Below are 144179 nucleotides of genomic sequence, written 5' to 3'. Positions count from 1 at the left end.
GTGTCTATGCACGTTACCAATCCCATCAGATGGATTCTGTTTTAACAGACGCATGCACAGGTACACTCGTTTGTGATAGTGTTTTCACCTCGATATAGATAGTTATGATTCGCAAGTGGTTTTTGGGTGGTGATGATCCTTTGGAGTGGGCTAGCATGCATATGGCTGTGGATTTGGTGTGATCATTGAAGTGAGTAATTCAAATGTAGTTCTGATGGCCATACTATTCTTTTTCATTTCATTTGGTTGACAGGTATCTCCTCCCCTTTTGCCACTGCCATCTGTATGCCACTCCTGCAGATGGATTTTACTCCCGACACCTGCTGCTTCGTGTTAATCAGTGGAGCAGCATTACGATCTTATGGGACGATCGCCAATGGGCCACATGCCCTTACGCAGTACTAGTGGCTAGGAGCAACATTTCGGCCTTTCAGCTGGACTAGTGCCTCCCTATTGGGACGGCCCTGCGGTTCTAGGCGCTTCCATGTTGCCTTTTCGTACGGGAATGTAGCCCCTGTGTACCATGAAGGAACAGGGCGTCACACAAGAAGTAGCTGGTCATTTATTGCGGATGCAGCCCACAATAATGAAATATATTTTGGAGTTCATGGCCTAATGGCTGTATGGGCTTGGAGAATTTGTTGTGCATTAAATTTCTATTCTGATATGAACCGTGTAGCGTTCTTCTTTGCAAGTGATGTGGCATATTACTATTTGGGGAGCGATGTATTGTGAGGAGATCTGCATTGGGTTCCAGCTTCGGGGTATAGTTGCGTGGTACTGTGCTGGGCGCGTTTGCCTACGAAGCCCAGTGAGGTCAGGGATGAGGGCTGCCATTATGACTGTTTTGATGATGTCATGCTCAGGGGCGGGGGATTAGCTTTTGTGTAACAGATGCCGGTCAGCCAGTTGGATAGGTGGAATGATGTGATTATCGGAATGTTGCTGGTCACAGGTGCCTGTGTTTGCGTGCGTTTCTTGGTGGGAGACTGAGGTCATGTCCATTTGTATGGCTTCTGTATTCGTGCCATCTGTGCCCTGCAGCTCCCATTGGGCCCTCTTGAGATTCATTTGTTCGTTGGCAGGCATGGATGACTAGTACATTTCACTGGTTGCATTGTGTGACTTCATTGCACCTACGGGGGGTTGTACAATGTGGCCAGGGAGCGGTGTACAAGCACTCAGTAGGGCCGTTTACGGTTGGTTCGCGATGCCGTACTTCTCACCATGGCGGAATGGTACTTTCCGCCGTGCTTGATGGCGTTAGGTGCATGTCCGCTAGGGTCGGAATTCGCGTACCGTTGCGCCATGGTGCTAATTACGGTTTGGCATGGCGCGCGCGCGCGTACTTGGTGCAGTTAGCGTTGGCGTTCACTACGGTGTCGCTAATGGCATCGTACTTTGCGGTGACGGGTCATGATCGCACCGAGCGCTATTCGATGCCGGTATTGCATTTCCGCCATCGTTTTTCGATTTCCGCCAGGGTCGTAATGAGGCCCTATGTATTCGCAAGTTGCAGTTATAGCATGTTTTTTTTCTGCACTGTTACGATTATCACAAGACAATCCATCTCGGTGTCCTGGGTCACTTGACAAAATCCTTGTGCCTAAAAGCTTGTGTACAGTGAAGACATGTTTGACCTTAGCACATAAACTGCCCCTTGATTTCATTGTGTCACAATTAATGCTTTGTTGTCGGTTCTGGACTGGCCCACAGGGAACTTTGGAGATTTCCTAGTAGGCCTCTGTACCTTGGGCCTCTTTTGAGTGGTATTTCCAAATTTGACCATAGGAAAAGGGTTGGGCTTGCTGGAAATATGTAATATGGGGCCACTTTGAGAATTATTTCCAGGGCCTCTTTTGGTTCCCAGTCCACCCCTGTTTGTGGTAATGTGTCTATCTTTCCTATCTCCATGGCATCTTGTTTAGAATGTTTGCATTGATGAGGTAACGAGTGCCCGGAGTACGGGATTCCATGTGAGTGTGTTGCTTTCCTTGCGCTACTCTAAATTCTTTAGTACACAGTTATAAGCCCTCCCAATGGTATGTATTTTGCCAACCTCTAAAATCCACGTAGGCTTGACATGTGGCCAACTTTAGACCTGCAGATGAACTGGCCTACTGTTAAATCTCATTTACCAGTTAATGGTATCCAGTGTCATTTGCTTTCCGACTTTGAGAACATTCAGACGTGTAATTGCTCATTATACTATAGCCGGTAAGATAGCTATAGCCGATAAGATGGTTCAGTGGGTTCAGCACTAGCTGCTGGGATGTGTGTGTATGCTCTGCAGGTTGCAGGTACGAATCCCGGCAAGGCCAACTCAGCCTTTCATTCTTCTGAGGTTGAAAATGTGTACCAAAACACAGGTAGGGTGATATTGTAGGTAAGTTTGTTCTATATAATGCACTCACGCGTAAGTGCTATATAATAACATATCATTATCATTTGGCCTTGGAGGTCTGCTTGCATTCACAGTAATTTGGTAATATTGGCCCATACGCACTGATATTAAGGATACATATGGTGATCCATTCTTGTATGAAATGTATATCTCATTGCAGTGATATTGTAACCATATTTTTCTTAGTTTACTTAGGAACAATGTGATGCCACTTCCTCTTTTGTTAAGGGGTCAAAGGGCGTGCTCCATTACTTCCCGTGATGTCACTTCGTGGTGGGGTCAAGTGACATCACTTCCTGTGATATCAGAGGTCAAGGATAGTGTGATGTCACTTCCGCTGCGCCTGGCCTTTTGGTGAAATGACGTCCTTGTGTTGTGGTACCTTAATGCATCTTCAGGGCTGATCTGTATTTGTCAAGGTTAGCACCTGACAAGATCCGTACCCAGTAGGGCAGGGGTTTAACTAATACCTGATCATTAATACTTATTAAACTCATCTCCATGCAAAGGGGAATATTTGGGGTATTATTGGGTGCCAACAATAATCTCTTTAGGAATTTAATTTCAGTAAATGCCAAAACTGTGATATTACTATATCCCCAAACCGCTGCTCCGTAAACAGCAGTGCTAATAGCCCAACCCCAGCATTCATCAAGGGCTGGTATGAGTACGTTGTTCCCAAATGATTTAAAAAATCTCAGAATACCATTGCATTTCACTGTCTCCCATAAAACAGCCCAGGAAATCTAATTTACAAGGGATGGAGTGACTCCTGAAGCTGAGAAGCGATTGTACTGTAAAGAAGATAGGACCGCATACGAGTCATTAGTGCTACTTGAATGGGAAGCAACCTTTATGTATTTCAGGTATAGTTCTAAAACCATACATTGATGGTTGTGCTTTGTGAATATAGGTGTATAATTGAAAGCACCGTACTGTGTAATAGAAAATTCGACAAGCCCCTGAAGTTCCTGTGATTTGTCATCCAGCTGATCAGGAACGTAACATGCTGGACAAGCTAATATTGGAATTGCAAATTATGTGAATTGCAAATAGTGCAAAGTGGCAGGATAAGTGGCAGTCTGCAGTGTATGCAGAGGATTCTACAGCGTGCTCCTTGCAGTGTTTTTTCAGTATCTACTCGCTGTGGGAGGCGCCGCCTGAAACCGGAGCTTTAAAATCATTTTCTCCCATCTAGCGGGCCACGAAATGGCAAGATAAGTGGCAGTCTGCAGTCCACAGACTGAATGCTGTGGTCTGGCCAAAAGGTACAGCCTGAGATCTTAAGACTGAAAAGTGTGACCTGCGCTGAAAATCTGGAATGGTAAGTGGCAGTTTTCCACTTAACAGCGCCTGCTACTAACTTTTTCTCCCAGAGACTGCTGGGATATTTATTTCCCTTTGATCTGGGATACTCTCTGGTATGATTTAAGCCCTCCAGTGCGCTAAATGGATTGTGCTTGCTCCCTTAATGTGTCTTCCCTCCCAGAGACTGTGGGGATTCTTTACCCTTTGATCTGGGCTAACTGCGAGCCTCTATTGGACTGATAAAAGCGGCACAGCAGAATTAGTCCGCTCTGTTTTCCTCTTCTTCTTCGGTTACAACATTGAACATTGAACTGTACTAGAACTGGTTTACGGTTTCTACACTTTACCACAAGTAGAGATTTGCAATCACTGGGCTATAATTGTTGGTCCTCATAGTTATCATGCAAGCAGGTTTGCGAAGTCAATCGGGCCTAGAGCTGCAATTGGGCCCTTCAACTGCATCAGAACCCGCTGAATTGCTTGATATCGTCTCCATGCTTGACCATAATAATTAGGCGCTTCAGACCCTGCAAGTGTCACATCGATATGCCGGTTCTCTCCCCCCCACTAGCAGTGTGGAGATGACTCGGCAGCCGCCCTGTGGTGAAATGAATGTTGGTACCTCAATTGATCCTAAATATGGACGATCAGTTTAATCCTGTAAAACCAACTAATATGGAGAGAGAGTCTTCAGTTACTATTCAACCTGAAACTAGTAGGAGCACCTTTAACAAATCTTTAGCTCTGCTTAAAACCCCTCAAGCTAACCCTGCTCGTTTGCCTATTTCTGGACAACGTTTTCTGGACCACTACTTTGTAAAAACAGCAACAAGTACAGAAATGAAGTTGCTACCGGTGGTAAGAGGCAAAGCGATGCTGGATCACTCAGTGATGTCTGCACAGGACAATTTTGGTGGGCATAACTATCTCACAGATATTAGCATTATTAAATTTGCAGACCAATCTGTGGAACAAGAGGCTACCCAGGGATTGACTCTGTTTGATAATGCAGACAGTGTGGTCCAACAAACATGCGATGCATCAGTGCCTGGCTCCCCGTCACACCTTACCAATCTAATCGATAAGTATGCCATCAATAATGACCCTGATGGCCACGCACAGGTTGACACTGAACGCTCCTCGGAAATTGATGAGCCACATGAAAATCCAGCCATGCATCACACACTCAGGGAAATTGACGAAAGAATTAATCTGACCCACCCAACTGTCTCTGCCCTCAACATGGTTGTTAGCTCCTTCGTATCTCTTTATGATAATATCTGGGCTGAGTTAAAGTCAACAAACTCTCTGATGACTGAGGTGAACTGTAAACTTGAACTCTTAGGATCTGAGCTGCGCTTTAGCCCAATGGCATTGGGTATGAGTGAACTGGGAGCTCCTCTTGGGGGCTCACATACCGAGTTGGTGAATGTGCAGGACATTATTGACATAATTGAGATCTCAGATAACACTATTCCAACGGCTATAGAACAAATCCCTAGCAACAGCTCTATCCGTGTGCCAAAGTCGAGGCTAGCTGCGGACATCTTGAATCAGCAGGACAACATAAGTGACGCTCTAAGGATTGATCTGATGAGTGAACAGTGTACACCTGTGGGGAGGCTTTGCTAGTTCCCACGGATGTTATTGGGGAGTTACTCTCTAATAATCCACCCCAAGGGCAACAATCCAAACGTACTAATAAAATACATTTGCAATGAAAGTCTTGTCAAAATAGTATTAGATTGAACTACAAACCACTCTTTAGAAACATGTCCCCTCTTATTGAAGACGGTGCCCCACTGGATTTGGTGACGAATAAGGTTGAAACAACTGATTCCATTACACAACAATCCGGTTCTTCTCGATCTCTGTCCCCCCACAGTTACCGTATACTATTGGGGAGAAGGGTTTGTATGATTTACCATGTACGGGGGAGGAATTCTTTGGAGGTGGACCCCTCTAAATTTTGCAATTTAGCTGCTGCGACTAATCCTGGGGATTATGTTCACGCTCAGCGATTGCCCTCAATTACGGGTATGCAGTCATCTATCCCCAGTGCCATAAATGAGTAAAACCCTTGGGTACGGCTTCAAGAGAGATAACCCTGTGCATCAAATCATGGAATACCTGTGGAAGTAGACATCTTTTTACCAATCTCTACTGCCTGGCTAAGTTAAAAGAGGCAAATTGCATATGTCTGCAGGAGACTTGGCTGATCTTTTTACCTGTTCTTGATGGTTTCCAAGTGTTCACTCAATTGTCGCTGGGTCTGACTGGGATCAGTCTAGTTAATTTACCCTTTGGAGCGAAGGGGGTAGATTTTTCAGCCTCTGATAGTACACTGAAGAACTTGCTTATTAACATATACTGGCACAAGTGAATTTTAGAGATTAATCATTTTGTGGAAAAAGTGTGTGAATGCATTGATGAGTGGTCCTCTAGAAATCCAAATGACAGAAACATTGTCGTGGGTGACCTAAATGCCAACTGCCTGTTCCAAAATACTGCTTGGGAACTGTGTGATTCTCCAGTGGACAATATGAATATGACCTCTAAATGCCAAGCAGGAAGATCATGGAACTTGGGATTGGGGGCATTTGGGCAGGAGCCTCTGTTGGCCAAGTCCTCTAATCACCCAAATGAGGCAGACTGGCATACATGGCATAGAGGGAGCAGCTCCTCTTTATTGGATTATATATATGTCTAACTGTTGTTCACATTCAGTGTTTAACAACGATTGGAGTGATCACAGTATACTGACGGCAGTATTTCATATGGTTTTAATAACTATAGAATTTATAACCCAACAGCCCCTCAGAACCAACTCGAAAAGCAACGCAATTCGCTGGTTTGATTTCAATATTAATCTCTTAAATCAAAACCTAAGTGCTATTATGAACAGCACCACTCTAGAGTGGAAAATTAATAATTTCAATGCAACTGGGACCCAGAGGTTTATTGATGACTTGATCTCAGGGGTGTGTTTCCACTTAGGAACTAAAGCAGACCAGTTAGACCCTTACATTGCTATAATAAAGATCTAGAAACTGCAAAAACCAATATGAGGTGGGAGATTAGACAACTTGGGGGCTCGAACCTAGATGATTCTGCTTGTTCTGATCTTATTAAAAAAATTAAGCAGAAGCCAGGACTTCCGGAGTCGGAGTGGATCTCTTTTTTATAGAACATATTTGGGTCTTTGGAGAGTAATACTTTGATTGACCTGGGTAACAACTTGTCTACAGATATCAACACGTGGCAGCCAGCTTTAGCGGTCTCTACTATCAATGCCCTCTTAAAAAGATGTAAAAAATCTTGAACGCCAGTCTGAAAGGCCTAACTATTAACACTCTGAAGGCCGACCAACTAAATTGGGCCAATATACTTTATTTAGAATGTGTAGATATCATCTGCACGGGAATTACACCTCCTTCCTGGAGCATGGCCCATGTAGTTCTGATCTTTAAATGTGGCAGCAGGTCCCACCCTAAAAACTATTGGCCTATTTCTTTAATAGATGCAGACTGTAAGATCTTTTCTACATTCTTTCTGACATTCTTTGCTGACCCACTTGGAACAAAGGGCTTCATCAGTGCAGCCCTTGAACAAACTGCAGACAGGCTACCGCAAGGGTCATTTTACCAATATCAATGGCCTTGAGGTTAAGCGCATCCAAGAAGCCTCCTGGCAGATGTCCAAAGGTTGCACCTAGATAGCATCAGAAGATCGATTGGCTGCTTTTGATAGCGTGGACCGGAATAGGCTTTGGGCCAAACTCTATGTACCAGAGTAACTACATGACTAGTACTACCCATGTCACTAACACTATGTGGTACCAGCATATGAGCAAAGTGCGGAGGGAGACGACTGATGAGAGCTGTTAAGTGTGTTCCTTCATCCCCTACCCATGAGCACTTCTAGTAAAACATGTGTAGCCACAGAAGTACCAGAATATAATGCACATTGCCTAATGCACTTATCACTTTGTACGACCAGGAGACAATTCCAAGGAAAATTGGCTACCTTGCGATGGTTGTAAAAAAAAGACGCTCCTCTATGAGATATAAACAAAAGCTATGAAGGATGATCCATAGAAGACAAATAAGGTGATATAGTACACGCTAGAAGGCCCTAATAAAGAAAAAGCCAAAATAGTGGAACATAAGTTATTCCAGTGTCCCAATACCGCAAGGATATAGTTCCCTGGGAGACCTAGATGCTGGGAAAGACCCCAGCTACTAATATATGGACAGGTATTTACTTTAGAAGGATGGGACAAAGGAAGGATAGGGTGCAAAGTACAAGCATTCCTGTCAGTACCAGTATGGGTGGTACAGAATGTAAATGATATTACGTCTCAAAGATTGGATTGAATATTCCACATTACTTAACTTGGAAGAGAATGACGCATGCCCTGTATCGATAATACCCATTAAAAAACTACTTTTGTTTCAGAAGGGCTGGCACAGTGAAAGTAGGAGAAAATAAAGGGTGTAAACATATTGTTGACGTACCAGGAAGGAAAGTAGGAACAGCTGTATTAATGGACTACTATTGGACCTGTGGTTTAAAAGTTTATATAAAGCTTCCTCCCAAAATAGATAGACATGTGAGAAGTGAAAGGCCCCTTAACCTTCAAGCCAGTAAAGGGGAAAATTACCTTTTGGCCAAGTCAGTACAAGCCTATGATGACATACGAGATGAGCACAAATTGCTCAGTAAGACAGCAATGATCCCCACATCTATCCCTGTTTCCGGATTGCAAGCACCCGTGACTGCAAAGTGGCTGAAGATAACAAGCTGGGAGTTGTTGCAAACAATCAATGCAACAGTGAACGTTTTTAATGCCATAAAAGAGGAGCTGAGGGAAATACGACTTCTGACCCACCAGAAAAGATATGTCTTGGATTTGATAAAGACCATTTGGGTGGCGAGTATGCAAAAAGTGGCCTGTCTTGCTGCATGTGCATACCCTCCCATGATGAGGAGAATGAACCCTCGCAGAAGCCATAAGCCTCCTAACAAAATTATATACAAAATGATAGAGAAAGTAGAAGATATTGAAAATGAGGACTGGTTACCTTACCTGTTTTCATGGATACGCAACTGGTTGTCTAATGCATTCAAAATATGAATAGCCATTTTAGTATTAGTACTAGTTGGACTCTGCATTTTGAGAATTGCAAAAAGCCGCCAAATGGGGCAGTTGGAATAAAAATTGGAATAAACATGGATGCCTCGACCTACCTCATGTCCACATCAGGGAAACCATTATGGCCCTTCCAGGATCAAAATTTACTTATCCACAGGGCCCTGGTAATTACAGTGGATGATGGGTATATTATGATTGCAATGGGGAGTGCTGCTATATGACCTGGAGGGGAGTGACAAAAATATGGACCCTCAAAATACCTTATGCAGGGAGGACAAACAGGAGGGCATGGCCGAGGATCCGACCAGAGGGGGGAACGTTCAGGGACAGAGGAATATTTTTTTATTTATTATTTATTTATGCCATCCATAGTTACAGCCCCTCCCCCGGCCCAATATCATACAGGTGATAAACTTTACGCCTTAAAACAACTATACCATCCCCATCACAGGCAAGTACAGCAAAGGATGAACACAATGTAAACTGAAAATGGCAAGAATAACCAAGCTGATAATAGAACCATACATTTGCATCCACTAGACAAGAAATACATATGCACTCAACATGAAGAAAAAGCACTAGGTTAAATATGCATTTATACCTGAAGAATATTCAGAATGCAACCATAAAGGCACAAAGAATACTAAAATAAGCAATAAATATGTTGAATGCAATATGAATAACACACAAGTATTTATTTATTATTATTTATTATTTCTTTTTTTCTTTCTATAGCACACAAAAATCCTGTAGGCATCGTGGTGTTGTTACAGAGGTAGGTAAGCTCCTTGGTTACAGCGGTATTTACATCGAATAACATAGCTATTACAGCGGTAGGTTACTTGGTTACAGTGGTAAAGGGCATTACATATCAAGTGTACACAGTTCGTTTGGTTACAGGGAACCTGGGTACGCAGGATTAGGCCAAAAGAGGGAGTTCAGAGGTTAGTGGAACAGCCAGATTATACCAAGTATATCTCACTGACATAGAAATTCGAGAGTAATGGCCAGGCATCTTTTCTAAAATGGAAGCTGCAGCAAGCCTCTGTAATACATAAAAGCCTCACAATTTATAGAGAGCACAGAATGCAAAATTAATAAAATACAGATATATGCAGAGCCAGACAGTAGCTTAGCGCCTATGCCAAGGTCACTTTGAATTTAGGGGGGGCTCTGAACATTACAGGGAAGGCACAGGATAAGGATTGCCAGGACACAAGAAGTATACTCCCAAATTAAGTAAGGTCTGGAAAAGCACAACTGACCATTGTGAGCCAGGTGCAGGATAATTATAAGTCAGAAGACTTTATGAAGAATAATCTCAAGAGTGTCCCCAGTGGAAGAGGAGACCATAACATTTGCATTAATTTTAGCTCAAATACTCATGAATGCAGGGTGAAATAATTCCAAACGTGGTCCTATGACATGTGACCTATAATTCAAGAACACGGTCTATTCATTAGCAACGGACACAGATAAGACACCTTCTTCACGTAATGCCATACACTCTAGGCGCTGCACAAGGTTAACTACGAAGATGATCACCCTGTTTTATGGCCTTGTAGGGGAGGGATGGTATTTTCTTGAACTAAAGGAAAACAGTTCACCAACATCTCTTCAAATACTCCCATCTGACTCATGTTTCGAAAGCCTGTCAGTTGCCCAAAGTTGATCAGCGCAAAGCCAACTAATTAAAACTCTTGATGACAAGCCGCCCATTAAGTATTATACCAACCAATGAATTATTGTACTAATGATGTATTTTTGTTGTTTTCCATTTCGAGGTGTTTTCAGGAGGAGCTATTAGATAGGTGTTACCCAATAATAGAACTAATACTTATAGAATGTGTATATTGATATCCTTATTAACCAAGTAGGTTTTGTATCACATGACGTCATTCTGATGTGTTTTTAGTATCAAAAATATTGTTTTCTATGAGAGCTCTGAGAGGTGTGACCTATTTGCTTGTATGCTGCCCCTGCTTTATTTTGGATGTTAATAAAGCTGGGTTTTGCCTTTCACTTTGACTTTTCCGTTATTGAGTCCAAGTTTTTTCTGGCTCATTATCCTGTGTGTAATCTGTTTTTTTTAGGCCATATAAACACTATTGTAGATGCTGCTGTGGTAAAGGTAAAGTGGTGGTAAACACTAGTCCATCCAGACCTATTGAGAAACTATATTATCAATATGTGTATCCGTCCATTATGCTCCAGCAGATGCATACTGAGTCTGATGAATTGCAGCAAGAGCTGGGAATGTTAATGAATATTTGAATTGAATAGATGCCTCATTGAATTAGATTGTATGATTGTATTTTATTGGGGTATTAAAGGCCACTCCATGTTGGACCAGTTATTGTGACACTTGTTTCTCTTGTAAACAAAGGAGTAATTTTAGAGGGAAGCACTTTTTGGGGTCAAAAGGTTTCACCAAAGCACAAAAGAGGGATTATGGAAATATACTGCTTTACTAAATACATAAATGCATATCAGGAGATATGATGGGGGGTTCCTCAACAAGAAGACTTTATGACTGCCTAATGAACTAGGGCAAAGCCCGCTCTGCTCTATAATATCATGTCACCTGTATGCCCTCAGGATTTCTTTCTAGAAGACTTTTATTAGGCCACTGCTCCCTATGTTGGCTAATGCCAGTACTTGTTTGGTGTGAACTAGATTACACATGTGCGTCAGGACTAAGAACGGCAGGCTCCAGCCCTTTAGGGTTACTGCAGCAAGGTCACAAACCTGAGCTCAGGGGTGCAATACAGGATAATCTGGGAAGAACTATAGTCTTTTGATTACAACCAGGGTGTGGATGACCTACTCCACTCTACTGATGAGGCAAGACCAGAAGAGATCCTGGAGGACGAGGCTCCCTCACCATGACATGTCACACTTGACCAGAAGTGCGTCATCGTACGGCCATTACCATTAACATTAAGGACACACAAGGGAATCACATGAATGAGTCTATTGTTTTGTTGGGAGGTGGGTAAGTGTGCCAGAAGACCTAGTAATAGTGTTCTTGATATCTTCCGTGGTCTGATGAGCTATGATATATGAAGGTAACAGTTCTGGAGAGTGGGCCAGGTCCATTAAGTGGGTTCTGGGCAGATGCAGGATGTTCTGTTTCCTCTGTATGCTATCACCCAAAATTGATGTGTGAGGCATAATATAAATACTTTAGATGTGCTGTTTGGAGCCTGACCATAAATGGCATTGTGGATCAAGAAATGGCAGCCAGGAAACAGACAGCAGAACCCAGGGGATTTGGTCAGTCTTTTTCAGGCCAAAGAACAGTTGAGTAGAACTGTTCCGAACACTTTTAAATTTGTGTAGCTTTGGCAGGAAGCATGGCATAGATGCAATTGCAGATGTCAAGGTGGGACATAACCACTGACAATACAAGGGCAATACGTTGAGGAATAATTACCGTGGGGAGAACCCTGCTTAGTGGTGTCTTTGAACCGGAGAAGTGGTCGCAGGGTGAGGTCCTAAAACCAAAGGCTATGAGAAAGTTAGACAGACTGGGTCAACAGCTGCCATCAGTAAAATAACAGTTTTGGAGGCTTTTTAACAGAGTTGGTTGTTGGGCATCAAATCATGAATGTGGTACGCTGTATACCATCCACATCCACGCTGTTCTTCAGACCAAAAAGGAGCATGAAACAATCATCCATATCAAAGACTGTAAAAATAATAATCAGCAGGATCAGAGCACAGGATAGGCTTTCACCCCCAGGAGGCAGTAGTCCCTGCCTAACATCTGAAAGGGTGATTTCAATGCCTCAGTAGGGGTGGAAGCTACATTGGTAGTAGCTAAAGAGACTTTGTGCCTTAAAGGCATGGTCTAGTAAAATTTTTTATTGTCCCTACGGGTCGGCCATGTTTTTTAAGCCTAAGTGGCTCCATTTTAGAAAACTTTCCTATGGACCTTACCTGAGTTTTCGTCCATTAAACGCACGTGAAAACAAGCACCAGGGAGCCGCCATTTTCTGATAATCCTATTTTTTCCCCCATCGCCCTGGCTGACCTGCTTTTGCGGCACTAAATCAATTCCCCCGCCCCTGAGCCTGTCATCAGCAGACTCGTACTGCCCATTTCCCAACGCCAAAGCACGTCTCGTGTCAACATTCGCTGCGCTTCAGCTAATGACGTGTCGCCATGGAAATGGCAGGACGCCTCTTTGCTCAATAAGTATAAACAGACAGTTTCACAAGACACAGCAGCAGATTTTCAATTCCATTCCTCTCTCTGTGTTACTTTGAGTATTCTGTGACTCGTTTCAGTGCTCTGGTCAGCTACCTTCACCGCTTGTAGCCCGTGTGAACACCTATACCATCTCGGTTAATTATTTTACTCTGTTTACCACACAATGGCTACAATAATGCCCTACATGTACGAGCCCGAGTATACCGAGGAGGAACTACTGGAAAGGGAAGCACACGAAAACGATGGGGATTCGGACGGCAGTTGGCAGGACGAGTCAACAGATGAAGAGCCTGGGCCTAGTCGAATGGACGGCGTCTCCACCTGGTGCACATGCAATCGGTGCGAGCTAATGCCAACTGAGGACGAGAACTGCTGCTGCCGAGAAAACTCGGGATGCCTGGCCTACATTTCGGAAGGCGAGTCACGACAGCAATGCATCACCGAGCTGCCAGACTTCAGGGCAGCCTGCCTCACACGGGCCGTGTTGAGAATAATGATGGTGCTTATGCACGAACTTCGCGCAACTGTTCGTCCTCGTAATCCGAGTAACGAGTAAGTATACTCTGCTTGTCATGCCACTCCTATTTCATGTTCTTCTACTATATCCAAAATTACATCTACATATCATTGTAACACATGTAAGTCGTTCAATAGTGTGCATTGTCTAGATAGCATTTGTCCATGCAGAATGCCATTAGTTACAAGAATTGTCATTGACAACAAACGTTTATTAAACTTATCTTGGTCATTTAAAAACAGTTTGTTTCATTCCTTTTCACAGGTGGTACAGGCTGGTGGCCTATCGTTCCTTTACATGGGGGCTCCACGGGAGGCTTGGACACCGCGTTCGAAGAGTGATACCCGCCTGTGCCGTTCGTGCCATTAGAGAAACGTTCCCGAGTGACAGCGGTCAGTACAGGGGATTTTCTCTCGCTGTGCTGCAACCTGACCTGTATAATCTTTAAAGTCTTGTATTTTTGTGTCATGAAAATAAGATACAAAATAAAACACCACATATATTTTAACAACGTTTGTTTCGATTTTTTAAATGAATCAAGTGTGTCTCCATTCAAGGATGGACGTCAGACATCTGTGCTCCGAATGGGTGAAGGTCTGGTCGCTGTGAAGCAGGGTGGTCACTATCTATCTAAGCTAAAATAACATATTCTCGATAATGCATGCACTGAATAACACTTGTTCAAAGTCTCTCAGTAGGTTATGTCTCTATAAAAGTCACACATATATCTATACTAACAATTACCATTGGATTATACAGGCCTTAGGGTCTTGACCACTATAATACACCAGTTGAAGTGTGGGTCTGTGCTCACAAGAATCTCCTGTATGTGGCATTTGTTATTAATAAGCAACAATATACTATCATTGATATAAAGGCGATATACTATATATTGATATAAAGGCGGTTCGCGCTGGTGGATGTGCGCTGGCATGGGGGGCTGTCAGGGGCGCGAAAGGCCAAGGTGCCAAACTACATGTACACTTCAAAAGGTGTCCCACGCCAAGGGGCCATCGGTCACATGGCCTCCTCAGACCCCGTGTCTCCAGCCAGGCCTCCCCTTGAAGCAGGCCGCCCCCCTGCAATCCACATAAGTGTGTCTCCATTCAGCAGTCTTCCTGTGCCTTATCTGCACGCCCCAGGCCCATCCATCCCACCCCCTCTATCAAAGGTGGTTCGCACCCGGGGATGAGACCTGGCATGGGGGGCTGTGACAGGCGCGAAAGGCCAAGGTGCCAAACTACATGTACACTTCAAAAGGTGTCCCACGCCAAGGGGCGTTCAGTCACATGGCCTCCTCAGACCCCGTGTCTCCAGCCAGGCCTCCCCTTGAAGCAGGCCACCCCCCTGCAATCCACATAAGTGTGTCTCCATTCAGCAGTCTTCCTGTGCCTTATCTGCACGCCCCAGGCCCATCCATCCCACCCCCTCTATCAAAGGCGGTTCGCACCCGGGGATGAGCGCTGGCATGGGGGGCTGTGACAGGCGCAAAAGGCCAAGGTGCCAAACTACATGTACACTTCAAAAGGTATCCCACGCCCAGGGGCCATCGCTCACATGGCCTCCTCAGACCCCTTGTCTCCAGACATGCCTCCCCTTGAAGCCAGCCGCCCCCCTGCAATCCACATAAGTGTGTCTCCATTCAGCAGTCTTCCTGTGCCTTATCTGCACGCCCCAGGCCCATCCATCCCACCCCCTCTATCAAAGGCGGTTCGCACCCGGGGATGAGCGCTGGCATGGGGGGCTGTCACGGGCGCAAACGGCCAAGGTGCCAAACAGCATGTACACTTCAAAAGGTGTCCCACGCCAAGGGGCCATCGGTCACATGGCCTCCTCAGACCCCGTGTCTCCAGCCAGGCCTCCCCTTGAAGCAGGCCGCCCCCCTGCAATCCACATAAGTGTGTCTCCATTCAGCAGTCTTCCTGTGCCTTATCTGCACGCCTCAGGCCCATCCATCCCACCCACTCTATCAAAGGCGGTTCGCACCCGGGGATGAGACCTGGCATGGGGGGCTGTGACAGGCGCAAACGGCCAAGGTGCCAAACTACATGTACACTTCAAAAGGTATCCCACGCCCAGGGGCCATCGCTCACATGGCCTCCTCAGACCCCGTGTCTCCAGCCAGGCCTCCCCTTAAAGCAGGCCGCCCCCCTGCAATCCACATAAGTGTGTCTCCATTCAGCAGTCTTCCTGTGCCTTATCTGCACACCCCAGGCCCATCCATCCCACCCCCTCTATCAAAGGCGGTTCGCACCCGGGGATGAGACCTGGCATGGGGGGCTGTGACAGGCGCAAACGGCCAAGGTGCCAAACTACATGTACACTTCAAAAGGTATCCCACGCCCAGGGGCCATCGCTCACATGGCCTCCTCAGACCCCGTGTCTCCAGCCAGGCCTCCCCTTGAAGCAGGCCGCCCCCCTAATACCACGACATACATACGTCATTCATTCACAAACACACCCCAGTTTCTAATACTTTAAAAACCACTCGATATGTCTCATGAGAACATCTTTGTGCTTTGCAAGTCAACTCCTGAACGTGCTACCTGGGAACCACTGAGATCTATGCTAATCTGCTCGTCGTCGTGCTATCCGTGAACTTCTGTGACCGCTTCAAGCATACCCATCAGTGCGCTACCTGTGGCCATCCACCTTTTCTCCCGCAACATACTGCTCTGCTTGCTGAATCCAACTGTTTGTTGGTCAAGGTAAGGCCATGTATCCTGGTCATATTTCGCAGATTTTTAAATTTCTATCTATTTGCGAGTAGAGTACCCAATAGTGCTATGTTCATTGGTCTCATTGCTATTGCCTTGAATTTCCATTGCTATGCTAACAATAGATCTATTTATTTTCATCTGTGTCAATTGTCATCGAATTGCATCCTTTGGGGGTCCAGTCTATGATGTAAGCATGTTTCCTTCTCGTGCAATACAGAACATCCAAGGGATGAGTCACATGTTCAGTTTTTAGTCACATCATTTATACATTTCTGCAACTTATGCAAATACTAAGCCGCACATAATGGACTGGTATAGTTCCTGCGACCAAAACATACCTTGCATTGATCATTGTATGATTCATTTACTTTTGTATCAAATCTTTATTCTTGAAGATTGTATAATAATGTCGATATTTACTTTTCAGATTTATCAACAATGCCTGCCTGTTCGATTAGCGGTTGCCCTTCGAAGACCCATGCGAAATCTGAAGGCACTACAATGCATGTATTCCCGAAAACTGTTGATCGAATAAGAGAATGGGTCAGACATTGCGGATATCCACTGGATGAGCTGGAAAGTAGAGTCCAACAAGTCTTACAGGACAAGAGGGGTGATCGATACCGCATCTGCAGCTGGCACTTTTCCTTGGACATGTACACAACATCTTGGGTAACAAAGAAGAATAAACGGCGAACGACACGGAAATTGCTTGAAAACGCTATTCCCACTCTATTCGTCCACATTCCGCCACCGGTGAGTCAAGTGTCCGGATTTAGCTTTAGGCCTTGCGGTAGTGTGTAGGTATCCGAACGGATTAATTGATATTGTAGGTGTTCTATCCCTTGTAATAATTTCGATATTAATATGATTGTATAGTTTTTTGAATAATGACATTTACCAATATATTCTTTTTCGATTTCATAACCCACAAACGCAATGTATATATATGGGAACAGGGAACTGTGCTGTATTGAGCATTTTACAAGTATTCTGTCGCCTTACATGGCTATTTTTAATATTGGCATTTCATTATCAATCATTAATTTACCTTTACAACTTCTTGACTATCCCTTGAATCTGAAGCAAGAACATTCTACATCCTTGACATGGTCGCAGTTATCAACCACTTCTAGCGCGTATCAGGTAATCTTACTAGGCTAATCTGCTACAGACCTGTTTTATGCATGTCAAGTAATATTTTTATTTTATCGTGTAATCATTTTACCGAATGTTTGGTTAGTGCTTTCCAATTGATATACACCTTAGTTATCGTCCACTGGTATTTGTTTTCGGTTATAATTAGTGTTATCCATACTAATGCAAGTACTGTCTTTCAGGGAGATGCTGAAGCGTCCGCCACATCTACAACATTTCTAGATGTTCTTCAACAGCAGGAGGTATGGATACTGACAGCTCCATCGAGCGTCATCATCAGAGCTGGAATTCTTGTCGTTTGATTGTTCTACACAATGTTTCATTCGTGGTTAGCCGTTGATATGTACCTGTGCTGTCAACCCCAGGTGTGTGTTATGTTTTCACTATTGTAATCCTCACTAATGCAAGTACTATGTTTCAGGCAGTTGATGGAGCGTCAACCCCTGCACTTGATGCAGAGCCTGACATTCAAGTAATTCCAGGGGAAGTGGAAGCGGGACCATGCGTATACGAATCGGCGCAACAGCTTTCGGAAGTGCGCACTACATTTGCAACATCCATAGATATTCTTCAGCAGCACGAGGTATGGATAATGACAGCTCCATCATGCGTGATCATATAACGTGATTCCATTTGCTATACTTTCTTCCCAATAAACGCAAGTGCTGTGTTTCAGGGAGACGACGAAGCTTCCACTACAATCACAACATCCAATTTAGATGATGCAGATGTAAATAAATCGGAGAAATAAGTCGATGAAATGTGATCATATTTAGATTTTCCTTGATTCTTTTGGACAATGCATCATTTGCGGTTATCTCTTTATATGTACCTGTGCGTTCGACCCCAAGTGTGTGTTATGTTTCCAATATTGAAAACCATACTAATCCAAGTACTGTGTTTCAGGGAGACGACGGAGCTTCCACCACAATCACAACATCTCATTTAGATGATGCAGATGTAAAGAAATCGTTGAAATAAGTCGATGAAATGTGATCATATTTGGATTTTCCTTGATTCTTTTGGACAATGCATCATTTGTGGTTATCTCTTTATATGTACCTGTGCCGTCGACCCCAAGTGTGTGTTGTGTTTCCAATAATGAAAAGCATACTAATGCAAGTACTGTGTTTCAGGGAGATGCGGATGCCTCCTCTCCAATACAACCATTCATGGCAGTCCATGCAGAGCCAGAGGTATGGATACTGACAGTTCCATCGAAATAGATCATCACTGGTGGAATACTTGTCGTTTGATTGTTGCACACAATGTTTAAATCGTGTTTGGCTATTGAGATGTACCTGTGTGGTCGTCCTCACGTGTGTTTTATGCTAACAATATTTTGATACATAGTAATGAAAGTACTATGTTTCAGGGAGACGATGGAGCCTCATTCCGTGCTGTCTATGCGGATGCAGAAAATATAGTCGTTGCAGCGCAAGAGGAAGGGAGGACATGCGGAAACGAATCGGAGCTACAGCGTGCAGATGTTGAAGGTCGAGTCAAAAAAGTTGCAAAGAAAAAAAAAACAAAAAAAGGTTAGTTACAAACAGTTCATAACTTTAAAAAAAATGTTTGTGCTGGGGACTATTTCATGTTATTTTCCAGTCAATTCTACTACACTCCATCTTGTGTTTAAACTGAACATACCTTTTCCAATCTCTCCTCCAGTTACCCATGGGTGTCAGAACTACACACAAACAGACAGTGAAGCGAATGAGAGATGTGGCTTGCCAGACGGTGTAGACTATGGAGGAACTATTAATTGAGGCGAGGCGTGTTCAGGCTCGAGATGCTCATGTCCAATGGCCAGAACATGAATTAACTGTGTTTGGAGACTACAGCAAAGTTGCATTGGACCATAGCTACAGTGCGACCGCACCACCACAAGAAGATATTTTTGAATGTATTGAAGATAGCTCTGAAGTAGTTGCAGATCAATTTACACAATCTACACCCGCCAAAAATTTGCCACCAAAAAACCTGTCGACATTGTTGTGTTCTCACATCAATGTTGAAGTAATAGATGTCGAAATGACAGAGAATGAACCAGCCGCAGCATCCATAGACGCATCAGAACTTGATATCAGCGATATTACTTTCCAATGTGTTGAAATCTCCACAACGTCACAGGCCGAAACAACGTTGACGCAGGATGACAGTCTAATGAAAGAGAGCAAATACATTGTATTTGACAGTTGTTTGGTGGAAATTTTAAGTATGCTGAAATGTGTGCATTCCATTAGAGGGGAAGTATGTGGGAAGCCATTGATTAATGTGACTCATCAAATAAAAGGCAGTAACGTCACAATAAATGCCGCCTGTAGATTAAATCATAGGTTCTCATGGTCTGCACAACCGATGCTGGGGAAACTGCCAGCAGGAAATCTACTGTGTGCAGCCGCATCACTTTTTAGTGGCTCCAGTTTTAGAAAGTTATAGGCTTTCTTTCAGTTTGTGGGACTCCATTTCATTTCTAAAGCGCTGTACTACATATACCAACGTGATTATCTGTTTCCGACCATTAGTGATGCTTAGAAAATTGAACAATTGTCTCTAGCAAGTACATTCGAAGGCAAACGATTTAGGCTAGCCGGCGATGGACAGTGCGACAGCCCTGGATTTTCTGCCAAGTACTGCACCTACCACTTTCAGAACATGGATAGTAAGAAAATTGTGAGTTCGGTGGTCGTGCAGGTAACACAATGTACATCGTCAGTGGCCATGGAGAAACTAGGATTTATAAAATCAGTGGAATATCTACAATCAAGGGGAATGCACATCGACCTCATAGCCACGGATAGACATGTTTCAATTGCCAAGACAATGAGAGAGCAGTTCCCACATATTAAACATCAATTTGACGTATGGCATCTTGCTAAATCAATCAATAAGAAAATCTCGGCTGCAGGGAAAAAAAAAGGTTTTGAAAGTATTTTGCAGTGGTCACATTCTATCACCAACCATCTTTGGTGGAGCTCAAAAACTTGTGAGGGGTCAGTGGAAATACTACTTGAAAAATGGCGGTCACTGATGCACCACTGTACCAACGCTCACCGCTGGACAGCAAATGAACATTTCCACCAATGTGAACATGGCCCTTTGTCCCCAGAGGAGGCACGGAAGAAGAAGTGGTTGATTCCATCTTCACCGACACACAAAGCCATTGAGAAGATTGTTTTCGACAAAACTCTATCAAGAGATTTGAGAGGACTGACAGAATTCTGTCACACAGGAGATTTGGAGGTGTTCCACAATATGTGCCTAAAGTACAGGCCAAAGCGCTTGCATTTTATCTTTCGGGGCATGAAACATCGCACTCTACTAGCGGTCTTGGCCCATAACAGCAATGTCGGACGTGAACAATCTAGGACTAGGGGTAAAGTAAGGATGCCTCGCTACACTAAGGTGTTTTCAAAACAAAGTAAGCAATGGGTGATCAAACCAGTCTATGATGAAATGCAGTTCGACTTTGTGAAAGGCCTTATTGTTGCTGTGTTAGAGAAGCACAGATATGGAATTTTGGACGTTTCTGTGCAGAGCAGTGATCCATTGCCACCAAACGCCTGAGAGGGCAGGAGCCCCTCACTGTGCACCCGATGCACCTCTGCAATCCTGCCGACCTACATCAACACGGTCTGCTGGAGCAGCCGTGCATCATCTGTAGCCCGACCTACATCAACACGGTCTGCTGGAGCAGCCGTGCATCATCTGTAGCCCGACCTACATCAACACGGTCTGCTGGAGCAGCCGTGCATCATCTGTAGCCCTCCTTCTGCCCACTGCAGGTGAGCCTGAAGCCCATCGGCGGTGCGCTCCACCCCGCGCATCTGCCTAGCAGGCACCCGATCCTAAGATGGCCGCCGCCATCATTGTTTATCGCGTTGCCTAGCAGCACGTTCATTTGACCCAGAAGGCCACCGGCAGGCGGAAGCCGGCCCACTCGAGGAAGGCCCTCGAGAGTAAGGCCCCTTCCTGTTTGCCCCTGTCTCCCACTCCATCCAGACGCCTGAGAGGGCAGGAGCCCCTCACTGTGCACCCGATGCACCTCTGCAATCCTGCCGACCTACATCAACACGGTCTGCTGGAGCAGCCGTGCATCATCTGTAGCCCGACCTACATCAACACGGTCTGCTGGAGCAGCCGTGCATCATCTGTAGCCCTCCTTCTGCCCACTGCAGGTGAGCCTGAAGCCCATCGGCGGTGCGCTCCACCCCGCGCATCCGCCTAGCAGGCACCCGATCCTAAGATGGCCGCCGCCATCATTGTTTATCGCGTTGCCTAGCAACACGTTCATTTGACCCAGAAGGCCACCGGCAGGCGGAAGCCGGCCCACTCGAGGAAGGCCCTCGAGAGTAAGGCCCCTTCCTGTTTGCCCCTGTTCGCCTCTGGAGCCGTGGAACCAGTACTCTTTACCTGCATTGTCTGGACTCAACCCGCTGTGAGTAAAGCATAATACCCTTAGTCGCTTAGTCTACCCTACGGTCCTCATGGGAATGTCAACTGCTTATTGCTAGCATATACATACAAACTTGGCGTATTCACTCTTGCTAACTTTTGTTGCTCGTGTGCATGGTGCGATTGCTACTACTCTTATGCGCCATATCGCGATGCACCCCATTAATGCCGTTGCAACCGTGTCGTGCCCTTTGGTCGCTTATAGACCACAGTAATTGTGTTGTGCCCTTGGTCGCTCATAGACCACAGTAATTGTGTTGTGCCCTTGGTCGCTTATAGACCACAGTAATTGTGTTGTGCCCTTTGGTCGCTCATAGACCACAGTAATTGTGTTGTGCCCTTTGGTCGCTCATAGACCACAGTAATTGTGTTGTGCCCTTTGGTCGCTCTTAGACCACAGTAATTGTGTTGTGCCCTTTGGTCGCTCATAGACCACAGTAATTGTGTTGTGCCCTTTGGTCACTCATAGACCACAGTAATTGTGTTGTGCCCTTTGGTCGCTCATAGACCACAGTAATTGTGTTGTGCCCTTTGGTCGCTTAACACAGCAGACGTAGCAGCTACTCTGCCTGCACTCTACCCAAAACTAGAACTCTAGCCATCCATCTAGATACAGGACTCTCACTCATTATACAATGTTCTTATACTATCCTATCTAGTATACCTGGCCTCTTCACTCGCCCTATTGGAACGACTCACCATGTCGCCTCTTATAGCAACCACAATACAACAGTCCACCATACAATGTAACATAGCCGACAGAAACCTAAGACTACGAGCAAGACTACCCAGAATCTTTGATCCGCTCATCAAATACGAAACTAACACCATTCGAGCCAAAAAGGAACCCACTCGCAAACCTTTCACCCATAACTACATTAAACACAACAATTACCAAACAAACAAAGAAACAAATGCCACTCCTAACGCAGCAATAAATACTGTTACACACCCTAACCGCACACCTAAACTTAAAGGAGCCTTAATAAACGCTAGATCCTTAGTCGCCCATGCCATAGAAATATCTGAAGTCATCTCGACAGAAGACTACGACTTCCTAGCCATTACAGAAACTTGGCTGCATGAGGCATCAGGCCCAGCACTATCCCTAGCTGTGCCCAACAATTATACTATCCTCAGAACGGATAGGTGCGGAGCTCGAGGTGGCGGACTAGCCATCATCGTCAAAACTAAACTTGGGATGAGACTCACCCCCTCACCAACCATTGAATCTTGTGAGATAATGACTACCAAGACATCAACAGCTAACTCTCAAACTCTTAACCTTCACTTGATATACTGACCTCCAGGTCCTATCAAGAACTTCATAGAAGACTACTACCATCCTATCAGAAAACCTCAAAGATACTACTCAATCAATACTACTAGGTGACCTCAATATTGGCTTCAATGATATCAACGACTCACACGCCACAGCAGCATCCAACACCCTAACAGAACTGGGATACACCCAAAGAGTGTTTGAGCCCACCCATATCAAAGGGAGAACGCTCGATTGGATTGCTGACCACAACTGCAATATATCTACTCTCACCATCTCACCCCAAATCTGGTCAGATCACCATCTTATCTCATTCTCCTTGGACACCGTCACCCCTAAACTGAAACAACCGTGTGCACCACCCGCACTTACCAGAAACAAAAAAAACATGACACTAGACAAACTACTCCCTGGCATCTTGCCCACCTTGGACGCTTTACCTGAGAACCTTAACCCTAACAGCCTAGTGGAAGAATTTAACAACATCATGAACAAAACCCTTGACGACATCGCACCACTCAAGCTCAGAAACAGCAAACCACAGAGCCACCTGAACAACTGGTTCACCCCTCTCCTAAAAAATCTGAGATTAGAAAAAAGGAAATGGGAAAATACGTGGAAAATTAGTCCCACTCCAGAAAATAAACTAAAACTAGTTAATATCTCCTCTCATTATAAAAAAGAAATCATCTTAGCTAAACAAGAGACTTACAATAACAGAATTACACAAGCTAGTTTAAGCACAAAAGAACTGTTCGCCATACTCAGAGAACTGGAAAACCCAATAACACCTCAAGATAACTGTCTTAAAGATAAAAAGTGGTGCTCTGAAATCCAGCAAGCTCTCTCTAACAAAGTCCGAAACCTCCAAAAGAAAATAGAACTAAAACGCGAGACTTTAGCATCCAATACATTACCGCCTACTAAGACACTTTCTAACTTCAAACCTACTACGCAATTCCACTTCTCCAAAGTCTCCATACTAGAAGTAGAAAAAGTAATACTTGGCCTAAAACCGTCCAACTGCAAAGGAGACCTATGTCCAGCACAACTCATCAAAGATGCCGCACGAGATCTAGCACCGTTTATCACTAAGTTAATTAATGCCTCCTTTACCACAGGCATTATCCCCAGTAACTTAAAAGAGTCTTGGGTGCTCCCACTCTTAAAAAAGGCTACTTTAGACCCCACTATACCTACCAATTATAGACCTATTACTACGGTACCGTTCCTTTTGAAGATACTGGACAAGGTGGCATATATCCAAATCCAGAATTTCCTGGAACAAAACCAACTATTAGGCTCCCGACAATCTGGCTTCCGCCCTCTTCACGGCACAGAAACTGCACTGATTGACCTTAAAGCCCAAATAGACAAAGTACGAGATTCTGGAAAACCAGCACTCCTCCTGCTACTAGACCTATCGGCCGTTTTTGATTTAGTGGACCATAAAGTCCTATGCAACCACCTAGATTCAGCAGCACACTTCTCCACTGAGGCCATAGCATGGATACAATCCTTCCTTAGTGACCGCACCATGAGGGTTTTCTCACCTACAGCAGCTGCTGACCCCATCCCTATTACCTGCGGTGTGCCACAGGGATCGTGCGTTTCACCAACGCTATATAACATATTCACTAAGCCCCTGTTTGATGATTTGGACCATCTGGGTATCACGTATACTAACTACGCCGACGATACCCAGATCCTCCTCCCACTCACGGGGGTTTACGAAGAAGATCTAGCACTGGTGAACAAAATATACAGCATCGTTCAGGCATGGATGGCAACCCATGGCCTATGCCTGAACGATGATAAAACTGAGCTTCTTATCCTAGGCACCGCACCCCTCATCAATAAACTAAGCACAAATTACTCTTCCTTCATCATAGATGGGAACTGCATACAAGTTGCTAAAGAAGTTAAAACATTAGGGATCTACCTTGATTCTACCTTATCATTTTCCAAATAGGTAAATTCCCTAGCTTCCTCAACAGCCTACACATGTAAGCTCATTAGAGCAGGAAAACAATTCCTATCCCAGCACAGTTGTCTAACACTAGCCAGAGCCCTTATCATCTCTAAACTAGATTATTGTAACGCACTGTACATAGGAGCCTCTAAATCCATCATCAACAAAATCCAGATACAGCAAAACAAGGCCCTCCGAGCGGCACTGGATATCCCCAGGAGAGAACACATTACAGAAACAAGAAGGAAACACAAATGGCTCTCCACCCATGAGAAAATCAGACTTAAAACTGCATCTCTCACATACAAATCTCTACACAACAAAGCCCCTCGATACCTTAAGGACAGATTCACTAGATCACACCCCACAAGACAAACCAGACTTGCTTACACCAATCGCCTCCAAGTACCTCGCTTTAAACTGACCACCATAGGCGGAGCTAGCTTCCCAGTCAAAGCTGCTCAATTGTGGAACGAATTACCCACTACCGCGAGGCTAGAACATTCTCTTGCCAAATTCAGGCAAATTGTAATTAACTGGCTGACGACAGCTATTGCTAATTGAAATTATGATAATGCTCACGCCTGTTTGCTACACAGCATCTGTACCATATGATTGTAAACTTGCATTGTAAACTTGCATCTGTAACTGGTAATTATCTGTAACATGTAACTGTTACCTGTAATTTATGCTCTAAGCTGTACATCTTCTTACTTCCTGCGCCCTTATACCCCAGGGTCCGGTGCGCATAATAAATACTAAACAAACAAACAAACAAACAAACATTGCGACTGTGCCATGCCCACCTGAAGCACAGCTGATTGTGAAGTACAAATCCCGGTTTAAATAATTGCGATACGATTGTCTTTTTGTAAATAAATGTTATTGTACAGTGTACCTGTAAACCTAACCCCTACCTTCACCATCATGGGTGGCGAACAAGCTGGGTGTCATCTTTGAATTCTCTCTATTCACCTCACATATGTGTATGTATATATTTTTCTCATGTCTCATCTCATGTAAATGTAAATGCTGCGCACTGTTAACGGAGGGGAGGCTTGCGTATTGCAAATAATAAAACAAACAAACTAACAATAAATCTCACTTGTAACTCAACTCCTGTGGTACTTTATACTTTCCCTGACCTTCTGCAAAAAATTAAATGTCTCAATTTGGGCTGCAAAGCTCGCAGACAACGGGGACAACATTGGGGCACTTAGAACGCGCCAGCCAAGCGGGCCGTGGCATTTGGGAGAGAAGCCAGTTCGCATTTGCACATTGAGGCGCACTACATAGACGGATTCTAAACTTCAAGTTCTCACAGATGCCTATACTACGTGATGTTGCAAATAAAGAATGCGAAGGACAGCGCCCAGATGAGGCCCACAAGTCGCACTGGAAGTATAAAGGTCTATTGTTTTTTTGACCTAGAGACAGGGAACATGCCGAAAGAACTACATTTGAAGGGAGTGCGCAATAACGTAAGAGACGATAAGGCAGAAAATTCAGAAACTAGACCGAGTTTCATTTTAGTTCAGTATACGAAAAATCGTTGTCAAGAGCACGGTCCGTTTTACAGACTGCATTACGAAGAGACACAATGGAAATTTCAAATATAATGTAAGTAAATCTTTACACGCTTTTATACCAGAATGAAGATTTAATGAATGGATGCATGAATAAATGAATGAATGAAGAGCTAGGAAATGCAAGTAAAACGTGTTCGTAGTGGGCACATGGGCATGCAGGTCCACTGGTCTCACCAATCTCGGTCCTTGGCCCAGCCACTTTTCCCTGCACTGCCTACCTGCACTACGGGACTGTCTCTGTATCCTTCAGCCCCTTCTCCCGGCATTTACCTTGCACTTGCCACCAGCTGGCCCTATTATTTAATTTGTATTCAACTAACCATGTACAGCCCTTCCCCATGCGCGATCAGAAAGACACCTGGCCTAGTAGGATCGTTGTCTGTCTGCCGTTGTTCCCCACCTGCCTCGTCACGCCTAGAAACACTTGAGTATAGGCGCGTTACAAATGCCATATCATATATCATATCATTCCTCACGCATGTAGACTAACTGTCGTTTATCATTGTGTGTTTGCCTCGATTTATCTCGTTACTTTTCGCATTGATTTTAGAGACGAACATACTCCATTGAACTATCCTTGCAAGCAAATAGTTTCTGATCGGCCGTAATAAATAAAATGAGTAATATTAATAAAGTTCGGCTAGCGAGACTAATTATAATTTTTTTGTTTTCATAACAGGTATTTGATCCCATTCTGCCACTGCCATCTGTTTGAGACTCCGGCGGATGGATTCTTCAGCAGACACCTGCAGCTTCGTGTCAACAACTGGAGCACGATCACCATATTATGGGACGATCGCCAAGGGCCCACATGCCCTTACGCTGTACTAGTGGTTAGAAGCAACGAATCAAACTTTAGGCTGGACTAGTGCCTAGTTGAGGGAACAGCCTTGCGGTTCACCGTGCTTCCAAAGTGATTCTTTTTACGAAAATGAACACCCTGTGTACCATAAAGGAGCAGCGCGTGACTCAAGATGAAACGGAACAGTTATTGCGGATACAGATAAAAGAAAATAAATGGCTTCCGGAGTTCATATGGCAATTGCTGAATATTCTCTAAACATTGAATGTCAAATAAATGTACTTTACCAAATGTACCGTGTTGCTGTTTCATTTTAAAGTACAGTTTCATATTCCGAATTGTGGCGCGCTGTGTTGTGAGTTGATCTGTGTTGGTTTCCGGGTTCTGTGTGGAGTCGCGTAGAAGACGACTGGGCGCGTTTGCCTACGCAGCACAGTAACGTCACGGAGAGAGGCGGGGAATATGAATGTTTTGATAATGTCAGGCTCAGGGGCGGGGGAATTGATTTAGTGCCGCAAAAGCAGGTCAGCCAGGGCGATGGGGGAAAAGATAGGATTATCAGAAAATGGCGGCTCCCTGGTGCTTGTTTTCGCGTGCGATTAATGGACGAAAACTCGGGTAAGGTCCATAGGAAAGTTTTCTAAAATCGAGCCACTTAGGCTTAAAAAAACATGGCCGACCCGTAGGGACAATAAACATTTTTACTAGACCATGCCTTTAAGATGGGCAGATAGATTGGTGGTACAGAAATTATGTAGAGTGGGCACCATCTAAAAATACCCGACGTATAGCATGTATGTAGCTTATAGTATCCGGTGTATGCCAGAAACTACTTTACTTTATTAATTTATAATGCACAACCAATGGCCCGGAGGCAGAAGGCCTCACATATACCTAGACAAAAACCATAACATACAATAGATGGCTCATTGAAAACGGTGACTCAAAACATGCCGGACTGAAATTAGAAGCATACAAAAATAATCAATAACAATTCTTAGATTTGTGGTAGTTGACGACTTTGCTAATGAATTACTGTGGTGAAAAAAAGCTTGGAGGCTACAATAGCCACATCCAATAGCAACACAACCAAGGCCGTTCTTCTTTGAGGACTATTCCTTGATTTGAACCCTCCGCAAAAATCTAAGATCTTGACTTCTTATCTAACTCCCATCAGTTTTAGACTGTAACTTTATTCTGAAGTGCCTCTCTCAGCTCAGGTTCCTTTACATTATTTGCATTCACGATGATCATATTTCTTTTGTCCGCAACCAGCCTTTTTAAATAGTGATCTGCAATCTCAGGCCTAGAGGTATTTCTCAAACCTATGTCTTTCCTCAATGAGAAGCAGGTTGAGTTGTTCGAAAGACATCTAGATTCTAATTGAAGTGAACAATGTGCTGTCATATTGCAAGCTGAGGTAGTAGGACCAGATGAGATGATTACACTCCCCTCGAGGCCATGTGGGATGGTATGGCTTACGGTGGTTTCATTATACACAGTCAATTAATTACTAGTTGACTCTCAATCAGTCAGACAGCTTACCTCTGCCTTATTAACAGTTATTAAAGTTATAGTTTGACACTCTTTATCCATCCTACCTAGTTGGGGGATTGCAGTTTCAAAGGAATCAACACAGGCTTGGAAGTCCATAACCATCCCACATTTATCGAGATCACGAATAATCCCCTCTTTACTAGACTGCCAGTTTCTGGGCAAATTCAATCCCTTTTCATCCTGGTTAACATTAGAGAGGGCTTCAGAGATGACGTTATCTATACTGTTAAAACGGCATTCCTTAGCATTACTCACTGCTAGATTGATTCTGTCTATTTAGCTTATTTCAATACAGTGGTGACTTCCTCTTGCTGACTCTGATAAACTTGTTGGAGGGTCTTAGGAGGGGAGTCAGGAGTCTGATTTATGATATTACTACAATGTACTACATCTGTGGTATTACTCCGATGTCCCACAAACGTCATGGCATCGTTTTTTAAAGCCTGGTTGAAAACGAAAGGATCTGTAATGTGACAAGCTTTATAACTTTTACTTTTTGCAATCGCTTTCTATGTTGAGTACTTCTAGCCAAAACATCAATGAGACAGCACTCACCTGGCGTTAGGGGGTTGGTAACCCTGTCTTGTGCAGACTGAGATGATAGGCTCTCTAAAGTGTCATGATAACGAGGATATTCAGGAACCCCAAGAGAGCACACATTTACCGAATTCACTTTGACCTAAGATCATCAATGCTGTCAAGCAGCACTGACTAGTGGCCACTTTCGACAGCAGGTTCCACTCAGCTAGCCCCTCTGAGCAGTGCAGGTTGCAGAAATGATTGCCAAGGGAAAAGACTGCGTGGGAACCCCACAGTGTTGGCTGAACCCTAGTAGTAATCAAAGCAATATATTAGTCAGTAATATTCATGTTTCTTAAGCAAAGCTTTAGAAAAATTATTTATATACCAACACATTTTATTGTGATTCCATCATCTCCAAGGCTTGAGAGGCAGAACATGCTGGGCAATGCATTTCGCACCCTGTTTGCCCTTCATCGGGGCACACATCTGAAAATAACATAAGACATGTATGTTTAAGTGATGCCTAACTCACCAAAATTCAGTTGAAAGTAGCCAGTTACAGGTACTGATTTCAAACAAATGGGCCTGCTTTGAAGAGAAATAGAGGCCTTGCAAATGTAAAATGGCAAAGGTTTGGCATACGCCATTTTATCTTTTCAAGGCTTGGGAAATGAGTTAGCTATAAGCAAGAGATGCACAGTCCAGGGTCATAATAATGCCGGTGAGTAACTTTTTAATGAAGATATAGGCCATTTTCTGAAGAACCAAGTTGTATGCAGGGTGATGATATTGGTATATCTTATATCGCTTTAGTTATTGCTGTTAGCAAGTTAACTTCTAAGATGTGCACTTTATGAATGTATTGTTTTTAGTTGTGATCATTTTCATTATTTTGTATTATTTGAAGAATGTGTTGAGAATAATATTAATCGTGTGCTTTTATGGAATTTTAGATTTCGTAATAAAGCTGAATTGAAGTGAATTAATTAAACCAATTCGTTTTACTGGGCATTGTTAATAATACAATTATCAGGCAAGAGGCTCCTTCCCCACGTCAGGTCACGCTTGACCGGAAGTGCATCATCCTACGTCACTTCCGTTTATGAACAGTAATAGAAATTGAGACTGGCATAACAAGAATCCTGTTCTAGTAGAACATTGGCAACCAGTATTTTTGGGGTAGTATAAGGACCAACAACAAAGCTGGCTTATGCTCAGAAGCCATTTTGGCTTCCCGCAAGTTGGAGAAGATTGACTTTGCACCAAGACTTGCCTACGTGAAGCTGACGCTCTTGCACCTGGGGCTAAGTGAGGTATAGATCGTGCTGGGTTCAAGAACTAAGCCCCTTTCTAGTTTGAACTGGGAGAACATTAGGGCTTTGAGGAATGAGTGTTTACGGCTAAAGCTTTTCTATGCCGCCTTTACTTGTTAGATTTCTAAGTTGAAGAGTGTGCAGAAACCCAGTAGAAGTGTCAGGCCTCTTTACACTTTCAGAGCAGTTGAGACTGTTGTCCACTTCTGCCTCCTCCGCTCACATTATAGCAGTCTGTGATGGCAATGCCCAAATACCCTGTTTTTTGCACAGGGTGTCAGACTGGTAATGGATGGGGTGCTGCTTCTAAGGACTTTAAAAGCTGCATCTTTGGTTCTTTTCACTTCCCAACGTTTAAGCAAGGCATGGGAGTAAAACCAGAGATGCATTTAAGGAGGGATAGGCTGGTTTTAAGTTATCCATGAGGCCAAACCAGAAATTAGGGGGAGAACTATGTTTAATTCATCAACAATACTATACATTATTATACTAAATAAGTGTGTTTTAATTTTTGAAAGATGTTATGATGTATGATATAATATGATATGGCATTTATAACGCGTCTGTACATAAGTGTTTCTAGATGCGACAAGACAAGGAGGTGGAAACAAAGGGAGGACAAAACAACGATCTTACTAGGCCTTGTGTCATTCAGATCGCGTGAGTGAGGGGAGAGGATGGGCAGAAGTACCGAAAGGTGGATGGGGGATAGAGAAGCGCAGGTAATCAAAAAGTGCAGCCATCTGTTGGCTCAGTGTAGGTATACGAAGTGCAGCCAACGGGTGGTTCTTAAGTGCAGAGAGAGGGGACTGTAGGGTTACAGATACAGACCCCAAGTGCTGTGGGAGCCAGGTGGCAGTGCAAGGTAGGTGTAGCAGGACAAGCAAGGACCTGGGCCCTAGTTCAGAGGGTGGCCAGGAAACCAGCGCGTTGACCAGACAGGTCATCAGCATGGGACAGACTGAGAGAAAGCTGAGGCGAAGAGGAAGGTCTTGAGTTGCTTCCGGAACCAGAGATGGTTCTGTTCAAGTTTGAGAGAGGCAGGGAGGCTCTTCCAGAGGGAGGTTTCAACCGAAGAAAGAGATCTACCACCAACTTTCTGCTTGGAAAAACGACTGACCCTCAGAGAGTTGGAGGTGGTTGAGCTGAGAGCCCCGAGAAGGGAGGTGTTTAGGAAAAGAGTGTTGGATGTAGTGCGGTCCCAGGCCCATAAAGAACATTGTGCCTACTTTAGCGTGCAAAATGTTTAGCGCTATTTGCTCAGTCATGGATTCTAAAGCACCAAGTAACCTGCAGTGCAAACACCAACAAGTTGCTGTTGGAATGCCCACAATATACCTCTCACGCAAATAAAAATTACATCCAAAAAACAACCTTTGCGCCTGTCTTTGCACCACCATCTAGCACCCTGGCAAAGTGCCAGAAAGAGGGAAAGGGAGAAGTTCCAGGGGGATGGGGAGGGAGAAGTGCAGGTAACTCAATAAGTGCAGCCAGCGAATGGCTCATAAGTGCAAAAAGAAGGGTGTGTAGGGGTGTAGGTACAGACCCTTAAGTGCTGGGGGAGCCCGAAGGCAGTGCCAGGGCAGCTAGTCATGCAGGACCCTGGGCCTGAGTTCAGAGGATATCCAGGTGACCAGTGCGCAGAGCTCTAATGTTTGATTTTTCGTTTCTAATTCAATAAAGAATAATGCAGTAAATTAACATTCTTAGAAAACGCTTCAAGAAGGGAGCATCCAGTTTCAGCAAGTGAAAATAGTAATGTGTAAGTGATACTCAGATAAGATATCATATTTCTTTGTGCAGGAATATATCTCAGTACGTGACAGTATCTACTGCAGGGCCCTGTGTGACCTGTAGCTGTCAAGTTCACATCTAAGTAGGGACATCACAACAGGTCATCCTGATGAAATCAATAACACGCATTGGCAATGCCAATAGTTTTAGCGTTGGTAGATGTGTTTTGCATTTTATAGTATTTATTTAATTTTGGCTGCAATTTATCTAGTTTTAGTAAAGACGTTTAGAGAGGAATCTGGGTTTAAGATAAAAACATTTATTGGCAATATATGTAAAGAACAGTTTCATTTACAGCATGAAAAAATAGTATAAACAAGTTGTTCCTAAAACGTTTTTCTTTTGAGTATGTAATTGAAAAATCATCAAACTAAGTACGCCGGGGAGCATTCAATGAGGGATTAAACATGTTTAGCTTTGCTGTGGGTGCTAAATCACCTCAAGGCGCTATTCGAGAGGAGAAAGCGGAGTGCAGAGAACATGAGAATCCAGCTTTTGTTAGTACGGCGCCCAGATGAGTACAGCTAGCCGCCAAAGTTCATACATCGTGAGATACATGTCTTGGGATTCCTAGAAGAACTGGTTAATTTACCCTGTTCCGCGGCTGTGTTACAACTCTTCGGAGGAACTGAGCACGCTACCTGCTATGTGCCGGCCGAGCACGTCATTTCCCTCCCTTGTCCCTCACCAAGCGTTTCGCTCGGCGCAGCCCACCTTCTAAACAGCAACTATCGTAAACAAGATAATAAATTGCAATCGTTCTTATCAGGCTCTGATTTCTCAGCCGGCAAGCAGGTAGCCGAAACGATACCCACTACAAACCTATACATTCTCCTTTGTTAGGAAAGGCTTGCCGCAGCGGGTGCAGTGATAAACGTTAAGGCAGTGGTGGAAGTGGAAAAAAGAACTAGTGGTAGTCTGGCTACATTGAAAAAGGAGGGAGTGTGATGGTGGCTTTAATTTTCACATCCTGAATGGTAAACTATAAGTGCCAGAATGCAAGATAACACCGGCCTGAGAAATCTAGTTCCCCCACCCAGTAATTTCTGTGATTTAAGACATGTAATATAAGTTGTGTAATAAACAAAGATGGAACGGAAACGCATCTGAAAATACACATTTTATCAGATTACTCCCAAATTATTGGTATCCCTACATATTATCCCCACCCAAAAAAATCGCCGTACATATGGTTGTTTGTCTCGCCATAGGAGATATTTTTGGGGGGGGATAATTTGTGGGAGTGGGGGTTGCGGGGGTGTCTGCTGCACATTTAAAAATAATGCAGGGGTTGCGGGGGTGTCCCCCGCAGGGTCCATGCCTCAATATCACTGCAAAAATATGGTGATATTTTTGTATTGCGATATTATTGCGGGGATATTAACATATGGAACCAAATTATTTGTAAACTTGGAAGCAATGGGTCACCATGGAAACCTGGCAGGGCATACATGTTATTGTACGGAACAAAATGTGTTGGGCTAATGGTAACCCTGGCGAGCAGGTAACTCTGTGAGGCCGTCAGGGCTGGGGAAGCTGCTGTCTCTGATATGCATGCTGTGTGTAAAGTGTTTGCATTCTGCAGTTCACGACTTCTGCCCCCAGAAGAACCCTTAATCTCTACACAGTACTTGTTTTGCTGATTCAGCATTCCTCACAGTGCCCAAATCACCTTGCACAGGTGCAGGGTCCTCGCAGTGCCATGTTCCACCAGTGTGGTAAGCCCCCCTTAAGTGCCCATAGAACTTGCTGCATATTTGGCAATGATGCAGCGTGTCTCACAATGCCCACAGTACACTAGTGCAGTGCAGCAGGCCCTCGCGTTTCGTAGGATGCCTTCTAAGGCACCTTACTGTGATGTCACGTGTCTGGGGACACCAGGTCACGTGTCAGGGGGGCGGGAGCCGGAAATAAAGGAATCACAGGAACTGGCAGTTTGGCGCCAGTCCGGGTTTATGCAGCACACTAAGTGGTCGTGTGTTCTGTTGGCTCTGCGCTGCAACCTTAGGCCTAAGCAGGCCCATGCACCGTGTAGAGGCTCCGCAACACCGGAGTCCCCTACATCACACTTACCAACACTAGCCTAGGCATCCTCAGACTCCTTTAAAACCAGAATCTCAAATAAAATGTACGAAGTGTATTAATAAAGGGGGAGTGGCTGTTGTACCAGTGGGGCGCTATAGTTCGTGAAAACACATTTCTCACAGGACTAAAAGTGCCTGCAGCCTTGAAGGCCCCCAACAATAATCCGGCATTGTGGGTCCTCTGGCATCCTCAGACATAAGCTGCCACAAAAGTCATGCCAACCTCAGAAAGTGCAACTAATTAAGGGTCAAAGCAAGCAGCTGGGACCAGGTGTGCGCTAGGACAGCGCCCCGAGGGGTGTGAACAGAGCATCTGTGCCCAGGGAGGCACATCTGGGTAAAGGTGAAAACACTTCTGCCTACCCGACTTCTGCAGTTAACACACATTCTCGCTCCGCCCGCCCCCTGCCCCACTTCCCTGGTTAAAACTGCAGTAGACATCCTACAGATCTGCTACTATGGTGAAAATGTGGGGGGTTTTGATCATACAGAGTAACCCCATACACCTTCTATGGTCACGTTGCTCCTCTGATGCTTGTTGGATGTGGTCCAGGACTCCATGCAAAGAGGGAACATGGGATGTTTTTATAAACCCCACGTTGTCCTATTCATGGCTACAAAGGCTGGCAACAACAATACCATGGGATGTTTTTATAAACCCCACGTTGTCCTATTCATGGCTACAAAGGCTGGCAACAACAATACTCTCTGACTACCCCATCACGTCCCTCTAGTAAAGCATCACAACAAAAACAGGATTTCAAACAATGCCAACAACCAAACTGCAGTGCGAGAAGCATACCTCGCGAGACCTTGGTGGGGGTGCAGGCTCAGCAATAGCGCAGGAATTACAAAAGACTGCAGTCATTAAGATAACAGGAGGGCAATGTCTCGCAGAAAGCCACTGTCGTCTTCTGATTGGGCAGTCGGCATTTAAAAGGCCACGCTGCCAATTTCTCTCCATTGTAAATGACGTGTTTTCAAACAATTCTGTTATTTCCTATACATACATATTCTACTATCTACTCTCTCAAACATACCACACACGGACATTCAACCCCACCTCTCTGCTGCTACAGAACAAATGGCGAATCACCACATGGAACACAAAGACTGCCCATAAAGGCCCACCCACTAGACCTTATTAACCAATCCACAACAAGCACTCACCCACATTACCCAAAGCCCCAGACTCATCCTACCACACACTGCTCTCAACAGAATAAAGCACAGGTTCAGTTGAGATTCAGGCCGTGGCTGGAAACAGCAGAGCAGGTTCTCAATCTTTATCTGATTACAGCACAGCACTGTATGTAAAGGCAGAGCCCATTTACTTGGCATTCATGGACCCGAGCACAGCTTTTGACAAAGTGAATCGTGCCAAGTTATGGGAGGCGCTCAGGTCCTTGAATTGCCCTACGGCTCTGGTGAATGTTTTGGCCAGACTGCACGAATCTACGCCGGCGAGTGTAAGGAGTGACGCCAATGGACAGTGCACAGGTTTTTTCCATGTGGAACTGGGGGTGCACCAGGGCTGTGTCCTGGCGCCTCTCATTTTCTGCCTGTACATTAATGGACTCCATAAACATCGTCTAGACTCCTCTCCCAATGAGCCTAGGTTCGGTGGTCAGTTTCTCCTGGTTTTGGTATACGCGGATGACTCGGTCTTGATGGCACGCACTCCGAGAGCCCTGCATGCTCTGATTATGCTGCCTTTATGGATGGCTTAGACCTAGTAGTGAACGTGGCAAAATCAGCTCTGATGGTCTCTTGGAAGGGAAGGCGTAAGGTTAAATGCAGGGCCATGTATTGCAAGGGTAGTGTGATCCCCAGGGTCGATTATTTTGATTATCTAGGGTCAGATATCCCGCCAGCTTTTGTGCCTCTGCTCATATAGGCTGCATGGTTTAGCCAGACACTTGGTGGGGTCTCCAGGGCAATGACCATGTTTAAAGCAAGCTCAATTGATATACTGCTCAAACTGTATAAAGCCAAGGCGGCCTCGGTGGGCAGATTTGGTACAGAGTTGTGGGGTTATGGGAATGCTGACTCTTTCCAAATAGCAGAGAACGGTTTCTTTAAGATACTGCTGGGTTTGCCAATGTCGGCTACACATTTTGGAGTGTGTATGGAATTGGGTTGTAGGCCAAATGGGGTAGTGGTTTCTGTGCAGCCGGTCCTGCACTGGCCTCAGGCCAATGGAAGAGCTACTCTTAAGCATGAGCTGATCACCTCCTTGACTGTCGAAGACCCAGGTGGTAAGATCCCTTGGCTCAGTCATGTCATGAGGGCTATCAACATCACACATCTGTCTCCTCCTGCTAGCGTGTTATCCCGAGGTCAGGTCAATCTGTGGACTGCTCGTTTCTATGATTATGCGACGCTATCAGAGAGAGTGATGAGCTGCTGAAACCAAAGAACAGAGGGCTAATGATTCTCATGTTCCCGGTGTACACAAATACTTGCTATATGGGTTGAATTCCCGACAGACCGTGTACTGATAACCATGGCACGATTTAACTCTGTCCCACTAAGGGCAGTTGTGGCAGTTTGGTCTGTGGGGGATGGTAATCGGTCTTGCCCTTTGTGTGATATGCCATACGAGGAACTAGCCCACCTGCTATCTTTTTGTCCTACGTATGCTAGAGTGAGTGATGACGCCTTACTGTCCTTATTGGCTGAAATGGAATTTGTGCAATATCGGCCTGCTTTAATATATCTTCTGTAGGCCAACGTGCCTTGTGTGGGCTGGTCCTTGCTTACATCCCTAAAAACTGCACTTTATATGAGAGAATGTTTACTAAGAAACATGACATGATAAATGTACTTCATGCTCTAAATGTAGTATATGCTTCGATTTGTATCAGGTTACGATTGTTTTTGAGCTTGTTAGTGTTTTTGTGATAATGTTTTTAGAATTTTCAAAATAAACATAATGATGATGATGAATACAAGCATTTTCATTGTTTAAGTAAAATCATTGATTTCCCAAAACAACATTTTCCACACCCCTCTACAAAATATACAGCAAGCACCCTTTGCCAACTTAGAGTTTAATTGGGTCACCGTCAATAACGCCCTTCCTCATTGGTTTAAAAAACACCAGGCTACCAAAGTAAGCAATAGGGGATTTGGTCATTTCATGGCACAAGCATGTTTTGGTTACTATAACAACGAAATGTCCTTCTCTGAAAGCCCTCCTCTCTCTCAACCCTTACCTGTAGCTAGATGAAGGGGATAAGTGCACCGCTTTTGGAGTGGGGCGGTGTCAATCACGCCAAGTGTGTCTAGGCTTGATCTTCATTTTTCGCCTAATGTTACAATAGAGAGAGTTAATGACATGTGTGTATATATATATATATCTCAGAGAGGCCACTAGGACTAGGACTAGGGCAGCGTCAGGATCCTCTTATATCATATTGATAATTTTACAAAAAGGAATGTTCATGGCAGCCATGTTTTGCTGACAGGCGAACAGCGACAAGACAAAGGCAGTCTGACGGGAAAGGCATACAGCCTTTCATGTTTCTGAGGTTGTTTAAATTAGTAGCATTGTGGTTGGTAATATTGCAGTCGGATGGCTTCCTATCAGTTATGTATTGCTAAGAGGCCCGAGGGATTGGGTAGAGTCAGTCAGACGTCAAGCATGCATGGTGCTAGCTTCGTGTTTTGGAGGGTGCTTCATTGAGTATCCTTGAGGTTAGTAATTGTACCGTAGCGAGGATTCTTGGCAGGCGTTTATCTCTGAAAGACTTGAAGGGCTGGATCAGAGTCAGTGACATGTCAAGGGGAATGATGTAACTTATGCCATTACTGAAGTCTATTAAATGAGTAGGGGGGAAAAGGCAGATGATGCCCTGGATGCTTTTGTTGAACATGATTTTACATTGCAAGCAGAAATCAAAGACGTACTGTTGCTTTCTGTCAAGGAACAATGTTCCAGAGCAGCTGCAAGCAATTAGCCCTATAACTACCGCACAGCATCCTGTGCAGCTATGCAGGCGGGGAAGGCTCTGATCTGTTCTCACACTCTGTTAGAAACATTCAGCAGCTTGGAACTAAGAATCCAATTAAGGTAAAGTTCTTAAACGTTTGGCAGGTTTGTCAAACACTGAATACAGTGGAAATGCACGCTGTGGCAAGCTCAGCTGAACGGGGGCACTCATGGCTCAGTTATGAGTGTAAACACAGAAGCCACATATCGAATTTCTTTTTATATACACGTACATTCAGAATAGACAAAGGGGCACATCTCTTTTCGAAAACACAAGATGAGCTGGTGGCGAAAATGCACTTATTGGACTAAAATGTGTCTACAGATCTGGCTGGGTTGGTAACCAGTCAACAAAATAATACTGCTGTACAGCATTGTGCTACAGATAGTGCAGGCTTGGGTCTGGGTGCACTCAACCTCTGGCCAGATGTACCTGATGCAATGATGTCAACGACATAAAGCCATATACAAATAAACAATCAATCAATCAATCATTCAATGGAACATCTCCACAGCAAAGTTGGGAATTGATACTAAGGCAGCAGCTCGGCTCCCCACACCGTACATCATGATTTTTTTGCAAAGATCTTTGGGTGGTTGGGCAGTACAGAACGTGATTTAATTCACTGATTAAACCTCAGCACTGATGATGCCCAACCAGGCTGAAACTTGTCTGGGGATGCTTGTGCTCTCCTGCAGAAGGGATGTGACCAGGCAGTTTGGGCTGGACTGTCCCTTTTGGGTTGGCACCAGGCCTGATTTACATATGGTCTTTGAAGAATGATGGTCTGGAGGGTTGCCCAGAGCAATGCCAGAGGTTAAGAGCTAATCTAAACCTTCCAGCCATCACCTGGTTTGTTTGTGCTAAACCTCATCAGCAGGCAGGATACGCCATGCCTCTTCCACTATTTTCTCTCTCTATAAGTGATATGTAGAACAGTGACGTATGTTTCATTGTATTCGATTTTTCGAAATGTAATGGAAAGGGACACATTTATGTGAAGAATTTGCCAAATCGCCAAAAGGATTTTAAGTACCATCCGATAATCAAGAGTTTTATCCTTTACTATCCACACAGCGTCACTGTTACAATCGTTCGTCCTGCTCTCCCCGATACTAGTGCAAATCCAGCTCCCTCGCACCGTCTCAGGCATTCCACGCACTTGGCACTCGGACACAAATAACCCACAAAGCCAGAAGTGGGGTTGTAAAAGTGCTGTAATGTTAACACACACCCCAGGCTCTGGAGGGCTGCATCGACTCTGCCCCCTCCCAGGCCTGGCTCATACTTATGTACAATGCAAAGATACATATTAATCTCCTCCCATTAGCCGTACGTATTCATAACAATAGTTCATTTCGCCGAAGAAAAGGCAATCAAGTACATTTCGTAACTTCAGATTGTCTTTGCAAGTCAGGCTCTTATCAACCTTGGGACTTGAGCCAGCAGCATCCGAACTGTGTACATTCTCGAAGGGAGGGCTGTTCATGCCCGTCTCTGCGAGGCCTGCGGCATTCCACAGCTAGCTGGGCTGGTTGTGCTCTGGTGGTTCTCTGCGACATCTGCTTTCATGGCTGTTAGATGTTTAGGCCAGTCCTTATGTCAAATCATTAGGCCAGTGTTCCTGCTTCAGATGTGATGTATCTCGAACCAAAAGAAAGTGCAGAATCAGAAATGTACCACGTAACATGTGCCCACTTTTTTTTTCATCTCTTCTTATTTTATCTATCAATCACTAACGAAAACCCTTGCACTACTTCTACATAAGCACATTGTAATAAAACTATTCTTACTCAATAAAGAAGCAGAAAAATAACAAAAAACATTACCAAACTAAGACAGCTTATTTATGTCTTTACTCATCTAAAGCCCTTCACTGTACTGTATTGCATAAACACTGCCACCTATTAACCTCAGCCATAATCTAGAGTGCATCTAAAACAAACATAACTACATGTCCCGCCCTTTCCAGCTCTGAGCATCCCTGTCACTCTCACATTCAGCAACACCACATACATGTGCCTGTCATGTTTGTTTGCACTGTCCAAGTCAAACTCTCCCTTACTTTCCAATAGATAGTAACCCTCTAGTACCTCCCATTCCCTAGGTGCACCCGCAGTCAGTGTCAGCAGCCACTTGTCAGTGCTTGTCATATTTTTCCCAAGTAGCATCTTCCATGGTGAATACCTGGCCGCTGAAAACTCTCTCAGCAGTCCATGGAGAACAAATGACAGCCAGTCTTGCCACTGTGTGTCTTTCTCATCCATCTGTTTGAACTGCTCCTTCTTGGGCACCTCTTTCTGTTTGTTCTTCCATTGAGCCACACAAATGTCCATGTGCTCCTGCCACTCATCTTTTGCTGTGGGCCCCCAGGCCCTCTCTGTCGGGCACTGAAATGCATTGTCTTGCCCTTTCTCTGCATTGAGAAGCTGAATCATTAGTTCATTTTCTGCTTTCCAAATACCCAGGAGGCGCTCACATTTCCTTTGATCCTGCTTCTTGCTCTTCTGTAAGATAATCTCCACCACTTCAAGCTGTGGCCCCTCCATCAAATGACACTCCTTATCTTCTATGGATGCCATTAGCTCTGGCTGTGGATCATTGTCAGGTGCCACGGGCCACTCTCGCTCAGATGCAGTTACCATCTTTCTTCCCAGATGCAGCACCACTGATTGTGCTTCACCATGCTTTGCTCTTTCCCCCCCAAACACTATTAAGTGACGCTGACACTGACCACCAACTTCATATGTGGGCCTGTCAATGTGCTTCTCTGGTGGACATGCCCTGAAAGCGTCTTGTTGTGATTTGACATTCTCTGGCATGTATTCGCTTGACACTACACCTTTCACTATCATCTTGTTCAATTCCTTGTCTAAGGTGCACACTGCACAGTCACCTGTCCTTCTGAAATTCAGTTTATTTATTGCCCCTTTGTCTGGACATGCCTTCCCCCATTTTGTCAGGACCCCGTTTGCCAAATCAGTCATTGCATCTCTCTCTTCCAAAATGTCCTCCCTCCGGTATCTTGCCCCACTTCCTTCCCTTTCTCGGAAATACATAGAGACATCCCCACAGCGTTGTGCGTCATCCACCCCAACCCCCAAAGGCACTGGTGCTGGCACCTCACATTCCTGCCCCTCTGTGTGTCCTCTCTCCTCCCCCTCCTTTACTAACACTGTTTTTTTCATTTTCAGCCATGCGTCATCAGCTGCATTCAGAATGTCTGCCCACCCCTTGGCGGATCTTAACCTTTCCTCCACATTCCCTTCAACCACCCTCCTTATCTCTACTAGCAGCTGCCATCTTGTGCCGATCATGAACTTTTGTGTAAGCATTACTTCAAAATCTGAGCGTCTCTGATCACTCTGTACCTTTTCTTGTGATTGAGCACTTCCTCCCTTGTCCATTCCCTTCACCACCCTTTGTAACTGATGTTCGTGGGCAGCCCCAAACTCCTTCTTCCTTTGTACCGACTGGGGGATCACATCCCAATTGTGCAACATGCTCTTCAGCCTTTCCAGCACAGCCCTTGCCCCCGACTTATATGACAGATCTTCACCCGCCTCTTGCCTTGTCAGTGGACCGGCATCTGCCATGTTGCCACTGAAACTGTATTCTGTAATCTGTATTCTTTAATCTCTTTTATTCCTCTTTTATTCCTCTTTTTATTCCTCTTTTACTCAACCTTCAGACAGACCTCCCACTCTGTGCCCTCTACAGCATCGACCCTACACCCACTCTCCACGCCCCGGTGCTCTGACTGTATTACAGGTGCCTAAGAATGCTCTGCCCTATCTTTGTATTATTCCTAGAATCCCTGAAGACTCCAAATTCCCCAAATTCCACTACCGCAACATGCAACAGGGTCCGCGAAAATGTTTTCACTTACCCGTTGTATTGCTGTTATCTCTGTGCACTTGATGAACAGAAGAGCTCCCGGGTTTCGGCACCATATGTTACAATCGTTCGTCCTGCTCTCCCCGATACTAGTGCAAATCCAGCTCCCTCGCACCGTCTCAGGCATTCCACGCACTTGGCACTCGGACACAAATAACCCACAAAGCCAGAAGTGGGGTTGTAAAAGTGCTGTAATGTTAACACACACCCCAGGCTCTGGAGGGCTGCATCGACTCTGCCCCCTCCCAGGCCTGGCTCATACTTATGTACAATGCAAAGATACATATTAATCTCCTCCCATTAGCCGTACGTATTCATAACAATAGTTCATTTCGCCGAAGAAAAGGCAATCAAGTACATTTCGTAACTTCAGATTGTCTTTGCAAGTCAGGCTCTTATCAACCTTGGGACTTGAGCCAGCAGCATCCGAACTGTGTACATTCTCGAAGGGAAGGCTGTTCATGCCCGTCTCTGCGAGGCCTGCGGCATTCCACAGCTAGCTGGGCTGGTTGTGCTCTGGTGGTTCTCTGCGACATCTGCTTTCATGGCTGTTAGATGTTTAGGCCAGTCCTTATGTCAAATCATTAGGCCAGTGTTCCTGCTTCAGATGTGATGTATCTCGAACCAAAAGAAAGTGCAGAATCAGAAATGTACCACGTAACAGTCACTCTGAATGAAATATAACATTTAATTTTAGAAGCGTGATGAGATACACAACACCTAGAAGCTTCGCTGGAATGCTGTCATGTATCGGGCCTTTAGGTTTGAAAATTAAAGCTTTTAGAGCTATGTAAAAATGGCGTAATTAAATATTAATTTCAAAATTCTAATTCGCACTTGCAAATCCCTACAGTGAAGGGACACTGAAGGAACAACAGCATAAAAATAAGTGTCAGACCAAAAGCCTGGACTGGAGCACAGGCAGGCAGGTCTGGTAAGTGACAGTCAAGTATAGGAACAGGACAAATGAATTTAAACAAAAGTAGAGGAGCAGCGCTCCAAACCACCCCGGCCCACTTCGACCACTGACAGTCACGGTTACACAACAAAGGCGTCATTCTTTATATTGGCAGTGTGCACGGATCAGACATAGTAATAGTTTCCACTCGACAGTAAACTAGTGCATGGCAGTGACTATGGTTAAACAATAACATAGCTCTCATTACAGAATTATAAATGGAGTGAACAGAAGGTCTCGGCCGCTGGCAATTCTTTTCTGGTGGAAACCTCTGGGCTGCATTGATATGGGGCTTGCCTGATGGGCCACAGTCCGCCCTCCATCACCATCATAGCTGCAATCCTATTTGGAACTGCGAGACACGTGGTGGGCGATGGAACATCGCCCAGGTGCTGCATGTGGTACCAACTACATTCTATTGACATGAGATTCTGGCAATGCGTCGCAGAATGAGCCAACATTCATGATCAGAAACTGGTGGTGCCAACCGGACAGAGGTATCAGCGGGATTGGAGCAGAGTGGTAGTGCAACAAGGGAGCCGTGTGTTATGGCAGCTGGGACCAAAACCGAGGAGAGAAAGGGTATGGCCTTTCACAGGATGCAAACATTTTCAAGTTAGGTTCTCTCTGAAATTCTGGCACAGGAAATATTGGCTGTCATCTTAAAACCAGAGGGACACTCCCAGTAGCAAGAACACACCCTTTAAAAACCCACCCACAATGCTGTTCACCACCCAGCGAGAAAGGACCAACCAGCGAAGTGAAACTTGTGTGGACCCAGGAAGACATGGAGTCCCACTGCCAGGAAACAGCAATGTCTGGAATCGCGATGAAGACAACCGCCAGCACTCCTGTTCTAGTCTCTGAGCTGAGTGGGAGAGCACTCGTGAATGTGACAAGGTTGCCTCCCAGTGAATGGAAAAGCAGCACTAGCAAACCATTCCAGATAGGTAGTCAACAGGTGCGTTGCTAGGTCTGGAAAAGATCGGGGACTACGCTAATGTCGGGACTGGGGGCTAGCTACCCTTTTTGGTTGTAAACCTTGAGCTTCTATCCAGGGCTACAACCAAAAGACCCGGGGCTATAGCCCCTATGCCCCCCCCTGCTGGGAACGCCTCTGGGAGTCAAGATGGCGGGTGGATCTGTTAACGGTTCGGTCCTTGGATTCACGTCGGGGTGCATAAATGTCTCTGGGGCAACAAGAAATAAATCGAATGAGGTGGACAAATCACCGCACTCAGCTGGTTTGGGTATGCATGGCTCCGGATTTGCGGTCCTCAGAGACTGGGCCGCACTCGTATGAAAACTCTCTGCATTAAAGGCCTTTTCAGAGTATTCATGAGAGAAAAGTGACGGCATTCAGGAGTGGCGAGGTGTTGTTGGTGATAGAGGCACAAAGCATGGGGGAGCGGAGTTGAAGAAGGCCGAGCAGACGCAGGAAAAGAGAAAGTACAAAGAGGCAGAGGAGGAGAGAAAGTCAGAGGAGTAAAGGGAGAGTGGAATACAAGGGTCAAAAGAAAGGAATAGAAGTTGAGGGAGAGGAGTAAGATGATAGAAAGGGGACATTAACAGCTGGGGAGGGAGGAGAATGGGGGGAATCCCAGGAGTGAGAGGGGCACCAAGCAACTATACAAGAGAAAGTTGGGATGAAGCATTGGTTCTGAAGGAGGAAAAATAAACTGGAGTAAAGGAGGATGAGAAGTAAAGGGTGCAGGTGAGATAGAAGCAATGGGGTGAAGGGGGAGGAAAGGTGGAGGAGGACAGGCGAAGAAAGAGGATTCAAGGTGATAGGGACAGCATTACAGGTGTACGTGCAACTGGAGAGAATGAGGAAGATCGAAGAACAGAGAGTGGAAGAATGAGACAGAAGTGGGAGAAAAGCTAAGAGGGAAGGTGGGCCAGGCGTTATGGGGAATAGAGGAGTAAATAGAAGGCGAAGCAGCAGTGAGGAAGGGAGGAGAAAAGAGGGGGGACAAGAAGCCAAGTTAGGGCATCCAGTCCAAAAGGGAAAGGCCGTCATCAAGCCAAAGTGGGTGGAGATGGTAGCAGTCAACCACCTGCACTCCAGCCTGCCCAGGCCTGGCGAGGTCTGCCATCACCTGACCCAATAGTGGAATGGGAACCAGCAACCCACGGCAGCACAAGCCCAGAGCGTGAAAAGGGCCACCTTGAACCTGACTAGTCGACGACAGGTCCACCATTTGGACATGACATGCAAGTAGTGCAAGGAACTCTTGAGCAGAGCTCAAGGGCAGAGGGTGATGGATTGAGGGACCATGGTCCTTAAGCAAGCGGGAATTCTTCACCTTTACTTATTTTATTTGTTCCCTATTTTTACTACCAAAATCCAAAATAAAGTCTTGGCCTATTTTTGTTTAATGAAATCCTCAAATTGTCGGTTGATCCCTTATCCAGGACACACCCTTGACAAATGGATGCTGTGACTTTAAAGAAACATGGCCTCGTTTTAAATATTAATTTGCTCAGAAGAAAGAGTCCAGAGGAGTTTAATTAATTTACAAAGTATCAAACGAATTTATTGTGCCTGATACAAGATTTGAATAAACAAATTAATTACGATTTAATCTGCACTTACCATATTAATTACATTGCAGGAGGATTAAGAACATAGTGAACCATACAATTCATACAATTGACAATAAATCATTCACTCATTCGTCCACATACAACCATCATACATACACATTCTATACAGTTTATATACCCAAAAACAATACATATATGGTAAGCCTGTTAAAAATCGTAGCTAGCCGCTTTTAAATTTTAAGTAAAGTGCAATCAATGATCATGACCACCATGGTTGTCATAACAGTGGTCTACTCCAGCGGTGGGTCAATTGGATGTCAAAACATGACCACATCCCTAATTTTCTCAACCGGTTTCGATGTTTTTCGAATCATTTATCAACGTCTTCATCTGGAAAAAACAACTTTTACAATCTTAGAGCTGCACAAATCAGCTTCCCAAGTTACCAACAACTTCTGTAGCCATGGCCAGGTTAGCATTAGGTCAGCAGAATCACGTGGGGGACAGGAGGGATGCAGCAGAGAATTAATTCAATCAAGGTTCCCAAGCGGACGCAAATCCCGGAACAAAACGCCAGTGCAAAAAGCCTGTGCAGCATCTCCTGCACGGGCTCCTCGTCGGGCTCTGCACCGATGGAATACCGAAGCCTCTAGTTATACAATGCCGGATATAAGGCCATCCAACCTTAGTGCGTCGCACGTGGGGCGGGCTTCGAGCTCTACTGCTGTATGGGTCAAAACAGGTTTGGTTTTGTGGCAAGTCGTGCTTGGTCAAGCAGCAAGCAAGCATCTAGTCAGTTTGAAGTGGGAGCCCTGGGTGGTCAAGTGCAGCATTCAAGCTATGAAGTTTGGATGGCTCACCAGGGTCAGTTTGAGGGTTGAGTCAGTTTGAGGCATTGGTAATGGCTGGTTCATGTCGGCAAGAGATACGATTCACAAGCAGTTCAAGCCGAGGTGCATTGGTTCGATGTGGTGACCATTGTGTTCCGATGCAGGGTTTGAAGAGGCTGCGGTTGGAGTCGGTCTGCAGAGACAAGCAGGTTGTTCAAGCCAAACAGGTGACATGATTCCATTGGCACGATGCAGTGGCGAGCCAGTTCGGTTGATGTAAAGCAGCAGTTGTTGAAAGGTTCACTGAAATGCCAAAAGCATCACCGGTCAGTCCCTATAGTTCGAGCATGGTGAATACAGTTTAAAATGTGGGTTGACGGTTTGATGCAGTGGAACAGTGATCCTGGCTCACCTGGTCCTCTAGAGGTTGTTAGGGGCTCTAGGACAGGGTGAGACCCTTCAAGGTTCTGCTCTCCCAGCCTACAGATGTTTGGTGCAGAGTAGCAGGTCTTGGTCCTAAGCAAGAGTTACCCCAATATACCCTTGGAAAGGGTAGGGAGAAGAGCTTGCCTCTGGCTTGGAATCCCCCTTGATCACATCAATAGCTGAGGGCTTTAGAAAGATCAACTATCACAAAAGAGGTTCACATGAATTCTTCCTTAAGTCCTGAATGGTCCAATGGTGGATCAACAAAGGAGTGGGACCCCCTCCCGATTTTATAGACTGAAATCCGCAATTATTTGGGGACACAGTCAATTTGCTTTATTTGTAAATAATTTCATTTAGCAACAATAAATTAGACACTACAATAAAAGTAAGATAAAATAAATCAGCTTATAAGACCTCATAGCGATGGTAAAAACGTCCTTCTTAGTCTCAGAGCAACTGTTAGAAAATGCTCAAGGCACCGGCATAGACAAGTGCCCTCTGCTTCTAAAAAATAACAAAATGCAGCTTGACATTGTTTCAATCTATGCACTCGAAGCAAATGTGTTAAAGACATTGGCCTAGGAATTTCATGTAAAGGACAAAATTATTAAGTGCAATGTGTTTTCCTCCATTTCGGGATTACAATACTCTCTGTCTCTCATCAGGAGACCATGTTGCTGTATTAGCATCCAGCGGTAATTGGTTCATGTGAAGTACAGTTATGTATCATCTTGAAGATTAATTAAATACATACAAAAGATTTTCCAGGCCAAAAGGCCATAAAGGAGGAATACTTGATCTCCATGTCAGTCCTCTTTATTAGTGAAGGATGGAGGACATATGCTAAGAAACGCACATGCGAAAACAGTATCTAAGCAACATTTATCCCATGTCTGCCAGTACATCTGTCAAGATTTCCCTATTTAGTATCGGCTTGCCATTGAGCCATATCCATCATCCCAAATAAACACGTCCCAAATAAACACAACTTTCCGATAAAGGGCTTATCTGGGCTTCTTCTTTTTTTATTTTTTTTATTACTTGTTTCAATTGAAATGTAAACAATTTTTACAAGGATTATCCTGTTAACCCATCATCATACTGGTTAGTCCAGTCGTGCTTCTAGCCTCAGGTCTTCGGTGTGTGTGTTTCTCAAGGTTTCCGTTTGCCTCGGCTGATTAATTATCTCCTGCCTCGTCAATGGCTCCGGTTATCCGTCTGTTAAGTAAAGCAAGATTTTCCAAAAAGCCAACAACAGCTATTAGCCAGGAGGTTATTTCCCCACTCATTAGCCTGCTCCACCATTCGTTTTCATCATAAAACTGCAAGTTTCTGAGAAGGTGACCCAGGTGGAGTGAACGCTTATCTGGGCTTCTAAGTATAATAGCTCTAGAATTGGTTTCAGCATGGACAGTGTCCATTCTGCTCGAATTCTTATCCTCTAGATGCAATCAGAGGTTCCCGTTAGGTGGTTTACACAGCTCTCTGAAACCCATTTCTCTCTGTACCTCTCCTTCCTTCCTATCTCCTCCACACCAGATCTTACCCGCACCATTCAAAGATTTGGATCTATAAGGACCAGTCATAACAGCTTTCACTGTATCATTAGGAGAGGCAAAGGCGTCAATAATTGAAACAGGAGACCAATCAAAGAAAAGGCCTAGTAGAATGTCAGTTCTACCTTTATTAAAGATTGCATTCAAATATATGTGTTTCCGTTTGTTGGACCATTAAGCTTCCTTTTATTATGACTTTCGGATATAAATCTAGAATGAGGGAAACTAATACATAACTAAAATATCCAAAATATTAATGAACATTCTGTCACCCAACTAAATTACCGAATGATTTGCCGAAAAAGACAACAGCACAAGTTTGTAAAATAAAAGAATGTTTCAGGATTGCATGAGGTGGGCGTGTTTGTATTCGTCTGTGTCTACATGTAGGCATGGTTGTGAGTGTGAGTGTGGTGAAGGTATGCATCGCCATTTGTTCCAGGGTAAACAAAAACGCGAAGGCCTTATTTTTAAAAACACAGAAACTTCACCAGTAAAGTAAAGAGCTTTTAATAGGGCACGGAGCCAGCAGTCTCTTTTCTTCCTTGGACATACACAGAAATTAGAATGTAATTTGGTGTTTGCTGAAGCATTTTCCAGACTCTGCTATTTCAGCTGAAAGTACACCGCCATGTACACTCGCTTCCTCAAGTGAAATCAATTTCCGGGAGAGCCGTTTAGTAGCTCTTTAAATGCATGCGCAGGGCAGCTGTTCCATAATAAACCGCCACCTACTGATGACTATGGCGCCAGATGCCGGCGCCTGCCGTCTGCTTGCTGAAATTGAAATTGAAAGCTCTGAAGCATCAGATGGGTACATTGCTTAGGTTTGGTGCTGAGCCCTGCTGAAGGGGAGGTGGACTTTGTGTTACTATGTTACAATGAATTTGTACTGCACCGAATCACCACCATAGTTGTTTCAAAGTGCTGATCCTTCTCTGTTGCGTATTGTGCCGCTGACTGAGGAAAACTGACATCAATGTCCTGTGACCAGGAACGCGCTGACCCTTTGAATCCTCCATCCTCTCTCTTTTAGGTACTCTGTTCAAGGTGCAGTGAGCGTGGTAAATGCAATGCTTCACTGTGCCTTTTCTTTACGCCCCAGTACCGGCCTTATTCTCTGATGTTCCTGGGCATAGTGCAGAACCCAACACTGCTTTGTTGCAAACTGCCTGCAAACCTGCTTGTTTTTTTAATTACGGGCGGTTTTCGGCCATATTTTCGTATAATTGCATAACATTCGCAATTTAGTGAAAGTGCTGCCGAAAACACCCTCCTGGCACCCGTACTTTCACCGGAAGCTCATTTGCTGGGAGTTGAGTGGCCTGTTGAAAGTAGAAGAGAGGTGGAAAGGCTCTTAACAGCTTACAGCACAGGAAAAAATGAACGGTTTTTGAAGGGAAGGAAGAGTAAAAAGGAGAACCCTTTCTAAGGTTGAGGATTGCAAGGAACAAGAAAGAGGAGAAATCATTTTCTGCAGAAGGATTCAAAAAGTAGGGACTTGGACATGGTAGAGATTGCAGCAGGGGTGAAGATTTTAAAGGATGAAGTTTAAAAGTGGTGGTACAAAAGTGAAAGGACAGAGGCGGATTGGAGGAGTAAGAAAAAGAAAGGAGTAAAGTTGGAAGAGTTTTCCAAAGTTGAAGAGATGAGTGAAGTAAAAAAGAAAGGAGAGAGGCATTGCAGGAGAAAGAAAGTGATAATGGAGGTCACCAGAAGTAGGAAGTAATACTGAAGAGCAAAGGGAGATAGATGAGTGATTGAAGGAGTGCAGCGGAGAAAGGGGAGAAAATTGGAGCTAAGGAGTAATGCTGGCAAAAGGACTTAAAAGAGTAAAGTGCACATAAGTGCACTTGAAGAAGGTTAATGAGAGAGAGAAACGGGTGAAGTGCAAGGATAGATTGAAGGACCGAAAAAGGGGAATAAAAACAAGGAAGTTGCTTGAAGGATTTAACGGGAAATACAGTTCCAGTGCGATAGAGAAATTAACCTGGACGTCCTTGTGGAGGTCAAAGCAGATGAGGCTGTCATATTTGGTGCTAACGCTCACAAGACCCCCCTGCCCTTCAAAAAACGACATATGGGAGAAAATTGCCAAAAACGTGAATCCTGTATCAAAAACCCTGCGTACAGTTGAAGACATGAACAAACGTTGGTATGATCTCGGACGCAGGGTTAGAGACAAATTCCTCCAGCGTAAGGAACACAGCAAGAGCACTGGCTGTGCATTACCATATGATCCCAATTACTCAGGAACAGATTTAAAAATCTTGGCTGCCATGGACCCAGCAAGCCATGAGGTGCCCGGAGACGTATACACTCTGCATGACAGTAAGTCCTTAACCAACTGCCACTTTTATTCTCTTATTTCATTAGAAAGCAGTAAGAAAACTCAGTGGGTTGAGCACTCGCTGCTGCGATTGATCTTTAGGTCGCAGGTTGTAATCATGGCAAACCCAACTCAGAATTTCATCCGTACAAGGTCGATAAATGAGTATCAACTTCAGCTGGGTTAAAATTGTATGAAAATGTGTGATCTGTACATCACTTTGCTATATAATAACACATCAGTTTCATGCCACTTGCTCGCTTTCAAACCCTCTCTGTCCCCCAAGGCGGTCCTTTCACAATGACCTGGGTGTTTACAAGTGTTTTGCATGTTGAGGGATGTAACTGGTGTGCAGAGACAGCCTTGACCATCTATTTCCTTGCAGGTGCCTCAATGCCAGGATATTTCTCAATGGAAGCTGCTGTGGACAAGGAGAACACCGTCCCTCAACAGAGTACGAGTCTGAACGCCAACAATGTAAATCTGGAGGATACAGAGAGAGTGTTGTAAGAGTATGTAAAAGATTTAAACTCCTCCATTAGCATGGAAGATGTACTGGAGCAAGAACCCATAGCCAAGTCAACACTCATTAAAGTGGATTTGCTCTGCATCCAACAACCGGTGGTGTTGAATGACCCTAGTAGCACCACATCTGTGCAGTCAACCGATGGTGACTGTCATCGCACTGTCAGTGGCGAAAAACAAACTTGATCCCTAGAGCAAATAAGGGGCCATGTGAAAGCCCAAGTGGCCTTTGTCAAGAAGAGAAACTCTTTGGCGCATGCTGACATGATGAGTGTAGCGGGGGTTGGGGGGGGGCTGGAGCAGTATTGAGAGAGATATGGCAAACTTTGGTTGTCTATTGATCACCTGACCATTGCAATTGCCAAGAACACAGAATTAGAAGTAATTGTAATTGGTTCTTTATAATGTGCTTAATACCCAGAGGTTTCTAAGAGCGGACCCAGAGATCGAACTTGTGTTGCACCGCATCGTCTTGCTTCTAAAGGCGAGCACGTTGCCCCTAAGCTATCCTCCGGAGACAAGTAGAATTCCATAACGAAAATGTAAGGATTAGTCAGGGATTAAAGGGTGCTTTAGAAATTACCTCTGCTGCTGTTGCGGGCCAAAGCCTTGTGCCTGAAAGCACTTACCGATTTATTGCGTGTTCAGGAAAAAGGGTGCGCATTACTTACATCCAGTATGGCTGTGCCTGCTGATGTACGCGGTCTCCCATGAAAAAAGTTCTAAAGTTCTTTCTCGCATTGCTCCAAGTACCCCTGTTGACCCGGAGGTCCCAGGGGAACTAACAGCAATGCAGAGACCTCAGCAAGGCTTTAGGAAACAACAGGCTGCAAAGGGCAATAACTAAGCCCAGAGTTTGGAAGATCAGAATGCTGGTTTAGTTAGCTAAACAGTGAGTTCTTATATGGCGCTTCATAGGCCAGTTGGTCTTTATCTTTCATTTGGACAGTATGGGGGGGGGGGGTGCGTTATTTGAATATATTTTCAGGTCAGTCAATAGGATTGAAGGTCACGTAAAAGTTTAAATCTCCACAACAAAGTTTGCTTGCTATGTTTTACCAAGTTTACATTTCCTGTTGTCAAATAATTGCATACAACCTATGTGACAATGTCATTATTTACAACAGCTTGTGCTCATATGCCATCCCTTTGAAAAAAAAGTAATTTACGGAACAGACAATTTGACTTACTTTATTATTCTTGGAAGGAAGTGCTGTTGCCAGTAAACAATGTTAATTAAATACAACATTGAATGGACTGTGTACACAGTTCTTTCTCCGATTCCTTTTATGCATACATAGAGGTATCTGGTCATTGCATCTAATGCCATTCCATCTAATGCCATTCCATCAAATTTTTTCCATCTAAAAATGTGTATCGAAGTTTTTTTGGGGGTAATGGGTTAATTTCTGTTCAGGAGGATTTTAAAGGGTAAAAGAAAGGGGTTTGCGGGTGTCCCCCCAAAATAAAATAAAATGCAATTGATGCAAATTCTTTAGATGGAAAGAATGTTATGCAAATGCATTTAGATGCAAGGAATTCGATGCAACGACCATAAACCATACATAGATAATGGCAATTTGAATATCCTGCTGGTCTGTGATACTCCTGCAGCACACCACCATTAACATAATCTTCCTTTGGAGACGTTATTCATCTAAAATAAATTGCAACAATATCATTGCTTTAAGTCCATCCTTACAGCAGTTCCTCCTCATTCTGAATGGTGTCATGTACCTCCTCATCAAATAATCCATTCTCGGGTTCTGGTAATCTCCGACAAATGGCTAAATTGTGTAGCATACAGCACAACACTATAGTTTTGCATACTTTTGAGCTTACACAAGGTCCCCCCCGGACACATGTAGACAGCGAAAGCGACTTTTTAACAGTCCAAAAGGGTGTTCAATTGTGTATCTTGTCGTGACATGTCCTACATTATATTTCTGTTCTGCTGCAGTGCGTCGATTCTGGAATGGTGTAAGAAGGCACGGTTTCAGCAAGTATGCTCTGTCTCCAAGCAGTTAACTCCTCTCTAAATCCATGCTACCGAACACCACTGGTATGTTGCTGCTACGAAGGATGTATGCAGACACATCAAAATTTGCATAGCAATGTGTAATTTGCAAGTCAGCACTGCACCTCATCTGTATGTTAAGGGAGTAGTGCATTAATTTTACGATTTCGAAACATGTGCTCCCTTGCCTGCTGTGGGATGATACAGACATGAATGCAGTCATTAGTCCCAACAACGTATGGGAAAACTCGCTATTCCAAAGATCCCAGCCTTCACAGAGACCAAATCCCCAGCACTGTATGGGAACATGATGTATTCGGTCATATGCTAGAGCATCGCGGGCAGCACTACTTTCAATATCTTATGAAATGCTGGCTGTGACAGCCCTGCTGCCATGGCTAGAGTACCCTGCTAAGGACTGCTAGCACCTTCACCAAATATGGAATGGTAGTCGAGTTACTAGTACCTTGTTCGAACATCCTCCTTGATCAGCCCTACCAAGGATATAATGGGATCAGCATCCAGTCGGTATAGGCGAATAATGTACTCTGGTGACATGTTAAACAAATTCACCCTAGTACGGTAAATGCATTCTTTGATTGGTCATCTTCTAGCATGTCTGGCATTTAGCAGTTGATTCAGTGCATTGTTCACAGGTGGTTGAGGTTTTCCTTTGTTGTTAGTATGCTTACGCCGACTCAAGAAATATGTTGCAACTACAGCAGACACCAGTGCTGTGCAAGTACATCTTAGTAAAACCTGCGCAAAGTTATTACAGTGACCAGTGTCTGTTCACTTCTACCTATCACCTACAAACCAGCGAGTGGCTGATAGGGTAAAGAACTAGCCACCCAAATTGTAGTAACTGAAGTGTCAAAGAAACACATACCAGCGTATTTTTTGCCACATCCTTGCAGCTATAAAAGCGGTAAAGAGGAAGTATGAAACATTAAAGGATTAAACCTGAAGTAATATGCAGAGTGTAAAATAACAGTAAGGAGTAATTAAGATGTAAGTCAGATTGAACAACATGCAACAATGTGAAAAAAGAAGTAATGCAGAAGTAGACAATTTAAATGTTAAAAATAATAACTGGAGTCACACATTGAAAGAGTAACCATTTAAATAAAGAGGAAAGCAGCACTTATAAGTACGAAGTAAAATGAAAGTGGTAAAAGTAGGTAAATCTGTAAGGTGCATGCAAGTACAACTAAAGAAGATGTAGAACATTTCAAAACAAGGGTAAAGAGGAAGTACGACTTATTTAAGGTGCAAAAAAGACTAAAGGAGTAAGAATGTAAAGCACAAAGGGAGTAATATATATATACAATACACGCAAAACGTAATAGAGTGCAAATGGACAGTACATGAGGGAGAATTAGAGCCATGAGTTGCACATATCTAAAGTAAAATATGTGAAACGTAGGTTGTGGCTGGGGGGAGGTGGGTGTCCTTCCCTCTGCAATCCTGGTCACACTCCTCCACAATAGCGAAAGTGCAACGAGCGGAGTAGGTACACTTTTACACTGTCGCTAATGTGGAGCAGTGCCATCAGAATCCACATGCAAATGACCAGTTTGCAGAACTGGCAGATGCCAGGTTGGTTTTCCAGCCAATGCTGGTAACAGGTGCATAGGTTCCTGGACTGGCCCATTGCTTCCTCTGTCGGTGAAATTCGACATCATCAGAATAGGTGTTAATTACCAAAAATGTCAATAAACCATAATCTGACATTTTTGGTAATTAACCCCTAGCCGAGAATCGGGCCCTCAGTCCTGTATTCTGCATGATTTGAAGATGTTTATGTCACCGCTTTACTGGGCAACTGTTATCCCATTTCTTCTTCTTCCCCAAGCCATTATGTATATTTTGATGCAGACTAGCTGGCTCTTAAAGCTTTCCAGGATGATTGAACACATATTTGGAAGGCCAGGGGAAAGAAAAACGTTGAAGATGCTTGAGCTCAGCTGGAATGCACAACCATTTATTTGAGGTGGGACCACCACTCTGACATGGCAGGACCACTATTGTAGTTGATTAGCCCAACAATTGACATGACTTTCAAGTAAGAGCAAGAATTTTTAACTGCATCATGACTTTACTACATTATGCATCACAACCAATGCATTTCTTTCTAAAAATAGGTTATAGCCTATGCATTAATATGCAGTCATTAAGTTGTGCCAGCCCGAAATGGCTTTTTAGGGCCTATGTCTTAGGAGAACAAACAGTGACCAAAGGCAACAGTTTTAGCGTTTGTTGTTGTTTACTGCATTTGGCATTTGTAGGCAAGAATGCAGTAAATACTCAGACTATGCATACCCAGTAATTGCCCACTAATTGCCAACAGGTCTGCAAGTTAGTGTTTGCTGACACATAAAGTTAACAAAAGACATAGTGGGTCATTGGGAGTTTGGTGGTATCCCGCCGGTAAATATGGTGCGATACCAACAAACGCTATTACTGTTCGCACCGCCTGATAGCCCGGTATTACCAGGATATTACAGGTGGCGGGAAGGGCGGTAATACCTGATTGCCTGTATTACCAAATAATAAACAATAAAAAAGAGCTATAAAAGTCAATGGGCCTCATTGGTAAGCATACCGGCACTGCTGTTTCTGGACCGGCACACTACATATCTGAGGGCATGCCGGGCGCATGCCCTCCCGGGTGGGCCAGTATCCGCCCGCAGAGTTTTCACGGAAACACTGGCCCCGTTAACAACAGTGCCGGTGCTTCCGTGGTCCCCATTCCCATAGAGTCCCATAGTCCTATGGGAATGGGGACTTACAATTTGCCTGCACCTGACTTCCTAGTCCACCGGGGTTGTAATCCCTTGGTGTTACCGGGAGGTCAGGCACCGGTAAACAATGACGGGTCCGGCGGCAACCCACCGGTACCACTGGCACGGTTACTGTCGGACCCGTAATGAAGTACAATGCTTTGCAAAGCACATCCTTTTTCTACATCCCTTTTCTACTGCTGTGTGCTCAAGGGAAATCACCACATCCAGTCATTGTTTTTTCTTTGCATTCTGGCACTTGTGCTGTGGTCTATAATTCAGTTGCCACAGCAGGTACTACCCACCAAGGATACCACACAACACAGGAGTAACTGTGCGAAGTAGCGAAAGTGTGCGCTATATCAACTGAGCACTCCTGCCTACACTGAACTTCTTTAAGTATACCATAGCAAAATCGGAGCCTCTTTTGAAGTATGCAATCCATTCCACCCTGTCCTGCATGTATGTATGCATTCCATGTTTCTCTGCACCTGTTTCTGTACAATTCAAGTTCCAAACATGTCTGCAAGATAGTGTATGCAGCCACATAACAACAGAATTAGACATAGTAAAAAGACTGTGCACAATGTGGTGAAGAGAAGCATGGGGCTCATTAGGACTCTGCAGGTCCCTAAAAAGAAAGTGCTGATATCTCTCTATACCAGCACTTTTAAAGACCAGCAGAGTGCAAATCTGCCAGTGGAGGTACCTGATTTACCTCCAGCAAAGAGCTAGAGGAAAAGCAAACGCTCATCGACAAAAACAATTGCTATTACCGGCACTGGTTTTCAAAAATCCTTTACCAATCATTGTTTATTGTTTATGAAAACATTTTGACAGAAAAAAACTTTAAGAACAAATAGTGTGAGGAACCAATGTAAAAACTGATACTCATTGTAAAAACACAAAGTGAAAGCAGTGGTCTTCTGCTTGATCTTTGTGTGCTACTTTGAACAAGGAAAAAAAAGATTTACTCTGCACCCTCTTCTCAGAACCCCAAGTTCTATTTTTATTAACACTTTATCACATTGCATTAACATGTCTCTATTGGCAAATCAGAAACAAATTATATATAAAAAAAACACACACACACACCCCTCCCTTCCCCATTCCCTCCCTCAACAAATGTTATTCTACATAACATAATGTTAAACAGAATGTTATTCTCCATGTCCATTTCCCAAAGCCTGCTCCAGGTGTCCAGATGTCATCAGAAAGCTTAATACTCTCCTGTTGTTTCAAAATCGCTCTTTCAGGTTGCCACCATTTCTAATTTTTTTAGAACCACACATTTCCATTCTCTCAAAATCATTTTTTTGCCATTAATTCTGCTCTGAATAGCCGCATTTTTCGTAACTGAGACAGGACCTCTAGCAATTCATACTCACCCAGAATCAAAGTCTCAAAGTCGTACTCCAATTCTTTTTTTTTTTTGATAACACATTTTATTGTATTTTCCGATTTAACATCATAAAACATACATTCTTCATATAAACATTCAACCTATATGACCAGTGGAACAGTCCCTGGTCGGGTGAAAAGAAAACAAGAAAGAAAAGAAGAGAGAAAAGAAAAAGAAGGAAAAAGGCTCTTGCAGTGTCCGTTGTTTCTCACGCTATATGCCAGATTGGATTACTTTTGCACATTGTACATTGTGCCCTATCATCCATTGTTCAGGTTGGTGCAGTCATTGGGCTTCCTCCCATTTGTTCCATATCTTGTCTGCTTTCCTCGGACATCCCCTGGCTGTATATACTCTCCTTTCCATTGCAATGCATATGTTGACATCCGTCACCCATTGTTCGTACTGCGGCGTTGTTTCCGAACCCCATAGTTGTGCAATGTTCCTTTTAATTATTGCAGAGGCCGTCGATAGAAGCAACTTCTCGTATTTAGATGCCTCTCCCTCCTCCTCTGTCCCGAGCAGGAGTAGCTTCGGGTCTCTGTTTATCGTTCTCCCCAGTACCCGTGAGAGTTCATCACAACATTTTTGCCACTATTGTTGTATATGGTTGCAGTCCCACAGTATGTGGAAGAAGGTTCCCTCCTCCCTCTTGCATCGAAGACAGTGTTGGTCGGATGTTTTCCCCCAGCGATATAATGCCACCCTTGGGTAGTAAATCCTATGCAGTATTTTAAGCTGGATAAGTCTAAGTCTGGCCGAGATGGCCACCTCCCGAGGGTACATGAGGGCCCCCACCCAGTCCTCTGGTTGTATAAGTCCTATGTCTCTTTCCCATTTGCCCTTTAGGCTAGTTAGTTCAATGGTGGCAAAGGAAGTGATTACATTATACATGGTGGACGTTACTTTAGTCTCTATGCTTGCCTCAACTATGTTTCTTTCGAGGGGAGTGCTTTCAGCCATGTCTTCAAGTGCCGGGAGGTGGGCTTGTAGGGCATGCTGCATCTGCGCATATTGGAACCGTTCAGTGCCTGGGAGGTGAAATCTGAACTCTAGGGTTTCAAAGGACACCAATCTGCCCCCTTCTACGATATCGCCCACTGTACTGGTATCACGTTGTGACCATGTACGCCATCTCGGTAGCTTGTTTACCTTGGGTAGATTCCTGTTATTCCACATAGGTTGTAGTGGGGTGATCTTCCCTTCCCATCCCAGGAACTTGTGCGCGTCTTTCCATACTCGAGCAATGTGTGATAGCATAGATTGTGGGGCTGAGTTACAAATTGCTTTGTAAAGGAGTTCAGTTTGAGGTCTAGCGCGTTCTCTGGCACTCCCCAGTCTATTGTGTAGCAGCGTGGTGTCCCCATGCAGCAAGTCGTTGACCACTGCCATTTGGCTAGCCCAGCAGTAGGACTGTAGGCGGGGGAGCCCTATCCCTCCTTCCCAAATGGAGCGCTGCAGAGTGCCCAGCGCAATACGTGGATGTCCGTTGTTCCAGATGAGCTTCCTTAGTGTGTTGTCTATCTTTTTAAATTCTTTCGCTGGGCTGTGTAGTGGGGCATTTTGCAGTATGTATAAGAAGCGCGGACGAGCCATCATTTTGAACAATGCTGCCCTTCCCAGTAGGGTCAATGGGAGGGAGACCCAGTTCCTGGCGTCTTCTGTGAATCTGGTTGTTATCGGGTGGAGGTTGTTGGCCACGTACCTGCTCAAGTCGTTAGTAATTTGTATGCCAAGGTATTTAAACTGCTCGGTTTCTAAGCGAAAGGGACAGTTGGCTGGTGGTATAAAAGTTGTGGTACCTATTGGGAACAGTATTGATTTGGGCCAGTTTGCTCTTAGCCCGCTGAAAGTACCATAGCTGTCCAGTATGTCTACAATCGTGGAGCAGGCTTGGTGTGGGTCTTTTAAGTAAAGAAGCAAGTCATACGCGTACAGGGAGACCCTATCCTCACGCCCGTCTTCCCACTGAATACCACACCAGGCCGGTGACGCTCTCAGTGCCTCTGCTAACGGTTCCACAGCCAGGGCAAATATCATGGCGGATAATGGGCATCCCTGTCTGGTTCCCTTCCCAAGCTTAAAGGTTTGCGATGGCCACCCATTCACTCTCATTTGTGCTTCAGGGGATTCATATAAGAGTTGCACCCAGCTCAGAAACTGGGGACCAAACCCCATCCGGCCCATTATTTCCCAAATTGCCTCCCAGTACACCGAGTCGAAAGCCTTTTCAAAATCAATCGCCAGTACAGCCAGGGGGCCTCGGGTGGTGGGTGCATTCTCTATTACAGTGTGTAGCCTATGAATGTTCATGCGGGTCGACCGTTTCAGCATAAATCCGCACTGGTCGGGGTGAATTAGTGTTGTGATGACCTTTTGTAAGCGGTTGGCCAGTACTTTTGCTAGTATTTTGGTCTCACTATTAATAAGTGAAATTGGTCGATATGAACTACAGAGATCTGGCGGTTTGCTGGTTTGGGAATCACTATTAACGTGGCTTTCCGGAGGTCTGCCGGTAGGCGTCCTCTCTCCTTGGACCGTAGGAACATTCACAGTAAGTGGGGGTAATTTCATTTGTACCGAGTTTACGCCACATCTCAATTGGGAAGCCGTTTGGCCCCGGTGTCTTTCCCTTCTGGAGTTCCGACATGGCCTCTATCAGTTCCTCCTCTGTGATATCTTTCTCAAGTAGAACCTGCTGTTCAGCACTTAGAGTGGGGAGGGCTATGTCGTCTAGTACCAATCTATTGATAGGCGATGTGGGTGGCCTGTAGAGCTCCGTGTAGTAAGCTGCGAAGCCCTCGGCTATGTCGCAGTCGGTCAGTAAGGGTTCAGCTCCTTCTGATCTTATCGCCCTGACCTGGCCGCTGCCTATTTCACATTTCTCTAACCATGCCAGCATTTTGCCGGCTTTATCACCGGTCTCATATATTCTAGCTCTCGTCGTCATATGTGCCTGCTTAGCGTTGTCTAGCGCAACATTCTGTAAGCGTTTTTGGGCAAGCGTTAGTGCTCAATTTGTTTCTGGTTGGTCTAGTGCCAGGTGGTTTAGTTCAGCCTGGGTCACTTGTTGTTCGGCTTCTACCAATTTCTGTTGGTGTTTCTTTCGGTGTGCAGCAGACCATGACAAAATCTAGCCCCTCAGCACCGGTTTGAGTGCCTCCCACAGGATCCCCAGATCATCTACCTATCCCGTGTTTAACTCAAAGTAAGTTTTTGTCGTTTGTTGTATTTGCTCCAGAAAATCTGGGAGGCCTAGGTAATAGTTATTTAAGCGCCAGGAGTGGGCGGACGTTGTATAGCCATATTAAGCTCAATCAGCAGGGGGGAGTGATCCGATATGCCGCGCGGCAGTAGAGTTGCCTTTGTGGCCCTGTGAGCCTCCGGCCCAGGCAGAAAGAAGTAGTCTAATCGCGATAAGGAGGCGTGTACCCCTGAGTGGAAGGAGTATTCCCTCGTGTCTGGGTGAAGGTCGCGCCACACGTCCTGCAGTCCCATAGCTGTGGTGAACGCTGCTAATTTGGTTCGAATAGTGGGGTTTCTTACTCTCAAGTGTGAGCGGTCCATCCCCACCTCCATGACTTCGTTGCAGTCACCCCCAATTATCAGTAGGTCTGAGTTATCTCCCGAGATCAGAGGTGTAATGTCCTGTAGCAGGGTGGTGAAGAGTGTCAGTGGCGAGTAGACCCCGAGTAGGGCTATCGTCTGGTTCCATAGTGTTCCAGTAATAAGTGTGTACCTGCCGCCAGTGTCTTGGGTCACCCGTGTCATGGTCAGGGGTAATCGTTTGTGTATTAATATAAGCACCCCACGGGAGCCTGTGGTGAACCCAGCATGTATTGCAATTGTGTATTTGGTCCGTTTGAATAGGTACATGTAGTGCCTGCTAAGTGGGTTTCAGTTAGGAGGGCTATGTCTGGTGTGTGGCGATTTAGGAGTTGTGTCATAAGTCGTCTCTTGATTCCACCTCCCATCCCATTAACATTCCAGGTTAGGAGTCGTAGGGTCCTGATATCAGTGTTAGTGGAGGCCATTTGGTAAAGAGTGCGGGTTGATCACTGGCATATAGCACCATGTGCACATGTCGTTTGCTGATAGTGTTGTGGCAAAGCGTTCTAGATTTGAACTTTGGACCCTTTTCTGAACAAAACCGTTGTTAAACAAACTTCCCATCCCCCACCCTATACTCCTTCTAACTCAAAGCATCTGTCGCCCGAACATTCAACAACAAACCTCAGCTAACCGTAGCTGAGTGCGCCCACTAACAAATGAACAAATAAACTATTCAGGGTTGTGTCTCTATGTGTAGGCTCTGGTCGTGCCCCGGTGCGGTGTAACACCAGGGGAAGGGGGGGGGCTTCCGTCTGGGCTGGCCGCTTGGCTGTGTGTCTCTTCGTGGCTAGTCTGTATACATGTTCAGTATAAGGTTGTTATAAAGTACCTTAAGCCCCGCACAGTAGGGTCTCTAGTGTTTCTGTTCGCATCTATTTCAAGAGTCGGTGCTCTTATTCCTGCAGCTGTGGTGCGATTCCTGGTGCAGGCGGTTGTTGATCTGGCGGTTCAGGACCCGGCCTGGCATGGGGTGTTCTGTTTCTGTTTCTGTTGCCCCTCGTTGCCGTCCAGTCTCCCTCGATGTGTTGTTCCGCCCATCTCCTCGCCTCTCCGGGGTCGGTGAAGTGGACTGTTGTGCCTCCATGGTAAATTTTAAGTTGGGCAGGGAACATCAGGCCGTATTTCGCCTTGAGGGATTGTGGTTGTTTTTTCAGTGGGTCAAACGATTGTCTAGCCTTCTGCACTTCCCTGGTGTAGTCTGGGAAGAATGCTATTTTGGATCCATTATAGGTGAGGGTGCCTTTCGCCCTTGCGGATTGGATCAGCGCATCACGATCACGATAGTTCAAAAGTTTGGCGATCACTGTGCGGGGCGGGGCGCCCGGAATTGGACGACCCATCGGCACTCGGTGGGCTCATTCAATGGAAAAGAAATTGGAGAACGTGTTTTCTTCAAACATGTCTGTAAGCCGCTGTTCCAGAAATAGCTCCATATGTGGGCCCTCCGCTTTCTCCGGCCGTCCCAGGATCCTTACGTTATTACACCTGGATCTTCCCTCGCTCTCATCCACTCGCACCTCCATGGTTTTCAAACGTGTTGTGGCTCTGGCCAACTGCTCTTCTATGTTCCTTATTCCATCTTCCGCACCGGAGATGCATTGTTCTGCCTCGCCGGTGCGCGATGTCAGCTTCTGGAGGTCATGTCGCAGGAGGGAAACGTCCATGCTGATGCCATCCATTTTCTGCTCCATGGAGGCGCGCAAGTCGGCTATGGCCGCCATGATGTGCTTTAGTGATATCGTGCCCTCCGTTCCCGCCATGGCGTCTGCTTGGTCTTGTTCTTGTTCTGGCTGGCCGTTAGCTGTCAGCGTAGTAAATTGATCTATCCTGCTCTGGGATATCAATCTTTTGGATTTGTCTTTGCCCATGCCGAATGCCAATGTGTATCGCAGTCCGGGCTGCTGTAGCGGGGTGGCGGGAATTCTTTTAATGTCACGGCTTCCCTTCACCAGTCTCGGCTACGGGGCAGTCCTCTGTGCTCCACTCAGCGGGCCGTTTCTTCGTGTTCGCTGCGGTGTGTGGTGGGCAACCAGCTCGCCTCGTCTCCCCAGCCAATTCACGGGCTCCTCTCCACCGACCCCAGCCCCGCCGTGTCGTGCGGGGCATGTGGTAGGTTTCCCGTCTCGCCTCACCAGCCAAGGCCTCTCCACAGACCACACGGGAGCTGCCGCCCAACAGCTCCGTTGATTTATGCAGGTGTAGCGAACAGATCGTTTGCTGTGCGGTCCGTGGGGGATAGTCGCGATTCTCCCTCAATGCGTTTTCCCGCCGTCCCGCTTCACTCCGGTGAGCGCGGCCATCTTGATCGTGCGATGCCGCGAGCGCGTCGCCTCCTTCCCGCCGCTCCGAACTCGCTCAAAACGGTGCGTTTCGGCCTGGAATTTTCTCTATGTGCGCCAGGGGAACTTGCCTTCAGGAGGGTATGTGTTTTCGGAGGATTTGCCACTCGTAGCAGGCTATTTATTCAGGCTGTTTGCTGCGGCCGTCGGAGCGCCAAGAGCTCACGTCCTCATCGTCCCGTTGCTGGCCACGCCCCACTATCTCATATTCCAAATCTAATCCCAACATTTTGTTTAGGAACTGTTATTTCTTTCCAGAAGCAGTGGAGTCTGCTATACTCCCATAGCATAAGTTCTAGAGTGTCCACCCTGTGCATGCAACCCCAACAAGTATTTGAGTCACTTAGTTCCTGTTTGCTCATTTCGTCCAGAGGCCTATAAACTGTATTTAGAGGTTTGATCTGTCTGGCCCACTCACCCCAGTTCAAAGACATTAGAGGTATATTCCTGTAGATATTCTCCCATCTCACTTCCGTTAGTTCAGTGTTAAGATTATCCGACCATGCAGCCAACAGTTTATCATTGCCCCTCTTCGTCTTATTCAAGAGTCTATACTTTGATGAGGCAATGTGGCTTTGCTGGCCAGCCTGTATTACAATTTCTCAGTCAGTATCTGTAATCTTGTCCGTAGAACCTATTGTATTTTTCAGAATTCAATATTCTCTGAGTGTTCAGTACATAAGATTGTCGCCTTCGTTAAATCTTTCAAAGGGCAACCATTTTCTGTGTTCAATTAGATCATTTATCTATTTCGCCCCTCCTTCCTGAGGAACCATTTTGTCCAAAACAACATTTTCTTTTTAATCTTAACAGAAGGGTCGAAACTCATGGACATATTTTTAGCATGCAGAAGGCCTTGTCCAAGTTGTCTAAAAATTGGCATCCAGCAGACGCTTTGAACTTCTGTTGCTGTGATGGTCACCTTTCTCTGTCTATTTTGCGTAGCCAGTAATGCTTTAAGTTCCATTGGACCATTCATATTAGCCTCAGCCTTTGTTCAATCATTGGATGAGTTTTCTAGTTGTACATGTCTTGACATGGATGCAATATGGTAATTGGTGAAATTAGATACATTCATCCCCCTTTATCACCTGATAATTGTAATGCCCAGAGATAAATTTTAAGGAGTTTATGTTTCCACAGGACTTCGTGAATTAGACAGTAAATTCCTTTAAGCACGTCTTTGGTAGTGGGAAGAGGGATCATGCTCCGTATATAGTTGACGTGCAGGGTGGATACCATCTTTAAAGCGTTCACCTTGCCCCATGACGATAACTTCAGAGTATTCCATCTTTCCAGATCTAGTTGTAAGCTATCAAGGGGCATCCTCACGTTTTCTTTCATCATTTGTCATATGTCATTAGTTAGCATATATCCAGGTACTTTACTTTTGAGGGGCACCAACCGAATCCATATGTGGCTATTTCTGTTTTCCCAAAACCTAAAGAACAGGGCATGGCTTCCGTTTTAAGCCAGCTTCTCTTGTATCGTGAGAATCTTCCACACTGATCTATCTGATCCATCAAGGCAGGAATGGAAACATACAGTTCCTGCAGGACCAATACCAAATCATCAGCATACAGTCATAATTTCTGTTCCACTGAATTTAATTCCAAGGATTCCATATTAATATTGCAAGAGGTTCCAATGCTATTACAAAAAGTAGTGATGACAGAGGACATCCCTGTCATGTTCTTCTCTCTAAATTATAAGCTCTCGAGCAAATGCCATTTGTTAATATGGAAGCTGTTAGATTTGAACAAAGTAGCCTAGCCCATGATATAAATTCAGGTCCAAATCCCATTTCTTGAAGCGGTTTGAACAAGAAATTCCAATTAATAAGGTGAAATGCTTTTTCAGCATTTAATGAGAGGACTGCAACGCATTTGTTAAGCTTGCAGCCTTTCATCAGTGACATTATAAGTCTCCTCACGTTCAATGTTGAATGTCTCTCCTTGACGAATCGTGCACTGACCTTGGTAACACCTCCTCTAGTCTTCTCGCCATCACTTCTGATCATATTTTGCAGTGAAATTACCAGTTGGGTGTTCCAATCTCCAAACATTTGTCAGATTAAATGTGTTTACTAAAGCGTTGAGGGCTTCCCTTTTTGTAGTTCTCTCGCCACAGAAAATTCTGTTACTTCTGTCTAAAAAAGGGTTTATTACTTAATTGAAATCGCCTCCCAGTATAATGATTCTTACTCCAACATCTTGCAATTGTTGGTCAAATTCACACAAAACTAAAAAAAATGTCACCAGATGTAGGGGAGTAGATGTTACAGATCGCTAAAAGACTGTCCTGTATTCTCAGTACTCCCATTGCTAATCTTCCCCAGGGTCGGCGTTGCTCCCATGGTTTGCACATGTACACAATACAAGTTTAGCGCTGGACATGGCTTATCTGCCAGATGACCCACGCAATATTAGTAAAATAACCCTGGGTTTGATAAAACATCAATACAATGATTATTTTGTCACTAATATTATGATGAAGTCATTGACATGTGTAGCCCAGTAGCCTACTTACATGTGGAGTGCCACAAGGGTCTTGCATAACACCTACACTCTATAACCTGTTCACCAGGCCACTGTTCAGCATCTTGGATGCCATGGGCATATCATACACCAATTATGCGAATGTTACGCAGGTGTTAATCCCTCTCACTGGTGACTACAAGACTGACATGGCCAATCTTACTGATATATACTCAACTATCCAATCTTGGATGGCTGACAACTGGCTTTGTTTAAATAGCGAAAAAACAGAACTCCTACTCTTCGGCTCACCTACCACCCTGGGTAACCTCAGTCAGGGTTACTCATCCTTCACCATCGACAATACACCCATTAAAGTTTCTGACCACGTCAAAACACTGGGCGTATACCTAGACTCTAACCTCAATATGGACAGACAAGTAAGTGCTATCTCCACCTCATCAGCATACTACACCAAAATCATTAATGCAGCCAGACCATTCCTCTCACAACATAACTGCCTTACCATAGCCAGAGCCATCATTGTCTCTAGACTAGATTACTGCAATGCCCTACTATCCGGGACGTCATGCAAAAACATTTCTAAACTGCAAATAGCACAAAACAATGCCCTTAGGGCAGCCACTGGGACTTCAAGGAAAGAACACATCTCAGAAATCAGGAGACAAGTCCATTGGCTCCCTGTCAAACAGAGAATTACGTTCAAAACTCTTTCACTGGCACACAAATGCCTCCATGACAGGGCCCCTCCATACCTTGTACAGAGGATTGTCAAACACACTGCCGCAAGACCCCTTAGGGAGGGTTACTCTAACCTTATCCAGATGCCCAAAACCAAAAAAGCCTGCGCAGGAGGACCCAGCTTCCCTACGATAGCTGCCTCTCAGTGGAAGGCCCCCTGCCCAGCCTCAGATTGATTCACTCCCACCTTGCGTTCCGCAAAGCACTCAAAACACTACTCTTCATTTAACCAACATAACATGTTGTGTTTTTGTGTTTTCTGTCTGCTAAAAGAAAAATGTTATGACTACTGTATCCTGTAACTAAGAGACCTTTGGTCAGATGTACCTTCCCACTGAAAATTCTTGCAAACTCTTGTAACAAGCGCCACAATGCCCCTGGGCTGCACGTGCGCTTTACAAATGTGAATAAATAAATAAATAAATAAATATGTAGCAACGAAAAATCGCCTCAGCCTAGAGAACTACTGTACTTGGAAGAGGTGGGAAACTTTACGGCAAAGTGGGAACCAATAGACATAAGAAATCCCTGCTGCAGGTTTTGCCCTGACGCTAACGAGGACTTAACATATTTCCTTTTACTCTGTCCAATGTACAGAATATTAAAGAGAAATCTTCTCACTTCATTACTCCACAGTTTTAACATCAACATGACCAAAGAGGCCATTTGATTGTGCTGTAGTGACAACAATAAGGCGACAAACGGCAAAAGTTATCTCTGACATTTAAAAAGAAAAAAATCTTGGCTCCTTAGACCAAGGAAGGATATGTCCTTTTTATGTATAAACAAAGTTTTGGGATTCTGAGGCACGGTACAACATATTTTGGAATTTTTATTTATTTACCTTGTGCATATATTTAGGTATGTGCTCAAATATTGTGATAACATTGTACATCACTATGATATTATCATTGTGTGCCATGAAGCTGGATCAAGCACATTATGACCTGTACATGTTTACATTTTATTTGTAAAAAATTTTCCCCTGCTATTGAGAAATAAGGAGGAAAACTGATCTTGGTTGGCTGGAGCTCTTGATGGGGAGAATTCCTTAGCATAGCGCTCAAAATTGGGCGAACAGGCATACCCTGAGGATCAGAATCAGGTCATCTCTCTGGCTTCTTGGAATACGCGAGGATTCAGCCCCCTCTTTGGACCAGGAGAATTAAAATTTGAAGAATACAACATCATATGTCTCCAGGAGACATGGTTGCGTGAACAGCCGATACTGGAGGGATTTTCAGTCTATATTAACCCACCAATCAAGGGCTTTAAAAAACAATATCAGTCTGCGAGTAATCGGGGAAAGATATCCTTCACCCTTGATCCAAGCTTAGCTGGTTTGTCAGGATTATATTGTACAGAAATGTCTATTCATCTTAAACTTGTATTGGAATGATGCTGCTCCATCTGTCCAAGGTTTTGTCAAAATGGTTATTGATTTAATTGATGAGGCACAGGAGAAAAAGGAAAATGCAGACATCCTAATATGTGGAGATCTGAACATCCACTGTTTCAACGACAGAGCATCCCTGATTACTGAAACTGCGAGTGAAGCAAGTCAACAGATTATTAGAGTACCCTCTTGGAGAGCTGAACTGGATGAGAAAAACATTTCCATCGCCAATGGGCACGTGGACGGTGATATTCTGGCCAAAGTGACATGGAGGAGGGGAAATGAGGGGAAAACACTTAGCTATATATTTACCTCTGAAAATCTACATGCAAACTTGTTGAATAAGCGGATAAAACAGATGAATGCAAGTGATCACCATATTCGCTTGTTGGGTGTCCTGACCCACGTTTGGACTATTATGCTGCAACACTTGGTGCTGTGGGCTTAGGAAATCCAAGAGGGCGGAAAAGCCCATATTTGCGCCAGGATCCAGGAAAACCACCCAGTTTTTGCGCACACCAAAATGGTCACCTGACCTACCACCCACCTGTGCGAGCGTGATGGGCCAGGAGTTCCATGGGTGAAATGTGTGCAAAACGAAAAACAGCAGTGCCGGTTGGCTCAAACAGTGCTTTGAAATCACCTTTGTTTCTCTGAAATGCAAGCTAAAAATGCCTATTTTAAACATTGCAAGATATTCAAAAATCTCACTGAACACCAGCAGACATTTGCAGAATGTATTCTTATGGGCATACAAAATCTGGAAAGAGAAAGAGCCCAAAATAATGTTCATAATGAAACTGGCTGAGCCCTGGATGTCAGCAGCTGAAGTGAAATTGGACTGAAAGACACTAAAATCTAAATGTTTAAAATAAATGAGTGACCTACTGTTCAGTGTCACATAGTTTGCTACTGTTAAATGTCATAGTTTTGAATTTAGAATCAGTGTTCTAGCTGCATGTGTAAAATTTGCAAGTTTGGTTTGAATGTAGAAAACTGGGAACCAAAGTGACATTTAGCTGAAGCCTGGCTTAAAGAGATTGAATTCTGCCTGACAACTACCCCCGACAAGAGTTGAAACTTGATCAGCAGCTGTGTTCCCAGGTATGGTTGCATTCTGCTACCCCTGCCAAAGGGAGATGACACCTCTCTGATTGGATCAGGGGAGGAGCACCTAGGGCTGCAGAAAACTGAACAAAGCACTGTCTTGGGCTCAGGAAAATGTTATATTGGGGGGGTCGTAAAATAGCTTCCTCTTGGGAGAAGTGGGAGGAGAAGTGCCTCTGTGAGCAAGCTGAGCTTGGGGGAAGTGGACAAACCAGAAATTCCACCATGTGCTTTGGAAAACTACACCCCTTTGGGGCCAGAGCATAATTTTAAAAAGATGGATAATTCATAGTGCGGACTTGTAAAAATTATATAAATAATATCATCATTCTTGTGATTTTTCTGTGCACATTTTAAGAGGTGTCAGGACTCTGTGGTATGTTCTGTGTTCTGGGGAGTAGTAGCGGAAAATAAGGTTGTTACTCCAAATGTATGCATGTTAAAAATCTGACACTTTATCATCTGAAACCCATATCCTTTGTGCACATTTGTGTAAAATCTGGAAAAGTTTAGAGGTCGTTATCTGGATGAAAAGGGCAGAATTCTGTCAAAAGTGGACACGGCATCTTACAAAGACAGGGATCGGATGGTTTGGTGCTACAGAAAATATGTTAACTGGACATATAATATTAGAAAAATGGTACATAGATAAATGGGTATTTGGATCAGAAATAGATTTGGGTGCAATTTGAGAAGGGGAGGATCCTCTGACCATAAACCTACCTCATCACTCTGACTCACTGTTCCCTTCTCAAATCAGGTCAAAGAGAAATCCTTGACCTATCAAATTGTGAGTGGGTTGGGCAAAGAAAGTTAGCAACCACACCCATTTTCAAAAGACATAAAAAGAGCCACTGGAACTCAGGTAGGGACATTCACTTTCCACTTTCTTGCGGGACGCTTTGCCGGGAGACTCCAGACTTCAAATCCATCAATCTCCAGAGAGACCAGAGATCCAGAGAGACCAGATTGCTGTGCAGTGCTGAGAGCTGACCCAGATCGCTGTGCGCAGAACCAGTACCCAGTGGCGAGAGAACCGCAGCCAATCCTGACCCGATCCGTGAAGAAGTCGCATTCCTGTCCAAAGTATAGTGTGAGTACTCAGCCAGAACTGTGCAAAACCAATCTCTTAGTTTTAAATAATCTAATTCAAACTATTTTAACCTATTGAGCACTGCATCATAGAAATCGTGTCCCTCCTGTTGGTTCAAAGCTGCAAAACTGTCATCTGTCATTCTGAGCTTTACTTTTATTTTGAGAATCTACCTTCACAAAATCGTCCGTATCTCTTGAACCGTTTGTGATAGAAGCGAGATTTAACTTTTATTTTAAAGCTGTGATTCTAAGCTTTCCAACTTGCTACTCCTTATAGTTCCTTCATAATTGCGCTCGACGCACGTGACTAAATTGCTGCGATTTGACATTTTGTTTCATTTCAGCCACGTGTAAAAATATTTGGCTTTTGCTTCCATTACTGAATTCCGTTTTCAACCTGGTAACCATCCTTGAATCATTGATAGGGCTGGCCTGAACTTATTTAAAGTATCTCTCACTCACCCTGAACCTCTAGAGGGAATTAAAATCATTTTTAGCCGATTTTTCCCTTCTTTGCTTACCACATTTAAAGTACTTTGCCTGTGTTTAAAATCATCCTTTTGATCTAAGCTTGCTAGGGGGGAACTGAATTTGGATTGTACTGTGATTGTATTCCTGAAGACTGTTGCCCTCATTACAACCCTGGCGTTAAGGGGTTAAAAGCGCCGTAAAAGGTGGCGGTGCCGTTAACCCCTTAACGCCTGATTACGAGTTTCCTTTGCGGGTTGGCGATTTTAACGCCTACTTTTTGCAGTCGTTAAAAACCAACCCGCAAAGGGAACTTGGTGCTAAGAACGGTGCCGCAATTTGCGGCACCATACTTAGCGCCTTCCCCATTCCCATTGAGCCCTATGGGGCAAAAATGGGAATGGGGAAGGGCCATGGCGGCATGGGGAATTACCGCCCCGCCAACCTCGGAGTTATTAGCACCATGGTCCAACGCCAGGGTCGTAATGAGGGCCTGTGTGTGTTACTTCCATCTCCTTACATTGCATAGGGGGGGAGTGAATTGTTAGAGAAAAGTAATCATATTATCTTTTGCTGAAGTCATATCAAATTATTTCTGTGTTGCATTCTGTCCCACCTTGCATTTCCTTGTACCATATAAAGCATTCTCAGCTACCTTATCCTCTATACTACTCCTAAGTAATTAAACCAGTGTGCTAGTATAACATCATCCATTGTTGATCACTCATTGTCATATTCACAAGTGTGCTATCAATTAGCAATTTATTTATAAAAGTGTGATATATATCTATTGTTTAATTTTTCAAATAAACCTTTTTAATTTGAAAAACAAACCTACTTCTTGGCTCACTGGGGTCAGGAGGATTCTAAGAGAGGGGCGTTATACAAGGGTACATCATCCAGATTATAACTTGTCATAAAAATAGATAAATAAGGGCTTCCCTTGGGCGTCCCAGACGAGGCACTGACTTAGTGGGATGCTTGATTGGAGTCATTAACCAAGTGGGGGCTCGTAGCCGGGGATTCTGGATTAGATCTATCACTTGTGCAGATTAATACAGTGTGCTAACTGACAGAATTTATAAATTCTGTTGGATCACCACGCAGTGTTACACTGTAAAAACACCCCTCAAAGGAACGCTCTAAGGAAACGGTCTGTTTTGCAAAATAAAATACAAACTTCTGTAAATCAGGAAGGAAATCAAGTTCCAGAATGATGACCTTGGTAGATATCAAAATAGCCAGAGAACCTCTCACATAAGCTATTTGTGAGAGGTGAGTGGGCTCATCAGGACCGGGCGGTCTGGTTGCAGGCAATCGCACCCCAGATCACTGAAATTGGGTCAGAAATATGGAGAGATCAGGGTCTCTTACATGTGGCCTTGAGTGAACTCTATATGGCCCCTAAGGCCAAGGATGAGCACAACAAGATTGCAAGGGTAGCGGCATATTTATATTTACATATGGGAGCCATACAGGACAAATGTGCTGAAGGCCAAGATCTGGCAAATAGGCAACTGATGGCATTAGAGAAGGCCCAATCTGACCTGGTCTCTTCTGAGCAAAGGCTGCAGAGGAGCCAGGAGTCAGAAAATGATAGTAGGCAGTATATTAGTAAAATAAAGGAGGATATGGATATCCTGCAACAGGAAAATGCTGACCAGGATACCAGTTTTCTGGCCTTGCAGAAGGAGTACCAAGAAGGTTTGGACTCCCTACTGCAGAGCCAGAAAAAGCTGGAGCAACAACTAGACTTTAACAGGGCATGCACAGAGCAGGTAGCCACCCTGCAAATCCGACTAGACAGAGAGAAAGAGGAAAGCAATAAGTTGATTTTGAAAGACCTGGATACCCAGGCAGAGTTTGATCAAGAACGCAAGAAAGCTGGTGCCTTTCAAAGGCAGAGGGACGACCTGGCGGCACAGATGCAGGCTCTTAGTCAGGAAAGGGACACCTTAGGCCAGGAAGTCTGCCAATTAAAAGAAAAAATTGAAGGAAATCACCTGGCCCTCCAGGGGCTGGGCGACCTCCAAAAAGAGCATCAGAACTTGTTAGAGCACACCAGGAGGGCGGAAGATGCTCTGGCAAGAAAGGAGCAGCCCAGTAGGGATGGGACTCAGGAGGTAACCCTCCTGCAGCAAAGACTGGCCCAGTATTCCAGGACCAATCAGGAGGCACAGAGAGAGAATGAGTCTCTCTTTCAGCACAATGATAGGCTCCAGCAACAGGTAGCCATGCAGGAGAGACTGATAGAGTCTAGTAAGGCCTTAACTGAGGAACTGAAAGTGCAGGCTCTTGCATTGCAACAGGGAGCAGGGGCCGATAGAGATGAAGTTCACTGGAAAAGGGAAACACTTGAGCATAACCTCAGGAGCCCTAGTACCAGAGGCCTTCATCTCTCCCAGTCCTTGGACCCTGCCACCCCCATGTCCCCTGGCGCACATGAGCACAGGGCCACAGGGAGGGCAGATTACTATCCGGCCAAAAGTATGGGGTTCATAGGACAGTACCTCCCAGGAATGGATGGGCGGGCATCCGGGTATGGGCACCCAAGCACAGTGCAATTTAGCGGGGAACCCCAGGAAAGTAGACCCACTAAGGGCATCCTAAAAACCTCTGCCCAGTTAGGTCATTGGGGGGGATACCCATCAAATCCTGGCAACAAGGAGGGATCTGAAGACTCCTCTGAGCGGCTCAGGACACAGGAGACCATGTCCCCACATTCTGCCAGCCATTCCCAGGCTTGCAGAATCCAGGAGAGCCTGGAAGATCAGACGGGCAACTCTGGGAGCAGTGCTTCTGAGTCAGAGGAGGAATGGACCAAGGTTACCCGAACCAAAAAGGCCAATAAGGCAAAAAAGGGCCTTGCTTAAGGACCCCTTAAAGCAGATCAAGGCAATCAGGAGTGTCATCACGCCTTATCACAAGAACGCCAAGTATTCTGTTTGGGAACACTTGGAGCTCTATGAGCAAATGATGGAGACTTTCCACTTGAAGGACAGCAGTAGCTGCATTCAGTATGTCAAATGGACATTCTCCCCAGAATACTCCAGTTTCTTTGCAGGGCTGGAGGACCAAAACCATTCAAGATGGTCCACATATAGGGCGGCCATCTTGAAACATTTTTCTGTTCACCGGTATCCCCAAGAGGCTCACAAGGCAGCCTACAATTTGCAATATGGGGAGGATCAGGCCCCACAAGAATTCGTGCAAGAATTGAAGCGTGCCTTTGCGCAGACCACCAGAAGGGTGCGCACGGACAGCAGAGAATTCATCAACACATTTTTCCATGCTCTTCCCAAATACATAATGACCCAGCTCATGAGAGATTGTCACGAGAAAAGATCTTAAGACTGGGTCATTGGGCAAGCCACCCGCATCTATGAGGTGCAGAAACCAGTGGAAAATAAGAATCAGCCCAAAAACCCCAAACCCAACAGCACCCCTGCTGCTGCCAAAGTGGCAGAGGTAAAGGTTTCCCCCGTTTTAGATTTGGAGATGGGGGGGCCTAAAAACCTGCCTGCACCAAATAATTCTAAGCCCAGAAGGCCTTCGGGCCAGTCACAGACAGGGAGTCAAGGAGGTAGTCCCACAAATGGGGTCCCTCGCTCCCCTGACTATGTAAATCCCTGCTATAAGGGAAACAGACCAATCCTGGGTTATGTATGGACTCCTCCAGCCCAAGGGGGGGGGATCCAGCCAAGCACCTGACCCAGGGAACTTCCCTCCTAACTTCCCACAGGAGGGCAGAAATTCACCAAATCCTGGGCAGAACTTTTTTCCCAGGTATCCACCCAATTTCCAACCCCAAAACCATCCATCCTTCTTTCCCCAATTCCCTGAGCCCAGACAACCTAATCCGGCAGAGGGGAGGCCAAGGGTGGAGGGGTACCCAAATCTTCCCAACCCGGGGCACTACCAGAGAAGGGATAGCTACCCTTCCCGGGATCAGCCCAGGGGAGAAAACAGAACCCCGTATCAGCCTGAGCGGGTTTCCCAACTTGAGCGCCAGGTCCAAAATATGGCATGGGATCTGGGTCACATACTGAGGGCTCAACAGAACCCTCAGATGAGCATGCCACCACAGAATGCCCCAAACTCTGGGCCTGGTGCTCCAGAACAATGACGGGGGCAGCACCCCGATAACCCACCAGTTCCCAGGGAGGAGGCACAAGGGGAAGGGGGTGTAAAGCCCTGGAGGAAGCTTCCTTCCCAACTTGTAAACAGCCCCTGGAAAACCAGGAACCGGAAACAAAATCTCCTAACCCTTTAAGTCTGCCACCCAAGGAGCAAAGAGGAGGTAGGAGAAACAAAGGACCCAAACAGACCCATTTTGTGGAGAAGGTACAGGTCTTCCAATTTGAGGGAGAGGGATCCTCAGAGGATCCTGGGAAAAAGATCTTCTCCTTCAGAGATGGGGGAACTCCTCCTAAGGAAAAATGGGTCCCAAGGGATTCCAACCCAGACTGGGTAGATGTGGGGATTGAGCTGTCAACGCCCATCATTCTATCCCAGAACCAACAAGACCGAAAACCCCTGGTTCAAACCCATCCAGGTGACTGCCTCCAAAAAGGGGGGGGGCGGCCCAGAACCGGAACCAGGGGAACCAAAAACCGCATCAATATCCAGTTGCAAACTTTTTCTTTTAGATTCCCATGACTCTCCAAAGAATTCTCCCCAAATCTCTTCGCTAGCAATGTCCAAAACTAAACAATTAGCCCACCAGTTGTCCAAAAATGTGCATTATCTGTGCCCCCTTGAGGAGAAGGAGGGAAGATACTATGCCCCGGTACAAGTACAGGGGCAGGGTACAATTTTGGCACTGGTGGACACTGGATCCCAAGCTACCCTTCTGTCCAAAAGGGCCTTTGATGAACTAAATGCAGGAAGGGGGGAGAATTACCGTATTCCTCTCACCTCTCTTCCTGGACAACTCCAGAACTTTGACGGGAAGGAAATCCCCCTCGAGGGGACTGCGGATTTGGACATCAAAATTGGGCGACACAAGGTGAAACACCCGGTCATAGTAGTGACTCCAGAGGGCACCCCTTGTTTACTAGGGAATTACCTCCTGAGAAGGTTGTCACCCCTAATAGATTGCGTAAACAAGGTCCAAGCAGAGTGTCAACTATGTTAGCTTAAACGGCACTTGCCACATGGTTGAACAAAAATCTGACCAAGTAGAATTTCACTTCCAGAACAACCAAATTCCAGACGTGACAGTAATAGCAGTAGGACAACAGACTGGTGATGGGGGGTCCTCTCTAGTTCTGAAAATCAACCGTCCTTCCAGTTTAAGGTGGTATTCCACACTGGAAGGAAATACTCTGAAATTCTTTACTAATCCACAATCAGACATCCCCACTCCGATAGTCCAGAAAGATGTGAAATCAGCTCAGAGCCTGGCTGATATTCAGCAAATTGGAGAGCAGTTGTTCATCCCTGTTCAGTTAAATGATGAGAAGGACTCTGTTCTCGCCCGAGTGTTTGTGAACAACGGTAAGAGCTTCATCAGCGAAGCCATGTTCTGCCAACTCCCAAAAGATCCAGCCATTCCCGCATTCAAACTGATAGACAAATGGGAAATGGACCTGGAAGCACCTAATTCCAAACATCTCCTGCCAAGCAGGTGTATGCTCAAAATCTCCATTGGCAACAAGAGCATAGTCCATAAGTGTTGGGTCGTGCGAGACGTCACTGCCGCCTTTTACTTAGGCAGTGACATTCTCAATCGCTTTGCCATTAGTTTGGACCTAATAAACTTCAAAGCTTGGTCCCGATTAGCGGATAATCCCATGGGCTTTGATGACCCAGAAAAAGCATTTAGGTCTGCTCAATTGCTACCTTATGCATTTGAAATTCAGATTAAGGAGGAAGTCACCATCCCAGAAAGGACCCGACAATTCTCCCTGGAAGTGAAAGTTAAAAGAGGACAAAAATTGAAAAACCCTGATGCTTATATTCATCTAAATGCTTCCCTCCAACAGCAAGGGTTAGGGTTAAACCCAACACCATTAGTCAACATAGAACATGACAGCATTCCAATAGAGGTGGATAACAGCGACTTAAAGAGTATTACTCTAGCCGCAGGCACCATTATTGGAATGGCGGTTGATGACCGACATTTCTCCATTGATTTAGGAAATTAACTGTTAGGACCAATCCCCAAGGACTGTTTTGACAGTGACAGTGATGACAATACAACACCAGACAGGATCTTTACCCGGCATGGGGGGAACTTCCTGGTGTACACTTCTTGCCCTTATGGTAAGGAAGATGTGACGTGTGACTTCAGAGGGGATGAGGTGATTTTCCAGGTCCATGAGGGCTGCCTTTCCCACCTGAAGCCTCCGGTCCAACTCAGCACTCTGACCAGGGACTTCTCCACCCAGCTGGAGGAGGCCTCTGAGATAGCAAAACCAGAAGTCTTTCCAGGCTTCAGGCAGATGGTGGAAGAGAGAGTCAACCTAGCTGATGCCTGTGTGACCCTGGAACAGAAGTAAAAGTTGAAACAAGTTTTCTTGGATTTCCAAGATCTCTTTGCGGTAGACTCATATGACTGTGGTCGCACCGACATCCACACAACAACAATTCCTACGGACCCTGGCATGACTCCAGTGTTTTTGAAGCAATATCGCTTGCTTCTCGCATCCATGTAGTCCCTTACTGAAATAATTAAGAACCTTGAGTCCCGGGGAATAATCCGTCCAGTACACAGCACCTTCAATAATCCGGTGCTATATAAAACACCCCTCAAAGGAACGCTCTAAGGAAACGGTCTGTTTTGCAAAATAAAATACAAACTTCTGTAAGTCAGGAAGGAAGTCAAGTTCCAGAATGATGACCTTGGTAGATATCAAAATAGCCAGAGAACCTCTTACATAAGCTATTTGTGAGAGGTGAGTGGGCTCATCAGGACCGGTGTCAGCTTCCGATTCTACCACTGGTGTAATACCCTTCTTTCTCTCTTCAACCTCCTCACCTGTGGAGTCGAAATCCTCTTCAGCTGGACTGAGTGCTCGATGCGCCGTATAATCCTTTTCCTTTTTTCGAGATTGAGAGTGTCTCCCACAAGAGGAAGCCACAGTGAGAGCGTGTAAATGCGCCCTGACCGTGTCCCCCTCCCGGGAGAGACGGGAAGGGGGAAAAAAGCCAGAGTAGGCAAAAAACCCCTTGGACCGGTAAGTATCCTGATGGCCGCTGGACGTGTATGCAGATGAATGATGGGAGAAGGCAGCAACCGGAACCAGGTGGAATTATATTGCAGCGAAAAACGCCAAAAGGTAAGAAAACAAAGTAAAGGCAAAGAGCTGGAACTAAGGAATGGAGGTAGAGAGGAAACGAAAGACTGGGACCGGAGTAGGACCGGTAATAAGGACGGAAAGAGTAAGAGTAAAAATGCTCGAGGAGCAAAAGGTAAACAGCGTGTAGCAAGACCGCGGCAGCGAGGAAAAGCAGCTGACCGTGGAAGGTTGCAACGCGCTGTGCTCAGGGAGAGGAGTGGTTAAATAGCGCTACGGCGGAGAAGACTAGACCGCATAGAGAGAACGTAGCGTCAGCGTGACGGGAATCAGGAAGTCCCTAAGCGGCAGCGGGGCCAAAGACGCCAGGTGCGGAGGCGGCGCATGACAGTATGCCCCCTGCCAAGGCCCAGGCCACCCGGTTTGCCGGGATGCAAACGGTGAAACTTCCGGAGAAGGATAGGAGCGTGGATGTGTGCAATTGGTTCCCAAGAGTCCTCAGTATGTGAAAAACCTTTCCAATGCACCAGGTATTCCAGGCGCCCTTTGCGGTATCTGGAGTCCAGCAACCCGGACACTTCATAATCAGGAGCATCAGGTGAGTGAGAAAGAGTGGGGAAAGGACGAGCCCTTAATGACTGTTCGGCACTCTTCAAAAGAGATGCGTGAAACACCGGGTGAATCCGCCTAAGAGAATGTGGCAGCTTAAGGCGGAAGGCCACTGGATTGATCTTGGCAGAAATGGGATAGGGACCGATAAACCTGGGGGACAGTTTAGATGGGCGAGACCATCTAGGAAGGTATTTAGTAGATAACCATACCTTGGAACCAACCTCCCAATCAGGTACAACCTGCCGGTGCCGGTCAGCCTGCCTTTTGTAAGTCTGGAGGCTATCTCTGAGATTCAACTTGGCTTTGTCTTGGATGTCCTTTATTCGGATAAGTGTCTCTTCTACCGCCGGAAGTGCAGGTTTGCAGGAAAAATGTGGAATGATGGCTCGGGGATGAAAGCCATATGAACAATAGAATGGAGACATTTTGCTTGCGGAATGACTGGCATTATTATATGCGAACTCCGCTGTCGGCAGCATATCCACCCAGTTGTCTTGTTCCATATTGGTATAGCTGCGCAAATACTGTTCCAAGGTGGCGTTTAACCGCTCTGTCTGCCCATTGGTATGGGGATGATATCCTGATGACAAAGCGCGCTGAATATTAAGAGCGGCGCATAAGGACTTCCAGAATCTGGAGACGAATTGGCTTCCTCGATCTGATACAATCTTGTCGGGGAGACCATGGAGTCGAAACACATCTTTAATGAACACTAATGCCATACCATCGGCAGTTGGTATACCAGGGAGTGGAGAAAAATGAGCCATCTTGGTGAGAGAGTCGATGGACACCATTATGCATGTACATCCGTGGGACAAAGGTAAGTCCACAATGAAATCTGTAGATATATGACTCCACGGACGTTCCGGGATGGCATCTTGTTGTAGCAGACCTATGGGTTTCTTTGTGTTGTTTTTACTCTGACAGCAGACTCTGCAGGACTTGACATAATGTTTAACATCTTTAGACATATTAGGCCAATAAAAAGCTCTACTAATCAAGTCCAAGGTGCTGGTTTGTCCCCTATGGCCTGCTGTCTTGTGATCATGGCACCAGGACATTATGTCTTTTTGAAGAGGTTTGGATGGTATCCAGACCCTCTGTTTCTTCAGGAACAAACCATCCTTTTGGATCATGTCGCGAGGTTCTGGATGTAAGGAGACAGCTTCTTTTATCCGTTGAAACAGGGAAGAGATAGTGGCAACAATGCGGTTCCTGGGAAACAACTTTTCCGGGCAGGATGAGGCAACATGGGAGGAGAAAGCCTTTCTGGACAGAGCATCTGCCAAAGTGTTTTGGCTTCCAGGAATATATGTGATGGTAAAGTCATATTGTGAGAAAAAATGCGCCCACCGGGCTTGTCTGGAATTGATGCAATCCATTGACTGTAAAACTTGTAAATTCTTATGGTCTGTCCGGATTACAAAAGGGTGGTTGCACCCCTGTAAGAGGTGTCTCCAGACTTCACAGGCTTTTTTCATGGCTAGTAGTTCACGTTCTATTACTGAATAATTCCGTTGACTCGGAGTGAGAGTTTTTGATAGATATGCTATTGGGTGTTCCGCGTTGTCATGCTCTTGTAGTAGAACTGCTCCTATTGCTGCGGCAGAGGCATCTGTTTCAACAATAAAAGGTTTGCTTTGGTCTGGCTGGCATAGGATGGGAGCGCTGCAGAAGCTCTTCTTCAAGAGTTGAAAGCTTTCTTCAGCCTGTGGGCTCCAAATGAAAGGCACAGATGTCTTCTTAAACAAATTGGTGATTGGTAGGACAGTGTTGGAAAAACCTGGCACGAAACGCCTATAAAAATTAGCCAGGCCCAGGAATCTCTGAACTTCTTTGACTGAGGAAGGAGCCTGCCAATGGAGAATGGCCTCAACCTTCTTTTGATCCATTTGTACTCCTTGTGGTGAGAGGATAAACCCTAAGTAAGGGATCGAGGATACCCCAAAAACACACTTTTCACGTTTGGCCAATAAATGATGTTTTTTAAGGCGCTCCAGGACCTCAGTGAGATGTAGTAGATGTTCTGACATAGACTGTGAAAAAACAAGTATGTCGTCAAGGTAAACCACAACTGAAATAAACAATAAATCAGAGAATATTCGGTCTATGAACCTTTGGAATATAGCGGGAGCATTGACCAGTCCGAAAGGCATAACGTAGTATTCGTATAGGCCGAATGGTGTCCTGAAAGCCGTCTTCCATTCATCTCCTGGACTCACTCTGAGTAAATGATATGCATTGCGCAGATCCAATTTAGAGAAGACTGTTGCTCCCTGTACAGATTCCAAAATGTCAGGAATGAGGGGCATGGGATATCTATCCTTACAAGTGACTTTATTGAGTCCCCTGTAATCGATGCATGGTCTGAGGTCCTTAGAATCCCTCTTTGGAATAAAGAACAAGGGAGCACCCGCCGGGGATTTAGAGGGTCTGATGAGACCGTTGCACAAGTTGTCATCCAGATATTTTCGTAAAGCGTCCTTTTCAGTCTTGGATAAAGCAAACATTCGTCCAAATGGGACCAGGGCATTAGGTATTAGCTCGATAGAGCAGTCCTCCGGTCTGTGAGGTGGTAATGCCATTGGAGCGGATTCAGCAAACACCATAGGGTATTCTTCCAATACCGAGTCAATGGAAAGCTCCCCTATACTCGTGGGGAGAACAGTGGGAGATATCTTTACCTCCTGGTAATGTGCTTCTTTAAAGCAGTGTGTCTGGCAATAGCTGGAATTAAACTGCAAAGTGTTAGACTTCCAGTCGACATGGGGATTATGTTGTCGCAACCAGGTAATCCCCAAGATAAGAGGAAAATGGGCTGCTCGAATGATGTCAAAAGTAATGACTTCTGAATGTTGAAATATAGTCAGAGGAAGGGGTTCGGTTGTCTGAACAATGAGTCCTGAACTCAAAGGTGTGCCGTCTACTCCTTCTACTTTCTGACCGTGGCTGCGGTCTATCCGTGAAGCACCCACTTTGTCTACCCAAAGGGTGTCAGCGAAGTTTCCTGCGGCACCGCAATCCAAGAGAGCTAGCGTCTCTACGGGGCTGCCATTGATAGTAACCTGGACCGTTATAACCATCAGGCGGGAATCTTCAGTAGGGTTCGAGGAATCAATAGACATAGTAACGTAGGGACTGGAAGATTGCCCTCGATAACCCGTCCCCACTAGGTTCGAGGGTTTGCGTTTTCCGCCGGTTTCTTGGTTAGTTCAGAACAATTATGCACCGTGTGGCGATCAGAGGCACAGTAGGCACATAGGCCCTGTTCCCTTCTCCTCCTTCTTTCTTCAGGTGTTAAAGAACGGCGAGTAGTGCCGATTTGCATGGGCTCATCGTGAGGTTTGGGCGCTGCCGAAGGAGGTGAGGAGGTCCTTGAAAAGGAGGTACGTGCTTTTCTTCTTTCTTGACGCCTTTCTTGCATCCTGAACTCCATCTGAAGGGCGGCCGTCATAAGATCCTGCAGGGAAGTAGGCCGAGGAAAGTGAGCCATTTCATCTTTTAATTCTTCTCGAAGTCCTCTACGGAACAAAATAAATTGAGACTGTTCAGACCAACCCGTCTCCATGGCCAATCTCTTAAATGAGGAGATATAAGACAGCACATCAAACTGTCCTTGACGAATGTCCATCAAGTCTTCACCAGCTGCCATCGAGACTTCGGGTCTCTCAAAGGTTTGTTTAACAAAAGCAATGAATGCATCGAAATTCTGAAGGACAGGGTCATTTCCGGTGACTAGAGGGGTGGCCCAAGCTAGAGCGTTCCCTGTCATATTAGACACCAGGAATCCAACCTTGGCATGATCTGAGGCGTAGGTGCGGGTTCTGAAGGAAAAATACACCCTGCAAGCGTCAAGAAATTCTTTTAGGGTCTTGGGGGAACCATCATACTTCCCTGAAGACAAAGGCATAGGGGGCAGGTCTGTGTTGGGGGGCTCCCTTACTGCCACCATTTGTTTTAACAGATTGTTTTCAGTTTTCATATTCTGCATTTCTAGAGAAAGGCTTTGTACCGCAGCGATTAGTTCCTGCACTTGCTCAGGAGTAGCCATGATTGGTGTTTGTGGGCGTTGCAAACTGTCAGCTTCCGATTCTACCACTGGTGTAATACCCTTCTTTCTCTCTTCTACCTCCTCACCTGTGGAGTCGAAATCCTCTTCAGCTGGACTGAGTGCTCGATGCGCCGTATAATCCTTTTCCTTTTTTCGAGATTGAGAGTGTCTCCCACAAGAGGAAGCCACAGTGAGAGCGTGTAAATGCGCCCTGACCGTGTCCCCCTCCCGGGAGAGACGGGAAGGGGGAAAAAAGCCAGAGTAGGCAAAAAACCCCTTGGACCGGTAAGTATCCTGATGGCCGCTGGACGTGTATGCAGATGAATGATGGGAGAAGGCAGCAACCGGAACCAGGTGGAATTATATTGCAGCGAAAAACGCCAAAAGGTAAGAAAACAAAGTAAAGGCAAAGAGCTGGAACTAAGGAATGGAGGTAGAGAGGAAACGAAAGACTGGGACCGGAGTAGGACCGGTAATAAGGACGGAAAGAGTAAGAGTAAAAATGCTCGAGGAGCAAAAGGTAAACAGCGTGTAGCAAGACCGCGGCAGCGAGGAAAAGCAGCTGACCGTGGAAGGTTGCAACGCGCTGTGCTCAGGGAGAGGAGTGGTTAAATAGCGCTACGGCGGAGAAGACTAGACCGCATAGAGAGAACGTAGCGTCAGCGTGACGGGAATCAGGAAGTCCCTAAGCGGCAGCGGGGCCAAAGACGCCAGGTGCGGAGGCGGCGCATGACAACCGGGCGGTCTGGTTGCAGGCAATCGCACCCCAGATCACTGAAACAGGGTCAGAAATATGGAGGGATCAGGGTCCCTTACATGTGGCCTTGAGTGAACTATATATGGCCCCTAAGGCCAAGGATGAGCACAACAAGATTGCAAGGGTAGCAGCATATTTATATTTACATATGGGAGCCATACAGGACAAATGTGCTGAAGGCCAAGATCTGGCAAATAGGCAACTGATGGCATTAGAGAAGGCCCAATCTGACCTGGTCTCTTCTGAGCAAAGGCTGCAGAGGGGCCAGGAGTCAGAAAATGATAGTAGGCAGTATATTAGTAAAATAAAGGAGGATATGGATATCCTGCAACAGGAAAAGGCTGACCAGGATACCAAATTTCTGGCCTTGCAGAAGGAGTACCAAGAAGGTTTGGACTCCCTACTGCAGGGCCAGAAAAAGCTGGAGCAACAACTAGACTTTAACAGGGCATGCACAGAGCAGGTAGCCACCCTGCAAATCCGACTAGACAGAGAGAAAGAGGAAAGCAATACATTGATTTTGAAAGACCTGGATTCCCAGGCAGAGTTTGATCAAGAACGCAAGAAAGCTGGTGCCTTTCAAAGGCAGAGGGACGACCTGGCGGCACAGATGCAGGCTCTTAGTCAGGAAAGGGACACCTTAGGCCAGGAAGTCTGCCAATTAAAAGAAAAAATTGAAGGCAATCACCTGGCCCTCCAGGGGCTGGGTGACCTCCGAAAAGAGCATCAGAACTTGTTAGAGCACACCAGGAGGGTGGAAGATGCTCTGGCAAGAAAGGAGCAGCCCAGTAGGGATGGGACTCAGGAGGTAACCCTCCTGCAGCAAAGACTAGCCCAGTATTCCAGGACCAATCAGGAGGCACAGAGAGAGAATGAGTCTCTCTTTCAGCACAATGATAGGCTCCAGCAACAGGTAGCCATGCAGGAGAGACTGATAGAGTCTAGTAAGGCCTTAACTGAGGAACTGAAAGTACAGGCTCTTGCATTGCAACAGGGAGCAGGGGCTGATAGAGATGAAGTTCGCTGAAAAAGGGAAACACCTGAGCATAACCTCAGGAGCCCTAGTACCAGAGGCCTTCATCTCTCCCAGTCCTTGGACTCTGCCACCCCCATGTCCCCTGGCGCACATGAGCACAGGGCCACAGGGAGGGCAGATTACTATCCGGCCAAAAGTATGGGGTTCATAGGCCAGTACGTCCCAGGAATGGATGGGCGGGCATCCGGGTATGGGCACCCAAGCACAGTGCAATTTAGTGGGGAACCCCAGGAAAGTAGACCCACTAAGGGCATCCTAAAAACCTCTGCCCAGTTAGGTCAGTGGGGGGGATACCCATCAAATCCTGGCAACAAGGAGGGATCTGAAGACTCCTCTGAGTGGCTCAGGACACAGGAGACCAGGTCCCCACATTCTGCCAGCCATTCCCAGGCTTGCAGAATCCAGGAGAGCCTGGAAGATCAGACGGGCAACTTTGGGAGGAGTGCTTCTGAGTCAGAGGAGGAATGGACCAGGGTTACCCGAACCAAAAAGGCCAATAAGGCAAAAAGGGCCTTGCTTAAGGACCCCTTAAAGCAGATCAAGCAATCAGGAGTGTCATCACGCCTTATCACAAGAACGCCAAGTATTCTGTTTGGGAACACTTGGAGCTCTATGAGCAAATGATGGAGACTTTCCACTTGAAGGACAGCAGTAGCTGCATTCAGTATGTCAAATGGACATTCTCCCCAGAATACTCCAGTTTCTTTGCAGGGCTGGAGGACCAAAACCATTCAAGATGGTCCACATATAGGGCGGCCATCTTGAAACATTTTTCTGTTCACCGGTATCCCCAAGAGGCTCGCAAGGCAGCCTACAATTTGCAATATGGGGAGGATCAGGCCCCACAAGAATTCGTGCAAGAATTGAAACGTGCCTTTGCGCAGACCACCAGAAGGGTGCGCACGGACAGCAGAGAATTCATCAACACATTTTTCCATGCTCTTCCCAAATACATAATGACCCAGCTCGTGAGAGATTTTCACGAGAAAAGATCTTTAGACTGGGTCATTGAGCAAGCCACCCGCATCTATGAGGTGCAGAAACCAGTGGAAAATAAGAATCAGCCCAAAAACCCCAAACCCAACAGCACCCCTGCTGCTGCCAAAGTGGCAGAGGTAAAGGTTTCCCCCGTTTTAGATTTGGAGATGGGGGGGCCTAAAAACCTGCCTGCACCAAATAATTCTAAGCCCAGAAGGCCTTCGGGCCAGTCACAGACAGGGAGTCAAGGAGGTAGTCCCACAAATGGGGTCCCTCGCTCCCCTGACTATGTAAGTCCCTGCTATAAGGGAAACAGACCAATCCTGGGTTATGTGTGGACTCCTCCAGCCCAAGGGGGGGGGATCCAGCCAAGCACCTGACCCAGGGAACTTCCCTCCTAACTTCCCACAGGAGGGCAGAAATTCACCAAATCCTGGGCAGAACTTTTTTCCCAGGTATCCACCCAATTTCCAACCCCAAAACCATCCATCCTTATTTCCCCAATTCCCTGAGCCCAGACAACCTAATCCGGCAGAGGGGAGGCCAAGGGTGGAGGGGTACCCAAATCTTCCCAACCCGGGGCACTACCAGAGAAGGGATAGCTACCCTTCCCGGGATCAGCCCAGTGGAGAAAACAGAACCCCGTATCAGCCTGAGCGGGTTTCCCAACTTGAGCGCCAGGTCCAAAATATGGCATGGGATCTGGGTCACATACTGAGGGCTCAACAGAACCCTCAGATGAGCATGCCACCACAGAATGCCCCAAACTCTGGGCCTGGTGCTCCAGAACAATGACGGGGGCAGCACCCCGATAACCCACCGGTTCCCAGGGAGGAGGCACAAGGGGAAGGTGGGTGTAAAGCCCTGGAGGAAGCTTCCTTCCCAACTTGTAAACAGCCCCTGGAAAACCAGGAACCGGAAACAAAATCTCCTACCCCTTTAAGTCTGCCACCCAAGGAGCAAAGAGGAGGTAGGAGAAACAAAGGACCCAAACAGACCCATTTTGTGGAGAAGGTACAGGTCTTCCAATTTGAGGGAGAGGGATCCTCAGAGGATCCTGGGAAAAGGATCTTCTCCTTCAGAGATGGGGGAACTCCTCCTAAGGAAAAATGGGTCCCAAGGATTCCAACCCAGACTGGGTAGATGAGGGGATTGAGCTGTCACCGCCCATCATTCTATCCCAGAACCAACAAGACCGAAAACCCCTGGTTCAAACCCATCCAGGTGACTGCCTCCAAAAAGGGGGGGGCGGCCCAGAACCGGAACCAGGGGAACCAAAAACCGCATCAATATCCAGTTGCAAACTTTTTCTTTTAGATTCCCATGACTCTCCACAGAATTCTCCCCAAATCTCTTCGCTAGCAATGTCCAAAACTAACAAATTAGCCCACCAGTTGTCCAAAAATGTGCATTATCTGTGCCCCCTTGAGGAGAAGGAGGGAAGATACTATGCCCCGGTACAAGTACAGGGGCAGGGTACAATTTTGGCACTGATGGACACTGGATCCCAAGCTACCCTTCTGTCCAAAAGGGCCTTTGATGAACTAAATGCAGGAAGGGGGGAGAATTACCGTATTCCTCTCACCTCTCTTCCTGGACAACTGCAGAACTTTGACGGGATGGAAATTCCCATCGAGGGGACTGCGGATTTGGACATCAAAATTGGGCGACACAAGGTGAAACACCCAGTCATAGTAGTGACTCCAGAGGGCACCCCTTGTTTACTAGGGAATGACCTCATGAGAAGGTTGTCACCCCTAATAGATTGCGTAAAGAAGGTCCTCTGGACCCAGACTAGCCGACCAATAAAATTAAAGCAGAGTGTCAACTATGTTAGCTTAAACGGCACCTGCCACATGGTTGAACAAAAATCTGACCAAGTAGAATTTCACTTCCAGAACAACCACATTCCAGACGTGACAGTAATAGCAGTAGGACAACAGACTGGTGATGGGGGGTCCTCTCTATTTCTGAGAATCAACCTTCCTTCCAGTTTAAGGTGGTATTCCACACTGGAAGGAAATACTCTAAAATTCTTTACTAATCCACAATCAGACATCCCCACTCCGATAGTCCAGAAAGATGTGAAATCAGCTCAGAGCCTGGCTGATATTCAGCAAATTGGAGAGCAGTTGTTCATCCCTGTTCAGTTAAATGATGAGAAGGACTCTGTTCTCGCCCGAGTGTGTGTGAACAACGGTAAGAGCTTCATCAGCAAAGCCATGTTCCGCCAACCACCAAAAGATCCAGCCATTCCCGCATTCAAACTGATAGACAAATGGGAAATGGACCTGGAAGCACCTAATGTGTATGCTCAAAATCTCCATTGGCAACAAGAGCATAGTCCATAAGTGTTGGGTCATGTGAGACGTCACTGCCGCCTTTTACTTAGGCAGTGACATTCTCAATCGCTTTGCCATTAGTTTGGACCTAATAAACTTCAAAGCTTGGTCCCGATTAGCGGATAATCCCATGGGCTTTGATGATCCAGAAAAAGCATTTAGGTCAGCTCAATTGCTACCTTATGCATTTGAAATTCAGATTAAGGAGGAAGTCACCATCCCAGAAAGGACCCAACAATTCTCCCTGGAAGTGAAAGTTAAAAGAGGACAAAAATTGAAAAACCCTGATGCTTATATTCATCTAAATGCTTCCCTCCAACAGCAAGGGTTAGGGGTAAACCTAACACCATTAGTCAACATAGAACATGACAACATTCCAATAAAGGTGGATAACAGCGACTTAAAGAGTATTACTCTAGCCGCAGGCACCATTATTGGAATGGCGGTTGATGACCAACATTTCTCCATTGATTTAGGAAATTAACTGTTAGGACCAATCCCCAAGGACTGTTTTGACAGTGACAGTGATGACAATACAACACCAGACAGGATCTTTACCCGGCATGGGGGGAACTTCCTGGTGTACACTTCTTGCCCTTATGGTAAGGAAGATGTGACTTGTGACTTCAGAGGGGATGAGGTGATTTTCCAGGTCCATGAGGGCTGCCTTTCCCACCTGAAGCCTCCGGTCCAAATCAGCACTCTGACCAGGGACTTCTCCACCCAGTTGGAGGAGGCCGCTGAGATAGCAAAACCAGAAGTCTTTCCAGGCTTCAGGCAGATGGTGGAAGAGAGAGTCAACCTAGCTGATGCCTGTTTGACCCTGGAACAGAAGTAAAAGTTGAAACAAGTTTTCTTGGATTTCCAAGATCTCTTTGCCGTAGACTCATACGACTGTGGTCGCACCGACATCCACACAACAACAATTCCCACGGACCCTGGCATGACTCCAGTGTTTGTGAAGCAATATCGCTTATCTCTCGCATCCATGTAGTCCCTTACTGAAATAATTAAGAACCTTGAGTCCCGGGGAATAATCCGTCCAGTACACAGCACCTTCAATAATCCGGTGCTGGGAATATTGAAGCCAAACGGCCAGTGGACACTCTGTGCCGACTTTAGGGAGCTCAACAAACGGGTCCATACTTCCCGATGGCCTCTGCCCTACATTGACCAAGGGCTGGCCCAGATTCAGGGCTCACAGGTATTCACTGCAATAGACCTGACCAATGGATACTGGACCGTGCCTGTCAGTAGGGAGGACCAATACAAACTGGCTTTTACCTTTGGGGGCCAGCAGTACACATGGACCCGGACTCCCTTCGGATACCTCAACTCCGGCAATGAGTTCAACATTTTCCTACATAAGGCCATGCCCGACCTGGGTGCGAGGGGTAACCTGGTTTATGTAGATGATGTCCTCATCAAAAGTTCATCTGTGGGAGAACACATAGTGGAGATCCGTTACGTTCTGACACAGTTGAGGGCCGCCGGAGCAAAACTTTCCTTTCAGAAAGCACAGTGGTGTAGAACACGTGTTAATTTCTTGGGGCATGAGATTACTCCTCAGGGTCTCTGTCCCAAGGAAAAGAAAGTGGAAGCACTCCAGAAACTAAAGGATCCCACAACTCTGCGGGAACTAAGGAGCCTCCTTGGACTGACTAATTACAGCAGAAAGTTCATTGAGGGCTACGCAGAGATCACTAGACCCCTGATTCATCTTTTGAAGGGTAGGGTCAAGTGGGAATGGGGTCCAGAACAATCCGAGGCAGTAAGACAACTCAAAAGAAGCCTCTCACAAGCGCCATGCCTAGCTTACCCTGTCAGAAACAAGGAGTTCTTCCTGGAGACATGGTTCTCTAATACGTGCTTGATGGCAGTATTATACCAAAAGCATGACAAGGTCAATAAAGTAATCTCCTATGCGAGCAAAACTTTATCCTCTGTGGAGGAAAAATTCAAGGATTGTGAGAAGGCACTCCTGGCAACGGTGTGGGCATTGAAGAATTACCACCCGTTCATCCAGGGGGAACACATCATAGTGGAGACTCACACCAGCCTCTGCAATACCTCCAAAGTGACAGAATCCGGCCCGGAAATGTGAGTAATTCCCGAATTACTTCCTGGATTCTGTCAATGCAAGGCTTTCCTGTGGAGGTCAGATATGGCCAAAACAAGAAGAGTCCCCTCGCGCAAGGTCTGGCTGACTTGCATGATTGTGCCAGAGAAAACTGTCTCGAGGACGAAAGTCTGAAAATCAAGGACAACATGGAGGCATACCTTAATTCCCCACAGAAAGTCTTTGATGAAGACAAGTGTGAGGGAATGCCCACTGTCTATGTGGATGGATGCTCTTACCATGTTGAAAACAACGAGGAAAAAGAACTGGTGGCTGGCGTAGGGAATGCGTGGGTGAATGAGTCGCCAGAACCCTCCGCTGGGTACAAAATCGGTCCCCAAAGTAGTCAAGTAGCAGAGTTGATGGCTGTGCATCAAGCCATCCTCACTGCTGTCCAACATCAACTCCACGAACTGGTCATAATCACAGATTCGGATTATGTACGGAACGGGTTCGTGGAGCACCTGGTTGGAGAACCAGAGGCATGCTATGTGCTAACAACAAACCCTTGAAACATGGGAAGTTGATCCAAAACATTGATGATCTGGTCACATCGAATGGGATGACCATCTACTGGAAAAAGATCAAGGGTCATTCCAAAGTAGAGGGACCAGACAAAACTGGAAATTACTTAGCTGATCAGCTGGCCAAAACCGGGGCCATCCAAGGGGATCTAATAGAAATAGAGCCCCTGTTGGGGGAAATCCAGGTCACGGCTATCACTAGGTCCCAGACAAATGCTCACAATGATCTTTCAACTGCACAATGGAGTAAGGAGACCCCTGATGCTGATTTAATTACGGCTCAGAAGGGGGATCCAATAATTGGTAAGTTTTACCAACATATCGAGGACCCTGAGAACTTTCCCCTGACGGATACCGATTACATTGGGAAGGAGGACCTTAGAGTGTTCATGAAATGTCCAAAGATGTTCCGAATCCAAGATGGTTTGTTGGTAAGGAAATCCCAAGCTGGCCATGATCAGTGGGTGGTTCCTACCTCATTCCGAAGCCTGATGTTAAGTCATGCCCATGATGCGGCCACAGCCGGTCATAGGGGGTTTCACACAACACTGGAGATCTTAAGAGAGGTTGCATACTGGCCACACATGGGGCAGGACCTCGACCAATACTTGAAGGGGTGTCTTGTGTGTGCACAATTTCAGGCATCATCCCTCACACACCGTGCGCCTCTCCAAAAGAGGGGGATGACACTGCCATGGTCAGATTTGCAAATCGACTTCGTAGGCCCTGTGATTTGCTCGTCTAGAGGAAACAAGTACATGTTGATGGTCACATGCTTGTTTACCAAGTGGGTGGAATGTCTCCCGGCCCCAAACTGCAAGGCAGAAACAGCAGCTGCCCTGATGAATAACCACATCTTTTCCCGTTTTGGTCTACCTCAAAGGATTGAGTCAGACAGAGGTAGCCACTTCACTAGTGAAGTAATGACTAAGATGTGGGAGATACTGGGGGTGAAAAGGAAGCTACATATTGTTTACCGGCCAGCTTCTTCTGGGGCAGTAGAACGATACAACCGGACCATTGTGAGCATATTAAAAAAGTTTGTGGCAGATTCTGGGCCAAGTTGGGATATCCAATTACCTCTGGTCCTAATGGCCATCAGATCTACCCCTTCATCTGCAACTAAAAGGTCACCATTTGAGCTGATGACTGGACGCAAGATGGTGCTTCCCCAGTATCTGCTATACAGGACCCAAGAGCAGACGTTGATCAATGCCTCCACAACTCATGAGTATGTGGAGAATTTGAGGAAACACCTCCAACATGCTTTGCCTATGCTCAGCAGAATCTAGAAAGATCAGCTGATAGCGTGAAGACCAATTACGATTTGAAAACTTCCAGGAAAGTATATAATGTGGGAGACCAGGTCTATCTATACAATTTCCAAAGAAACCAGGGCAAACAGCGAAACATTTTGCCTACATGGAAGGGACCGTTTGAAATTATAGACAAGATCTCCCCAGTAGCCTATAAGATCCGCATCCCCAAAGGTTGTCTGGCGGAAGGGGAAGACAAGTGGGTACATATAAATCAGCTAAAATGTTGCCATCCCAGGCACACTCTGCAGCAACTGGAGGAATCCTCTGGAATCCCAGAGGGGGCTGCTCCAGAGTAATTCAGTTTCAACCCTAAAATATCTCACATATAGTCTCTAAAATATCATGATTCTGGTATGAAAATGTTTCCTGTTATATCTTGTTTTTTAAAATAAGACTGCAAAATGTATCCGGATGTATAAAATGTATACGTTCGCCACACCATTAATAGCGGTGGAAAAATGTCTAGGAATGTGTATTGCCGCTTTGCTTTATCATCCTAGGAGAGATGAAACCATGGAGACTGACCAAGGAGAACGACCCGGAGACCGGGAGCAAAGATCCGAGGGGCCCAGGGTACCGCCCAATATTCCCATCAGGACAGGCGAGGAGAACCGATCGATCCAACCGGATGGAGGAAAAGATGCTGAACTGCGCCATCTGCGGAATTGGAAGAAGATGATGCGGACATACCAGCGCGTGGATCAAAACATCCTTTGCACCCGATTCCCCCTCGACTCGAAATCAAAGTGCAGTCAGGCGGGGGGCTTGTTGGGTGACCCACGTTTGGACTATTATGCTGCAACACTTGGTGCTGTGGAGTTAGGAAATCAAAGATGGCAGAAAAGCCCACATTTGCGCCAGGATCCAGGAAAACCACGCAGTTTTTGTGCACGCCAAAATGGTCGCCTGACCTACGACCCACCTGTGCGAGCATGATGGGCCAGGAGTGCCATGGGTGAAATGTGTGCAAAAGGAAAAACAGCAGTGCCGGTTGGCTCAAAAAGCGCTTTGAAATCACCTTTGTTTCTCTGAAATGCAAGCTAAAAATGCCTATTTTAAACATTGCAAGATATTCAAAAATTTCACTGAACACCAGTAGACATTTGGCAGAATGTATTCTTATGGGCATACAAAATCTGGAAAGAGAAAGAGCCCAAAATAATGTTAATAATGAAACTGGCTCAGCCGTGGATGTCAGCAGCTGAAGTGAAATTGGACTGAAAGACACTAAAATCTAAATGTTCAAAATAAATGTGTGACCTACTGTTGAGTGTCACATAGTTTGCTACTGTTAAATTTCATAGTTTTGAACTTAGAATCAGTGTTCTAGCTGCATGTGTAAAAATTGCAATTTTGGTTTGAATGTAGAAAACTGGGTACCAAAGTGACATTTAGCTGAAGCCTGGCTTAAAGAGATTGAATTCTGCCTGACAACTACCCCCGACAAGAGTTGAAACTTGATCAGCAGCTGTGTTCCCAGGCCTGGTTGCATTCTGCTGCCCCCGCCAAAAGGAGATGACACCTCTCTGATTGGATCAGGGGAGGAGCACCTAGGACTGCAGGAAAAAGCACTGTCTTGGGCTGAGGCAAATGTTATATTGGGGGGGTCGTAAAATAGCTTCCTCTTGGGAGAAGTAGGAGGAGAAGTGCCTCTGTGAGCAAGCTTAGCAAGGGGGAAGTGGACAAACCAGAAATTCCACCATGTGCTTTGGAAAACCACACCCCTTTGGGGCCAGAGCATAATTTTAAAAAGATGGATAATTCATAGTGCGGACTTTTAAAAATTATATAAATAATATCATCATTCTTGTGATTTTTCTGTGCACATTTTAAGAGGTGTCAGGACTCTGTGGTATCTTCTGGGGAGTAGTAGCGGAAAATAAGGTTGTTACTCCAAATGTATGCATGTTAAAAATCTGACACTTTATCATCTGAAACCCATATCCTTTGTGCACATTTGTGTAAAATCTGGAAAAGTTTAGAGGTCGTTATCTAGATGAAAAGGGCAGAATTATGTCAAAAGTGGACACGACATCTTACAAAGACAGGGATTGGATGGTTTGGTGATACAGAAAATATGTTAACTGGTCATATAATATTAGAAAAATGGCACATAGATAAATGGGTATTTAGATCAGAAATAGATTTGGGTGCAATTTGACAAGGGGAGGATCCTCCGACCATAAACCTACCTCATCACTCTGACTCACTGTTCCCTTCTCAAATCAGGTCAAAGAGAAATCCTTGACCTATCAAATCGTGAGTGGGTTGGGCAAAGAAAGTTAGCATCCACACCCATTTTCAAAAGACATAAAAAGAGCCACTGGAACTCAGGTAGGGACATTCACTTTCCACTTTCTTGCGGGACACTTTGCCAGGAGACTCCAGACTTTAAATCCATCAATCTCCAGAGAGACCAGAGATCCAGATAGACCAGACGCTGTGCAGTGCTGAGAGCTGACCCAGATCGCTGTGCGCAGAACCAGTACTCAGTGGCGAGAGAACCGCAGCCAATCCTGACCCGATCCATGACGAATTTGCATTCCTGTCCAAAATATAGTGAGTACTCAGCCAGAACTGTGCAAAACCAAACTCTTAGTTTAAAATAATCTAATTCAAACTATGTTAACCTATTGAGAGCTGCATCATACAAATCGTGTCCCTCCTGTTGATTCAAAGCTGCAAAACTGTCATCTGTCATTCTGAGCTTTACTTTTATTTTGAGAATCTACCTTCACAAAATCGTCCGTATCTCTTGAACCGTTTGTTGTAATAGAAGCGAGATTTAACTTTTATTTTAAAGCTGAGATTCTAAGCTTTCCAACTTGCTACTCCTTATAGTTCCTTCGTAATTGCGCTCGACGCACGTGACTAAATTGCTGCGATTTGACATTTTGTTTCATTTCAGCCACGTGTAAAAATATTTGTCTTTTGCTTCTATTACGGAATTCCGTTTTCAACCTGGTAACCATCCCTGAATCATTGATAGGGCTGGCCTGAACTGATTTAAAGTATCTCTCACTCACCCTGAATCTCTAGAGGGAATTAAAATCATTTTTAGCCTATTTTTCCCTTCTTTGCTTACCACATTTAAAGTACTTTGCCTGTGTTTAAAATCATCCTTGTGATCTAAGCTTGCTAGTGGGGAACTGAATTTGGATTGTACTGTGATGTATTCCTGAAGACTGTGTGTGTTACTTCCATCTCCTTACATTGCATAGGGGGGGGGGTGAATTGTCAGAGAAAAGTAATCATATTATCTTTTGCTGAAGTCATATCAAATTATTTCTGTGTTGCATTCTGTCCCACCTTGCATTTCCTTGTACCATGTAAAGCATTCTCAGCTACCTTATCCTCTATACTACTCCTAAGTAATTAAACCAGTGTGCTAGTATAACATCATCCATTGTTGATCACTCACTGTCATATTCACAAGTGTGCTATCACACTATTATCAATTTATTTATTTTTTATTTATAAAAGTGTGATATATATCTATTGTTTAATTTTTTAAATAAACCTTTTTAATTTGTAAAACAAACCTACTTCTTGGCTCAGTGGGGTCAGGGGGATTCTAAGAGAGGGGCGTTATACAAGGGTTCATCATTCAGATTATGACTTGTCATAAAAATAGATAAATAAGGGCTTCCCTTGGGCGTCCCAGACGTGGCACTGACTTAGTGGGATGCTTGATTGGAGTCATTAACATTATCAATATCAATAAAGAGTGGTTCGAGGGTGAAGCCCAGAAAAAGACAAAGGGCCCTTGAAGTAGAAACAGGGCACAATAGAGTTAAAATTGCAAAGGATGAGATGAAAGGTCAGGACAAAGGCTTAAACCTAACAGCGTTTAAGGAGATGGGGGGACAGATGCAACATTGTAGTTTCATCAAGCACCACTCATTCAATGGGTAAGTCGCCCTTAATAAAAAGGAGCTTAAAAAAGGTAAGAGACTTACAGAAGAAGCTCCTAATAACATCTTTGGTGTGAAAAAGTTAAAACAACAGTTTAAGAACTAGATTAGAGGGCATAAGTGGTTGCTTCATCAATGTGACGCAGAATTGATGCAGAGATTGGTAGCATACAAAAATGTGGCTGAAATTTGGAGGGTGCTTAATAACACGACCGCTCCACAAGCCTCTCTGATCTCTAATGGAGTGCCATTTGAGGTATGATGCAAGCACTTCAGTGCTCTGTTTACAACAGAGCGGAAACAGATGAACGGCCAAAAAAAGTCAGAGCTTGCATGTTCCTTCCCAACTAAAATATCGGACATAGGGTCCCTGATTGGAACAGCAAGTAAATCAAGGGCAGCCGGGCCAGATGGCCTTCCAAATTGTATGTTGAAAGAAGACCCGGAAAAATTGTCAAAAGTGATGCATGATATGTTCTTGGAAATAAAAAGATTTGAAAGAATACCAGATTCATGGCGTTCATTCCATCATCTTGGCAATATTTATGAAGGGCGAAAGGTCTGACCCTCGAAACTACAGGCCTATTGCCCTGCTGGATGTGATGGGCAAGATTTTTGGAGCCCTTATATTGAGGGTCTTTAATGAATGGAGTCAAAGCACCGGTCGATTTGATAAGTGGCAGGCAGGGTTTGTTAAAGGCATAGGAACTTCACTAAACATGTTTATAATAAATTTAATAAAAGCATCAGTAAAGGAGAAGGTGAAGGAAAAAGTCTACCCAGGCGTTCGACACTATTGAAAGAGAGAAACTTTGAAAGAAGCTAAAAGAATGGTATTGTCCGTGGGATGTCAGAAAAGCATTGACTGCCTTGTACTCAAACACTAATCTACAAGTTAGATTGGACAGGAGCGGTAGTCTCACTGAGCCTATTAAAACTTCTAAAGGGCAGCCCACAGTGTTCAGTCACCTGGTCTCTGCGGGGGCATTGGGGCACGGTTGGAGCCCTCCCTCGACTTGGCTCCTCTGGATCGCCTTCCTCTCCCGGTTGTTGCAGAGCCTGCTGTTCTGGATGCTGGTATTGCCCCTGAGAGAAGATGAGAGCTAATGAGAATGTAGTGGGGGTGTCGTGACTTCCCTCGACCGTCTCGTGCCAAAATGAAGTGTGCAAGCGTTTTCCCATGCAGGCTCACCTGTTGTGTTGTAACGTTGAGCTATCCGTCCTGCTTATCCTAGCAGGGGCGCATAGAGCGGATCAAGTTGCTTCACTGGTCCATGGAAGTGTTGATCCAGACCGGCTACGACCAATCCACTTAGAAGGTAAGTCTTTTGGTTGTGATTATAGTTTGTTTATTATAATGTCTTTGTCTTGTCCAATAATAATTCTTGCAATGTGTATTATCATCCCTATAGGTATGAAGCAGCAGATCGGAGTCGTGGAGCGATCCGGGGAGTTCCTTGAGCCTGATCGAACTGGTAAGTTGGCCTTTCTAAAGGAACTCTAGGCACTGGTATGGCGGCCAAGCGTTGATTATTGTTATGAATTCTAACCTGTTGTTCTCTCTTTTCTCTTGCAGGAGAAGGCCGACGGTGAAGAACGAAGTCTGGATGCTCAATGCAGCTCTGCGGTTGCAGGGTGAAGATGTCATGAAGAAAAGGAACGAAGTGGAGCTCCGGTTAGCTGTACGCCCGGATCAGGTGAGAGGAAGGCCCCGACTCCGGTAGAGATGGGATGCAGGTAAGAGGCGCACACAGCGATGGAGTGGCTCGGAGCAGGTAGGAGCGCCTTCAGCAATGGTCTAGCTGGATTCAGGTAAGAGGCGCGCACATCGATGGAGTAGCTGGATTCAGGTAAGAAGTGCTCACAGCGATGGAGTAGCTGGATTCAGGTAAGAGGCGCACACAGCGATGGAGTAGCTGAATTCAGGTAAGAGGCGCACACAGCGATGGAGTAGCTGGAATCAGGTAAGAGGCACGTACAGCGATGGAGCATCTGAAAGCAGGTAAGAAGCACCGTCAGCGGTGGAGATGCTGGAATCTGCTAAGATGTCTTCAGAGATGGAGCAGCTGGGATCAAGTGGATGCACAGGTAAGAACAGCGGTAAGCGTTACACTACAAAAGCAGAACATCGCGAAGCAGAGGCATGTCGAAGGGTTGGCCTTATATAGGCTGGCCCTGGCCCCTCCCTTTAGCCTTGCCTAGTGGCTCCACCTTGCCCCACGCAGGGACTCCTGCACGTGCCTTCCAATGTTGTTCCATGGCCAAGCCCGGTCCTGCTGCACGTGCCTTTGGCACAGAGTGTGCTAGGCACACTTTAACATGAGCCTGGCGCCAGAGACGCCAGGACTGAGTCCATTTAGACCGTGGGGATGAGGGAGGACTGTACCTGAGTTCTGTGGCACACAGCACAAGGGAACCCCCAGCACCAGTGACCATGCCCCTCAGGCAGCCTACACCACAGGGGATCCCCCTACACCCATCACTACACGTGCAGCCCTTTCCACGCAATTTGGCTGGCAAGAGTTTGGTATGTGATTTCACAGGGTATGCAAGGGCCTTTTCATGCGATTTGGCTGGCGCGAGTGGGGTACGCGATTTTGTAGGGTACGCAAGACCCTTTTCACACGATTATACTGGCGCGAGTGGGGTACGGGATTTTGCGGGGGTACGCAAGGCCATTTTCATGTGATTTGACTGCCGCAAGCAGGGTATGCTCTGGGTTTTCACAGGATTATGATGGAGGAGGGCTGTGTGCTGGGCCAAGGATAGCGTGGTACCTTGCGCCATATTGGTGACTTTGATGGCTTTTTCCTGCTCAAGGGGCGGTGTTGAGGGCGTAACTGGTGCTGCTGGATGTTCACTGGGCCACGGCTGGTAAAGGCTCGGGAAATCCATGAATACACGGTGTGCGAAAATGCTGTTTTGCGCCCCAGCTGGCGCACGCGTGGCACACGTTCCCTCTCTGCGCAAGGCGCTTGCACTGCTCCTGTGCCAGATTCTATGAATTGGGCCCTAAGTCATTAACTCTCAGAAGACTGCTTTGAGAAAACACTGGTGGACAATTTGAATGTGAAGTTTGATGGTAGGGCTTGATTAAAAAGCAGGGTCAAAGAGTTCCCATGAGGAGGCGTTTTAGGCGGGTAGTGGCAAGCACTGGGTCGGAATGGCCATGGGGATTAGCATGGCTATGAACAAACAATGGGTGGGCAAATAACCGAACAACGCCTACCAGCAGTGTGTTCCTGTTCATATGCCATTTCTCTCTATCTGTACTATAATGCAAACGTTTTGGCGTATAGGCGGCACAAGCACTACCTAATAGCTTAAACTAAAAGTACATTAATTTAAAACGGCAACTGAGCTGAGTAGATATAGAAAACCAATGGTCCGCATATTGCCTGATCATCTTTACTGCCCTTCATCTGAGCCCTTTTTTGAAATCCATCTTAACAAAGTAGTCATTGGGTTCTGTATTTTCGACGTTTGCCTCCATCTTGATCAGGACAAAGGATATCCCTGGCTGTGTTTGGACGCGTCGAGACTGACGTCTCCCACATACCTCTGCTCAAATGCCCGTACATTTAGTCACAATGAAAAATTCAAATCCCCCTCAGACTTTGACTCTGCATCTCAGTTATTACGGACGTGTTTATTTTTCTTGCTGATGAGGGGGGTCGTCCTGCCCTACACCTGTGCCTCAACATTTAGCCATGAAAGATTGCCTGCCTCTTCTACTGTACCTGTGGATGCCAGTTTTTATGAATGACACGCCAGTCTTTGTAGTTGTAAGGGCACAAGACGATTAATCATTATTTTATAGAAGGAAAACAAATCACAGGGGTCCATTACGGCCTTTCACGTTGACACTTTAATCAATCACGAGCCAAGTCTTGGGAAATGTGAAATACTTCTGCGGTGGAGAAACTTCGTCAATTGCTTTCAGCAGCCAAGTGGATTCCCCCGGGTATCCCCGGGTGCCAGAATCTCAAGGAACGTTCCATCATTTGGCAGGTTGAGCGCTTAGCCTTTTCTGCTTTCATTTGTCTCAGTTATCCCTCCTGTAATTTTAAGTTGAGGTGGCATTCTTCGTGGATGCTCCCCAGCTGCCCTCGTGCCGCATCTCTCCTGTGATCAACACACGTTCTTTAATGTATGGGGACGTGCAACTATTATTCAGCTGCGGTCTGGATCTTTGAAAATGGGATATTTAAAGTAAATTATGGTTTTAGTAACATAGCCCAAGGACTCCTCATTACAAGTTCGGTGGTAGAGTAAAAAAAAAATATGGCATTCTTTCCATTACCGGCACATTTTTTGGTCAGGAATTACCAGCGTGGTTACCACACCGCTGAACTTCCGAGTTCGATCTTAAAGTGGAGGATCTACCCCCATCATCACACTGGTGGGAACTGACGTAGCAGAATTAATACTCATGGGGCCTCCTTATAAATTTGCCAGTCTGGGAACTACGGTACTGGTAAGCATGTCGGTACCGTAGTTCCCGGACCGGCAAACTACGGGTTGTGCTCGCGGGTGCCTTTCTGCCCTCCCGGTCTGACCTGGCGGGCAGAAAGGCATCCGCGAGCACAGCATGTCGGATGCACCGGCACCCTTATAAATGGTGCCGGTGCATCCGACATCCCCATTCAGCCCTATGGGGCCTAATGGAAATGGGGAGCATCTTTTTTCCGGCGCCCGCAAATGGCCAATTACCGGGTCCAGCAGGGCCATAATGACCCAGTAATTGCCCATTTGCGGGCGCCGGAAATGTTCGGAAGTTTGGCGGCAGCCTGCCGGTTTTATCGGCAAGGTTACCGCCAAACTTCTAATGAGGCCCATGGTAATTCTGCTATAATCCCCATGGACTCCAGAAATGGGGAGTAACACCAACTCGTAATTCTGTGGCAAACCCACAGGACCGAGCTGAGGTAATGGTAAATTAGTTTTTGGAAGATTTACCACAGAGTTACTACCCAACTCGTAATGAGGCTGGTGGTAGATACTCCATTTTACTGCTGAAAATGGTTGGAATTAATACAGCGGGAATACCTCTTGTGGTAATCCCCCCAAAATCGCCATGGTGCGCTACAGACTCGAACATGGTGAATTCCATCACAGGGCTACCACTTATAATCCCATGGTAATGCCACTAATTTCACAGATGTAGCACCAGATTACTGCCAAACTCGTAAGGGGGTCCTTGTTGTCTCACATAGTGTGTAATTTCAGTAATATTAAGTGATACTTCCAGTGCTTAAAGTGGGCCGGGGCCTGCCGGGGCCGGGTCCCTGCAGTCTCCAAAAAGTGGGACTGAGCCGGGGCCCTGCCGGGGCCCCCGTCCTACCGCGACATTGGCGGGATGCATTATCCCGTTGCGGCTGCAGCCGCGATGGGAGATGCGCCTGCCATGAAGTCAGGCGAGCTGACAGAAGTGGCAGCCAACTGCAGCGACGCTGTGCCTGGCTGCCACTTCCGTCAGTCATAGTAACTGCCTTTGGTGACCCCTCGCGCGAGGGGTCACCAAAGGCAGTTATTGTCCCTTTGTTTGCCCAGGTCGACAAGGCGTCTTTAACCCTCGGCGAACCTGGGGATTCCTCGACATATTTCGAGGTTTATAAAAGATGGCTTGAAAAGTACACATTTCAAGCCATCTTTTATAAAGCTTTGCCAACGGACAATTTTGTCCGTAGTCAAAGCTTTATAAAAGATGGCTTGAATTGTGTTCTTTCAAAGCCATCTTTTATAAACCCGAAATGTTTAAAAATAAAAATGGCCTGAAAACTAGGCAAACCGTAGGGTATGCACACAAATATATATAAATGCTATATATTTGTGTGTGTACCTTACTATGGTTTGTGTACTTTGCAAGCCATCTTTTATAAACATAGACATATGTTACATATTTCTAAGTTTAGAAAAGATGGCTTGCATAGTACACAAACCATAGTAAGGTACGCACACAAATATATAACATTTATATATATTTGTGTGTATACCCTACGACTTGCGTACTTTTTAGGCCACGCCCCTTCCATAAGCCACACCCCCAAATGAGGGCGCCCCTCGATTTCTTACCCTACTTAAAGCCCTGGATACTTCATATTTTCAGAGGATTGTCCAAAATGGATAAACGCCTGTTTCCCTCCAAATATATTTCATATATTCCAACAAGCCTAGAACCAAAATCAAAATTAATATTGTAAATCCACTTTTGACCTGAGCGAATAGTCAAAGAAAGATAGGGTTTCATAGTACAGAATTTTTTTCTGAAGCTGTCTAATAGCACAGTTTGCCATGTGAAATCTTGCTGAAAAATGTCCAGTTCTCGCCTCGTGCCTAGAAACTGAAGCTACATCTCACCGTCAAGTCCTCCTTTGTCAAGGGGTGAGTGCACCTGTCTGTAACGGAGAGAAAGTCGTGTTTTTACTGCAGCCATATGCCGACTGTTACATTAAAACTGCTGGTCGGGCAATGGTGGCGTATGATATGACATGGCATCCCTAACATGCCTGTACACAAGCATCCTTATGGAAAGTCATAGCGAGAAGGCATGCATGCCTATCCACAATGAAGTGATGTGGGTCACGATTACAAAAGAATTTAGCAAAGAAAGTAATCATGCTGAGTTATAGATTGCATTGTCCTCTCAGGACCATGCCAGTTGCATGTGTGTACAATGTATAGCAGTGGTGGCTCGCCACTATGGGCTGGTGGTGCTTGCCCCCTCACCTGGGTGGCAAGCATTGCAGTCCACCTGTTTGCTTTATTTGCATAAGGGACTGTGTTGCCTGCCTTTTTGGTGGGTCCTCCTGGTATGCATTTCTTTTGTTTGCATGCAGATCCCCTTTGGGCTCCATAATAAACATAGCGTGTAGTAATAAGCGGCGGCAGAGCCCTGGACGTCTTGCCCTCCCACCTCTCATTATTGCACTAATAGCATAGACAGGCTGATTGACAGGAAAGGACGCTTCAGTTTGTCAGGGTGTTCACGATGCAGAGAGCAGAGGAGGATCTTTTTTTTTTCATGACAGCACAGAGTGTGATGAGGGCGCGAGCAGGTAAGGTGAGTGTGTTTTTTTAAATTAAATGTGTATGTATGTATGTGCACGTGAATGTTGGAGTGTTTGCATGCAAGGAGTGGTTTGAATGATGTGTGAATACACAGGTAAAAGGTTTGTGTGTGAATGTGTGTGTGTGTGTGTGAGAGAGTGAGTGTGTGTGTGTGTGTGAAGGAGGAGCAGGGCTGCTAAATTTTGAGCTGGACTCTGCAATGCCCCAGCAGACGCCACAGGAGGGGCATGGCATTCTTTTTTGCTTTACCTTTGATGCGCAGTAAAGATACCTTAATGAGCATCAAGGGTAAAGCAAACAGTGCAAGTACATGGTTTGACTGGCCTGCATTTAATGTAGGCCATTTTAGTCATGTAATAACACTTATCATGTTTCAAGATTAAAGCAAACATGCTAAGTGTTATTACATGGCTAGGCTGGCCGACATTCAATGGAGGCCAGTTTAGCCACATAATAACACTTATCAGGTTTACTTTAGCCTTGATGCACAGTACTATGAACCAGGGGTAAAGCAAATATAATGAGTTTTATTACATGGCTAGACGGGCCTAGACTGGCCTACTCTTGAATGCAGGCCAGTCTCTATTTACTTTCTTAATGTGACATTCAATTTGTTTGCTTAGAATCGGGGGTAAAGTAAACATCATAAGTTTTATTACATGGATAGACTGACCTACATTGGTAGTGTTAGTCTCCATATACTTTCATACCATGGCATGGTATTTTTTAGATGGCACCAAAGCTAAAGCAAACATCATAGGTGTTATTACGTGTCTAGATTGGCCTACATTGGTGGTGCCATTCAGCATTTACTTCCTTACTTTGGCATGGCATTTTTTAATGAGCCTTAAGGGTAATGCAAACATGGTGGGTGTTATTATGTGACTGGGCTGGCTAACTTTGGGGGCTCCAGTTTGGCCAAATATTCTAAGCGTTGTGGGGTGCATTTAAAGGCCCCAAACAGAAGTCCCTTTCACATGAATGGCAGACATTTTAAACACTGAAACAAAAATGGCCTGGCCTTTGATTGTTTTATTTCAAGCAAAATTAAGGAGCCATGTGAAAAGGGGCCTACCTGTCATTACGAATGGACAAAGAGCATTTAGATCCCTGACACATGGAAAACAGGATTTGTACACATTGAAAACAAACATTACCTGCGTGGGTGTGCATAGGTGTGCAAATGAAAACGTTTTTTTTTTAAAAAAAAAGTAAAAGTGAAAAAAGTCTCTGCTCATGGAAAAATGTCAGGAAAACAAAACATGATGTGCGGGATGACCAAAAGCAATGTAAATTATGTTTCACCTACAAAACACCAGGGACATTTGAAGAGCAACTTTGTCTCCATGAAAAAAATGTCTGCCCAAGGCAGACCCTTTTGCTGGCTGTGGCCAAAACATCACAATGACATCTCCCAGTTCCATCCTGGATGTCACACATCCCATCTAATGGCCAATCACAATAAAAATATCCTGTTAAAGTTGTCAAAATTCAGTGTTCTCCAGACCTGCTGGCTCTGAAAGCGTGACTAATATGTGTGAAAATGGGGGCACTCACCTCAAAGAGCAAGCTACCAGCAAAGAGGAGACTGATAAAAAAAAACTCTGGGCACAGGCTGGCCCAGTGAAAACAAATGGCCGGAAGTGAGGAGTCAGGGCCATTTGTCCCACATGAAGATTCACAATTGATTTAAAAGAACTATTATCATTTATGCCTTTTTCTCAGCCATCATAAGGTGGTTGGATTTCATCTGTGTACCATTTTTATGTAATTTCCAGTCAATTTTGGTGATATACAATTCCTCCATGTGCGACACTTAACTGTAATGGCTATCTAAGATGTGTTTCTGGTTGATCTGAACAGGTTCCAAATGTGAGACTTGGTGAGCAGGTGAAAAATGAATTTAGGGATATGCTTAATAACTTACATATTCATGATGGTTGTACTTTTAATGGAAACAGCAGAAATGTGCCACATGGCCATGCTAAATCATACAGATTTGGTGGTCAGCTTATCTAATTCCCCATGATTAGCAGAACCAGCAAATATGTTTAGAATGGCAGTTGCAAGAAGACTTATCAAGTTGTGATACATAACTACTTTTTGCCAAAACGTTGAAAGCGGAACCAAAGGGCGATTACAAATGGGAGTTGCCATATGTTGCTCCAGACCCCTAAACCAATCCTAACTTAGAGGCTCGGGTTGGGAGGAGAGAGAAGAGTGACTGTCCAATCCTATTGGCAGGGGTTATTGAAGGGTACTTCCTCAAGATTGTAAAATTGGAGATGTCATTGCTGCTACATAAGGGGACTGCACTAGGACAGGAGACACAAAGGAGAAAGACAGGCACAGGCAGGCAAGAGATAGACCATCCAGAAGGCTGCTGAAACTTACCATCTGACACCGGTAAGGAGACACCAGAGGAGATTCCTGATAGTGCATCTGGATGGAGCTGTCTGTTTCTAGGAAGGCCTCAAAGCAGACAGGGTCCTATGGTGGAGAGTGGGAGGCCATCTTTGTGAGTGGAGTGACTATACCCCTGCCCTATCTTTCCAAGGTGTCCTGAGATGCAGCTGGCATTCCTGAACCTTAAACAGAGACTTGATATGTAAGTAGAGCCGAGCCCTGGGAAACCAAAAGGTGGAGGAGTCTGCTTGTCTTGAATCCTTTCCCTTTATAGTGGGTGGAGGGGCAAAACTGTGTAAATCCTTAGCCCATTTAACCAAAAATATTAACTTAATTAATTCCCCATTTGATAGAACACTACAGGGTGAATTTCCTAAAACAAAGGCATTTCAGTAAGGTGGGGGTCTGAAATCCAAAATTCCGCAAAGCATTCCAATTTTTCTGTCTGACTTCCCAACATATACCAAAGCAAGGGGGGGTTCTGAAAAACAAAGCGATAAATCACCCAGTGTTTATTTCAAACCAAAAATGTGGGTGAAATTATAATTGCCATATGTATTTTTGCCAATCTTGAAATTTGACTGCTACCCTTTTAAGCCTGCAGTGTAATTATTCTGTGAAGTGAAATTTGCAGAAATTAAAGAATTGTGATTGTGTTGATTTATTTATGCTGAGTGAAGTTGATTGTGTTGTGCCACAGATAAAGTGGTTTTTGAAATGTTTTTGCTAATTTCTATTGCTTTTAATTTAAATAAATACCAATACATTTCCCGTACACCGGTCTGGTTCTTGGCTCATTGGTAGCTCAGGGGAGAGGGATCCAAGGGACATGATATACGTCTTAGATAGCGAGTTAAGAATCTGTTAAACAGTTTGTTGCATAACCACGTGAGTGGGAAGGGAAGGAACTCCCTGTGTTGAGGGAGGTTTATCAATAAACCGTTACAGCGGGTCTTGACATTTTTGTACTGAGCATCAAGAGATAAAGCAATCACAAGTGTTATTACATATTACGCTACCCTATGTTGATATAGCCACTGTGAATATATTTCAATTTTATGGTATGGCTGGGAGTTTTCTTTAAGCATATATTGGTGCATCCTGCATGGACATGTCATGCAGTATGAACATATTTTATAAACTGGGCAAAGGCATTATGAAAATGTGTTGACAATGCTCCCGTGCAGTGTTTGTGCCTTGCATCTATTTGTTTTTTTCATGTGCTACCATAAAAAACGGAAATGCAAAATGTGTGGCTTTTTAGCCAAATTTTCACAGAAAGTTCTCTGAAAGGCACCACTTTAACCCATTATTTTATAAATGTTCATGAGGGAGAACCCCCCTGAACTCTCTGTTTTTGGTTTGGGCTTCCTCCCTGTGTTCAGTCACTCTTGCATATTGGTTGCAAACATTTACGTCACTCTAGTTCAAAAATGTTCCTTCCTCCACTCACCTATTTTAGTGCAGGTAGACTACTCTGAGTTTTGGAGAGATTGTGTACATGGCCATGATAGAATCACTCTAAAATGCAGAATTCCATTTTTCCTATACAGCCATGGAATCAGGAGCTCAGCAATTTGAATATTAGACTATTCAATTTACTGAGAAGCTCCAGCTCTGGCCAAAATGCACCACCACTGTACAACCCACGGCATTGCAACTATTGTGCAGATAAACCATAACTACCGCAAGCACAACCTCACTGACTAACGTGGGGGAATATCGCAAGGCTGTAGCCATCACATGGATTGAGTGCAAAGCACATCCTGTCCATAGCATATTCTGACATGCTGTGCTTGGTTTTCCCAGATCCTGTCATCCCGGTGCCCCGGCAGCTATCCCCAGGTCTCAACAGGACTGAGTATTGAGCTATGCGTGTCAGTGATGCGCGATTAATGAGATTCAGCACTACTCCGAGTGGTCTGACGCTCAAGACTCTCCATGGTGATGGGGACCCAGGGGGTACTTGGGAGACTGGCTCTGGTGTCTTAACACTAATATGGATGACGTCCACTCGGAACATAAATATGGTGTATTGAATGTCTACTTCCCTGTCTGCAAAATATGTGTTTGCCCTGATGAAGGCTGGGCCACTGACAACATAATAGGCCACGATGACAGTGACATAGAGTTTAGTTGTCACAGAGTATATTCATCAAAATTATTGAGCCCTAAAATATACTTGTCAGAATTACGGTACCATGAAATGTATGCAGAAGGATGGAAGGGCTGTGGTAGTTCTGCAGATAACAACGTATTTTAATGACTATACAGCCCTGTCTTCTGTTTGCAGTTATTCAAAATGCATACTTCAAACACATGGTACAGAGGCCCCTATTATGCAATGCCCTCTTTTCCCGATTCTTTTCAAGCAGCAAGAAAGCCAAAAGCCAAAAGGTAGTCACTAACACTGTCTCTGCCAGCTGCTGTGCTGCACATGTAACAATAGACTTGGGAGCATGAGAAACGGGGGGGGGGGGAGTGCATAATGAACCCCTAGAGACCCATCCTTATCCACGGCCCCCAGATCCAGTTTGCAACTTAAGAACTGGGGCAGCTGTGCATTGAGTCTGGAGGCAAAAAGATCTAACTGGAACGGAACCCAAATGCTCTACAGTTTGCAAACTACCAACCTGCGCAGACGCCCATGTACTGGGTCTCTCCAAAATCAGGAACACCAATCTGCTCTTTGATTGCTCGTCCATGGTAGGAAACCAACTTGCAGCACGCGCACCTTCCAATGCGAGGCGGGCAAAGTTTGCAATAGGCGCTTGGCAACTGCATGATTCTACTGGAACAGCTGCCGCCTAACTTGTTTACATATCTGACTGCCGAAAGATTGTACACCCTCAAGCGCGTGACACAATGCCTTTAGCCTTCGACAGAGTTTTTGACGGCAAAAGAACCTGCAAGAATATTGCTCAGCTCAGAGGCGTTGCTAGGTTGGCTGAGTGGGCTATAGCCCCAGGTCTTTTGGTTGTAGCCCTGGATAGAAGCTCAGGGACTACAACCAAAAGGCTAGCGATCCCCAAATCCCGCTAGTCACGACATTAGCTTAGCCCCTGATCTTTTCCAGACCTAGCAACACCCCTGGTTCCGCTAATGTTATCCAGTCGCTTTACCAAAAATATGTTCTTGCAGTTTTTTCATCACAACCTTCTAACAGAATGTTTGCACTGAAAATGCAGAAGGGCACTATGGTATGGGTAGAGGGCGGTTGAGTTTTCGAGATGAAAGGGTTTTCGGGGGCCTCCCTGTACATTTTTGTGGGTAGAAATCCAGTAAAGAATAGCGCTAAAAATATTCTGTGATGAAAAATCGGCAGTAAATGTACATATGAACCCCTGCAACGAGCTGCCCTATTGAAAATCCAAGTTAGTCTGGCCTTTATCCAGTGCCATAAATGTAGAGACGAGTTTTCTAATCTCTGTTTGCAGATGTGTCCCCGAACAATACTTCTTCCTCTTGGCCTCTGACAATTCTACCAGCTTAGGGCTGATCCTCAGGTATTACCCAAATTGTTTGTTTACAATTGTTCGAATGAACAATTGACCGAATTTAAAGGGTCACAATTGACCTTTTCACAATTGACCGCATATATATATATATATATATATATATATATATATATATATATATATATATATATATATATATATATATATATATATATATATATCGCTTTGGTAATATATATATATATATATATATATATATATAAGGGGTTTTGGGCGGGTTTGGGTTGGGTGGGGGGTTGCGGGGGCTTTCCCCCGGCATATATGTTACAATTGACCTTCACAATTCGGTCAATTGTGTAAAGGTCAATTGTCATTCGAACAGTTGTAATACAAACAATTCGTATACAACCGATCCTCATTAGGATACCTTTTTTCCATTCCTGAATGACAGACACGTTTGCATCCCCGATGTAACATAACGTCCTCTGAGCCCACCCACTCACTACAGCCCGATCCATAGGTTCCCGCCTTTATTTTGGTCTCCCGGGCCATCTCTACTAATTTCAATAGGGACCTTGTGACATAAAGGAGAAGATGTTGGCATGCGGCCCATGCTTTATCAATCCCGTGGCAATATCTTCCCCATAGTGTGAGTGTACTGCAGCCAATCTGGGATCTATGGTAGAGGGAGAATGCTATTTGCCCTCCACAGCCGGCTTGGGATACTATACTTTCATTTTCCTTCTAGAGTTATTCTCCAACTTCAGTCTTAGAAAATATTGGGCAAAAGTTTCACATGTGGCAAAGCAAACCAGTGAAAGGAATTTGGGTGAGTTAAATCCAGAGAATTAAACAGTGGTTCTCTCAACTGGTCCACTAGGCCATTAGTACTCAGTACCTGGAATATTTTCCAAGAATTCAATATAAAAAATACCTGGGTCATGGTGCGTGTAGAGCTTCGAGTCGCTTTAGTCCCCCCCCACTATACCCCAGGTGATGAGACCTGAGCCGTGTCCAACCTGACCCTCTTAGATGCATGCTCTTCATCCACTCATGGGCCCACATGGTGAATTGAACTACCACCTCTGATACCCTGCACAGCAGATCATTATTGGGGCAAGTAGACTGGACCATGCAGTCTGTCCCGACTGACTGAAGTCTATATTATTTCTCATCTGAGCATGTTTCCTACTCTCTGTGGTTTGTCCCACCTTGCCACTAACTACTCAAGCCCACTCCTCTTAATGTCCTTCAGCCAGAGTCTTTAAACTCCAGTGGATAGTGTTACTCCAAAAATGTTCAGAGAGGTTGGCCATAGACACTCCAAGCAGACATAGAAGCCAACTCCATACTGGATAAAAGGCAATCTGGTTTCTGTGTGGGGCATGGAACAGAATCAGCATTACTAGACCTAAAAATCAAATATCCCAGATCATGGACAAAGGTAAACCTGCCCTGCTCCTCCTTCTCAATCTATCAGCAGCTTTTGATCTGGTAGATCACAAAACACGAACCACCCATCTCACCAAGGCAGCACAGTTCTCCAAACAAGCAGCCTCCTGGATTACGTCCTTCCTTGAAGGAAGGGCAATGAAGGTCTTTTCCAACATAGCAAACGCTGACCCCACAGCCATCAACTGCGGTGTCCTCCAAGGATCATGCACAGCCCCCACCCTCTATAATCTATTCACTAAACCCCTTTTTGACCTACTTGACTCACTGGGTGTAGCATATACCAATTATGCCAACGACACCCAAGTGCTCCTTCCACTATCCGGCTCCTATTACCAAGATGCCATGGCCATAAACGATATTTATGCTACCATCCAAGACTGGATGGCTGTCAGTGGCCTCTGTCTTAACGGGGACAAGACTGAAATCCTCATCCTCGGAAAGAAATACACCATGACAAAGCTAAGTCCCCAATGCACCAACTTTAACATTGACAACCCCACCATCTCTGTATCATCTTCGGTCAAGACTGTAGGTGTCCACATATATGGCAACTTATCTATGAATAAACAAGTCAGCGCCATAGCCTCTGCGTCAGCCTACAGCACCAAACGTATCAATGCCATTAAACCTTACCTATCCACATCAAACTGCCTTGCAATAGCTAGACCAACAATAGGCACCAAACTCGATTATTGCAATGCTCTCCTGGCTGGCACTTCCGCCAAGAACATTCACAGACTACAAACCACACAAAACAATGCCCTAAGAGCTGCTATGAGCATCCCCAGAAGAGACCACATATCCCAAACCAGACAAGCTGCTCATTGGCTACCGGTAAAAGACTGTATTACTCTCAAATTTCTCACCATAACACACAGATGCATCAACAACACAGCTCCCACATATCTAGTTGAAGCTATATCTAAAGCATCCTCAACGCGCCCTACCAGAACTCAGTACTCCAACCTTCTACATACACCACGCATCAGGAAAGTCAAAGCTGGAGGTCTAGGCTTCTCATACATTGCACCCAAACTTTGGAAGTCACTCGCTGCCCCCTTTGGAGCTGAGGCATCCATCCATGCGCTCCGAAAAAACCTCAAGACCACCTTCCTGAACTAACTTTGCTACCACCTCCAATTGTCCAAATATATATTTATAATATAAATGTAATATAAATAGAAAGAAAACTATGTATAAATGTATCTTCTTCTGTATACAAACTGCTCAAGATATGGAACAAATGTTCCACTGCATATTCTCTGTAACTAAGCATGTGCCTGTAACAAGTGCCACAATGCCCTTGGGCCGCTGTGCGCTATATAATTACGAATTAAACAAACAAACAAACAAACAAACACTTTAATAGCTTTACCGACTTGTGAACCGAGATTGGTATGTATTGCTGAGGCCGCTGTATCTCGAATAAAAGGGACTAATTCAGTCCTTCAGGCTTCTTCATCTATTGTTGTTGAGCACTTCTGCTCATTTCCTTCCATCCTGATAACCTGTGATGATCCAGTCATCAGTTGTTAGTCCTATTTCTATTGTCTTTAGTGTTCTCACTTCCTGCAAGGTTCTTTCTTCCAGAGTGATTGTGTTGCTTTGAGCTACCCGGTGTGCGTAGTTCTTATGCTGCGTAGCAGGATGACTGAACCAGTCTCCGCTATCATGAGGGTCTGAGGAGGATTCCTATTGCCGCATTCCTACCCTGCGAAGGACAATATTTTATGGAACTGTAGAGGAGCAGCTGCACACCTCTGCAGGAAATACCGCCCCCTACCTCCTGTATGTTGGAAGCCTGAGATTGTGCCAGCTTGACACCAGCAGTTTTGACCATAACAGAGCAAATATTCGAAAGACGATACCCATTGGCAAAACCCTATCATATGTATTTGCGAAGAGATGACAATCTGAGGTAAGAACTCCCCGAAGGAATATGAAAAGAGTGAAAAAGGAGCTGGTGACATCACAAGAGGTGAAAGTGACGCTCTGAGATGACTGGCTGAAGAGAATGCATTGACCTTATAGAAACTGATGACGAAGTTAAGAATTGAGTAAACTTTCATATACAAGAAGATTGCACGTGTGGACACACTGCATAAAATGCAAGCCTTTCAATAACTGTACAGGTGCTGTAACACAAGTAGATTAAGTAATCTTAGAAGCTGACTATATGTAGTGAATAGACTGCAGGCAGAGCCACTATTGTATAGAAGCTGGACATTGGTGTCATGAATTTAGTAAGCCTGGACCCATGGAGAAGAAAAGACGAGAACTGTCGCAGTAAGAATTAGCTGAGCTTGTGGATACAAGTGGCGAGGCACTTTGGCCTGGTGTCAAAGTTAAAACAGCCAAGGCCGGTTATCTATTCTTGAAGGCAGTAAACGTAAAAAAGCTCAATTATCCCTCGTTAAGGAGCAAAGAAAGAACACCAAGCATGCCAAGTTTTATTCATTTAAGACTTTTAATTGCTGCAAAATGGACCGAATTGTGGTCTCCTGTTACGTGAGCCAAGGATGGAAATGGAGTTCAGCCTGGAGTTCTAGAAAAGCGATAGTGTGTGCTCGCACTCCCTTATATTCTCACAGACAAGAATACTCTGCAAGGCCAAGTTCAAAGACAATCTTCATGGCAGAAGGCATGGGTGATGAGCCGTTGGACTAATTGGGTGGGGAAGTAGAGTCAAGCCCTTTTCCAAGCACATGGGTCTGAGCTCCCGTGCTGCTAAGTGAACCGAATCTTCCAGACATGGCACAAGCGTGCCAACCATATTATAGAGGGCCATATAACAAAGGGCCTTATAGTTTGAGAGCCAATGATATACCGTGTACTTAATAGTGTGGAAAATGACATGTTTTAGAGGTAGGCATAAATTGTTCACCTGACAGTAGATATCAAATCACAATCCCATGCCTAATAGGAAGTATACTTAGATGTTCCCCTTGAGCCTATCATAACCCCTCATAGGTTTTTCACATTTGCCACGTAGTAGGTTGTCACGTCTGATGAGGTTTTAGCATATAAATGTGTTTTTATGTGAAATGTTGAGAGACTCGAGCGAACATCCGTTGATGTCCATTGTAACTACCTGTTTTAGACAATTGATATTAAAATAGCAAAACTTTGCCATCTTCCTGAGTTGGTTCAATTATTTGGTGTCAGAATTATTCTGCATCCCATCCATTGCATGCACGTTATCCAAAGGTCTCTAAGCTCAGACCCTCGCATCACCAGCACTTGAGGGCCCAACCCTGACATGTATAATCAACTGCCATTCGGCCATTTGCCATGTCCCTCTTTAGAGCTCAACACAACGTAAGTAGTACCATATAAATAAATGAAAACATTACAAATGAAAAACTTATCTCGGGCAGCAAAAAAAGGAGAATGCAGGAAGGGCAAAACAATAACTTATAAGAGGCAGTGGCTGTTGATTGAGCAAGAAATAAGGAGGAGTAAGAAGAATAGAGTTGATTTAGCTGCTTGAAAAGAATAAAGAAAAGAGCGTCCTGCATAATACTCGCCTCTGTGCCATTAATACAACCAAGACTGTCCGTTGTAAGGTACTAGGACTAATCGGAATTAGCAACTCAAATAGTATTCTTCACTATTCATGTTTACCACCTAAAATGTCCCTGATTTTTCTTGCAAATGTCAGCTATTTCTACGACATTTCCACTTTGTGCCCCCAAATTGCTTCCGACATGGGAAAATGACCCCACACATCAGGGACGTTATTTGGGGTTCACCAGCGGTTGCAGCTGTGACCCCTGACAACTCCCTTGCGACTCCTGGCACTGGCTCTGCAACCTCTGGATAAGTATTGCAGAGGCAATGAGAAACTGAAAGTGAAGAGAGCTCTGATGAGAGCCCTCTTTACTTTCAGCAGCAGGCTCTGCTAGTGATGGTATTCATATGCGTATTCTAATCGAATTGTTTTGCATTAGCCAGCATGTTTGGCACAGTCGTTATTCTGCCTGATATTGTTTCGGAGCCGCGCTGCAACCTTCAGCCTGTCTCTTGCATTGAGACTGATTGCCTGCGTTGGGTTGCTTCTGTGCCCTTGGTGAGCTAATCTTGTTGCCTTTCCAGTCTCTCTGGAGTCTGGTGAAAGGAGCTCCAAGGAGAGAGACAATGCATGTGGTGGGGGTGAGATCACACAGGGGTACGGTGATATAAATGTTAGTAGCCGAGGTGCAGGGCTGGACTGGGAACTAAAAGAGGCCCTGGAAATAATTACTGGGGACCAAAAGAGGTCCTGGAAATAAAGTTCAAAGTGGCCCCAAATGACACATTTTCTGCAAGCCCAATGCTTTTCCTATGAGAAAATTTGGAAATACCACAGAAAAGAGGCCCAGGCTGCAGAGGCCCACCGGGAAATCTCCAGAGTTCCGTAGAGGCCAGTCCACCCCTGCCGAGGTGTGTATTTATTTTATTTTTTTGCATTTATTTAAGGCTTCTGTAGCACAGCCTACACGGCCTTTGCCCTGCGTCCTGTGTGTCCTCAGCTCAGACCCTGAAATAAAAGAAAGAAAAGAAGTTGATGTGAGGCGCACTGTTAATTGTGGTCCTTGGCACCAGTGCACGTTCGAGGAAACAGTTTTGCTCGCCCTGCCCTGCTCGAGCTACCACAACACCTCTGGACAACTATGTAACTACTTTCAGGCGAACAGTACAGGTGTTTTGGGCTTGGGAAATGCAGTGCACACCCACATTTATTTCAGTGTGTTCCAAGGCTGAGAGGTCAGTGAGCAACTACAACTTTGGAGAGAAAGTCTGCGGTCATGGGACAGTCACTAACTTCTAATGCTGCCCCACTGCCGCAGTTTTGCTGCTGTGCTCTATGTGTAGGGACAGCTTCCTGAGGGACACAGCCCCACAGTTATCATCCCAGGCCACACACCAGGCCTTGCTTTGCCTGCACCGCGCTGAAGGTGAGTAGGAATTCCTGTTTTCTGACCCGAGTAAGGGAAAGGGCCTTTTGTGGATTGCAGACAATTTCAAAGAGGCAGACAAAACAAGGCTTTAATAGGGAATACACCATACAGTGATGCATACTATACATCTTTTAACCAGTTCTGAAATAAGTAAGATAGCCCAGTCCTATATTGCAGGCTCATTGATCCCACATTTGTTTTGTAGTGTGAATTAGTTGTACATTTCCACAATATTTGAATTAAGGGCCTGATGCACAATGCGTTTGTGCTTGCTTGTAATGTCTTACATATTTGTGTACCAATCTGAATGCCTAATCGTTACCTACAGGCTACACAAATTCAACTTTGACCACAGCAAAAGCAGCTTCTTATGCAATTGTATAGAGACAGTGGGAGAATAACACAGGGGCAGTGCACTCCTCAGCAGAACGATGCGGTGCAACTTGGTTCGATCTGGTCAACTCAAGCATTTCAAAGCATCAGGGGGCGAGCTTTAAGAATTAAGCACCATTTATGTTATGTTATATTATGTTATGTTACTTGGCATTTATATAGCGCCTTATGTATCATTGGTATGACCTCAAAGCGCTGGTAGGTTGAACGCCCTCGGGAACCGCAATTCAAGTCAGTAGAGAGAGAGAGAGTGTAGTATGGTGCGTGGGTGCACCGGATATGTGTGCAGCCGGTGTGGTTGTTGCATGATACTTCTTCTTAGCAGTAGGTGTGGTGCTGAGGAAATCAGTTGGATGTGTTCAGTCTGGAGGGTGGACACCCAGACTGAGTTCTGGCTGCGTTAGGCCTGAGGAGACGCCTAAGATAGCCGGTATTTTTAAACAAACAATTGAAAAACGATATTTAGCCAATCAAAGGCGTTACTTTTACCCCCGCCTTGAAAGTCTGCTTGTTAATTTTGAACTGTCTAACACCATTTACCATTGCACCGATTACCATTAGCTATCCAGCTAGTGCTCAGAGGTGATTTACATTTGCAACTTAGAGCTAGAAAAGCCTAACACGAAAAAACTGAACATTTCAGCTGATTATTATGCATTACTCCACACTTTTAATTTTCCAGGTATTCTTTACCACCATTGTGTGTTCTCTCTAATTACCACATTATTGCCTCAAAGACTTCGTTTTAACCCCCCATGCTTTCATTTTTACCACTGGAGTACCACACTGTCTGATTTCAGGTGGCTTTTAAGTCCGTAGTGCTCAATATTTATGATTATTTTGTTTCAAACAGATCCTCTTCCCCGTCTTCGGCAGATCATACTGATAACAAAGAGGCCGACAGAGAAAGTGCATTTCACCGTGATCAAACAATCTACTTGCACAAGAGCGCAAATGGAACTGAGCATAACATTTTGTTCATTAGCTGAACAATGAATGGTCAAGTTTTCCCAGGTCAGACAAAAGTGCTTCCAGTCAGTGGCACAACTAGGGAGCAACCACGGGACATCTCTCTGGGCTGCTGCCCCACAATCCAGTGTGCCTCCAAACCATTTTCTTGGGTGGGCTTTGAGTAGGTCCTCTGCCTCTGTACTGACAGTTACCCAGCTAAGACCCTAGAAATGCGCCTTCATCATGCAACTTACATGCAGGAACATTGTATGTGAACTCGTGTTCACGAGCGGAAAGACAGGAACCAAAACAAAGATGGTTCCTGAGACTACACAGACAGGAAAAAAAGCAAGCAGTGTGGTGTGTTGAATCAAGAACAGTGGGAAGGTAGAAGCCACATTGAAGGGGTTTCTGAGATCTGATGCAGGAGTAGTCTGGGACAATTGGTATAGGACTCCATAATCAAATGCAAATATAAGTGTGAAAGTGTTTTGTGTGTTTGTGTTGTGAATGTAATGTTTTGTGTGTGTGTGTATATTTGACCAACCATTAATATCGTTACAGTGTGACAATACCGGCATTTATTGGGCACAGTCAGCATAACAATGTTGTACAGTGGCAATGCTGGCATATATTGTGGACAGATCATGCAATGTGTTTTATGGTGGCAGTGTGCTCACAACTTGTGGACCCCATAATGAAAGTGTTTACAGTGGTAATGCTGGCATATCAACCTTTACCATAGCCAATTACCCTGGAAGCTCCGCTGATCGCCTCCTCTTCCGTTAAAAATCTATGATATACCATGGACCTATCTCTCTCCAAACACATCAACTCTGTATCCAGAACCTGCCACTTCCACTGACGCATCCTAAAACTAATCTTTCCCTATCTCTCTTATCCCCAAAGAGTCTCTGCAATACTGGCCATCATCATCTGCCACCTAGACTACGCTAACTCCTTCTTTCTTGGTATCCCGGCACACCAGCTCAGAAAACTTAAACTAATTCAAAACACAGCAGCCAGACTGCCCCTTGCCCTCTCACCCAGAGAACACATCACTGCTGCACTTAAACTATTGCACTGGATCCCTCTTAGCCTAAGAGCAACCTTCAAAGCAATGTGTATCACATATCACATACAGAGCCCTCCATAATACAGGGCCTGAGTTCCTTTGGAACAAAATTATCCACTACCATCCCCCCTTAAACCTCTGATCAGGCTCAGCGCTCCTACCTGCTATTTCCCCTTACCACTCCACCAGAGATGGCAGCTTGACCTTCTCTATCCTAGCTCCCACCATCTGGAACACTCTTCCTCTTCACATTCGCCACACTGAAAATTACTATTTTTGATTAAAAAAAGTCTTCAAAACCTTGCTATTTGCTGCATTATGCTGAAACCCCTCCCAACCCCCTTTCCTAAACTTAGAAACACTCAACACCACGTGGCGTTGTCTGCATTCGCGGTGACCCCTACCTCTCAACACCTGGCGGTGCTGGCTGCTTTTGCTGTGGCCCGGACCCGATTCACATCATTTTACACCAGTAATGACCCTGGCTCCCCTCAAGCACCACTAACTGAATCACAGCACTTCATATATAAAATATCACAGGATTGATTAATCACTGCACCTGACATGTACGTTCACAGTATGTTGAATCACTGCCATCGCAATTGGACAGGACAGACTATGGGGGCAATTGTCAGGGGAGGAAGTGTGCCATGGCCATATCCTGCAACAGTATGTCAGGTCGGTGTCCCTCGTGCAATACTCCAGGAGGGCAATCAAGAACCTGCCCTGCAATCACTCAGCAAGGAAGAGGGGATCAGCTGGTATGGCGCGTGTATGAACTACTGCATGGGCCGCCCACGGTAAAGGTGATAACTGAAAGTTTCAGTAAGCAGTCGATAGCGGGGGATAGACACGCAATGTTTTCTGCCAGAGTAACCTGTGCTCCCGTTGTTACAAGTAGTGGAGCATAGACTGTTGCTAACTGCTTTATCGCAGCCACAAGTATCGACAGAAGAAGCCAATTACCCGAGCGGGTGCATACCAAGAAATCTCCACTGAATCCCACCAGGTACGTATAACGCACCACGCCGATGGACACTGGCCGCAGGCATGGCTACTGGCACACATCAGAATACAGCAAGGAATATGACAAAATGCGGTCATGATGGTCACATAACTCTCTGCCTTCTAAAACAAGACTGTGTCTAAACACCTCTGATATCAGGATGCAGCACAGACCTATGACAAACCTTCTGACTCCTCTCTAGACCCTCTCACATGCCTGTCCAAATGGGTTATCCTCTGCCGTAGCCTGGCCAGCCCTGCTAAGCGATATTTGGACAAATGCACACGTCAAACGGGAAATCATATCCTGCCTCCTACTATGATGAACATATATGTATTGGCCTAAGCCACTTGCAAAGAAAATCCGCGTTACAAGGTCTTGACCTTAGAGTTAATGTAAACTGCCATTTTAGGTCTATCTGCCATTTTAGGTTCTCTCTGTAAAGTCACCCTGTGAGCCAAAATGGTGGACAGTGTCATTCCGAATGTAACATGGCCGTCTTGACCTCTGTGCGCAAACTAATGTGTAACTTGCCTGCAGGTCACATGCTAGGGTCATGAACTGAGACCTTGTCCTTTGTTGACCTGTGTGTAGAGGATTACTTGTGCCAAAGAAGCTAATCTGCGAGCATATGTTAAGCCCAATGTATCCAAATACTGAACTGAGAACACTTGTTTAAACTACATTGTATAGATGTTTGAGAAGGTTTAACAAGAAATCCTAAAATATACTGTTGCTATTGAGGCTTGTTGGCAAATGTATTAAAGGCAAATCCTAAGTGTACAGATGTGTGAACTCGGCACGAACCCTAGATCCGTGTATTAACCAACATTAACTTACAGAAGGGTTGAACATCATGTTTTCAAAGGTATGTAAAGTGTGACTATTCTAATGTACAGTCCCACTCACTGAGCGCACCGAACCACGTTGGAGTTCACTTTGTTGTACTGAGGGCCGATAGCTATCTGTTGCTTTGTCCTTTGAAACTGTTCAGTATAAAATAAAGATCTTTTGTATGTTCCTTTGTAACCTGTGTTCAGTGTATTTCCTTTTGGGGTACTCAGCCTCGATATTTTCTCTTTGTTTTCACACACACATATCCTAATTTTACTCCTTGACCACAAACACTCTGGACTTCAGTCCTCCGAGTACGTTCCCACGAACAGCACATTGATACTATCATAATGGTGAAAGCTGCTATATAAATGACAAGTACAATTGGGCCTCATTACGACCCAGGCGGTAAGTTACCGCCTGGGCCGTGACTTTACCACCATGGCGTAAACTACGTTTACGCCATGGTGGTTGGCGGACTTACCGCCCCATTCCGACCTTGGCGGGGCGGTAAGTCCCCAATCCCCATTTACCCTTCCCCATTCCCATTTTTGCCCCATAGGGCATAATGGGAGTGGGGAAGGCGTTAATTACGCCACCGTAAATTACGGTGGCGTAATTAACTCCATGGTCCCTTAGCGCCATGGATTTTAACACCTGCTAAAAGCAGGTGTTAAAAGCGCCATGGCGCTAGGGGACCTCGTAATTGGCGGTAAGGGGTCGGCGCAGCTAACGCTGGCGTAAACCCCTTACCGCCAGGGTCGTAATGAATATATTTTTGGCGCGGTATCAGTAAAGTTTTTAATGTGCCAATACTAGCATATATTAATGGCACAGCCAGTCGGAAAAAATACATTTTACACAACCATGTTAGCATATATTGTAGATAGAAGCATCATGAACATGTGCTTTACAGTGGCAGTGGTGGCATATATTGTTGACATTATTGGGAAGGTTTTGTACAGTGGCAATGCTGGAATATATTATAATCACAGGGATCATGAACATCTTTCCTAATCCTCTCCTATGTACCGTTTCTGACTTGGCATCTATTGTTATCATGAGTTTTCCTACAGCATATGAAAACAACAACTGCCTAAATGATACTGTGGAAAACCTATGGTGAAAATGCCATGCATATAGGGAACTAAGTGACACTTTTAGGGCATTTGATGCTGCTCTTTATATATTATGGCAGCAATTAAACCTAATTTTGCACATACGGTGTCTTATACTATACATTGTATGTAGTCACTATCTATGGAACAGGATTGCTGGAGTATATGACACTTCACATATGGTATGATAGCAGCAGTTAGGCATGTGAGACTCACTATTACATATGGCAACCATAGCAGGTGTATGGGACGCTAACTGTCTTTGGAGGCCATTACTGGGCATATGAGGCTGCACTTGGATATGATGGAAGTATCTCCACATGTACAATTGTAACTTATATATTCTGACTATACCTGGGTTGTAAGGCTATAACAGGCAGAAGCTGGCAGTAGCCACATACAGAGTCTCCATTTAGCAAACTCTATTATTGCAGCAATTGGCAATGCGTGTGTTATACTTTTCATATAATTTCAATACCTGACACATGAAGATAAAACTGTTATAAAATCGAAGAAACTGGCCATACAATGCTGAAGTAGCATACATATGTCAGTGCCCCACACTATGTTGGTTCTAGTGAGTAAAACCCACATGAAGGCAGCACCCTTGTTAAAATGTGGTTCGTATCTAAAACATTTTTGTCTGCTTTAGTACACATTTGGTATGTTAGGAATTGTACGTTTATGTACTTTTAGTTTTTTGCAAATCAGCGCAGGTGATGGCTGGAAGGTTTGGAATTAATCCTAACCTCTGGCATTGCTCTGGGCAACCCTCCAGACCACCATTCTTCAGCAAGCCAAGCCATTACAGAAGGAGAAAGACCATAGGCAAATCAGCCTCGGTCCAACGGGAAAAGGGGCAGCGCAGCCCAAACTGCTAAGTCACATACCTTCTGCATGCGACCACAAGCATCCCCAGATATGTTTGGGCCTCATTGGGCCTCCAAAGGGAGGAGTAGCTTGTGTCTCCTGCCACACCAGGCTCGGAACTTATGTCTGGGAATACCCATACCACTCGGGGTGACCGATGCAAAAGAAAAGAGGTGATGGCTGGAAGGTTTGGAATTATCCTAACCTCTGGCATTGCTCTGGACAACCCTGCAGACCATCGTTCTTCGCCTACCAAGCCATTACAGAATGGGAAAGACCATTTGCAAATCAGGCTTCGCTCAACCCCAAAAGGGGCAGTCCAGCCCAAACTGCAAGTTTTCTTTTTTTTTAACACCTGTGAGCCACTTCTGGTGATGTCACCAGGGTTAAAGAGGAACTTGCCACCTGGGTCAAAAGAAAAGTGACATCACTTCCTGTGATGTCATCAGATGTGTGATGTCACTTCCACTACACCGGGTATTGTGGTGAATCAATGTCCTTGCCAAACATACGAGTTGCCTATTTGTTTCATTTTCTCAGAGGTGACAATGTATTTAATTTTACTTAACCATGCAGAATGACTTGAAAGCCGGCCATGCCGAACAATATTGAAATCAACTGCACTACACACCACATTATTTGACAAACTGCTTCAGCTTTTTACCTTGGCAATGGTTAACTTACACAGTTGGCTTTAAGAGGCAGCAACTTGTAAAACTGCACAGTCCTCAATACCCGTCCAGCATAATAACACACCGAAGGGCAGAGTTTGAGCTGTGGACTGAGTTTGGGGGTTCAATGAAAAGGATATTCACCCATAATTTGAGGTACTCTTTGGCTGGGACTCCTTATCACAGACCTTTATTCAGTAAGTGCCTGTTTGCCTGAGCATTGCATTTGTGTGGTCACCACACTAATGTGTCATGACTACTAGTGGTTAGCAAAATAGACCAATTTCCCCCTGAACAGTTCTGTCAAAAATCCCTTACATTTCTCTTTGTTTTGTCATTACGCTTGGCAGCCATTGCTGGTGGAGCATGAAGTGAATTGGCAGAGTGGCAAACACGGCATGCACAATTCAGATTTTCAACATTAAAGAAAGTCATCATTCTATTAAACACACGGAGGCGAAGGATTATGCTTCTCTTATACTTTACTATCTTGAGCAGCACAACAATAACAAACCTAGTGAACAATAAAGCGATAAAAAACTACACATCCCATGAAAATCGAGTCTTTAGTAGTTCTCCTTGTTATTGGTCCTTAAACAAACACATGCCCTTATGCCACCAATAGTCCATCAACACATCCATAAATCGGTCCAACATCTTAAATCCTCATCTTTCTTTTGCTGGTCCTCCACTTTGTGCCCCAATCGGTAAATGCTTAACCTTTATCAAATTCCAGACTCAAGATTATGTCCCCGTCTGTTGGTTATCTCCCATGGAACCTGAAATATAAAGAACATCTCAGATCACTGGTCTCCTTGAGGGGGGTAATCGTGCTGTATCAAATAAATACATTACATAATTGCATCATAAGTTATGACATCATAGTAGACATTTTCATGATTAAAAGGGTGCGATGTGTGGGGTCTATATGGGACATCTGTAGACAAGGGGTGGAAATGAAGGGTGTGATGACATGGCCTTCACCCCTGTGGCTTTTCTGGGTACTGGGAGTTAGGGATGCTATACCGAACCCTGAAAGATTCAGAAATGTTTTGAGGCAGGGCTGGAAAGGTTTGGCCAGCTCTGGAGAGAGGGTAATTTCATCACCATAATCGAGCTAGAGGAGGCTCTGAGCATAGGCAAACATTCGGGGTGGATTAAAGACCTAGATGGTATTACTTGAACCAAATCGCCCATGTTGATTTTGTTTGGTATGGGGGAGGATGACGGAGACTACGTCAGACTCCTGAAAATGGTTTCAGCAAGGGCATGCTTAGCCACTAAATGGAAAAGTGTGCAACCGCCTAGCAAAAGGGAATGGACCAATGTCGCTAAAAATGTACTGTGGAAAGAATCACAGCAGGGCTCCATGGACTGGCAGGTCCCCTGGAGATGGAGTTGGGTGACTTTATTGCAAAATATATGGATCCTGAACCATATTCCGCAAGAGACTGAGCTTGATGCATGAGTGGGGGGGATCTCGGAGGCATGGGGCTGGACGAACAAGGGAGCAGTGCGGTCATGTCAACTGAACTTCAAAGAGGGCTCAGCATATAGGGGGCCAGTAGCAAAAGTGCTTAACTATTAATGCTTTAAATAGTCAAAAGTTTTTAAGATGTATGTTGAGAAAGGGGAAAGTTGTAGCAAGAGGTAGGGGCAGCCAAAAAATGGAAAAAAACAACTTGAAGATGTTTATTGTGTCGGGTGGGCACAGTGGGCAGTTGTCTGATATCCTGTCCACAGATAACTGTTGTATGTGATTTGAATCTTCAATAAAAGAAAATATGAAAAGACAAAAAAAGGGTGGGATGATCCTTTGCCTCTGTGTCTTTAATAGAATTATGACTTTTTTTTAACAAATCTGTTAAATATCTGAGTTCTATATCAAGACCCGGAGGCTCAGGTTATGCTTGTTCAAAGCTTACTTACCACCAACTATGTTACCTTTTCTACTGCTTTGAAAGAAAATATCTTAAATGTGGACTCATTTTTCCAGTCGTACGCCCACATTCAATGCCTTAGAAGCCGTTGCGCCTCTCGCTAGAGTGTGCCCTGTAACATTTAATATCAATGCCTGCTTGACTCATTAACCATCTCATCCATCCTGCCAGGGTAGCTGAAGCTAGTGCTCCAAAGGGTCTCTTCAGAGCAATGAGTAGTTGCCCATGACAGTCTTATATCCTGGCCATTTTTATATATGATTGCAGACATCGTACTGGCCATTATTCCGGCTAATCCATGAATGAGCTATATTCTACTGTTCTCAGATTTGTCTTTGTTCTCCAATATATATAAAAGGTTACCCCATAGCGTTTAAATGATTTCTTATCGACCTCTAATGCCCTCACATCTGAAACTCGTTTGCAAGACAGTAAATAAAATAGTATTCTCATCGTTGCAGATAATGCTTCTGGGTAACTTGTTGTTGTCTGCCCATTATTTGAACATTTTTAATGCTCTATCTACATCCCATAACTGGTCATATTTCAGTTTATGAGGTCGCAAAAGTCTGACCCCTTTCAGTAGTCTGCATATCAATGCGAGCTCGCCTACTGCTTGACCTTCTGTCTGTATGTGTACCGCCAAAATTGCTGAGCGGGCTGTATTAATGGTCCTGTATGCCTTTCCTTGCACTGCTTACTGTGCCAGAAAATTCGGTATATGTACTACATCTGTTCGAGCTGAATGTACATTCCTCTCCATACACCAACTATGCCATTTTGCCCCTGGTGACCTGCATGCCTTCCTGGTCCCTGGAGCGCAGGACTCCTCACTAATGTGTTCAGCCTTGCTTGATAATCCTGGTCTTGCACAGGATCCCCTGAGATCACCCATGCAATTAGGCTGAGGCTGCCTGCTCTCACTGGAGGATGGTTGTCCCCCGCCGGGTCCCGAATGATTAGATGGGTCCTCAGTAGCACAACCTGGTTGTCATAGTCTATCTCTAGTAAATCTGAGAACCATGCCTGGTCCTTGCATGCCGGTGTTATCAGTATTACAGACACCTGTTGCCTCCTCACTTGAGCTATCGTTCTTGCTATCATTGAGAACTTTGGGAATGCATATTCCAGGTATGGACCCCAATTCTGCAGAAAGGCGCCTGTCCCTTCTGCTTCGGGGTCTGGTCTCCAGCTGAAAAAACAATGTAACTGTCTGTTCAGTCTCGATGCAAATAGGTCCCTCTGCATTGAACCCCACTTCGACATCAGTCTCTGGAAAACTCTCTCGTCCAGCTTCCAATTGCTGGCATCCCTGAGGAACCAGGAGTTCCAGTCAGCTATCCCGTTTATAGAGCCTTGAAGGTACTCTGCTGTCACATATATCCTCCTTTGGAGGCATAGGTGCCAGAACTCTTTCGCTGGTTCTGTCAACATCTTGGATCTCATTCCACCTAACCTGTGCATGTATCTTAGTGTTGTCTATATTGAGGAGAATGCAGCATTGAGCTCTCTCCTCTGTCCAGCACTTCACTGCGAACAAGCTCGCTAGAAGCACTAGGCTGTTGATATGAAGCTGTATCTCTTTCCCTGACCTTCTCCCTCGTGTGGTCAGTTCTCCACACTGGGATCCACAGTCACACCTGCTGGAATTATATTCTATCACCAGGTCCGGGGATGAGCCAGATATTGATCTCCCATTCCATGCCTCCATGTGTTGTAGCCACCACTCCATCTCGTCTCTGGCCTCCTGTGAAAGAGGCACCTTCTGTTTGTGTGACATGCCCTTCCTGAGATTATGTATTTTTAATCTCTAAAGGGCTCTGTAATGGAGCGGCACTGGGAATAACACTTGCATTGAGGATGCCAAATGTCCCACTAGTCTGGCTAACTACCATAGCGATAACATCTCCTTGGTCAGCGAGTTCTTGGTGTCTCTTTTGATGTTGTTCACTTTCTGTAGTGGAAGGCACAGTGTTCCTCGAGAGGAATCTTCTCTGAACCCCAGAAACTCCATGGACTGCTTGGGTAGCAGGCTGGACTTCTCCCAGTTCACCAGGAATCCCAACCACTCTAGCAGATCCAAGGTGGAGTATACCTGTTTCTTGACTAATTATTTGTCTTCACACATTATGCAAATGTTGTCTAAATAGCTGATCAGGCATATCCCCTGCTCTCAGAGAAAGGTCACTTCTAGTTTCAGCAACTTTGTAAAGCACCAGGGGGCTGAGGCTATACCCAAGGGCAAACCTGTGTGTTCCCATATTTGCTGCTTCCATGGTAATCTTAAAAATGTTTGCTGTTCCATTGCGATCGGTACCGTGAGATATGCATCTCTGAGATCTATCCTGAACATCCAAACCTCTCACTGAAGTATGTTTCTCAGGAGGTGTATACTCTCCATCTTGAAATGTCTGTATATCACAAAACTGTTCAATTCCTTTAGATTTATAACTGATCTCAGTTTGTGCTTGCCCTTTACCAAAAACATATTGCTCACGAAGCATTCTGATTGATCTGTCACTAGCTTTATGGCTGCCATCCGAGGCAGGGCCTCTATGTGTCTGATAGATCCCTGTCTGATGGCCTTTGTACCAACTCATTTGGCCACTATTCCGGAACCGGGTCAGAATGGAAATCTATCCGAAATACTTGTACAGTATTGATAACCCAAACATCTGACGATATGTCGCGCCAGTGTTCTATGCATTGCACCAATCTCCCACCTACTGCGGGCACTCTCTCTTTCACACAATGAATATGATTCTCTGCTCTCACCTGCATTAGGCTGTTGTTGGAAGTCTGGTTGTCTCCAGCCCCTTCCTCTCCCTCTTTCCTTGATGGGTGTTAGGAAAGATTTCGTTTATGTACAATTTTCCCTCCATTTTTGGACCCCCCAAACTTTTTGCTTTTGTTTGGCTATCCTAACCTGACTTTTTCCAGTGGAGCCCAGCCTTCAGCTGAACTCCCCTTTGCTTTAGCGTACTTGTTATAGGGAAACTGGCAGACTGCCAGTACTGGGAAACTATGTTTCCCTTAGTCTTTGACTATCTTGCCATTTCTTGGTAACTTTTTAATAGTGTACCATGTACCTTCCAGTACCGTGCACTGGGGTCTCTTTTTGTTTTATGGCCCTAGAAACCCTCCAAGGATTTTTTAGGTGATTGTACGAGTGTGCCTGGGACGAACTGGTGGCAGAAGTTACTTTTCATAATGTTTTACTTCTTTTTACTGAGTTAAACCGAATCTATCGTGTTTGGCTCAAGACTGTGGCCAGGTCTGAAAATGACCGACCTACAAAGTCTTTTGTTCTGTCCCATGGCCATTTTGGACTTTGCCTTCACCCAGGTCGAGTAACCCGGGTTTTCCATATTTGGGCATGCAGCATCCATCCTGCGAAAACCGATCTCTTTCGCTGGCTTCTGCCTTTCACGTATGTGTGCTCAGAAAGAGGGCTGGGACTGTCTGGTCCCAATCCACACTACTGTGTCAGGATGTCTGGAGTGCCTGAATGACTGAGACTACTGTGGGCTGTGATTGGTCCACGTCTGGGATGCCTGCGAGAGGGCAGATCTTCTATTGGAAGCCCACGATTTTGGCGCAAAGCTAATCTTGGATAAGAGAAGGGGCTCTGCAGCAATTCCAGGTCAATCACCTGTATTCTCACTGAACTACAGAAGGAGCCAAGTCTCCGACATGAAGAAACGGACTCGAGAAATCACAGGAGATGCTTTGGAAGGTTTTGGCACTCTTTGCCCTTTGCTGTCCTGTCAAACCCCTGCTTTCTTCATCAATCAAGAAGGCATGGCAAGGTGCTTTGCCACTTTGGAATCGTGGGAACAACTACCGTCGGTGCTCCCTGCTTACCTACCGATTTAGCCCCTTCGGAAGTGTTCCTGGGCCATCCAGGGAACTATCCAGCACTACCTCAGGGTAATCCATCTCAAGTGCAGACCCAAGATTTGGGACATCACTTACTTGTGGTCCCATGCATTCTCCCGCCAAATGTCATAGGCCTAGCTCCTCTGGGTCCCGTACAAAGAGAGTGCATATCGCTGCCCGCATCCACAATTCCTGCATCAATACCTGGTGGTGACAGTAACTATAGTTCTGCCTTGAAGCCAGATGCACCAGAATTTTCTTCAAACCTCCCTTGGAAGCTAAGAAAAGGCAACTGTCCCATCACGGACAATCGTTCCCCACCGCAGCCGCTGAGAGCCAGAGCGCCGTGAAACTGCAGGACTCAAACCTACCAGCAACCTCGACTAAACTGACAAAGTTTGGTCCGGACTGTGCTAGGGTCGGTGAGTACTTGCATCACTTACTGGTGGCCCGGCACAACCAATCCCTTTTACGCATGAGTATCCCTGAAAGGTATTCAAACCTGGCAGGGTTAGCCTGCACTCCTTAGCTATTCTCCCCTTTGGAACACTGCTTTGCCACCAAGGGCAGGGCCTCCTCGAATAGTGCGACCCAATTCTTCATCGCCTCAAGCCCCTTACTGACTTGCTACAGCCCTTACAAGAAGACATGGTTTTCGTTCATCTGCACGATTGTGCGTTTTTACGCACAACTGTACTGCTGATCATAAGGCTCGCCACTTCTTAGGGTTGAACTCGAAAGTTAGGGAATGAACTCTGAAGAATTACCTAATGCCATTTGTGTACTAATTTAACCCTCTCTTCACAGGTTGAGGTTATATCTTGCAACTGAATTGCATTAGGAAATATAATGTATATATATTGTATAGTTTAAGGATTTGTGTGATAACTGTTTCCTCAGTTCTAAAGTTTCTTGTGTCTATTTGGTCCGGCCGACAATAAATGTAGGGATATTTTTCATATACACTTGTCTAAGAGTAATTTGTTGCTCTGTGTGCTCATTGTGGGCTTCCGATCACTCTCACCCCTCCCGAGACTTAGTCTTGACCGCCTACCAAGTTACCTAGATTGGTCTGGCTTATCCAGAAAATTCCCCTGTTTCACCAAACGGAAGTTGGCTTCCTAAACTTCTGACCCGAGGTCAGTGTTTAGAAATCCATCTTAAATTGGTTTGCAGCGGTGGGATAAGATCAGAGGTACCCAGTGTTGCACACTGGTAAGGTACCCAGGTTACACTTACACATGAGACACAGTGTTCCTAGGTTAAAGCTAACTGTAAGCCACCTGGATGTACTTATAGTATGGAAGCAATGACAGACATTGCTTTGAGTGCCTCTAAGTCTGAGACACTAAGAAAGATTTGTACCGAAAGGGGCCTTTCAGCCACTGGTACTAAATCCAAAATGATCCAAAGCATCACAGATTGGCAGGAAATGCAGATTCTGGCTTTTCCTTCTTATTCCAGTATAGAAAGTACTGGGGCTATCCCAAGAATCCCGATAATGTGTCAACTAGTGCTACCATAGAGAGAGGCCAGGATGATGATGATGATGATGATGAAGATGAAGATATGTCCTCTGTTTCACTGACAGGCTCTGGGGCTGAAGCCCTGCTGGAATTCAAGAAGCAAGACCTGCTGTTTAAGCAGAAGGAGCTTGAATTTCGCATGGCTATGCTGGATTTGGAGATGTCAGAGAAGCAGAAGGTCAGGGACCACCAGTTATCCTAAGTGGAGTTCTGAGTGGGAAATGTTTGCTTGGCGCACCAGCCATGTCCCTGCACCTGGAACATCACCACACCATCATCAAAGGTGTCCTAGAAACAACAACGGCCTGAGTCTTGGAGAACACCACTGGCACCATTTCCATGTGGACCACTAGCACTTCTCAAAATGCCACAGCCAGGTGCCTACAACTATCATGGTGATGACAGCTAGCATGCCAGTAAAACCTGTGCGTCAGGTCCTTGGAGTTGCTGCTCAACTGGGATGTGGGGTGCCAGTAGCGGAAACACAGAGCTGTGAGCTGTTCTTTGGCTACCTGGTGACATCATGGAGGTCTGTTGGTTGCTGCTGGGGTGCAGATAGGAGGTGCTAGGGAGACAGTTTGCTGTTTGCCCTAAGAACACCAGGAAGTACAAAACAGATGTGTACAGGGCTGCCTAGCAAGAGGAGTGGACCATCAGCAACAGGACCCATAGGACAAGGAGGGCACCTCGTAAGGGCAACAACGCGCGGCGCGCGCGCACACACACACACACACACACACGCGCACGCACGCACGCACGCACGCACGCACACACACACTCACACACTCTCACTTAGCATGTATATCCTACACAGGGTACACCCAGACTGCATCTGATTTAACTGTATGCAAAAACCACTTAGATGCATAACCACACATCAACACATAAGCAAAAGCACATTCTGCTGCTCCTTCTGATACTAGTCACAATTGCCAACCCTTTCTCCTCCCAGGGTGCGAGTGACACCATAGAAATTGCAGCAATACAAAGCCCAATAACATATAAGAACACCAGTGCAATACCGCCAGAGGTTTTTTCATAGCTAGGGTTGAGATACAGCTCTGACATCCCAATCACAGAAACTTACCCTTCAAGACGACGCACAGGATTCCGGCCAATCAGAACACAGATACCATTATTTTAATTTTGCAGGCCTTTTTTTACATGTCTTTTTGGCTTGAATGGCGGTTTTCATTCCACCATGCAAGCCAGGCATTGGCAAACCCTCCTAAGGTCTTTTCAAGGCTCGTCTGTGACAGGCGTACCAACTATATTTAACAATATATGGCCACATCCAAGTCTTCATGCACTTTGAAGGAAACATATCCAGGTGCTAGTGATGCTGTAGTTTTCGATTTTTGATTGTTAAGCCTGGCACAGCCATAAGTATAACACCAAACACAAGTAATATGTTTACCAACCAGGTACTCTTATGCAGCCAGCATGGCAAGAATAACTCTTTTGTACACAGGGGTCAAGTCCTAAAAAAAAGTGGGTGGACTCATTAGCATATCCATTGAATGTGGTGTCACCAGAAATTATTTTATCAAGGTGCATATTAAGGTGCCCTCTGAAAAAAGTGGGGGGGGGACTTCTGAAGAAAGTGGGGGACTCCGTCCACCCGCGTGTACCCTTGACTTGAGCCCTGTTTGTACAGTAAAATAAAAGATGTAATCCTAACTAACAAAGGGTTAGGGGTGTTGTGACTGCCCATCACCATGTGCCACCCTGTTAGGTGGTGGAATATCAAAGCCTAGAAGGATATAATAAAATGATGAATACAGCTCTTATTAAAAAAGAGACTATGGTGTCGCAAGGAAGAGTTGCCTTGGCCTGTCTGGATATCTCAAAAGTCGAGGAGGTGCAAACCTAAGCAAATTATTTTGGGACCTAATAGGAAAGCAATTGGTAATAGGTACCACCAACAGAAAACAAGCTGTGCCACCCATGTGCACATGGCAGGTCAGTCCCATTCTGGTGCAACTCATTGAAAGACCCATTTCAAGGTAGTCTTCTAATATAGTGTAGCGTTTGAACAAACAGGTCCCTACACAGGAGCCTCAAAGGCAGACTTCTCTGTGGAGTCGATTGAGGCGGAAAAGCAGACACAAATGAAAGTTATAGAATTCTTGCTATCAGAGGCAATGGTAGACTTAGATGGGAATATATGAAATATCAAGAGGCACATAGTGGAGCAAAACCGAAGTTTTCTCACTCTCACACCTTTCAGCTCATGGCCAGAGAAGGATTTTGGAAATACAAAGACTTAGGAAAATACATGTGGTAATGTGAGATGCAAGGGGGCATTAGGATTGATGGTAGAAGCCTTTTCGACCATTTAACAAGGCATTGGGCCTCATTATGAGTTTGGTGGTATCTTGGTGGTAAATCCAGCGAGATACCACCAAACGGATTTACCATTACTGTCACTTGGTCTGGGGGAATTACTGTCGGATTGCAAGTGGCGGTATGGTGGTGTTAGTCCCTATTTATGGAGTCCATAGGACTCCTTGGGGATTCCGCCACCATGGGGATTCTGCCACCATGCAGAATTACCACCGGCGGGAATCCCGCCAGCAGAAATTCAGCCAAAATTGCATTTTGCTGGAGGTTTTTCCTCCACCTTACCTCCAAACCCATAGTTCGGAAGGTGTGGTAATGCGGCAGCAATGCAGTGGTGACTCTGTTACCACTGCATTACCACCGTTTTTGGCCACACTGTCAAACTCATAATGAGGCCCAATCCTGCCTCCTGTTCCTTACACTGCCCTCACATTTGCAGGCTGCCACCGTAGTTGTGTGCAGGCAAAGTAGATGGGCGAGCTTTCAAAAACTTGGGTTTATTTAGGTGATAAGAAGGCTCAAGAATCGGAAGCGGTATCCAACTGTTCATTAGGGTCTAGACAAGGACTGCAGGCAAGATCTAGATAAGACTTTGTCATTGATACATTCTTTCTACTATGCGTGTGCCACGTGGACGATCAATCAGGTGAATAAGAGCTTTCGGAATAGTTTGTAACATATCATTCTAAAACCTTTGGAATGGGTGAATGCGGTGGGCAGTGTGATTAGAGAAGGCAGGGGAGAGAAAATACAGGAGCTTGCTTCAAAGAAAGTCTGGTAAGAGTGTACATTCATAAATTGCTCCATTACTGTTCAGCAGTACCAGGCAGGCGGTACCTCTGGGGTAGAACACTAATTATGGTTTTTGATGGCCAAAGTATGGTTGATTTTGAGTCCTGCGGTTTTTACATCTTTCAAAGGCCATGCCTTTATCTGCATCTACTTTGTATAAATTGATCGCACCTTCTGCATCTCAGTTGCCATCACAACATGGTAGAGGTAATTGGGACACGGATCTGAGTTACTTATCGTCAGATATTGAGTGGTACCGCATTTGTGCAGGTCCAGTTAAATACAAGGTGGATTTAGATTTGAGATACACGCAACAAAGAATTAACCATTATCTGTACTGGTCTCCAAGAAGAATGAAACTGAGCAAATTATGTCATGTAGACATATGCTGGAACTGTAAAAGAGAGATGGGCACTACGCTCCATATGTTATGGTTATTTGGTAAGATACAGCTATTCTGGAATGATGTTTTTCAGAGATTGGAATTAGTTATGGATCTGGCTATACCCAGAGATCCACTTGTTGGTGTGCAAGGTTTAATTTTGTTAGGTGTTGGACTGCCTACTAGTAAAATGTTCTGGGCATATAGAGCCCTCCTCCTTGCCAAGAAACACATTTTGAAATTTTGGAAAAGTGACACTTCCACCAATATTGACAATTGTTTGCAGAGTCTGGCTCTTCTGTCAAGGAGAGAGAAAAGTTCCTTTAATGCAAAGAATCAGCTTGACAAATATGAGAGGATTTGGGGGGCATTTAATGATCTTTATTTTTAATCACTAGTAGCATTCTAGGATTCTTGTTTTCTTTTGGTTTTAGATTTTCTCTTACTTTTATTTGTTTCCTTCTCTTTCTATTATTATTTTTTTTACTTCTGCCCTTCTTTGTTATTCCTTTAAAGATTAGTCTACTAATTTGTATCTGAATGAGTATGACCATGTACATTTGTATTATTGTATTGTGTTCATTGTTTATGTAAGGTATTAAATTAATAAATAAAGTCTTAGAAAAAAAAGAACACTGATGATGTCACTGTTGCAGCTCTGTGATGTCACAAGACTCAAAGCCATGAGGACTTAGAGCATGCACAGGGGAGGTCTTCTGTACCACAGAGAGAAAAGTAGAAGTGATCACAATAAGGAGGTAGCCTTCTATGTATGTTCAATGATGGCCTAATTGTTGTGCAACTGATTTATCAGATCCACTTCTCGACACTTCAATCAGCAGGCACATGGTACCACCCACACTGTTGAGATGTCATGATGACAAGTGATTAATTCCCTATTGTGACAAGTCTCTGGTATAAAGGCTGATTACCAGGGAGCTGCATCATTGGAGACCAGGACCGTGGTCAGGAAGGATGACTGCAGAAACAAGGTAAGACAAATGGACCGAAGATGTAGAGGCGACCATAACAAGCAAACTAAATAGGGCATAGGGTGGGGGCAAGGGGAACAAGATGAGTAAATAAACCAACAAACTGAAATCTTTCTGGACTACACTCAAATGACCGATTACCAAATTGAATACCAAATTGAAAATCCCCTTCGACCCTTACCCTGAAATCCTGCTCCGCACTCAACCCTGACAATCCTCTAAACTAAGAAGGATGTAGGGTGGGCACTACTTGAATATAGAATAGTTATTGATGTAAATAATGTTACTGAATAAATTAATGGAGACCATCAGAGATCCGATGTACACTACATCAGTGAAAAATGAACTAACCAAAAGGGTTATCTGGTGAACCTTCACCAGACCTGACATTTCCAATGAATGTAGTGAATACGGCTGCATATTTCAGATTTATGTTCAATCATTTCATAGTCATTCACTCATGAGCACCAGTGATGATGTCTGATTTGTATGAAATAAAGTCTTTCAATTTTCTTTTGGTTCATTATCTATAGTAGCCTTGCAGAGACCTTAGCCGCTGATGCATTTCGGTCTGTGGACCTTCCTCAGGGCGTGCTCTGCACTTTAGATGGTAATGAAGAGTGGATAGACTTGTGTACGAGATGTGGTGAGTTCTTCCTCACAGGTTCCAAATGTTATTATTATCAACGTCCTCTGGAAATTATACTTTATGGAATCATCATGACCTAAGGTGCCTCATCATTGTTATCCAATAGAATACCCTTGCATAGACAACAACAAGCTTGAATCAGTATGTGCTTTTACACATGGAACAACCTCTGTTCTATGGCATGGCATCTGGACTGGGATGCTTTGATAGAACAATATCCATCTTAACAATTCTTTAGGCCCATCCACGAAACCTGCTGTTGCTCTAGCATGTGCTAAATGATATGAATGAGCTCTTTCCAGATTAAACTGGGCTAAAATACCTTGGTGGACAGCATGCATTTTAGCAATTCTTTTTGGCCCATCCATGGGAGAGATTACTGCTCTGACAAGCGCTAGGTCATGTGGAAAAGCTCTATTCCAGTTTGGTGACATGATGCTAGGCCAGGTATGCTTCTCCTGGGTTTCAACGGATCCCTCTCCTGTCTCCCCAGGCCTTCATAACCCTTGACGTTATACACCATGCTTGAAACAAATAGGTTGCCACAAAATGTACAGTGTTAATATCTTGACAGCAGCAAAATAACAACAAAGCATCCCTTGTACGACGTATGCCATAGTTACTACACAGCGTCTTTAATTACTTGTTCCTCTAGGCAGCATACCTCTGGCAGAAAAACAGAACATGGTACAGAGTCTCCTTGGCTGAGCCACAGACTTGATCATTTTAATTTCGCGCTGCGTCCCATTTGCATGTGCGATAAACCAGGTTTAATTGGTCCATCCTAAATTTTGTGTACAGATAGCACGCATATGGGAGGATAACCACATCTAGATAGCTCTCAACCCCCGGGAGCAGTTTACATTGCAGGTAGGAAGCCCCCATGGACAACCTGCTAAAAGCACTGGTAATTTTTTTTCTGTATCCTCCCGCACCAACCTAACAACAAAGCCTGCCGGAATGTTTGCAGGGTTGTTCAAGCAGGCTTCTAGGTGGTATTTCGTCAAGATACATTTGATGTGGGAGAACCAAGTCAAGGATTTACTGCCCTCATGCTCCAGCAAATGTATTATGGCCTCACGATATATCCTGAGCTCTGGGGTTGTCCATACTTTAACCCAATGCAGAACCAGCCCAAGGGCGACATCCACACCTATCGGCCTATGACCAAGGTCTAGGTACATTGGTTTTCCTGGGCTCGAAGATGGCAAGCCAAGCAGGCATTTGAAAAACCCACTCTTCTCCAAACCCAGTTTATTGGCTGCTACATGGCCCCAAACCTCTGCGCCATACATTGCCACAGACTTAGCTTGGGCAATATACATGGTAAGAACAGGTGTAATAGCCCCGCGGCCTTGGGCAAGGTAAAATCTCCACATTGCACCACTGTATTTATCTAGGGTTGCACTAGATTTAACCAGGTTTGGAGTCCAGCCACCACTGTCATAGAATCTGACACCAAGGTAGTCAAAGCTATGTACTTGTTCTATGGGGGTGTTGTTAACATACAGTTTAACCTTGGTGGATGTTTTGAATTTGGGCTGGAAGACTAGAGTTTTAGTTTTCCTTATGTTAACCTCCAGTTGTAGTTCTGAGCACTTTTTAATGAATGCTCCCAGGGTAACCTCCAACCCCCTGATCGAAGTAGATAGTAGGACTGCGCCATCCACAAAGAGGAGAATCGTGATGGCTTCCACAACCAATTTAGGGTGGTCGATGCTCTTGGATCTAACATGGTGTATGACTTCGTCAATATATAATAAAAATAACAAGGGGGCAAGGACACACCCCTGCCCCGCCCCTCTTGTTACAGCAAATAGTTCAGTCAATTCCCTTCCCAAGCCCCATTGTACCATTATTGTGTTGCTCGTGTAAATTGGAATGATGATTTGCAGGAGGTTTTCTCAAATCCCCCTATTGGCCATGATGAACCACAGTGTGTCCCATGACACACAGTCGAAAGCGGTCCGGAACTTCACGAACACTGAGTACAGATTCATGTTCCTCAGGGTCACATACTTCTGCGTGACCAGGGACAGACGTAAGACCTATCCAACATTAACATCTGTAAATGCCCACACAGCACTCCTGAGTGGGCATTTCCAGATTTTGGGTGGGCGTTGCCCGCTCAGGCCCTACCTTGTCTACACCTCCGCCACTGCTCCTTTCCTTAACACCCCTGTCCTGTATTCCAGTCTCTGCAATCCCTGGTGGTCAGAACCCGGCTAATTCCGAAGGGCATATAAGGCTAGGGGTAGGCAATCCCGCCTTCCCTTCTTTAAAGTCAATTTAATTTAGGCAATTCTCTGTTTGAGGAGGCCGTTGAGTTTCTCACATACTCTATATGCTTGTGGGTGATAAACAGTAGAAAACTTGGGTTTTATGCTCAATAGAAGCCTTGTTTCTTCAAACAGTTCATTGACAAAATGTGGCCGATTATTGGATCTTAGTACTTCGCACACACCCCACCTTGGGAAGACCTCACACACTAAAATTGGTCGAGGTATTACTCCTCTAATTGTTCCCAGTGTATGCCCAGCAGTAAATGTTGACACACAATGTAATTCACCATGAACTGTGCAATGAGTTCCAGTAAAGTCCGGAATTCCACGAACACTGAGTACAGATTCATGTTCCTCAGGGTCGCATACTTCTGCGTGACCAGGGACAAACATAAGACCTATCTAACATTAACACCTGTAAATGCCCACACAGCACTACTGAGTGGGCATTCACAGATATTAGGTGGGCGTTGCCCGCTCAGGCCCTAACATTAACTGTGCAATGAGCTCTAGTAAATTGGGAACAAACCAGTCTTCTGCAATGGTGGCAGCAAGACTTTCTCTGGTTATATGCACAGGGTAATGCAGTTGTTTAAGTGTGACTTTCAATAATGCTGTTGCCATTACTCACTTTCCAGTGCTTTCCTGTCACCATAAAGCTACTGTGGGGGATAAAGAACATCCCCTTCATTTCCATAACTCTTGCTTTTCCTGTGGTGCTCTTCCCTGAATCTGTATTAGTGCGTAATTGACAACATATTAAATCCCTCTTGTACTAACATTCCAGTTAAACCTTCCTTAATATCTTCAGTATCAAAACTTGAAATATCTGGGGAATATGCAACCCTTTTGGCTTCTATGTCTGTGGCTTTGTTTCCGTGAGAGATAAAGGCTGTTCGTTTAGTATGGGTTGTGCATTTTATGACCACTATGGCCACTGGGAGTTGTAGTGCCTTGATAAGCCTGTCCAATAAGGACGCATTTTGTACTGGAGAGCCGTCTGTGTGGAGATAGCCTCTCCTTTTCCAACGTGACAGCTCTGCGTGTAGGGTTGACGTCACATAGGCGGAGTCACTGTACACTGTCACTTCCTGCCCTTCATGTTTCTCGAGTGTGACAATAAGTGCTACTAATTCTGCTGCTTGCTCTGAAATGTGAGACGGAAGTCTTGCACTTGCCACTACTTCGAATACACCATTTAATCTTTGTCTTACTACTGCAGAGTCTGAATGCCTCTCCCCACTAGTTTGGTCAATTTTTGAAGAACCGTCAATAAAAAGAATCCCCCCCCCACCAAAGCATTTTATTTCACACGGGGTATGTCATAATATAATTCAACATAATTTGCACAGTCATGCACATGATCACCTTCTTCTACTGGTTCAGCTACAAGCGTTGCTTGGTTCACTATTTTACATCTTACAATTTTAATCGCTGGATTGGAAATCATTACTTTGTAAGCTGAAGCTCTGTGGGATGTTAACGATTCCTTGGGTTTCTCTAAAATGGCAAATAAGGCATGCCCTACTTTAAGTGACATAGAAAAGCCCATGACAATACTTGTAGACTTTTCAATTGCAAATGCGGCAGCCGTCAAAGATTGCTCACAAAGGAAATGTCCTCTCAGAACTGGATCTAAAATCCTGCTGTAAAATGCCATGGGTTTGTACCCCAATGGTGTCCTTTGTGTGAATACCACTATCAGTACTGCCCCAGTTGTGTGCGAGAATAAGTACAATTCCTCACCGTAGTTGGGAATCCCTAAAAGCGGCGCTGTACAAATTGTTCTTTTCAACTCCTAAAATCCTTCCTCCATTTCTTCAGTCCATTCTATCTTTTCCTTACCGACTTGTGCCTTCTTTAACGCTTGCAAAAGTGGTTTTGTATATGTGCTGTAATCAAACACCCAGGCTCTGCAGTAATTGCACAAGCCCAGAAGCTGCTGCATCTGTCTCACTGTGTTTAGTTTTGGTGTTTTCATAATTGCCTCAGCCCTTTCGGGTGTCACTTTCATTCCCTCATGTGAAATTAACTGACCTATGTACAACACCTCTTCCTGGCAATACTGTAATTTCTCCTTGTCCACCTTATAACGTAATGTCTGCTAAAATAGTCATTAGTTGGACAGGGTCCTGCCTACACTCATCCTCTGTTGTACTGCAAATCAATATGTCATCTACGTACTATATCACCCTCTTAAGATCGATATTGCCTAGATCCATATGCAGGACCCTATTTAAGATCGATGGGGACTTACAGTATCTTTGAGGAAGATGAGTATGTTTTAGTCTGTTTTGTCTAAACATAAAGGAAGTCAGGTCTTGTGAGTCTTTATGCAACGGGATTGAAATAAACGCATTTTTCAAATCGATCACAGTGAAATACAGAGCTTTGTCTGGGATGCTGCACAATATTGTCGCAGGATTAGGAACTAAAGGAAACTCTGCCTCTACAATCTGGTTAAGAGGTCACAAATCCTGCATAAATCTCCACAACCAGCCTTTAGATGTTTTAATCGGATACACCGCGGTATTCCACGATGACTCAGATGGCACTAGGATACCCTGATTCATTAGTGCTGAAATATGCCCTCATCAGCTTCTCGGGACATGTGGTACTGTTTAGCTCAGGGTAAAATTGCTCCTGGTTTGAGCTTTATTTTCCTCCCCTATTCCCTTCAATAGACCTATGTCATAGAGGCCCGTCGTCCACAGGACATTTGGCACCTATTCTAGATCCTCCTGAATAAATGCTGGTCGTTGCTGCATTATCACCATTCTCTGTGGGATTTCTCTTTTCTCGATCCTTATCCAGTATGTAATGCTCATAAAGAACACCACTTCGTCATCGGCACAATCTTCTCTCAACATGTCTTCATCTGTTAAGTCAGTCATCAATCTGTACCCCTCTTCAAGAGCTATCCGCATCCTCCAGGATCTACCTTCACCATCTACCTCTTCGAGCATTGGTATCTCGCCTCGAACTATAGCTGTTTCCAACTCTATATGAATAGTCTGTCAATTTTCCTCATCCATAGGTATTCATGGTCTAAATAAAAACTCATCAGGTATTTCTCACAATCTTCCCTACCAGCCAGGGTAGCCATGTCAACAAAATGCTCACTCCACAGAGGAAGACTTCTGGATCTACCGGGACACCTGGCAGCGCCACTTGCCCTGTGAACGCCAGTATAAACTCTCCAATGTTTAAATAATGTATTCCTGGACTCAAGCACAAAAGTCCCTGATCGGTAAATAAAATCGTCATCATAAGTTTTATCATTAAATCTCTTCCCAAAATGTTAACTGGTGTTTGCTGTGAATATAACAAAGGAATGGACATGTCACATTTATCAGTAAAAGGAACTAAATTCGTAGCTCCAGAGAACCCTTGAGCATTCATGGCAATACCTGACATTGGGTATTTTCCATCCCGTATACACGAACAAGTTGCCCCAGTGTCTACAAGAAAAGAAAAGGATTAGCCCCCTATCGTGACATCGACTCTTGGTTCCTCTTGGGGGTCTGGTGTCACAGATAGTACAGAACACATCAAGTCACCCTGTGAGCTGACCTATTGAGGGTACAAGCTCATCCCCGTCCCTGTGAAAGGATTTCCTCCTACCACAGTGACACCTCCTATTCTGGACATCAGTAATTAACCTGTGTTTGCATATTGATGTGTCTGGATAGGTGCTTGTTGCGACTGCCCTTTCGGTGGGTGCAATTACACTTGTCCCTGCTGTTGTACTTGCTGTACTTGCTGTGCCTGTGCCTGATAGGATGTGTGATCCTGGCCAAAGCTCTCTCTTGTTTGTGTGCTGTATGGTGAATAAACTGTCCCCCTCTAGGAAACTGGCCATTTTGTATGCTCCCTCGGCTCCTGCATATGCGCGCAATATGCCCTATTATTCCACAATTCCAACAGACTGAGCGTGGCCCTCTGGCAAAACCTCTTTGGTTATATCCTCCGTGCACACTCTGGCTCTCATTCTGCGTGTTATGAAATCCACCTCCCTCCTCTGTCTCCTCTTCCTCTAAAACCCATACATCTGCCTCACGTTACAAACCCATACCCACCTTAATCCATCGGGCGTGAATTATTCGCCTGCGATGTACCTATTGCTTCCTGTATTCCTAGTCCTTCTCCGCTTGTCAATACATGGCAAATTTTGACAATTTATTCTGAACTCATTTGGCTTCCTCGATTTTTCTATTTTCATCCTTCTTTTTGTTCTTCTTTTGTAATAACCGACAGTGATGTACTATAGTCAACTGTATCTCAGCCTATGGCTTCGCTTCCATCCCCACTTGTTTTTCATCTGTCTTTGTACTGGTTCTTGTAACCCCTGACATAATATATGGTAAAATAGTGCCACTGTCTTTTCCCACGGCTCATGAGTTTCAAGCTGCCATTTCTCCTGACTATAAGAAATAGAGTCTTCATCTTCCTTCATTTTACGTGTCATACTTGCACCCATATCCGATGTGTCAGGATGCTGTACCTTGAGAGCCCTCCAAACATCTGCCCTACAATTATTAAATGGCGCTCCATCATGCGCTGTGTTTTGCGCAGTCACACTTGAGTACCCTGCTCTCCTCCATATGTCATGAGCCCTCTCCCCAAGAATGGCTGCCAGGAGACCTTTTATATCTTCTATGGCAAGCGTGTTTCCTCCTGTCTGTTTCTCTAATTCGTATAACAATTTCCCAGCCCCCGAAGTCAAACTAGGGAGCTTGCATTTTAAGTTATCTTTATCCTTCGGTGGCCATGCAATGTATCGCGGTCTTGCTCCACCCTTCTCTAGTAGGGGGAACTCTGTGATTCCCATCCCATAGTCGGATCCCACTATTAGTCTATCCATGGCAGGGCTAATCGCCCCTATCCACCTTCTTTCTGGTAGCGATCATAACATGTTTACATTTGGTGGAGACTTTTCCTTCTCACTATATGATCGCCTTGGGGGAAGCTCAAGATATGCTATGGGATCTTTCTTTAGGATGTTCCAGATCTGACCATCTTACTTCTTTATCCAACTGTTGTGTTCCCAGAGGGGTGCACACATCCTCTTCTTCTGCCTCACGACCTGACTCTCTTTCTTCGTCAGACATTTCTAGACTCCCACTAGTGTGACTGCCATCCCCCTTGCCTCTATCTAGATTTAATCTACTCAAAGACAGGGCTCGGCGTTCATCACTAAACATGTTTTTCTCCTCAATTCATTGTTGAGGTACAGGGGATCGATGAACGCTCCCTCGAGTTCCATAGTCGCGTTCTCATCTTAATTGCTGATAGACCTTATTGATCCTTTCTCCAATGCTTTCCGCATCATATCTTTCTTCTTCTGGCGCTACTCTAGGTGTTTATGGCATGTTCTCCTTTATCCAGAGAATCTCTCTCACTTTATCCTATCATATTTCAGCGCTCTGCATCATTTGTTCCTTAAAGATGAGACTTGCATCTAGACCTCGGTGCCTCCTATTCTGTTCTATTTCTTCATCCACTTTCCTTCACTTTCTCGCATCCCCTCAAGCTTTTTCTTCCTCCTTCCTTTGTTCTTCAGTTCTTGCTTCTTGCCTTTGTTGTTCTTCTTTCCTTCTCTGTGATCTCCTGTGTTTCACCCTTTGTGATTCTTCCTCCTCTCTCTTTCTTTCCTTTCTGTCCCTTTCCTCCATTGTTCTTTGTCTATTATCATACTTTCTTTGTTCTTCTGCCCACTTTTTGTCTTTTTCTTGTTTCTCCCTGTATATCTGTTTCCGTCGATCCCTGCTTTTCCTTCCTTGCTCATCCTCTCTCAATCTTTGTTCTCATTCCCTGTCCTTCTTTTTTTGCTTGTCCTTATCTTCTCTTTGCCTAACTTCCATATTTAAATTGACAAAATGCATTTAAATATACTTTGCTGTTGCCACTAGCCTTGATTTGCATTTGCCACTTGGATTTTTCACAGTGACTTCCTTTATGTGTGTAGTTTGGGCATATTGCAGCCCTGCCCCATGTACTTTGCCATTTTCAAAATGGCCTCATTATTTTCACATTTTTTCTCTTGCTGTGGCCTGGACCTGCTCCCCCCTCCCATTGGTTGCACTTGGCCCAATAGCCAATCGAAGCAACCGGTAGGCGACGCCAGACACCACTACCGAAGGCCCAACACGAGGCCCTGTCTACCCCTGTCCACCACGGTACACCTCTAGCCACCCCTTTCTCGGCCCCCTGAGGTCTGCCTGCCTCCTGCCAGTGTCCCCATGTCTCCCCTGCCCCTACCAGTGTCCCCATGTCTCCCCTGCCCTCGCCAGTGTCCCCATGTCTCCCCTGCCCTCGCCAGTGTGACCATGACTCCCCTGCCCCCGCCAGTGTCCTCATGTCTCCCCTGCCCCCAGCCAGTTTCCCCATGTCTCCCCTGCCCCCGCCAGGGTCGCCATGTCTTCCCTGCCCCCCGCAAGTGTCCCCATGTCTCCCCTTCCCCTGTCAGTGTCCCTATGTCTCCCCTGCCCCCAGCCAGTTTCCCCATGTCTCCCCTGCCCCCGCCAGGGTCGCCATGTCTTCCCTGCCCCCCGCAAGTGTCCCCATGTCTCCCCTGCCCCTGTCAGTGTCCCTATGTCTCCCCTGCCCCTAGCCAGTTTCCCCATGTCTCCCCTGCCCCCGTCAGTGTCCCCATGTCTCCCCTGCCCCGCCAGTGTCCTCATGTCTCCCCTGCCCCCAGCCAGTTTTCCCATGTCTCCCCTGCCCCCACTAGTGTCCCCATGTCTCCCCTGCCCCCAGCCAGTGTCCCCATGTCTCCCCTGCCCCCCGCCAGTGTCCCCATGTCTCCCCTGCCCCTGTCAGTGTCCCTATGTCTCCCCTGCCCCCAGCGAGTTTCCCCATGTCTCCCCTGCCCCCGTC

The sequence above is a fragment of the Ambystoma mexicanum genome, chromosome 2p, assembly GCF_040938575.1.
Source record: "Ambystoma mexicanum isolate Mex_15411 chromosome 2p, UKY_AmexF1_1, whole genome shotgun sequence".
Taxonomy (NCBI): Eukaryota; Metazoa; Chordata; class Amphibia; order Caudata; family Ambystomatidae; genus Ambystoma; species Ambystoma mexicanum.
The sequence above is the reverse complement of the archived record's forward strand: the minus strand, read 5'-3'. Positions refer to the sequence as shown.